We start from the raw sequence: 142,740 nt of genomic DNA on the forward strand, positions 1-142,740 counted from the left end.
TTTGAGGCCTGGCAATGAGACTTGTGGGTGCCGCCTCCACGTACTCAGGGTCCGGGATCAAGGCTGAGGTGGGGCGACTCCGTGGGTCCTCATCTGGGAGTGGATGGAGGCATGCACCAGTTTGTCCACTAGGGGGCACTAGAGAGTCCAGCTAGGAGAGCGGTCAGCTCACTGAGCCTCCAGCCTTGGTTCATGTGTACTTGGGCCAGATGGGAAAACCGAGACCCTGGGAGGAGAGGGACTTGCAGAGTCACCCTGAGAGCCAGAGGGAGAGCTGGCACTTGACCCGGGCTTCTTGAGACCAGTCAGGTGCATTCCCTGGGTGGCTGACCCTGGCCTGGGGGCGGGGCTTCTCTGCCCTTTTGCTGTCCACTCAGGCCAGGCTGCAGAGCCACACCCCGCATGCATGACGTTGCACCTCTCCCTGGTACACACTAGCCAGTGCTGAGTCACACCTTGCTTCATCCCTGCTCTGTCTGAGGTCCCCCACCCCACTGCTGCCTCCTGGCATCAGCACAGGTCTTTGTGGTTTAGGAAACATTGTCACTCTCTGCTTACCTGCTTTGTCTGCGTGGAGAAGAGGGTGGGCCTCGGGTTAGGCTAGGGAGGTGGATTCCAGTCAGACCAGCCCCTCAACCTCAGACCAGGTTGGTTTCACATCTCTTTGGGCCTCAGTTTCCTTATCTGTAAAGCAGAGATGATAGTAGCTCTTATCTCTCAGGGGTTTAGAGAGGGTTAAATGAGATAGCACATCAAGTCCTTGGGAGCTTTTTATCAAGACTGAAACCTGCATAGCATCTGGGAGAGATGTGAAACTGCCTTCACCTTACAGATGACAGACTGAGGCTCAGAGAGGTCAGTGAGCAATAATGCAACTTCCTAGTCGAGGGCCAGGTATGATTGCCAGGCCATGACTCAAGGGTGTGAGAAGTAGCACTTTCTTTTCTTTAGCCCAGGGTTGTGTCTCAGTTGGGGTGGGAGAGGAATGTACGTAAAGCTAAGGCTTGGGTAGGCCCATGTGTTTCCCAGCCATGTATCTGCATGGGTCGCCTTGGTGACACCATTGCCCTTTTTGCTTTTTTTTTTTTTAATGTTGATTCATTCATTTATTCATTTCTCTTCTGTGCCAGGTGAGCAAAATGGGCATCCTCCCTGTCTCATTAGGAGCGTCTTGTCTCGTGAGGTTCCATCAAGAAAACATTTCTTTTTTGGTCTTAAGACTCATGCAAGATTCCGTCTATGCCCTGGTTCTGGGTCAGTGATTAGAATTGCACCTTCCCTCCATCAGCTCTGCCAACTGGTCAACTATGTTAATCCTTCAGATCTCAGGGTTTGGTTTTTTTTTTGGTCCTTTTTGCTTTAAATGGCCCTTCCGGGGCCAACATCTCTCTCCACTTCTTCTGGGTCATACTGGAGGGCATAAGACTAGTTCTGCTGAGCTGGGGGGTCACACTGTGGTTTGGGGGGGTCATTCTGGTAGGTCTCCCTTTGGGGTCTGGCTGCAACGTGCAGGGCCCTCTCAGGGCCCGTGATGTCTCTGCTCTCACCACTGTCTCCATCCTTCCTCCTGTTCCAGCCTGGGGAGGCCTTTAGTCTGCTTAACAGTTTCTCTTGCATGGGAAGCGGGAGAGTAGGAAAAGGGCAAAATATTAGGAGAAAAACAAACAGATCAATTATATCAATACATATTTCTGGAGTGGCTTTTATGTACCAAGCACTGTTCTAGGCCCTGGGGTTGCAGCTATGAGCAAGCAGACAGTTTCTTCTCTCAAGGGGAGCTGGGGCGGGCAGACAGTGATGGTCACAATGGCTACCCTTTATGGAGCCTTACTATGTGCCTGTGTCATCTCATTTACTCCTTCCAACAACATAATGACATGTGTTACTATTATCCCCATTTTATAGGTGAGGAAATAGAGGCACAGAGAGGTTCAGTAACTTGCACCAGCTAGTAGATAATAGAGGTAGGATTCTGAGCCAGGCAGTCTGAAAATTAAAGAAGGTCATGGGGTAGAGAAGGGCTGGCCGTGCATCCAGCTGGGGAGGACACTTCTAGCTTCCTGAGTGAGGAGGAGGGGTTTGAGCTGAGGGCCGCCTGATGGTAAGAGGCAGACATGCCTGGATCTGGGGAATGAACATTCCAGGCAGAGAGAAGAGCAAGTGCAAAGGCTCTGAGGTGAGAATGAACTTGACTTATCAAGGTCTGGAAGGAAAGCCACTGTGGCTGGGAGGTCAGGAGTAAAGGAGAGAAAGTAGCAGGAGGTGAGGGGCGGAGTAGACGGACCCAGGTTGGCAACATTGAACTCCGTGGGGCAGGGAGGTTGCAGACATCTGGGCTGCTTCCCTTGTGCGGGGCAGGGCCAAACCCTATGCCCATAAACCCCAAGAGGTCATTATCTCCTGCCCCTGGAGGCAGCTGGGGCACCCATGGCTGGGGCCTATTCTAACCTCTCATTGGTCCTGGGACCCTGAGGACTATCCAGGTGCCAAGGGGAAGGGGGCCAAGGGTGGGCTAGGGTGGAGGGCCTGGGCCCCAGAGAAGCCTTATTTCTGATGCGGCACCAGGCAGGAGGTGCTGACCCCTGGGTCAGAGACCTGAGGTCTGTCCCAGTGGTGGCAAAGGCATTTTGATTGGAGTCATTAAGATCACTCAGCCTTGATGGCCTGGACTTGAGCCAAGCTGTCCTCATTGGCTCCCCTTGACTTCCTGGCCTGACCTCTCCCACCACCCAATGACAGGAGAGGCCCCTCTGGAGGCACTAATTAGCACTCCCTCTTCTGGATTCCAGGGCTTTCTCCCTGCCCCCAGTCAGGGAAAGAGCTCCTTTTGGAGACCAGCCATTGCCTCTGCCCCCCACACGCACCTTCTCCCGCATCCTGGGGGTTCAGCTGAGGCCAGTGCAACCACATTTCCCAGGGCCTCCTGGTCCTTCCTGCCCACGGGGAATTTTCACCCATGTCCCCTCTACTGGGAATGTTCTTTCAACTTTTGTTTACACTGAAAATTCCTCCTATCTTATTCCTCAAGATAGAACAGGTGAATTTCTTCCTTCCTTCCTTCCTTCCTTCCTTCCTTCCTTCCTGTGTTCCTTTCCTCCCTCCCTCCTTCTTTCCTTCCTTCCTTCCTTTCTTTCTTTTCCTCCCTCCCTCCCTCCCTTCCTTACCATCATTCATTCATTTTATTTTTTATTTTTTTAATAAATTTATTTTACTTTATTTATTTATTTTTGGCTGCATTGGGTCTTTGTTGCTGCCCACGGGCTTTCTCTAGTTGCGGCGAGCAGGGGCTACTCTTCATTGTGGTGCACAGGCTTCTCACTGCGGTGGTTTCCCTTGTTGTGGAGCATGGGCTCTAGGCGCACGGGTTTCAGTAGTTGCAGCATGCAGGCTCAGTAGTTGTGGCTTGTGGGCTTAGTTGCTCTGCGGCATGTGGGATCTTCCCGGACCAGGGATCTGAACCCGTGTCCCCTGCATTAGCAGGCAGATTCTCAAACACTGCACCACCAGGGAAGCCCTCATTCATTCATTTTAGTCATACATTTTGGGCATTCATTTATTCAGCTTCCACCAGGCACTGGGGGCACAGAGGGCGTAGGACAGATTCTGAGGTCAAGGAGTGTATTAACCTGTGTGAGAGGCAGACGGTAAAGAAGCAGGACAGGCTACATACGTAATGGACGGGTCCCAGTGCAGAATAAAAATGTGAGACCCCTTGTTAAAAAATCATTAAGAATTTCAAAACGGTGACAGCAGAGCATTAAACCAATCGAAGGGTGCTTCCTAACTAGGGAGCCCTTCTGCAGAGTTCGTGTCCCCAGAAAGCTGGTCCCGTGAACGAACGATTCCATCAGACATGTGGTGGCGAGCCTGGGAGTCATCCAGGGGGAGGGGATGTCCACAAATGGCCAAAAGCAGAAGGAGAGAGATGGAAGGACTCATTTTGGAAACTGCACGTTGTCCGGACGTGAAAAGGGGCCAGAGGAGCAGGCAGGGTCCAATGTAAGGGAGCGGGTCTTTACTCCATGGGCAGTGCAGAGCCACCTAAAGTTCTAAACAAGGGTGTGATCAGATTCTTCTTCTGAAAAGATTATTCTGGGACCAAATAAGAAATACAAATAAAAATATATGAAAAATATAAATAATAATACATATAAATGTGAAAAAATTTCCACTTCACTAGTAATCAAACAAATCAAAAGTAATGTTTTTAACTTTTTTTTTTTTTTTATTGCCACGCTGTGTAGCATGCGGGATCTTAGCTCCCTGACCAGGGATCAAACCCGTGCCCCCTGCAGTGGGAGTGCAGAGTCTTAACCACTGGACCACCAGGGAAGTCCCAAAAGTAAATTTTTTTTATTATCAAAAAGTGTTGTTTACAATATCAAAACTTTGGAAATGACTTTAACCCACACAGATCAGGCTGGTGTCCTTGTCCTCACAGCTCCTGAGAGGTCTGTTGGGGTTCTCCGGGGCACATGGTTGACATGGGAGACATTCCAAGGAGGTTGACTTTATTTGATGATAAGTAATTTCAAACCTAATTTTTGTGTTCAAACAAACATGACAATCACACCACATGGCCACAATAAAAAATATAGACAATGACAAGTGTTGACAAGGATGTGAAGCAATTGGAACCCTCACCCATTGCTGATAGGAATGTAAAAGGGTGCAGCAACTTTGGAAGACAGTTTGGCAGTTTTCAAAATGCTAAACAGAGTTACCATATGACCCAGCAATTCAACTCCTAGGTATGTACTCAAGAGAAATAAAAACATACGTCCACACAAAAACTTGTTTATCAATGTTCATAGCAGCATTATTCGTAATAGCCCCAAAGTGGAAGCAATATAAATGTCTGTCAGCTGATGAACAAATAGAATTTTTTAAAATGCTTTATTCGTATAATGTAATGTTATTTGGCGATAAAAAAGAATGAAGTGCTGATACATGTTATGATATGGATGAACCTTAAAAACATTATGTTAAGTGAAAGAAGACTTACAAAAGGCCACATAATTACATTATTTGAAATGTCCAGAACAGATAAATTTATAGAGACAGAAAGTAGATTAGTAGTTGTCACGGGCTGTGGGGAGAGGGGAATGGGGAGTGACTGCTTAACGGGTACAATATTTCTTTTTGGGGTGCTGAAAATGTTCTGGAATTAGATAGTGGTGGTGATCACACAACCTTGTGATTGCTCTAAAACCCACTGAAATGTACACTTTAAAACAAGTGGATTTTATGGTATGTAGAATATATTTCAATAAAGCAGTTTTTTTTTTTTTGAAAAGAAATCATGAATACAGTAGAGCAAAGAATTAGGGTGACAAGCTGTCCCAGTTTGCCCAAGACTGAAGGTTTTCCGGGGACATGAGACTTTCAGTGTTAAAATCAGAAAAGTCCCAGGCAAAACAGGACAAGTTGGTCACTCTGCATAGAATGCAAACTTTACATTTATTTGAATGATCAAATGTGAGAATTTAAAGAAATTTCCTGGTTATATGAGAGGTAAAGCAGGGGGAAAGCTTAAGGAGCACTGACCTAAATGTCCAACAACAGGAGGTAGTTAAATTCATTCATTCATTCATTCCCCACTAGAATGTAAGCTCCACAGGGCCAAGGGTTTTTGTCTGTTTTATTCACTGCTGTACTCTGAGGGCCTAGGACTCTGCCTGGCACACAGTCCATGAATGTTTGGTGAGGAGAGCTGTATGCTAGGTGCCAGTGGTGCATTAGTTCCTCCTGTCCTAGGGCTTAAACTGCCTCGTGGCTAGTTTAATAAGCAGACAAACAAGACACTAGTGGACAGATGAGGGAATAATATAATTTCAGATAGTGATATATGTCATGAAGAAAATAAAGTGATCGAGTGGATCCCTTTAGGCTGAGTGGTCCCAGGAGCCTTGCTAAGAAGGTGACTTCTGAGGGGGGGGACACCCACTGACAGAGCCATTCTCAATGGTGTTAAGAAAACATCTTTTTTTCCTTATTTTAAAACAATGAATCAACTTCTTATTTCACTGACCGGTACTTCTGATTCTCTATCTGATGCTGCATTTAAAATCTTCAGAGTCCCCCAAAACAGCATTCAGTCTTCTTATATCCAGAGACAGGGGCCCAGAGGCAAAAAAGCTCAGGCCCCAGGCTGTTTTCAGGTGGGACAATGGCAGACATTCCTATGCAAGCCTGTGTCAGTTTTTAACTGAAATGCCATTAAGCTCTCCATCCTGAAACTTTTTTCTATGGCATCTGTGGCAGAAATACACTCATCTCTCATACACATAACTCCATGGGGGTGTGGGGTGGGCATTACACAGGTGCCAGCCAAACTTCTTATTCAGCCAGAAACTGGACTTCTGGCTCAGTTTAATAGCAAGGAGATGAGCAAAACTGTGGTGAGTGTGCTGGCTCTTCCTCAAGGTGAACTGGGCTGGATGTGAATGGAAGCACATGATAAAGGTGAATTAAGCTCTATAAAAAAATTAAGTTGCTCCTATCTCTATGAGCGGTCTATGACCTGCTTCCAAGAATCCAGGGATGCCCACATCCCATACCTCATCCAGACAAGGCCAATTCCTCACGCACAGCTACATGGGAAGCATAAAAACCTTTTGTTGGGACTTCCCTGGTGGCCCAGTGGTTGAGACTCCTCGCTTCCAATGCAGGGGTCGTGGGTTTGATCCCTGGACGGGGAACTAAGATCTCACATGCTGCAGGGCGTGGCCAAAAAACCCCAAAAAACAAAACAAAACAAAACAAAGTCTCTCAAATAACGTCTTGCTTTAAAAAAAGTCTTCCGTGCAGATGAACCAGTTTGCAAGGCAGAAATAGAGACACAGATGTAGAGAACAAATGTATGGACACCAAGGGGGGAAACCGGGGTGGTGGGGTGGAGTGGTGGTGGTAGTGGTGGTGGTGGGATGAACTGGGAGATTGGGATTGACGTATATACACTAATATGCATAAAATAGAGAACTAATAAGAACCTGCTGTATTAAAAAAAAAATAAATTTCGAAAAAAAAAGGAAAAAACCTTTCTCTTTAAAAAAAAAATCTTTTATTAACTTTAGGGGGTGGGGATTGGGTCTTGGGAAAGATGTGGGATGGCTTTTTTATTCCCCTTGCCAGCAACAGCTATGTATCTATACACACACTCAGACACACATACATATCCATGTTCAAGGAAGTTTTTCTTCCTTGACTACAGGACCCCAGAATCCAGCCTGCCCCAGGCTGAGAGACAGTGCCTATTAACTGCACAGATCTGACGTATCAACATACTGTATAAGGCTCCTGTGTTGTCTCACAAACTGAGACGGCAGGGGCAAAGGGAGTGGATACTCACGGGGGATTTGCTTTTTGTCTGAAATCCAGCCTACTCGGCAACACTCTTAGGTCCAGGCTCTGGGAGAGGTTCTGTGGGCACGATATGGTGGGTGACCTGACGGTCCCAGCCCACTGGGGTAAGAAGGGAGTGATTTAGCAGGGACAGAGTAGTATCTCTCACAGTCTCTGTGGGCTCGGCTTCTACACCCCTCGGCAATGCCTGAGTCCAGCACAGAAAGTGAGCCGTCTTCACTGACAGAGGCCAGGAAGGGAGCACTGTGTGGGGAGAACACCAGCCCAGTGACACACTGGGAGTGCACAGCTGAGCTGAGGGCACAGCTTGCACTCTTTGTGCCCACAAGGGAGACAGTCCATTCTCATCACCAAAGACAAAGACTTTACTCCGCTGAGGATGCCAAGGCTGGGAGGTAAGAAGGTAGCCAGAGGCACTGCAGCCCATCTGTGATGCTGGCTTGGGGCAGTGGATATCCCACGGTGAAATTCTACTGTCCTCACTGCATGAAAGAAACACGGAGTCTTTGTGCAGAGAGGCAGCAACACAGGTGACCTGCCCAGAGTGAGCTCGGTATGAATTCAGAATCATCTACTGAGCAAGGTCCCAAACCTTGATGCAGAAGTCTTTGCTACCACCAACCGCTTGTGTGCTAGAGCTTGGGACACTGCAGACACGATGTCATCGTGCTCATACTCGCAGAACTTGCTGTCAATGAGTGTCTCATTCTCATCCACCTCCCACAATTCAACAGCACCTGAACTGGAAGCCATTAGGATACCTCTGTCCCCTACCCAAGTGAGGTCAGCCACTCCAGCCTCCGTCTGGACTCCAGCAGAGCAGAAATCTTCCTTGTGGACAGCACAATGGTCCCTAAAAAGCTAGAGGGAGCCAGCCCAGCAGAGGCCACTCAAGCTGGAAACCGTTAGCAGGAATGCCCCGATAGCACACCGCCTCCAACTGATGCTCCATATAGGCAGGTGCATTAGGGGGATGGTTCCACTCCCTGCTGCCAGGGGCACAAGTTGGGGGCTGGGTTTCCTTCCAAATCTCCATGGTTCCAACTCCAACCTGGCCCCAAACTGGACGTCCGCCAGAGATTCAGCTCCGCCAGCCCCCACGTGGTCCCTCCTCAGGAAAACATCTTAATGGCCAGGAAAATGTTCATGGTGAAATGGTACCCTTATGTTCATAGCAGCACTATTCACAGTAGCCAAGACATGGAAACAACCTAAATGTCCATCAACAGATGAATGAATAAAGAAGATGTGGTACATCTATACAATGGAATACTACTCAGCCATAAAAAGTATGAAATAATGCCATTTGCAGCAACATGGATTCAACTAGAGATTATCATACCAAACAAAGGAGGTCAGAAAGAGAAAGACAAATACCATATGTTATCACTTATATGTGGAATCTAAAATATGACGCAAATGAACATATCTATGAAACAGAAACAGACTCACAGACATAGAGAACAGACTTGTGGTTGCCAAGGGGGAGGAGGGTGGGGGCGGGATGGATTGGGAGTTTGGGATTAGCAGATGCAAACTATTATATATAGAATAGATACACAACAAGGTTCTACTGTATAGCACAGGGAACTATATTCAATATCCTTTGATAAACTATAATGGAAAAGAATATGAAAAAGAATGTATACATATGTATGACTGAATCACTGCTGTATAGCAGAAATTAACACAACATTGTAAATCAACTATAATTCAATAAAATAAATTAAAAAAAAATAGGATATATTAAAGTGGGGCTTCCCTGGTGGCGCAGTGGTTAAGAATCCACCTGCCAATACAGGGGACACGGGTTGGATCCCTGGTCCGGGAAGATCCCACGTGCCGCGGAGCAACTAAGCCCGTGCGCCACAACTACTGAGCCCGTGTGCCACAACTACTGAAGCCCGCGCACCTAGAGCCTGCGCTCCACAATAAGAGAAGCCACCGCAATGAGAAGCCCGCGCATCGCAACAAAGAGTAGCCCCCACTCGCCGCAACTAGAGAAAGCCTGCGCTCAGCAACGAAGACCCAATGCAGCCAAAAATAAATAAATAAATAAATTTATATTAAAAAAAGAAAAAATATATATATATTAAAGCATGTTGAGGGTGGGAAGTCACGGGTGATTTCTTTTTACTTTTTTAAAGCATTCTTGTATTTCCCCAATGCCCTGCCTGATGCAAAAATCTGGGGGATTGGATCCTGGGGTGAACCAGACAAATGAGGTCCCTGCTCTCATGGAACAGGTATATTTTATAACTGGGAGAAACGAAATCCAGAGTAAAGGAGTAACGTTATTTTTTTAAAAGATTGAAGAAATTGCACTGGTAGGTGTGCCAAAGAGCCAGCTGGAAGCTGGAGCCTGGGTTAGGAGTTGGACGCAGCAGCTGTGCAGCCCAGGGTGAGAGCGGGGCTTGCTGGGGAAGGAACAGAAAGTCAGGGAGCACCTCTCAACACTCACCCATTGTGTGCATGGGTGTAAGTCCTTTCCCCTGTCTCAGCCTCAGATTCCCCATCTGTTAAATAAGAGGAGACACTAGATGTGTTTCTTGTTTTTAAAAAATTTAATTAATTAATTAATTAATTTATTTATTTATTTATTTATTTTTGGCCGCGTTGGGTCTTTGTTGCTGCACGCGGGCTTTCTTTTTAGTTGTGGCGAGCAGGGGCTACACTTCGTTGGGGTGCACAGGCTTCTCATTGCTGTGGCTTCTCTTGTTGCGGAGCTCTAGGGCGCGCGGGCTTCTGTAGTTGTGGCACACGGGCTCAGTAGTTGTGGCTCGTGGGCTCTAGAGTACGGGCTCAGTAGTTGTGGCGCACGGGCTTAGTTGCTCTGCGGCATGTGGGATCTTCCTGGATCAGGGCTCAAACCCCTGTCCCCTGCATTGAAAGGCAGACTCTTAACCACTGCACCACCAGGGAAGTCCCTCCTTCCCTTTTAAGACTGAATAATATTCCACTGTATGTATATACGTTAGGTAGTTTTGAGTTTCCTTCAGCTCCAACATTGCAGGATTCTCAGTTCCAAGTGGCTGTCCACCCTGGGGCTGATTGCTGCCTGGTGGGTTGGGGACCCTGGCTTCAAGCTGACTTTCCCTCCTGCTTGTGTCACCAGGCAGCCAGGGGAGGACCCCGGGGAATGAAAGGCTTTGGCTAAATACCTGCCGCCTTCTCTCTGGAGCTTCAGGAGCCAGGTCAGGGCCTGGCGCAGGGCAGGGGACGGGAGCTAATGATGGCCTGCCAGAGGCTTTGTCATCCAGATGAAGCTGACCCTGCTCCCGGGCCCCTGCTCCCCGGCCGGCCTGATTACAGAGAGCCCTATTCTTCCCCTCCCCGGGGCCAGGCCTGTCCTCGAAGCAGCCTCTTCATGCCCAGCTGCTCGGGAGCAGCTGCAGAGGTAGGCCAGCTGAGGAATCTGGGGTAGCAGCTGCCAAAATGCACTGGCTTTGGGGCCAGAACAACAGATACCACGCACGGTGAAGCCAGCAGGCTTATGCAGTGGTTCTCATCTGGGGGTGACTAGTAATAACAGCCACTGTTGCCTGAAGTTTTAATATGTTCATCATGTTCCAAGCACTGGACATGAATTATTTCATTTAATCTCACACAGCCCTAGGAGGTTGGTACTGTTAACCCCATTTTACAGAGGAGCAAGCTGAGGCTTGGGGAGCGTAACACAGCTGGTAAGCAGCCCAGCCTTGTTCTGTGATGAAGCCTGATCTCTTACCCCCTGGTTCTGCGACTGGGTGGAAATTTCTTTGGCGAGTTCCTTGGTGGAGGGCAGATGAGGGGGCTGAGTGGATGGAGATCTATTTGCCTTCCCTGCACCGACAAGGGCAGCAACTCTTATAGTTGCTCGGGTTTCTGCTTCCAAACATGTGAAAGCCACTGCTGTAGTTCACCTCATTTATTTTACAGGTGGAGAAACTGAGGCCCTGGGAGGGACAGGGAACTGTCTAGGTTCACTTCAACAGGGTCTATGGCAGAGCTGGGATTAGAACCCGAGTCCAGCCTCCCAGCCATGCTCTGTTTTTGGTGCCCACATGGCCTGCTGGATCTTGTATGTGACCCACACAGGCAGGAGGGCACTCTGGGGCCTCACCTGTTGGGTCTGCTGGGTCTGGACCCCCACCCTTCCTTACAGAAGGAGGGAGATGCAGAGGTGGCCGGCAGTGGTTCAGAGAATAGCAGGCAGGCTGGAGTTCAGTTCTGACCCTGCTGCTACCTTGCTGTGTGGCCTGGGTAGCTCTGCTCTCTGCAGGCCTCAGTTTCCCCTTCTGTACAATGGGGGTTGCTGATAGTTTGAACCAACAGGCACTGGGCAGGGGAGGAAGAGTGGTTAGACAGGAGGAGAGGAAGGGAGTGTATGGAGAGGAAGGGAGGGGCCACGGGGCCGCAGGACACCCTGCCTTGCCCCGCTGTCCTGGGGAAACACCCCAGGTTCCGCCGCCCACACTCCACTGCTGGCCAGGGGACGCCGCTTGGCATGAGAGTGTCCAAGCCTTGGATGAGACAGCTCTTGGTCCCCAAGACTGCCATCGGGCTGGTGGCTTCCCTTCCTCAGCCCCAAGACATTCCCTCGCCCTGAGAACGGTGCTGGCCTCATGGGGACCTAGAGGAGGCTGAGCTCCTGGGTGGGCACTCCCATGGGCGTCAGCCTCACCCAGCCACGTGTGCTTGCATCCCTACAGTGTGTGTATGTGCAAACCCACACGCACGCCTTACACAGCAGGGACTCTCACAGGCCACGAGAGCCCCAAACCAGTTCGTATTTTTGAGGTTCCCAGTAAGTTAAAAATGAAGACATGCCGAAACAGTCTGGCCACAACTGTGGTGTGTTTTACATACTTTTATTTAATAAATTAACATCTTTAACATGCACACACACAAACTCACAAATCCAATGCAATTGAGAGATTCATAAGATCATTGCAGGAATTATAAATGATATGAGTTCACAGTGCTGTGTGGGCCGGTGATGGGATATAGTTTAAAATTGTATGATGAGCATCCTGTTTTTCCATCTTGCGCGTGGTTCCCTGGGACTAGACATCCAGCCTCCTTCGAGTGTACATTGTGTTCTAACATTTTATTATGAAAAATGTCAAGCATCCAGAAAGGTTGAAACAATTGTACACTGAACACCCATATCCTTATCATCTGGAATCTACAAGGAACATCTTGCGATATTTGCTTTATCTCATATCCATCCCTTTTTCCATTCATCCATCCAAATCCATCCTTTCATCTCTCTATCCCTCCACCCGTCCATCTGTTTTCTGATGCATTTTTGAGGCTCATGAATGTGAGGACTCGGTCAAATGACATTCTTTTCCCTCCTCCTTCTCCCTGACAGTAACAGGCCTTGCTGCACTCAAACTCACACTCACACACACACCCCTACATGTAAAACCCTCATAGGCACACACCTCACATGATTCACCCATGTTCTCCAATTCATGCATGTCCTCTCCTTACACATATTGACATGAATTCACATATGCAAACATCACACATAATCATCTGTGCACACACACACATAAAGACACACACACATGCACACACAGTGCCCACATGTGCATTTGTGGCAGACTTTTTTTTTTTTAAATATATGTCCCCTGGGTGCCAAACACTATTTTTTTTTTAAACGCTTCTTTTTTTTTTTTAATTAATTAATTAATTAATTAATTAATTAATTTTTGGCTGCATTGGGTCTTCGTTTCTGTGCAAGGGCTTTCTCTAGTTGCGGCAAGCGGGGGCCACTCTCCATCGCGGTGCGCGGGCCTCTCACCATCGCTTCCTCTCTTGTTGCGGAGCACAGGCTCCAGACGCGCAGGCTCAGTAGTTATGGCTCACGGGCCTAGTTGCTCCGCGGCATGTGGGATCTTCCCAGACCAGGGCTCGAACCCGTGTCCCCTGCATTGGCAGGCAGATTCTCAACCACTGAGCCACCAGGGAAGCCCTGTGGCAGACTTTTGATATCTGTAAAGGGAGCATCCAGAGACCTAGAATCCTCAGGCCTGTGACCCTCGGGTAGTCCATGCCAGGCCCTGGTTTACTCCTCCAGCCCTCGCTTCTGGCAAGTGTCAGGGGCTCCCCTGCAGCTCCCCGCCCCACATGTCTCACCTTTTCCACTTTTCCCACAGTCTTCTCCCTCACCTCCCAGCCACATCCCACAGAGAAAACCTCCCACAAAAGTTCCTTCTGGAGTGTTACCACATCTGGGTACAGAGCCCACCAGACTGCCGCTCCGGGAGGGCAGGGACAGTGTTGGCCTGTTCACACCACATCCCCGGCACATGGCACCCAGCAGGCCCTGTGGCTGGTTGAAAAAGGAACAAAAGCGGCACAGCATTGCATCCCCTGGGCAGCCTCAGGGGCATACACGTCACACATGCTCACCGCCATGCACACACAACACATTCTGCATTCAACCGTGCTCACATGTACATCGTGTGTGTGTCTGCGCTCATGCACACACCTGTCTGCCTGTCTCCATATTCTCCAGATGGAGTCAATTCCAGGATCTGAGTCCTTTCCTAAAGCCTTGGTCGCCTAAGACCACTGTGAGCACATCTGCTGGAGTGTGAGGTCCAGATGTGGCCCCCTGACCATGTGCTCCTGAGCTTGGCCCTGTGCATCTGCATGGCAGAGGTTAAGAGTACCAGCTCTGGGCTTCCCCGGTGGCGCAGTGGTTGAGAATCCACCTGCCAATGCAGGGGACACGGGTTCGATCCCTGGTCCAGGAGGGTCCCACATGCCGCGGAGCAACTGAGTCCGTGCGCCACAATTACTGAGCCTGTGCTCTAGAGCCAGCGAGCCACAACTACTGAGCCTGCGAGCCACAACTACTGAGCCCGCATGACACAACTGCTTAAGCCCACATGCCTAGAGCCCATGCTCTGCAACAGGAGAAGCCACCGCAATGAGAAGCCCACTTACCGCAACAAAGACCCAACGCAACCAAAAATAAATAAATAAAATAAATTTTAAAAAAATAAAAAATAATTTAAAAAAAAAAGAAAGAGCACCAGCTCTGAGAATTCCCTGGTGGTCCAGTGGTTGGGACTCCACACTTCTACTGCTGGGGCCCTGGTTCAATCCCTGGTCGGGAAACTAAGATCCTGCAAGCCGCATGGCGCGGCCAGAAACAAAAAAAAGAGTACCAGCCCTGGAGTCCGACAAAACCTGGGTTCCACCCTTGCTCTACTTGTAATCACTTTACATGTTTCACGTATGACTTACGTGAGTGCTACTTCTTGGAGCATGGATTTCCTTATCTGTTAAATGGGAAAATAGTTCCCATCTTAAAAGCATCTTACAGGAGGTGTTCTTAGCAGGGTGCCTGGTGTGTTGTAAGCACTTAAAATTGGTTGCTGTGGATATTATTATTGTTGTTACTTCAGGCCTTTGCCTCAAACTCCCATGCACGCTTTGGGAGGGAGGGCAGCCTTGGTGGGGGGCTGTGTATGGGAAGAGTGGGTGGATGGTGTCTCGTGAATGCCTCTCCCCGGAAGCTCCCCCAATCCCAAGCCCTTATTATCCCACATGAATATTCATAAGGGATAGCTTCAGCCCTGCTTTGTAAATGGGTCAGAAGCAGGAAGTGGAGGCCAGGGCAGAGAGCTAGGCCCAGGGGACAGGAGGCTCAAAGCCAGAGTGCATCTGAGTCCTCACAGACGGGAGGATGGTAAGAGAGATGGGCAAGGATGAGTGGGGGATACTGGGGGCCATGGGGGAGTTTGAGCAGGGGATTGTCACCATATTGCAGATTCGAAAACTGAGGCCCAATGAGATCAGATTAGAGAACCCTTGGGCTGAGTGGCCCAAGAAGCCAGGTCCTGCTTCCTTTGGGATCTGGAGAGTTGAGCATCTGTCTGGGCTGGGTGATGGGCACAGGGGGATGGACCAATTGACCCCTGCAGGTTTCTCTCAATGGGTGTAGTTTACATGGCATTACATGGTTGGAAGAGCTGTGGTGATCATGAATCCCAACCCTCCACTGAGGCTCCAAGAGGCTGGGTGACTTGCTAGGATCACACAGCTGCTGACAGTAATCTTGCCTTTGGAGGTGTGAGAGATAGAATGATTCTGGTCCCTTGCAAGAGATTCAAGACTGGGAGAAAAGTGGGTGGGCTTGTCAGGATACCAAGGAATGAAGCTTCTTTATCCATCTCCTCATTTCATCTCCTCACTAGTCCCGTGAGACAGCTGGAGCAAAAACGATTATCTCCATTTTACAGATGAGAAGCATGAGGCTGAAAGAGGAGGAAGCACCAGGAGAAGGCTACAGAGTGAATTGTCTGTAGGGTGGGTCTGCCCCTCTGTGCAGGGCGATGTGGGGATGTGAGAGTCCAGCTCGCCTCCATCTTGGGCGGGGTGAGGCCAGGACAAGGCAGCACATCACCCTGCTCTGGAAAACTTCAATCTGAAAAATCAGAGGGGGGGGGGGGGCGGCGCTTCCTTGGTGGCGCAGTGATTAAGAATCCGCCTGCCAAGGCAGGGCACACGGGTTCGAGCCCTGATCTGGGAAGATCCCACATGCTGCGGAGCAACTAAGCCCGTGTGCCAAAACTACTGAGCCCACGTGCCGCAACTATTGAAGCCTGTGCACCTAGAGTCCATGCTCTGCAACAAGAGAAGCCGCCGTGGTGAGAAGCCCACGCACCGCAACAAAGAGTAGCCCCCGCTCTCTGCAACTAGAGAAAAGCCCACGCGCAGCAGGAAGAACCAACACAGCCAATAAATAAATAAATACATTAAAAATAAAAATCAGAGGGGGCTGTTTCTCTACACTTGCAGGTATGTTAATCCCTCCCTCCTTTCAGATAATTGCCTGTTTCTTAGAATGCTTTCTGGATGCCTGTAACTGCTCTGTGAGGTTAAGTAAGATAACCACTCCCATTTCAGGGTAAGGGGTGGAAGCAAGAGAGGAGAAGTGATCTCCAGGGTGGCAGAGGGTGTGAGAGGCAGTGAGAGAACAAGAGTCTCAGCGAAGTCGTGGGTGTTTTCTACTGGACCAGTTCATGGAAAGGGACGGGTTGAGGGATGGAAAATTCGGCTCTTGGGGCAGCAGTGTCAAGAGGAGCTGACCCTGGGGTGGGTGGCCGTGAGAAAGGCTCACTTCAGACTGCTGGGTGGCAGAATGAGGACACTGGCCTTGTGGTACATGTTCAGGCATTCATTCATTCAGGAAGCATTCACTGCCTTAGTGTGCCAGGCCCTGTGCTGTGCCCAGGGCAGGGGAGGGACCGGCCAGAGATGAATCAGACAGTCCTTGGGGGGCTCAAAGTCTCCTGAGGGTCTCTGACTAGGACTGAAGACATTATTGGACAGAAAAAGAGGCTGACTGGGTATTGTCACCTCTGCTTTCAAATAGAGGCAGTGGGATGTCGGGGACAGGCCTTGGGTTCTGAGATCAGGGCCAGATTGGGTGGTCTTCTAGCTCTGCCCTTCTGAGCTGTGTGGCTTTGAGCAGCAATAATAACTAACCACAATAGTCATAGCTGATGTTTATTCAGTGCTCAGTTTACATCTAGCACGTTACTTTACTTCTTTGAACCTGTTTCCTCATCTGTAAAATGGAATGGAGTAGGAGTTAATCTACTTCTCAGGGTTACTATAGGGCTTGAATGGGACCATGTAGGTGAAAGAGTTTGGTATAAGCTTGAGATGTGTGGTAACTTTAGTTATTTGTGGGGCTGTAAAGGGGTCCCGTGTTGTAGAAACACAGGGAAGCAGGAGGATATTTATTTCTAATGGGGCCAGGTAGTGGTTTTGGGGGAAGGGTGGTTCTCTTCACCAAAAAGATATGAGATTGTGAGCAAGGCTTTGAAGGGTAGAGAGGGGGATAAAGAGAAGGACTTTCCAGGGGGAGGGTATCCTGTGTGCAAAAGTGTGGAGGAGGGAAAGTGTAGGGTATGTTTGTGGAACAGTCCTGGCACAATGAATGGCTAAGCCTGGCGCCCCATGAATCACCAAGGATGCAGTCAGGTAGGATCTTTGGCTGCGGGGTCAGCTTTTTTTTTTTTTTAAAACATCTTTATTGCAGTATAATTGCTTTACAATGGCGTGTTAGTTTCTGCTTTATAACAAAGTGAATCAGCTGTATATATCCATATATCCCCATATCTCTTCCCTCTTTCATCTCCCTCCCTCCCACCCTCCCTATCCCACCCCTCTAGGTGGTCACAAAGCACTGAGCTGATCTCCCTGTGCTATGCGGCTGCTTCCCACTAGCTATCTATTTTACATTTGGTAGTGTATATATGTCCATACATGCAGATTTCCTTCCCTAACATTATCCCATCTACGGCTGAGTGAGGAGTGGGCTGGAGGGTGAACCGAGAGTGATTACAGAGCCCTACTTCTGGGTCTCTCCCACCTACCTCTGGGGGACGGTCTGGCAGGAATGTGACCCACCCACCCCTTCTGACCTCCTTAGCTGGGGGCCAGGTTCGGGCATCCCTGGGGAGCGATGAGCCGGGTGGCTCTAGGGAGCATGTGGCCCAAGACAGGAGTCAGTAGAGCTTAAAGAACAGGTGGATGGAGGAGAGGACAGATGAAAGAGTGCGAGGCGGGGTCTTAGAAGTAACAGGCACAGGGAGCTCACACTTGGCAAGCATCTCCTATGTGTTGTAACAGCCCTTTGAGGTAGGTATCCTCACTTTACAGATGGGAAAACTGAGGCTCAGAGAGGTGAAGTGACTTGCCCATTCCTTTGTCCAGTCATTCATCATTCAAGGCTTACGTATTGGGCAGAGGCTCCGTGCCAAGCGCCGAGGAGTCAGGGGTGACCATCTCTTGGCTTCTGTCCCCTGCGGTGGGGGTCCGGGGGAAGTGCTGTGAGGTCGCATCGCGGCCTCGTCGGCACTCGAACCCAGGTCTCACTATTTCCAAACCATCACTTTGGACCCGGACACCAGCCCAGTTGCGCGGCTCGCGCGGCCGCTGGAATCCCCAGTACCTCCACTTTCCCTAAGGTCCCACCTGCCGCACCTGGCCCAGGTGAGTCCCGGGAGGCCCCGAGCGCCGCCGGAAGGCGGCGAGCGGTTCCGGCAGGTAGGGCGGGGCGGGGCCGGGCCGGGGCGGGGCTGAGGGCGGGGCCAGCCCGCGGCGCCAGGAGCCCGACAGGATCCAGCGCCCCTCTGCCCGCGCCCTGCGCCCCGCGCCGCCGCCGCCATGGGGGCCTGTCTGGGCGCCTGCTCCCTGCTCAGCTGCGTGAGTCCCGCCCCCGGCGCCCGCCCCCGCCGTCTGCCCCTTCTTCGGCCTCGCACTTTTGTCCTTTCTTCCTCCAAATAGTTTCTTCTTTTTCCTTCCTCCAAACTTGTCTTTCTGGGCCCGCACCCCGCCTCCTCGCCCCTCGGGTCCCCCCTCTCACCGACTTCCCCCGCCCCCATCCCGGGCCCGCGGGCGCCGGGGACAGCTGGTGTCCGGGGATCGGGTTACCGCGGGGGAGGGGGTGGGGCGCGCTCGGGCGGGGGAGGGGGTGTCCTGGGCGGGCGCCCCTCCAGGGAACTGGGGCGACTGAGGCCCAGAGCCCGGGGCGGGGGTGGGCGCTGCGGCCCCAGCTGGCTCAGCTTGGAGTCGTCCTGGCAGTGCTCCTCTGGTTTCCCTCCCGGACGCTCTCTTTGTGTGGCCTGCCGGTCCCTGTCCCTCTCTGCCGTGTGTCCTTCTCTGTTTCTCTGGCAATCTGTCAGTTGGTCTTTCTGTCCCTACCCGTCTGCCTCAGTTTGTCCATTTGTGTGTGCCTGATATCTGTCCGTTCGTTTGTCCGACTGTCTTTGTCTGTCCGAAGCCTCTCCATCTGTCATTGTCTGTCTAGACGGTTCCCTGTCTGTCCGCCGGGGTCTGTCTGCCCGTCCGGTCTATCAGTCTCTCTGTGTCTTGTCTCTGCTTCGTTCAGTCTGGCTCAGGCTAATTCCTGGGCACTTCCCCAATGAACCCCAGACCCTTGCCCTCTGGGCCCCAGAGCCGAAGTTGGGGGTGGGGAGGAGGCCTCCTTTGCCTTTCTAAGCCGGTCTTGAGTGAGGGGTGCGGGTTACCACCGCCATCGGCCCAACTCTGGGTGGGAAAACCCAGGAACTGAGGGAGGTTGGGGTGTGTGTGTGGGAGGGATTACCTGGTCGTCTGCTCGGGGACCTGGGGAGCAGCCAGCAGAGGGGAGGAGCGTCCGCCAGACCCCGGCTGGGAGGCCCCTTCTCTTTTCTCCTTTCCCAGCCCCCTCTCCCTTCCCTCTTTCCTTCACTAAATCTGAGGTTCATTCAGGCAGCCCCCTCCCCCTCTGCCCCACACAAAGATGAGCGGAGAGGAAGGAGGGGGAGTCTGGTGGCCGCTGAATCCCAGACTTAGTTTCCTTTGTCCCTGATTTGTGTGAGTGTGTTAGGATGGGGGTGTAGGGGCGGACAGCTGGGGGATCTAGAGATTTACTTTACAGCCATTTTTGGAGAATGATATCTGCACAGAGAGGCTACATAGTGGGTTCCTGGACTCTTGTCCTCCCTGGGCCTCTATTTCCCCATCTGTGAAGGGTGTGTGTGTGTGTGTTTGTGTGTGTGTGTGTGTGTGTGTGTGTGCATACCCGCTGGAGGGGGAATCAAGAGCTGGTCCCTGAGATCCCTCCCTGCCCAGTGAAACCAAGGTTTGGGCTGGGGCTCTGGCCAGAAAGGGTTTGCTTCCTGATGGGGGAGGGAGAGTTTCCTTGGAGTTGACCAGAATTTCATCAGGCTGGGCTATCCTGGGGGTGGGGGGAGTGTTGAAGGGAGACCTGCCATTTCTCTGTGTCTCTGTCTCCCTGTCTACCTCCCTCATAATGATACTGGGAAGATTTAAAAGTGCCCCGCCCTGTTCCTGGCATAGAGTAAGTGCTCCAAATAGGAGCTATTGTTATTATCATCTTAAAAAGGTGGGTGGAGAATTCCCTCTGGAGCCAGTTGCTGGTCTCTGAGTCAGACTCCTACAGTGCTGAGTCAGAAGGCACCTGACAGGCCTGCTCCAACCCCCAGTTTACAGATGAGGAAGCTGCAGCCCAGAGAGGTTAGCCGACTTGCCTAAGGTTGCACAGTGAAAGGAGGAGGAACTGCACAGTCAGGGTTAAAATCTGATTCCTGGTCTAGGCTTCTGCCCACACCTTCCCTCCCTTCACATCCTGGATGCTGAGGGATAGGGTTGGCACAGAGTGGAATCAGGAGGTTCGCTTAGGGAGTATCTGCAAGGGACCTGCCCCTCGGGTCAGCGGCCTCCCCTTGGCGTTCTGACCTCTGACATTTACTGAGTACTTACTGCATGCCAGGTGCTGTGCTGAGCCCTTCACCCCTGCCATCTCATTACCCACCCCACCCGCCAACCCCATGACATAGTTATCCTATTTTACAGGTCATGATACTGACAATAGCTGCCGTTTACTGAGTGCTTACTGTAGGCCCAGAGCTCACAGCCCAGAGCTGTCCAGTGGTAGCCCAGGCCCAGCAGTGTAGTGAGTGCTTCGTATATACCCTTTCATTTAATCTTCACAACGACCCCAATGAAGCAGTGAATATTATCCCCATTTCACAGCTGAGGAAGCTGGATCAGAGAGGGAAGATGATTTCCCCACAGCCACACAGTATTAAGTGGTACAGTTGGGCACTACTGGATACCAATAACAACCTGTTTCAATGGACATTGCCCCACAGGAGTGAAGTTCTAATGGGGGGTTGCCAGGCATCTTTAGAGGGAACATTTTGGCATACATGGGTCGGTGGGGAAGACTTTTGTTCCTCCTGCTGTGACGCATTTGCATCTGCCTCTTGGTCAGGGCAGGAAGGGGACAAAAGTCGCTCTCTTGGTCAGCATTTGGACTGGGCTGAAGGTGAGTCCTGGCCAGGAGGAGATAAGATGGGCCCACTAGGGATGGGAGTCACCAGCCAAGCCAGCACATGGTGAGTTGGACGGTCAGCAGATATTTAAGGAGGACCTTCTACAGTCGAGGGAGTGTGAAAGGCCTTTGGCTCAGACCGATTGGTCTTGGTCCTGGCTTGGCCTCTTCTCAGCAGCATGACTGAGGACCTCTCTCCTTGTCTGTAAAGTGGAGAGAACAACAGCACCTGCCTCTCAGCATGTCAGGAGGGATCAGTGGGACTTAGATAGCATGAAGCTGGCGTGCAGCGGCTGCTCTGTAAGCTCCCGCCGGTGGTAAAGTGCTGGAGACCACATTCGAGGAATGGGGAAGCTGGTGAAACCCAGGGCTGTCTGATGGGCTCCAAGCCACCTCACTGCCCTGCCCAGAGGCCCATTTTATGGCTGAGGAAACTGAGTCCCACTTGTCTAAGGTCATACTGCCAGCTGGTGGCAGAGTCAAGACAGGGCCCTCTCCTCTTCACACTGCATGGGGGAAGGAAGTATGCTTTGAGTAGTCGTGGGCTGACCTCTTCTCTCCTGTGTTTGGTCTAGTGCTAGGGTGGCTCAGCCAGTTATGGGGTGCCACGGAAACTTGCAGCTTAAAGACTCTCAGACCCAGGGCTCCTGAGTTCTGAGTTCTCCATTCTGAGAACATGGCTGGTGCTAAGATTCCACCGCTCTTATTTCTGGCGCTTTTCCATTGCTGCCTTTCCCCTGAGTGCATTTGTGGAGGGGGTGTTGTAATCTGAGTGCGGGAACTTTGTTTGTAGCTTGCCTTGGCCCTTCACATTGCATCACAAGCATAGCCTGTGCTGCTGTCAGTCTAGTGGCTTTCATCTTTCCTGCCTCTGTAACATTCCATGGAGTCAGTGGGCCACCACTGTCCCCTGGTGTTGGGCAATGGGGTCATTTGCAGTTTCCTGATAGTCTAATAAGCTCATACAACCTAAAGCTTCGTGCCTGTTTTAGTTTTTTTCTTAATTAAAAATTTTTTTTTTTGATAATGAAAATCAACTTTACTGGGGTATAATTTATATTTAACTATATTTAGTTGTATATACCCATTTAAGTGTTACCAACACATCTGCTCCATTCAGCAGAGAGATCTCTCTTAGGGATCACGATGTGCCATGATGTACCACGATGTAATGATGGATATTTAGTTATTTTCAGCTTTCCCCTATTATTTTCCTCGTGTGAACAGTGTCACAATGGACTTCCCTGTGTACGTGTGTGCGCACGTGTCTGCCTTTACTCCCGTGGGCTGGTATTTCTATAGGAAGAGGTTGTGGTAGGAGTGATCCCCAAAGGTGGAGTGGGGATCGGAATGTATGAACAACTCCAAGGAAGCTCCAGAAGCAGCGGGGGGATCCAGGATGGCAGAGCCTGTGTCTTTCTTGCCCTCCAGACTCTTAAATACCTGAATGAGGAGTCAGGGCTGTTTGGGGGAAGAGAAACAGTGAACCAGATGTATCTGGATGTGGGCCCACTTCCTCCAAGTCTGGGCTGTAGAACTGGCTCCCAAGGGATGAGTCTACAGCTACGAAAGGTGTGGCATCACCAGCCCCTAAGTGATTTCAGCCAGCCCTAGGGAGGGAGGGTCTGACAGAGGGCAGAGGAGCTGGAGACAGAAAGGGTTGGACGCCTCTGCTGTCCCAAACTGGTGCAGCCCCAGAGCGGGAAGTCACAGCCACTCATATTCTTCATTCCATTCATTCAACAGATGTTGATTTATCAGCACTTGCTGTTTTTTGAGGTCTTAACATACGTCTGGTACGATGCCAGACACTTTACATTTGTTCGGCAGATAGTCACTGAGCTCCCGATGATGTGCCAGGCACAGTTCCCACCTCTGGGAATACCATGGTGAACAAAACAGACAAAACCCCTTGCCCTGGTGGAGCTTGCATGCTAGCAATGAGAGGCAGGCAACACGAGTAAACTATGAAGCCAATCAGGTGGTAGTAAGTCCTACAGAGAAAAATAAAGCAGGGAAGGGAGAAAGGGAGCCTGAGTGAGTTACAATTTTTTTTGGTCGTGCTGCGAGGCTTGCGGGATCTTAGTTCCCCGACCAGGGATTGAACCTGGGCCCTCGGCAGTGAAAGCACGGAGTCCTAACCACTGGACTGCCAGGGAATTACCAGGGAGTTACAATTTAAAATCCCTACTGGACTTCCCTGGCGGTCCAGTGGTTAAGACTCTGCACTTCCACTGCAGGGGGTGAGGGTTAGATCCCTGGTCGGAAACTAAGATCCTGCGTGCTGCGCAGCGCAGCCAAAAAATTAAAAATTAAAAAATAAAATAAAATCCCTACAGTATTTCATTCTTAGAACTGCTATGTGAGAAGCAGGTACTGTTACGATTCCCATTTTATGGAAGAGGAGACTGAGGTCCAGAGAGCTTGAGTGAGCTGTATAAGGTCACATAGCTAATCAGTGAAAGAGCTGGCCTTCTGGATTTTTTTTTTCCACTCTGCCTCCTCCTAAGTAAGAAGCACTGTGACCCCAGCTCTCTCTCCGAAGCCACAGTAACATCTGAGATAGATCCAGGTTTGAATCTGGGTTCTGTTGCTTACTGGCTGTGTGTCCTTGTGGGACCCAGCCTCTCCCAGCCTTGGTTTCCTTGGCCTCTCCCTTGGGCTTGAAAGTTAGATGGGGTGACATCGGGGGAAGAGGCGTCCCTTCGTGGTGTGGCACAGGCAGTCTCTGCGTAGGTTTGGAGATACTGAACAGGCAGCGGGCAGTGGGTGGATGCTGCGTGCTTGGGCGGGGAAGGGGAGAGGAGACCAGAGAGTAAGGCGCCATCCTGGCCTCCCCGCAGGCGTCCTGCCTCTGCGGCTCTGCCCCCTGCATCCTGTGCAGCTGCTGCCCCTGCAGCCACAGCTCCACACTGAGCCGCCTCATCTTCACGGCCTTCCTCTTCCTGGGGGTGCTGGTGTCCGTCATCATGCAGAGTCCCGGTGTGGAGGGCCAGCTCTACAAGGTGAGCCACCTGCGGGACCTGGCCTCTGGCAAAGGCTCAGCTACCAGGGGGCCCAGGCTTGGGGGCCCAGCTGATCAAGAGGTGGGCAGGAGTGCCAGCGCACCGATGATCCAAGCTTGAGGATGGAGGGTCGTTTCTTCATGTTGGGAGGAGGGTTTGAGCCTTATTGTTTCTCATAAGCCTTGGTCCCCTCGGGAAGTCTCATGAATCATTATCGCCATCCCCGCCAGACACTGGCCCAGGGTAAGCTCTCCCCGCTTTAATGCATAAGCCCAGTTTGAGGGTCCTAAGTCTTCCCTTCCTCTCAGTGTTTCATAGCCAGTGGGATAGTTAGGCCAGAGGTTCTGACATACTAGTGTATACAGAGCATGAATTCCCTGGGAAGTGTGCTCGTCATGCAGAATCTCAGACCCTGCCTTAGAGACTCTAGTTCTGTAGGAGAGGGGAACCTCCGGGGATTCTGATGTAGCTGGTGGGTGGAGAGCACTTTGGGAAATCCTGCCCTGGACCGTGCCATGCCTTCCGTTTGTCCCTGGGGGGCTCACTCATAGGGCTTCAGCCGCAGAGGTGGGTGGGAATGGAGATGGGCCATGGGTGGAGGTGGGAGGCTCGGGTGGCCCTGCTGGGAGAGCCTCCTGCCTGGCGGCCTGGGCAGAGTCAGCCCGGGTTCTGGGTGGGGTGGGGTCTTCCAGCTGTTCCGTCTGTCTCCACAGCTGCCCTGGGTGTGTGAGGAGGCGGCCAGGTCCCCCGTCGTCCTGCAGGGCCACATCGACTGTGGCTCCCTGCTCGGCCACCGTGCCGTCTACCGTATGTGCTTTGCTATGGCGGCCTTCTTCTTCCTTTTCACCCTGCTCATGACCTGTGTGCGCAGCAGCCGGGACCCCAGGGCTGCCATCCAGAACGGGTGAGGAGGGGTCCCACCTGCACCCTGGGCCCCTCCCGCTGTGGTTTTCCCCATCCTCTGCCTGTCTCCAGCAATCTCCAGACCCTAATCCTCAGACTCAGGAGCCGCTGAAGCCAGGAGGGCACGGCACAGCCCTCAGAGGTCAGCTCATTTAGTAGTTCCCGTTTCTCAGATGAGGAAATAAAGCTCAGAAAAGGCAACAGCATCCCTCAGGCCACGCACCAATTTAGTGACACAGTTGGGGTTAGAACCCGGGTGACCATCCTCACCCATCACTGGTCCTTCCCTCTGCCCCTCGGGGCTTTTTCTAGGGCCAGGACAGACTTTCTGTGCCTGTCAGACCATCAGGAAATCTCTCTCACCTCTCCCAGTACCTGCTCTTCAGGGGTGGGGTTCTGGGGGTCCAGGCTTTTTCTCTCCCCCTACTCAGCTTTCTTGTCTGTCCTACCCCTTTCCCCACCATAGGTTTTGGTTCTTTAAATTCCTGGTTTTCGTGGGCATCACCGTGGGCGCCTTCTACATCCCTGACGGCTCCTTCTCCGACAGTAGGTGGCCCTGGCGGGGAGGGACGGGGGCTACCAAGAAGGATGAGCGTGCTGGGGGCTCCTTTGCACACAGACCCCAGACTGCTGGCTGGGTCATTGCCTCCCACCCAGGAGACAGGACTCTGGTGCTTGGCCACATGGCCTTTGGGCAACTCGGGGTTGGAGGGAACCCCCCTTGACCCCGACCTACACCCTGACACAAGGCATCTCTGTGCGTGGCCAGGGGCTCCTGAGGGCGGGGACTTTGCTGCTTCTCAGTGTCCCCAGTGCAGGGTGTGGCACAAATGACTGTCGAATGTATAAAAGTGAGCGTGAGAAGAGACCCAGACCCAGGGGCTGCTGCGCCACGGCTGGACCCCCTTGCCTCCCTCCCCTCTGCCTGCCTAGTCTGGTTCTACTTTGGTGTCGCGGGCTCCTTCGTCTTCCTCCTCGTCCAGCTGTTGCTGCTTATCGACTTTGCGCACTCCTGGAACCAGCGGTGGCTGAACAAGGCTGAGAAGAGCGACTGCCGCGCCTGGTATGCAGGTCAGTGCCACCCAACGGCCTCACGAGGGGGCTGGGCTACCTGAGGAGTCGGGGGAGGGGGTGGTGGTGTTCCCTGAAGCTGGACGACGGCCTGGAGGGCATCTCGAGCTGCCTCCTAAGGCAGGAGGCAGCCTTAGGGCAGGAACTGAGCTTCCGTGTCACGTGGAGGGAAGGGTGTGTGGCAGGGGCCGCCAACCCGGGGTGGCTGAGGGCTGAGGTGGGGTCAGATGAGAGCTGCACTGGGGAGTTCACAGGGATCTGGTTGAGCGACCCCTGCAGGGCGAGCCACGAATGACACCTGGTCATTGAAACCCCAGTGGCAGAACGGGTCCCTTTTCAGCTCTTCTGAATTGATCAAGAAGAAAGGCGCTCTTCAAGGTTGATTTGATTTTCACACCTCCCTGATCACCAGGCGTCTAGTTCACTTTTTGAAAGACTGTTCTCTATTCACTGTCTTTTTTTTTGGCTGCATTGGGTCTTTGTTGCTGTGCGCGGGCTTTCTCTAGTTGCGGCGAGGGGGGGCTACTCTTCTTCGTTGCCGCGTGCAGGCTTCTCATTGCGGTGGCTTCTCTTGTTGCGGAGCACAGGCTCTAGGCACGCGGGCTTCAGTAGTTGTGGCGCACGGACTTAGTTGCTCCACAGCATGTGGGATCTTCCCGGACTAGGGCTCGAACCCGTGTCCCCTGCATTGGCAGGCGGATTCTTAACCACTGCACCACCAGGGAAGTCCCCTCTATTCATTGTCTTTATTTTTATGGTGACCTTTTTTGCGGCAAGTGAATCATTTTAGTTCAGGGTGGGGCAGGAGCTCACAAACCCTGGGCGAGGGATGGAAGTTTTTTTGTTTTTAATAAATTTATTTATTTTAATTCTTTTTGGCTGCGTTGGGTCTTCGTTGCTGTGCGCGGGCTTTGTCTTCATTGCGGTGTGCGGGCTTCTCATTGCGGTGACTTCTCTTGTTGCAGAGCACGGGCTCTAGGCACATGGGCTTCAGTAGTTGTGGTGCACGGGCTCAGTAGTTGTGGCTCACGGACTCTAGAGCGCAGGCTCGTAGTTGTGGCGCACAGGCTTAGTTGCATGTGGGATCTTCCCAGACCAGGGCTCGGACCGTGTCCCCTGCATTAGCAGGCGGATTCTTAACCACTGCGCCACCAGGGAAGCCCCCAGGGACCGAAGTTTAGTAGACACTCCTTGGAGGAGGAAGTTGGGGCCTGAGACCCAGTGCACTGCTCGACAAGGGATGGGGGTCCTTGCACCTCCTGACCCACCTGCCGCTGCCCCTCCCTCCCAGGCCTCTTCTTCTTCACCCTCCTCTTCTACGCACTGTCAATCGTGGCCGTGGCACTGCTGTTCATCTACTACACCCAGCCCGGCGCCTGCTACGAGGGCAAGGTCTTCATCAGCCTCAACCTCATTTTCTGTTTCTGCGTATCCATAGTCGCTGTCCTGCCCAAGGTCCAGGTGAGCCTACCTGTCTCTGCCCAGCCTGAAACCAGGCTCCTCGGTGTGTGGGACCTTGGGGAACCTTGGAGTCCTAGGGCCAGGGCTGTCAGTCACAGAGGCTTGGGCCAAGAGTGTGGGCTCCCAAGTCAGCCTCCCTGGGTTAGAGTCTTGACTCTCGCGTTTATATGCTGGCTGTCTTTGGGAAAGTGCCTTAACCGCTCTGTGCCTCTTTCGTCTCAAATGTAAAATGGGAATAATAACACTGTTTGGAGTTATTCTCAAGATTGAGACCATGTTTATGAACACTTAGAACAGTGCCTGGCATACAGATATTAGAACAATGAACACTTAGAACAGTGCCTGGCATATCCATCAGACATTGGCTATTGTTATCATTATTTTGATTTCATCATTGTTTTCATGCAAATCAGGAGAACATTAGGAAGGGTCACCGAGTGATGATTCCTAGACACCTCAAGAAGTGGTGTTAGAAGGTGCAATTTCACAGTTTCCAGCCCCAGACTATCTGGGATGATGGGTGGGAGCTCCTAAGGTAATCACTTGTTCTTCAGAAGGGAAGCCTTCTGAGTCCAGTGGTATTTCACAGTTTGGGATATCAGCCCACCAGGTGTTTCAAAGGTAGCTTAGATAGCCTTTGGGGGTCCTTAGCAGAAAGGTTGGGAATCTCCCTTCTGGCCAGAGCTTCCATTTCCCAGTAAGAAAACGGAAGCCCAGAGAGGGTGATGCCTCTGTTCCAGGTCACACAGCAATCAGTATTCATTCAGCAAATACCTCTTGAGCATCCACTGTGTACCAGGCACTCTTCTAGATGTTGGGGATACAGCTGTGAGGAAGAGGAGGAATAATAATAGCTAACAGTTAATGACATCTGTCATGTTATTTAGTCCTTGCACCATCATCATCCCCGCTTTCCAGATGAGGAAACAGAGGCTTAAAGGAGTAAAGAGACTTGCCTAAGGTCACACGGCTAGTAAGGGGTGGAGCTGGGATTTGAACCCAGGCAGACTGGCTCCAGAGACTGTGCTCCTAATCATAGAGTTCAGATTCATATTTTCAAGTGTGTCTGTGTGGTGAGGAGTGGGAAAGAACAACCGATAGGAGACGAGGCCAGGTGAAGTAATTTTGGAGAATAAGTGCTATGTGGAAAATAAAAGAGGGTATGGGCTAAAAGGGAGGTGGGCAGGCAGGGCCGGGGTCTGCTGCAGTCAGGGTTTTCAGAGCCTTTTGAGGGGTCCTGTTTGAGCTGAAGCCTGAATATAAAGACACTGCTGGTGCAGAGATATGGGGGAGGAAGATGTCAGGGAGAGGGCAGGGCGAGTGCAAAGACCCTGAGGTTGGAGAGGATTTGGCAGGTTCCAGAGAGGTGGCCACCACGTTTGGGGAGTAGTCAGCAGGGAGGGCTGTCGGATGAAGATGCAGATGGGGTAAACGAAGGAGGGCTTTAATTCAGAGTGTGAAGAAGTGCTGCCTTTGAAGGATTCTCAGCTGGGGAACAAGTCGGGTTAATCTGTTAAGAGAAAAAATTAGGACTCTACCTTTGGGTGGGCGAGGTGGCAGTGGGTGGCCCGGGTGGTATATTTTCCCGAAGGGTGTGGGGTGGGATGGCCCTAGGGTGGTGGGGGTTTCTGAGGTCCCCCGGTTGGGCGTGGCTGGGCTGGGTGGGGGTGGGGTGTACCCAGGTTGGGCAGGAGTCACACTGTGGACTGCTCTTGCCAGGATGCCCAGCCCAGCTCGGGTCTGCTGCAGGCCTCGGTCATCACGCTCTACACCATGTTTGTCACCTGGTTGGCCTTATCCAATGTCCCCGGTGAGTAGAGGCCTGGGTTCCAGGTGGCCTGGTCTTCCTCCTGGGCTGGGGACCCTCAAAGATGACGGGGACATTCCCAGCCCATTCCAAGAGTTAGTCCTTCAGGGAGGTGGGAGGACCCCATCTGTTCCTGGAGCTGTCACTGTTGTTTTGTCTGCTGAGTGCTGTCGCTGGGACTTGAGTGGTTGGTTGTGTGTCTGTCTGTCCCTTGGCTGTCCATCTGAGCCCATCCTCTGGGCTCCCTGGCTACAGACCTGGCCTGCGTGGGCTGAGGGTGACCATGCTCCCATCCCCAGACCGGAAATGCAACCCCAACCTGCTGACCCACTTTGGCAATGGGACGGTCCTGGCAGGCCCCGAGGGCTACGAGACCCAGTGGTGGGATGCACCGAGCATCGTGGGCCTCATCGTCTTCATCCTGTGCACCCTCTTCATCAGGTAGGGTGGGGGGCTGGTTTCTGGGAAGGAATCATGATTGGGAGCCCTGAGGCACAAGTGACGGGGGGATGTGGGAGCCGGGACACCAAGCTGGAAGGCGCGCTCAGCAGGTAGCACATCCAGCCCCTGCACTGTGCTGGTGGGGAAACTGAGCCCCTCAGAGGGCACAGAGTGACTGGGCAGCGGAGGCGGGGCTGAACCCTGCCTCCTGGCCCAAGGCCTTTCCTGACCCCGGGCTGCCATGCGCCCAGCTCAGCCGGGTGCAGGCAGCTGTGGTGCCAGGGCAGGAGCCTGGACTGGGGCCAGCGGATCCAGGCTCTATCACTCACACCTGTGTGTGGCCGCTTCACCTTTCCAAGCTTCAGCTTCCTTTTCAGTTAAAGGATGATAACCTCTAATGCCCAGGGTGGCTTGTGACCCCACAGTGTCCCTTGAGAAAGAGCAGCTCATTCTTAAGATCACATGTGCTCTTAAGAGCACATTCTTTAAGGGGGTGTCTTAGCAAGTGCTTATCAGTGTGGACTTGAGCCAGATTGCCTGCAGTTGAGCCTGGCACCTTGGGCAAGTCTCTCAACCTTTCTGTGCTTCAGTTTCCTTATCTGTAAAATAGGAATAAAAATACTACTTACTTCATTGGATTGTTGAAGAGTTATGATGAGTTAATATGTACAAGGCACTTAGAAAAGAACTTGGCAAGTAGTAGGTGCCAAATAAGTGTTTGCTATTATTGCAAAGAACTATTAATATTTGCACAGCTGGTTGGCTGTGAGTGGCTGTTTTGTGTCACCAGATGGTGATATCAAGTATACTTATTGTTGACACTGGCAGACTCAGGTATTGCCTCCCTGCGGCCCGGCATCTCTCCAGGTGCCACTTTGTGTGTCTGCACCTCTGCCCTGATCTCCTTTTCTCGCCCAGTCACCCTTCCTGGGCAGTGCCCGTTTGCCTGTAAGCAGCACACCTGCTTCTAGGCTCCTGGGCTAGAACATTTTGAGGCTGTTTCACATTTTGTTTTGTTTTCACCTTTTTCAAAACATTTTCTCCCAGTTGAGTTGGAGCAGTTCACAAACATCTCTCTTCTTTTTCCTCTCCTTTGATTTCTTTTCCAATCTGGAAGGGCCCATGTCACCTCCATCTTACAGATGAGGAGACTGAGACTTGGTGAGGAGCAGCCACTTGTCCGAGGCCATGAGTGCACAGTGGCCATGGTGCTTGAGCTCACTTCCCTTCCCCCGAGCTCTGTCCCTCCTCATCTGCAACGTGGGCACAGAGCTGTGCTTCCTGATGCTTCTCATACTCACACCTCCCTGACCTTCAGTCACTGGGCTGCACCTCGGAGAGCCCACAGATCCCATCTGTTCTTAGCACAGTTCTTAAAACCCAGGAAGCAACGAAGCATAAACAGCCACGAGAGCAGGGACCACTGATGATGGCTCTTGCCCCCAGCTAGATGGCCCAGATCTAGGCTCATGTGCACTAGATATCAGCACAGTATTTGGTGATTGGGGTCAACTGAAGCTCAGCAAGGGGTGATTTTTCAGTTTGACGGAATGGGCTGGAATCCAGGCCTTTGTTCACTTTTTTCAGGATACAAGTTGGATCTTCAAAATTGTATATGTGTCTCAAACTATTAAATGTAGTCAAAAACATCAAGACCTCATTGTAGAAAAGCAAGGACAAAAATCATTACTATTATTCTCTCTTTATTATAAACATAGAGAAAGGGGAGGCAGTGGTAATACTACTTAGGTAAAATGAATAAAAGGTAAACAAATGTACCAGCAAATGAGCATTATTATGAACATTTTTAATGAATGTAGTAACTGGTATGATCCTTTGCAGTACTAAGTTCTCAACACGTGTTTGTGGAAATGGCAAATAAACAACCAGAATAACAGGGGCCGTTTATTTGGTTTCTACTCTGTGCCAGGCACAGTGCTAGGGGCTTCAAACACCATTACTCCATTTAATCCTCCCAGCAACCCTGTAAGGGAGGTACTATTATCTCTGAATTTACAGACAAGGAATCAGAGGCTCAGAGAGGTTAAGCGTCTTGCCCCAGGTCACACAGGGAGCAGGGGTAGAGTTGAGAGTCAAGGCAGTTTGTTAACTCCAGGGCCCAGGGCCTAACCTCCAGGGCACCGGCTCCCGAGGCTCTGGGACCCTGGTGCCCATGGTCATCACGGCCAATGCCGTGGTGTGTGAGGCCCCTGGCACTGCCCACCCACCCATCTCATTGGTGACGGCCTGACAGCCACACGCACATCCTGCCCCCGCCTCCCCCAGTCTGCGCTCCTCGGACCACCGGCAGGTAAACAGCCTGATGCAGACGGAGGGGTGCCCGCCTGTGCTGGAAGCCACGCAGCAGCAGCCGGTGGCGGTCTGCGAGGGCCGGGCCTTCGACAACGAGCAGGACAGCGTCACCTACAGCTACTCCTTCTTCCACTTCTGCCTGGTGCTCGCCTCTCTGCATGTCATGATGACGCTCACCAACTGGTACAGGTGCGTGGACGGAGCCGCAGTGTCCGCAGTGCGTGTGCCACTTCCCTTCCCCTCCAGCCCTGCGCTGGGGTTTAAGACTTGGGCATGGAGGTGTCTCTCTAGGACCCTCCAGGGAGCCTGCCTCATCTGTGCCCCAGTTTCCCTGCCAGTGCCTGGTCCACTCAGTAGCTGGTACCTTCGCTAAGTGCTGAGAAGTGGGGATCACGGGAGGTGAGGCTGGACCTGTGCAGGGCAGACCGGGTTTACAGATCAGGGGTGGTGATTTGGGTTATGGGGTTGGATTTGGGATTCATGGTTTGAGGGTTAAGAGTAGGGTATGGGGTCAGAATCAAAGTCACAGGGTCAAGAACAGGAGTCATGAAGTCGAGAGTTGGGATTGGGGCCATATAAAGTAACAAATTTGGCCATTTGGTTAAAATTGGGGTTACAAGTCCAGAAAGCCAGGATTGAAGTGACCAGGTCAAGGAGCTAAGATCAGAGTAACTAGGTTAGCGGCCAGAACTGGGGTCACAGGGCCAAGGGTCAAAATTGAGGTCAGAAATATCAGAACTGTGGTCATAAGATCAGGGATGGGGTTATGGGATTGAAGGTCAGAGTCAACATTAGAGGTCAGGACTAAAGTCAGGAGCTTCCGGGTCCCAAAGTCAGGGACCAGGAGTGCAGCCACAGAATTAGGATCATAAGGTTAGCAACCAGAATCAGGTCACAATATTATGCCTAGGACTGGGGTCAAGGTTAGAACTGAGGTCAGGGTCAGGTGTATGGTACAAGGCCATGAGCTCTATGTAGGGTCTTAAGGCCAAGTGTCAAAAATATCAGAGACGGGGCTAGAGTTTACAGGATAAGAGCCAGGGGTGAAGTCAGGGGTTGCAACTGGATCCTAAGGTCGGGGCCAGGACTGAGGTCACAGCATCAGGGGCCAGGCTCACTGGGATGATGGTGTGTTCCAGACCCAGTGAGACCCGGAAGATGATCAGCACGTGGACCGCCGTGTGGGTGAAGATCTGTGCCAGCTGGGCAGGGCTGCTTCTCTACCTGTGGACCCTGGTAGCCCCCCTCCTCCTGCCCAACCGTGATTTCAGCTGAGGCAGCCCCCTGCAGCCAGCCCACCTGGTGCTTCGGGGCTCAGTGACCGCAGGCTGAGCGCCCGCCCCACCTCCGGGACTTGCCCCTGAGCTGGGCCCCTCTGTTCTTAGTGCCTTCAGGGAGGAGGAGCGTCAGGCCCCTCCCTCCCACTGCCCCCCCACCCCGACCATGGAGCTGCCTCCTCCTTCCCCTCACCCCCATTCGCCCACACTTGCCCTCTTGGGAAAAAAGGGCCCGTTGTTCTAAGGCTCCCCAGGAGAGGGTCCTGAAGGAGAGGAACACTGAGAGCTGCTCAGAGAGCAGGAGTGCTCGCCGCGGTGGGGTGCCCAGCACTGGGGCCCGGGTATTCCTGACCATGTACTCCAGGACACCCCGTCCCCTTCCTGGGCTCCGTGCCTTACTGAGTCTCTAAGACTCTGCCAATAAAGAAGCCGGTGTGTGTGCCTCCCGTGTCTGTGCCCCTCCCCCTCGGCACGGGCCCCATCCCATCTGGGCCCAGTGCAGGGGCTGGGAACAGAATGTCAGGGCAGAGGGGGCTGAAGGGCCAGACCATGAGGGGCCTTGAAGGTCAGACAGAGTGGTCCTGGCTCTGTCCTCTGGGTCGTGGAAAGCCTGCAGGCTGGGGCTATAGAGGAAGGAGGGGCTTTGGAAAAAGGGAGCCTGGGGGTCAGAAAAGGGGGCCCTGGAGCAGTGTCCATATGAGGGGTGATGAGGCCAGAGTCAGGGTGGAGAAGGGGCTCACGTGGGAGGCTGGTCTTTGGGCCATCTTACCAGTGCCCATCCTGAGGTCCTGCCCACCTCTGACCTGCCTCTAGGGTCCTCCTGAAGAACTTGTCACCACCTTCCACTTCTTCCTGCTGTAGACATTGGCCGCTGCTCTGGGGCCCAGGCTGTGGTGGGGAAGAGCGTGTGCTCTAAAGTCGGCCAAGCTGCCTGGATCCGCTGAACTGCAAGAGCCGTGGGGCTCCGGGCAAGGCCTCCCCTCTGGGCCCTGGCTCCTCATTCAGCAGATGGAAAAACGCCACCTGTACCCAGGCTGCTGTGGGGCTCAGATGAAACAGGTTACCCACTTCTGAAGGCGCACAGCGATGTGCGGGGGATGGACAGGCTCCTGGCTGGGGCCTCCTGAGCCTGGTCTTGACGTTGTGATGTCCATCCCCAGGTCATAACAGAAATTGAGGTGACCGGGGTTTGTTGGGGGCCGGGATGCAGTGGCCAGGGACGCAGCCCACTTCTAAGGAGCTTTAGGGTCATGGGGGCAGCACAGGTGCACGGGTGCGCCAAGGAGGTGCCTGCCGCAGCCCCTGTCAGGACAGTGGGAGTTGGCCAGATCAGGGGGAGCGAAAACGCCCAAGGGACAGGACGCGGCATGTGAGCAAGAGAAGGAGAGCAGGGTGTTTGAGGACCAATGAGAAACGTAGGGTGGTTGCAGGGCAGAGAGCATGTGGGGGTCGGAGGTGGTGAGCTTGGGAGAGATGGGCTGGGCCTGAGTCACACAGGCCCTTGAGGGCCATGGTGAGGAGACCAGATACTATCCTCAGGGTAGACGGGAGCCATGGGGGGTTTCTGAGCAGGGGAGAGGCCGTGAAGTTGTGAGCTGACCATGGGGTGGTCCTGGAGGGTTTAGAGCAGAGTAGTGACGTGGTCAGATGGTTATTTTGGAAAAATCTTCCTGGATGAAGTGGAGGGTGCAGCAGCTAGAGGCAGGTACCAGGGCCCAGGGCGGAGTGGGTGGGGGCCTGGAGTCGGGCAGGGGCCGAGGAAGCCTTCTCTCACCCTGAGACAGATCCTGTGGATGCTTTGGTCCCCTGGTAGCTTTCAGCTGAAGGAGACCTCTCCACGGAGCAGCCTGGGCTTCCTCCCCGCAACACATGAGATTTCATTTCTTTCCTTATTTCACTTTAGGGAGAAAAAGCCCACTTTGTGCTCCCGATAACCTTTTTCAAAGGTTTGTAGAAGTGGGCACTTTTATCCTGCTTTTGTATCCTTGTTGCTCTGCAGTTTTTCAATTATTCATTCAACAAACATGTACCGAGCATGATTTGTGCCAGGGTCTGGGCTGGGGCAGGCCTGGCAGGGAAGGAGGCTGGAACCAGACTGAAGAGCCTGAATGCTGGCTAAGGAGTTTCAGGTCCCAGTTTGGCTCTGAGAAGCCACCTCTTATCCCCCAGGCAGGGAGCTCTCCCTCCGTGTTTCCTCAGCCCCTGTTCTCTCTGGCGAGACAGTGGTCACGCTCCTGTACCTGGTGGTCGATGGGGGTGTCAGGTGTGAGGCCTGACCCACTGCCCACTCAGGGGCTAGGAAGCCCACTCGGCCTGTTTGCTGTAACCCCCTCATCCCCTGCTGCCCAGCGTCATGGCTTCCACGCATCCTCCCTCCCCCATCTTTCCTCCATCACCTCCTTTCTCATTTCCTTCCTCTTTTCCTTCATATCCTCTTCTCTATCCCCTCTCTTCTCTCTCTCTCTCCTTTGTCACCTCCCTTCCTTTGCCAGTCTGTGGGACAGGCTGTAGGACCCCAGCTTTTTTTGTCTGCCAGCGCTGACAGGCTGGGCTTCCCTGCTGGACTGCTAATGGGGAAGCGGCTGCCCTCATCCCCGAAGACCTGTGCTCTGTCCCTGGACACCTGTTGCCCGACACCTGCTTCCCAGCACCTGGGCTGTGGTCCCTGCATAGATACCACCAGCAGCCTCAGCCCAGCCTGCTCTGGAGCAACTTTGGACAAAGTTGTAGAACAAATATCTGGGCAGAGTGGGTGCAAGACCTGCAGATCATGTGGGGAAACAGGCAGTGTGGTGCGCTGGAAAGGGCTCTGGGCTCAGCTCCAGTTCTGTTTCCATGGCTATCTCACCACTATCTCGTCACCTGAAGTTAAGCAACTCAGTTGCTCTCTCTGGGCCTCAATTGCAGCTTCCGTAAAATGGCAATAGTAGCTGTTTTGTAAACCATAAAACATGGTGCTTTCATGAGACAAACACTGTGGTTAACCAGCAGACATTCCCAAGCCCCTTCTCCCTTTCCTGCCTCTGTCACAAAGGCGGGAAAAATCAACTGTCACTTTGCAGCTTCCCTGAGAGTTAGAAGTGGGTACCTGAAAACATTCTAGCTAAGTAGACCCAAGTGGGGATGCTACGGAGCAATTCTAGAAAAGTTTCTGATTTTCTTTTACAAGGCACTACTCATTCCCCCTTTTCCTATTTTAACACAAATACGATGCCTGGAGCCACAGCAGCTATCTTGGGACAATGAGGCATGAGCCTGAGGATGAGAAACCAACATGATGAGGATTGTGGTACAGAAAAATGGAAGGAGTCTAAGTCCTTGATGCACTTTTGAGCTGCTGCATCAACCCTACTGTACCTGACTCCAGACTTCTGTTATGTGAGGAAAACAAACACCAATAAATTTAAGCCCCTATTAGTTGGGCATTAAGTTCCTTGCAGCTGAATGCATTTCTAAATGATATAACATGTGAGATGTTTAGTGAAAATAAAAATAATAAACAGGAGAAACTTACCTCCATTCCTCAGGACTATGGGCTAGCAATAGTATAGCACTCCCCATATATATGTGTATATTTATAAATAACTGTATATTGTATATGTTTATACATACATATATATTTAGTAGCAGGAGAAATTGTGACAAGACAGTTTTGTGTTTTTTTTCCTGCCCCTGCCCTGGACTTCAGCCCTGCTCCCATGATCTGACTAACTTGGCACCTCTGCTTTACTCTCCCTCTTTCCCATGGACACTATTATACTTTGTGATATTGTGATCAAATATATATCTGGTCTTTGCCCGTTTCTGGCACAGAGCTCCTAAAACCCTTGGAATTTCCTTAGTGATAAGAGTGAAAAAGTGGACAAGACAGTTTTTTGAGATATTAAATTTTCTCTCCTCTGCCAAACACATGGGAGAAGAAGGTTCTGGACCTCCTTGTCTTGGGGGAGGTCTGAAGAAGAGTGGGAAGCAGGACAGAGAGGTTACCTGCAAAATATACTTCCCCTCCTGCCTTTGGTATCCAAAAGTCCAAGTTTGTTGAGCAGCTTCTGGGCAGTGGGGGAGTGGGTGGTGATGGGGGCAGCAGAGGCGCCTCCTGGACGGAGAGGAGAGAGCCCCAAAGGAACTTGATTAGGGATGGGGGTGGTTCTTCCCAGACCCCAAAGAAGTTCTCCATGACTGGAAGAGGAAGCTGAGGGCTGTGAGTTCTATGAGCAAAGATGGGGGCACCAGTTCCTGCTGAGCTGGGGGAGCCAGGCAGAGCCCGGGGAGCAGGTGAGACCTCAAAGGGTGGAAGCACAGTTCCCTGCCCTGCCCGAGCTGCCCACCACCTCCCCCCCCATACCAGATCTTTCTTGCTCTGCCCACTGCCTTGCTGCTACATGCAACCCCAGGACTTTTGCACTATCCAGGAGGGGTCGTGTGTGTTGGGGAGGAAAATGAAAAATGGCTGAGGTTGAATTTCCCACCAGCCTGGCTGGATGGGGCTTTGCACAGAAAGAAAGTTGATACAGGGGGCTTCCCTGGTGGCGCAGTGGTTGAGAGTCTGCCTGCCAATGCAGGGGACACGGGTTCGAGCCCTGGTCTGGGAAGATCCCACATGCCGCGGAGCAACTGGGCCCATGAGCCACAACTACTGAGCCTGCGCGTCTGGAGGCTGTGCTCCGCAACAAGAGAGGCCGCGATAGTGAGACACCTGCGCACCACGGTGAAGAGTGGCCCCTGCTCGCCGCAACTAGAGAAAGCCCTTGCACAGAAACGAAGATGCAACACAGCCAAACATAAAGAAAAAAAAAAAGTTGATATAAAACAAATGAACAGGGCTTCCCTGGTGGTGCGGTGGTTAAGAATCCGCCTGCCAGTGCAGGGGACCTGGGTTTGATCCCTGGTCCGGGAGGATCCCACATGCCACGGAGCAACTCAGCCCGTGCGCCCCAACGATTGAGCCTACGCTCTAGAGCCCGTGAGCCACAACTACTGAGCCTGCGAGCCACAACTACTGAGCCTGTGTGCCACAACTACTGAAGCCCACGCACCTAGAGCCTGTGCTCCGTAACAAGAGAAGCCACCGCAATGAGAAGCCTGTGCACCGCAACGAAGAGTAGCTCCCGCTCACTGCAACTAGAGAAAGCCCACGTGCAGCAAAGAAGACCCAACGCAGCCAAAAAATAAAAAATATAAAAATAAAAATAAAAATAAAACAGATATTCTGTTTCTTGCACACCTGTGAATTGAGCTTGATACCCCCTTTAAAATAACTGTAGATATAGGCTGATTTATGACAACCCCCTCCCCCCAAAAAACAGTACAGGAGTGTGAAAAGCACTCATCTTTTTCATTTTTTCAAGCAGCAGCACAGGATTCTATTGAGTGAATATTCTATCATTAATTTAACTAATCCTCAGTTAACGGGCATCCACATTGTTTTTAGTGGTTTTTTGTTTGTTTGCTTTTGTCCTTCCTACTACCAGCCGCTGTGTTTATTCTGGCAGCTTGCTGAGCTGCAGGAAGAACGTGGACTCCAGAGCCAAGATCCTCTAGGTTCTTATCTCAGCTTTGCCCATGAGCTGCCCTCGCCTCTCTGGGTCTCAGTTTCCCCATCTGCAGAATGGGGATTGTACTAGCACCCACCCCATGGGATGTTGCCATGGTCAGTGAAAGCACATCTGTAAAGGGCCTGGCACCATGCTCGGCTCACCGTAGGAGACAAAGAAAGGTTGCCTCCTTCCTTTTTCTGGCTATCAGTCCTCGGGGACTGAGACAAAAGTCTAGGCCATTGAAAGAAATTAAAGATGATACCAACAGATGGAGAGATATACCATGTTCTTGGATTGGAAGAATTAATATTGTGAAAATGACTATACTACCCAAAGCAATCTACAGATTCAATGCAATCCCTATCAAATTACCAATGGCATTTTTTACGGAACTAGAACAAATCATCTTAAAATTTGTATGGAGACACAAAAGACCCCAAATAGCCAAAGCAGTCTTGAGGGAAAAAAACGGAGCTGGAGGAATCAGACTCCCTGACTTCAGACTATACTACAAAGCTACAATAATCAAGACAATATGGTACTGGCACAAAAACAGAAACATAGATCAATGGAACAGGGTAGAAAGCCCAGAGATAAACCCACGCACCTATGGTCAACTAATCTATGACAAAGGAGGCAAAGATATACAATGGAGAAAAGACAGCCTCTTCAATAAGTGGTGCTGGGAAAACTGGACAGCTACATGTAAAAGAATGAAATTAGAACACTCCCTAACACCATACACAAAAATAAACTCAAAATGGATTCGAGACCTAAATGTAAGACCAGACACTATAAAACTCTTAGAGGAAAACATAGGAAGAACACTGACATAAATCACAGCAAGATCTTTTTTGATCCACCTCCTAGAGTAATGGAAATAAAAACAAAAATAAACAAATGGGAGCTAATGAAACTTAAAAGCTTTTGCACAGCAAAGGAAACCATAAACAAGATGAAAAGACAACTCTCAGAATGGGAGAAAATATTTGCAAATGAATCAACGGACAAAGGATTAATCTCCAAAATATATAAACAGCTCATTCAGCTCAATATTAAAGAAACAAACAACCCAATCCAAAAATGGGCGGAAGACCTAAATAGACATTTCTCCAAAGAAGACATACAAATGGCCAAGAAGCACATGAAAAGATGCTCAACATCACTAATTATTAGAGAAATGCAAATCAAAACTACAATGAGGTATCACCTCACACCAGTTAGAATGGGCATCATCAGAAAATCTACAAACAACAAATGCTGGAGAGGGTGTGGAGAAAAGGGAACCCTCTAGGGCTTCCCTGGTGGCGCAGTGGTTGAGAATCTGCCTGCCAATGCAGGGGACATGGGTTCGAGCCCTGGTCTGGGAAGATCCCACATGCCGCGGAGCGACTAGGCCTGTGAGCCACAATTGCTGAGCCTGCGTGTCTGGAGCCTGTGCTCCGCAACAAGAGAGGCCGCGATAGTGAGAGGCCCGCGCACCGCGATGAAGAGTGGCCCCCGCTCACTGCAACTAGGGAAAGCCCTCGCACAGAAACGAAGACCCAACACAGCCATAAATAAATAAATAAATAAAATTAAAAAAAAAAAGGGAACCCTCTTGCACTGTTGGTGGGAATGTAAATTGATACAGCCACTATGGAGAACAGTATGGAGGTTGCTTTAAAAACTAAAAATAGATTTACCATATGATCCAGCAATCCCACTACTGGGCGTATACCCAGAGAAAACCATAATTCAAAAAGACACATGCACCCCAATGTTCATTGCAGCACTATTTATAATAGCCAGGTCATGGAAGCAACCTAAATGCCCATCGACAGAGGAATGGATAAAGAAGTTGTGGTACATATATACAATGGACTATTACTCAGCCATAAAAAGGAACGAAACTGAATCATTTGTTGAGACGTGGATGGATCTAGAGACTGTCATATAGAGTGAAGTAAGTCAGAAAGAGAAAAACAAATATCATGAACCTAGAAAAATGGTACAGATGAGCCGGTTTGCAGGGCAAAAGTTGAGACACAGATGTAGAGAACAGACATATGGACACCAGGGGTGGAAACTGCGGTGGGGTGGGGATGGTGGTGTGCTGAATTGGGCGATTGGGATTGATATGTATACACTGATGTGTATAAAATTGATGACTAATAAGAATCTGCAGTATAAACAAACAAACAAACAAAACAACTAATACTAAACTTTCATTGGGTTATTTGTATGGAAATATGTTAATATAAATGTTTCAGACATTACATGAAATTTCTAAAGATCTTATATGTTCTGGTATAATGTTATAAGTCATAATTCTAGTTATTACTTTAAAATGTATATCTCAGAAATAACTAAATTTCCTTGTCAATTGCATTATTATGAACTTTCATCAAATCTTTAACCATGGTCATTTTTAAGTCTTCTGTCATTTACAGACAGTTCTGGGTGTACTCTGATGCTTTTGCAAATATGTTCCTATAAAAGGGTTTCATCTTCAAGGAATTCATGGAAAAGACTCTGACAAGTACAGGTTTCTGGTAACTGATTGTACTGCTGAACTGAATGAATAAGCATTTTCAGAACTCTAATGAAAAACTGATGAACTCATAAAAGTGCTAACAAAAGATCAAGATGAAAAACAAAATTAATTACATGGGACTAAGTGAACTGATGAGGATGATTATAATTTTTGTGACTTTCTGTTTGAATTAAAAAAAAAATCCCACAAGGACTCAGAGGCAAAGAATATACAAATCAATTTTCACTGCAAAGTAAAGGAGCTGTTACAGTGGAGGATTACTGGACTGAATGTCAATATTATGACATAGTATGAGTGTGTTTCGTGTTTGGTAATTGCAATCATTGTTGCTTTTGTTGTGGTCATCCATTTACAATGCTTGGTGTCAGTCTATTTATCTCTTGTAAAAATAAAATACAGTGTGTGTGTGTGAAAAAAAAAGAAAAAAGTCTAGGCCAAAAGATGCGGTCACCTTAGCCTTCCCTCTACCTCCAGGGACACCTGTCCTTTGCCTCTCTGGAGGAGGATGTGAGTGACAGGTGGCAGGAGGTAGGGAGAAAAATTATAACAGGAGCCAACATTTATTGGACAGTTCCTGTGTACCGAGCCTGGAGCAAGGAACTTCAACGCCAATAGCAAGTCTATTAGTGTACAGAGAAAGAAATTCATAAGAGAAAAAGAAGATGGAGACCTTGACTCCCCAATCTGCCGTGATCCCCAGTCTAAATTAGCCTTCCCATTTCTCTTAGTTTTCTTAAAAACTCTACACTTCTCTGCATACATAGCCTTTATTACGGTGTGTGATTATGTATCTATTTGTGTGATGATCACTGTACTGTCTGACTTCCCCTAAGGTCAATGAGGGTGAGAACCTACTCTCGTTGTTTATCATTTCCCTGGTGCCTAGAACAGAGCCTGATAAACAGAAAGTGCTCAATAAGAGAAAGGTTAGTTGATTGACTGATCATCTGAATGAGTATTAGTTGATTCTGGAGTAGCCATGAGAAAGCCTAGGGGACAGAGAGTTTATAGCAGAGTAGGAAGGGCCAGAGCCCTGGGCTGGGGTCAAGAGGCCTGGGTTCTGGCACTGAATGTGCAGGGTCAGAGGAAAATTCCGAGGAATGGCTTTGAAGCTGAGACCAGCAAAATAGGTGGGAATTGGGTGGTTCAAAGAGCATAGGAAGACGGACCAGGGCAGAGGACTGCATGGCAGTGGCTCTGCAGTAAGAGGACAGGACCATCCAGGAGATGAGGAGCTCGAGCATCACGGTGAGGGGTCAAGTGGCGGAGGTGGGGAGGTTCAGGCTATGGAGTTCAGAGGTCGCAGACTGCTGACCGGAATGCATGTCTGGTTTGGCCCTTGTTATATGTTTAAAACAACAAGAACCTCAACGAAGATTATGGTGCCTCGCTCTGGAGCACACCTTCCGTCTACCTCAGCTTCCCCTGCTCCTGCTCAGCATCCCCCTGCTGCTTCATCTTTTAAGTGACCTGCCTGACCATGAAGACATCTGAGTTGCAGCTTGATGCAGGGCCACGTAGGCTGTGGACAGGGCACTGGGAAGGCCTGAGACCTGCCCACCCTCTTCTGAAATGCCTCTGGGGCTGCAGGCTTGGTCTATCTTAGCCCTTCTCTGTTCTGTTTCCCAAAGGGTCCTTTGCTGGTGAGGTCCTGGCTTGTGAGGGTGGAAGGGCCCTTGTGGGGGGGTGGGTACCACCCTATGGTGGTCAGATCCTGAGCTGGAGTCCAGAAGGTTTGGTTCCCATCCTGACCCCTCCACTTGCTTCACCTCTCTGAGCCTCAGCTTCCTTGCCTGTGACAGTGGTGATAAGAGTCCCTACCCCAGAGGCTTAGGGTAGTTGTTTGACTTTGACTATGAGCAATTCAGGACAACCCACTCGCTTATTCATTTGTTCAACACGCCAGGGTGTGAGAGTTTAGTCAACCGTACAGTTTAAAGACAACACAGGCCACAAGACCACCGTCACTTCTGACACCAATTGCAGGTTCAGGGGTTTCCAAAACTGCCCTTAAGTTTGATCGTTCACTAGAAGAACTCACAGAACTCAGTGAAAGCTATTCTACTCACAGTTACAGTTTATTACAGGGAAATGACAGAGTAAAACCAGCCAAGAGAAGACAGGAATAGAGTGGAGTCCGGGGACACGTCAGCTGCTGAGCTTCCACTGTCCTGTCCACGTGAAGTCAGGGTGTGTTCATTTCCCTGCATCCATGAGCGACAATATGCACAGAGCACTGCCAACCAGGGCAGCTCACCTGAGCCTCTGGCATTCAGAGTTTTGATTGGGCCTCCACTGGGTAGGCATGATTGATTGATTTATTGATTGATGACTGATTGGTCAATGGATACTGTGTGACCCAAAACCCGCATCCTAAGTCATGCGGTTGGTCTTTCTGGTATGGCCAGCCCCCATCCTAAATCACATTGTTACTGAGCAGAGTGGTGTGAAGGAGCCGGGCAGGAGCACACGGCCAAGCCCCCGCACAGGATGACAGCCCTCGGTAGCGTGCAGAGTGATGCAAAGTGTTTGTTTGAAGAGCTGACCCCGGGACTTCCCTGGTGGCGCAGTGGTTAAGAGTCCGCCTGCCAATGCAGGGGACACGGGTTCGAGCCCTGATCTGGGAAGATCCCACATGCCATGGAGCAACTAAGCCCGTGTGCCACTACTGAGCCTGCACTCTAGAGCCCACGAGCCACAACTACTGAGCCCACGTGCCACAACTACTGAAGCCCGTGCACCTGGAGCCTGTGCTCCGCAACAAGAGAAGCCACCGCAATGAGAATTCCGCACACCACCACGAAGAATAGCCCCGGCTCACAGCAACTGGAGAAAGCCCGCATGCAGCAATGAAGACCCAACACAGCCAAAAATAAATAAACAAATAAAAATTAAAAAAAAAAAAAAAAAAAGAGCTTACCCCTTCCCACCCCTCTCCTCAGGCATGAGGCTCTGCAAAGGGAAGTCAGCAACCTGGCAGGACCACTGCCCTGTGGGTGAGCTTCCTTTAGTGGACGTATCCCACCAGCTCACCTCATCTCCCGACTGGACGGTCCTCGCAGGCTTTGCCTGCAAGCCCAGAGGCTGCTGGCCCAAAGGAGGCCCCACCGGTCCTTCTCTGAATCCTTCATCCGGGCCCTCATCATCTTGTGTGCCCCTCTGTCTGTGGTCCTCTCCTCCATCTCCATCTGGGATGACCACTGGCTCCTGGCCGACAACTGCCTCTTCCGGCTGTGGCGCTTCTGCACCACCTCCAACCAGACTGGGCTGCACTGTCTCCAAGACCTGAGTCAGGCCCACGTGCCCAGGCTGGCCTCAGGCATGGCCGTGGCCCACAGCGTGGCCACCTTGGCCGTGGGGGTTGCCATCTTGGTCCTGGAGCTCCTCATGGTGTCCCAGGTGTGAGGACCCCCATTCATGGTGCGAGTGGGCCATGGGCTCCGCCCTCTTCCTTGTCTCGTTCATCCTCTCCTTCGGGGGCCTCCTGAGCTTCCTGATCCTTCTCAGGAACCAGGTCACGCTCATCGGCCTCACCCTGATGTTCTGGGGCAAGTTCAAGGCCTCCTTCCTCTTTTTCCTGAACGCCATCAACCGCATCACCCACTTCAACAGCATCACCCATCTGTGGGGCTTGTCTACAGAATTTTAGGCCCCCCTCTGAGAATATCGAATGCTGCCAGAAAGTGTGGCCAAGATGGCACTTTTCCAACGTGTGACATTAAAACTGCCACCTCTTAGCCTTTGGCTGGTTGGGCCAGTGGCCCTGGGGCCTTTGCAGCTGGTCCCACAACCCTGGGGTGCAGCTGGCTCCGTGCCACCAGCTGCACCGGCTTAGCCAAGTTATTAGGATGTAGATTTTACAAGAAGAAACATATTTTTAAGAAAAATCACATTGTTGCTATCTGGCTAGTCCCAGACCCCCCCAGGCAAACAAAGATTACCATCCAGAAGGTGAGAGCAAAGCTCAGACCTCTTTTTGGCAAGGTTAAGTTTTATTTTATTTTTCCAGCCTCACTGAGATATAATTGACACATACCATTGTGTCGGTTCAAGGTGTATGTGTCAATTTGATACATTTATAAATTGTAAAATGATTACCACCATAGTATTAGCTACCACCTGCATCCCATCACATAGTTACCATTTCTTTTTTATGGGGAGAACACTTAAGATCTACTCCCTTAGTAACATTCAAGGATATGATACAGTATTATTAGCTACAATTACCAAGCTGTGTATTAGATCCCCAAACTTGTTAATCTTATAACTGGGAGTTTGTACCCTTTGACCAATACCTCCCCACCCCCAGCCCCTGGTAACCATTAAATTCTTTATTACATACAAGGTCAGCCTGGAAAAGAGACGTGACTTCTGCATCTTAGAAGATTCAAGAAGAGCCACCTTGCCTCTACGCACACTTATAGTCTGAGCAGCCTGGAGCCGGTAGGTTGACTTAGAATAAACAGAGCTACCACTTATTGAAGATTTCCTATGTGCACGGGCTCAACCGTTTCCGTGCATTATCTCACCTAACCTTCCCACCTTTTCCACAAGGAAGAAATATGCATGGCCTCATTTTATCTATGAGAAAACCAAGGCAAGGAGAGGTTTATCACTCACCCACCACACACAGCTGGTAAGGGGCTGAGTCTAGGATTTGGACACAGGTCTAGGTGACATCTAAGTCCACACTCTCTGCTACCTGCCTCTTATATTCTAAAATCACGGGGTTCGATTCAATTGTGAAAATTAATGAAAGAAGGGAAACCTCACTAAAATGGAGTTGGAAGCCAAAACGGGGAGCTCTCATAAGGGTACCTCTCCATCAATACCGATTCCCAATGGGAAGAGACATACCTTGCATCTCCAGCAGGAAATGAACTACTTTACTACCTGCAGCAGGAGGAAGAAAGATTTTCTCCTCCACTGAAAACAGCTGGGCCAATGAGAGACTGACACAACTCAGCCAATGAAAAGCCACTATTCTTTGAACTCCCAGTTTCCTCCAATGGACTTTTTGTTTATAACAGCCCCTCCCAACTTCCCCTTCTCTATAAAAGTTTCCTCTCCTTCCCTTTACCTGACTTGCCCATGGTTTACCATAGTTGCAATTCTTTGCTGCTTCCCAATAAACCCATTTTGCTGGTAAAGTAACTGACTGTTTTGTTGTTTCAGATTAACCAAATATATTGAGTTCAAATTCTGGGCTCAGCCACTTACGGGCTGTGTGACCTTGGTCAGGTCAGGGATCCTCTCTGAGTCTCAGTTTCCTTATTGACAGCAGTTAGGATGCCCCCTCAGTGCCCCCTCCCTCCCTTTGGCCTCCTGACTCTGTCGAGATTATTCACCTGACTCGCCCACAAGGCTAGGGACTGCTGGAGGGAAGAATCGCGACCTATGTGTTCATCCAGCTCCCACCGCCACCTGCCACGCTGCCTGGCTCAGAGGAGGCGTCTGTAAATGCTTGCTGTTATTGAAGTACACTGGCGCGTGCCCCGGAAAGACCAGGCACGAATCCTGCTGAGCAGGGGGAGGGCTGTGCAGCCAGGCATCCTCGTGGCTGGGTGCCCAGGGCTGGAGGGTCCCTCAGGTGACCCTCCCTGGGGACCTGGTCGCACCTCAAGTGGAAAACACAGACCGTAACCCCCAGGGACCTGGCTGGGTTTAGGCCAATGTCTCGACTTGCAGTGTGGCCTTAGGCAAGGACATAACTCCTTTGGCTTTGCTTTTCCCATTAGTAAAATAAGGAAGTAGGACTAAACCATTGGACAGTTAAAGCCTGTTCTCCTATCTCGGCTGAAAGGCCCTCAGGACCTGTGGTCCGGGTCCTCACAGAGGAAATGTCTGTGATGGTCTTTTTGAGAATGCCTCCTTCTCTCTGGTCTTGATGGCCTGTTCCTCCTCCTACTGTGCCCCGTCACACACATGCACGCATGCATGCATGCATACGAGGCACACACATGCATACACACGGTGATGCATACAATGGACTGTCACTCAATATCCAGCCACCCCTCCTCTCTGGACCTGCCTTAGTGCAGGAACTAGAAAGCTGAAAACACCTCTCAGACGCCCTTTCACTTAGAGCTAGAGTTCTGCATGTGACTTAGCTTCAGACAATTGGAGACACTTACATGACCTTTGGAAGGTGGAAGTGAGTTTCCGCAGACAAGCATTGTCTGCAGATGTTTGTTTTTTTTCCTGTGGCCATTTCCAGCGTGTGGGCACCAGGTTCAGGTGGGGTGAGAGGTGGGGCTGAGCTGTGCAGATGCTGGTGGTGAGTCTGCTGGGAGTACCCATCCACTGTGACAGGCAGTGGTGGCAGCTCGGGCTCCCTGATCCTGGTGGCTTCAGCACGGGTGGTGAGGGTCTGGAGCCAGGGGCAGCTCTCTTGAAATACTCAGGTCTCCTGATTGTTTATAATACATAACACTCTGTAATGGATTCCTTTCTGTTTAGCTAGAATACTTACTTTCTGTTCTCTGCACCTAAATCCTTCAAGTCTTAGCTCAGCTGTCCTGACCCCCAAGCTAGACCGAGTCCTCTGTTAGGTGCTTCCCATTCTCCAGTTACACCTGATATTCGACCAATGTCTATTCTCTCAGAGCCTGGAAGAATTCACATCCTCTCATCAGATATTTAATGGGCATGTGTAGGCTCTGTTCTTGGTGCTGGAGATAACAGCCCTTCATAGTGTGAAAATTAATAAAGGAAATCTCACTGCAATGAAGTCCGGAGGCCAGAAGAGGAAGCTCTCAAAGTACCACTCCAGGTCAATTACAGACCCCAACAGAATGATATTCAACAGGGAAGAATCATCAATTACAAGCCCCAACAGGAAAAGATGTACCTTGCATCTCCTACAAGAAATCAACTACCCTAGCAACTCAGTCAATGAGAAACCATCATCACCCTGAACTCTCACTTTTATCCAATGGACTTTGGTTCAAAACAACCCCTTCCAACTTCCTCCTTTATCTCTATAAGATAAAGTTCCTTTCCTTTGTTTGTTGGACTTGCCTGTGGTTTTTGCTGTGGCTTGCTTGTCTGGACTTGCAATGCTCTGCTCTTCCCAAATAAACCCACTTTTGCTGGTAAAATAGCTGACTGTTTTATTTTTAAAGTCAACAATGTGACAGCACAAAGTAGGGACTCAGTAAATATTAAGGAAACACACAAACAGATCAGCTAGTTAATAAATCAGGTAATTTCAGATAATGAAAAGCATTATGAAAATAGAACAGAGTAAAGGAATGGATGGATAGTTGGAAAGTTATCTTTCCAACTGTCTATACATTTCCTGAGCCAGGGTTAGGAAGGAGCTAGGGGAAGCCTCTTTGAGGGGGTGACATTTGAGCTGAGAACTGAAGGAGAAGAAGCCAGGCGTAGGAGGGTCTAGGGAAGAGAATTCCAAGCAAGTGTAGAGGTCCTGAGGTTAGAAGGAGCTTGGAGTGTTTGAGGAACAGCCGTCAGGACAGTGTGGCTGGAGCAGAGTGATTTGGGGCGGTGGTGGGGCGGGGAGGGAAAACATAGGCTGAGTCACATCAGTTAGGGCCTTGGAGGCCATGCTAAGGAGTCGAATTTTATTCTTAGTACAATGAGAGGCTGTCAGAGGCCCTGAAGCAGGGACATGATGTGACTGGTTTATGTTTTATTATTTTTTTTAGATTTTGGTTTTCTTAAAGGAACTAATTTTTTTAATTTTAAATTTATTTATTTTTGGCTGTGTTGGGTCTCCGTTGCTGTGCATGGGCTTTCTCTCTAGTTGCAGTGAGCGGGGGCTACTCTTCGTTGTGGTGTGTGGGCTTCTCATTGCGGTGGCTTCTCTTGTTGCAGAGCACGGGCTCTAAGAGGCGCGTGGGCTTCAGTAGTTGTGGCATGCGGGCTCAGTAGTTGTGGCTCGCGTGCTCTAGAGCACAGGCTCAGTAGTTGTGGCGCACGGGCTCAGTTGCTCCGTGGCATGTGGGATCTTCCGGACCAGGGCTCAAACCCATGTCTCCTGCATTGGCAGGTGAATTCTTATTTATTTATTTATTTGTTTGTCTGTTTGTTTGTTTCTACCTCTTAATTTTACACTTTATTTATTTATTTATTTATTTTTGGCTGTGTCGGGTCTTCGTTTCTGTGCGTGGGCTTTCTCTAGTTGCGGCGAGTGGGGGCCACTCATCATCGCGGTACGCGGGCCTCTCACCGTCGCGGCCTCTTGTTGTGGAGCACAGGCTCCAGACACACAGGCTCAGTACTTGTGGCTCACGGGCCTAGTTGCTCCGCGGCATGTGGGATCTTCCCAGACCAGGGCTCGAACCCGTGTCCCCTGCATTGGCCGGCAGATTCTCAACCACTGCGCCACCAGGGAAGCCCTGGCAGGTGGATTCTTAACCACTGTGCCACCAGGGAAGTCCCTGGTTTATGTTTTAAAAGACAGTATGATGTCAGGGGGTAGGAGAAGGTCAGAGTGGGATCAGGGTGACCATTTGGGAGGTGACCATAGTAGACAGGGAAGGAGGTGACTGACTAGTGTGACAGCCCAGGAGATGGTGCAATGTGAGCTGAGCTGGGAAATTTTTTGGAGGTAAAACCAGTAAAATTTGCTGATGGGTTAGACATGGGGGTGTGAATAAAAGAGAAGAATCAAGGATGAGCCCTGGCTTTTGGCCTGAGCAACTGGGTGAATGTTATCTATCGCAATGCGGACAACTGGAGTTGGATTCGGAGAGGAGAGGTCATCAGATTTCTGTTTGGGATGTTAGAACATCCAAGGGGAGCTACTGAGAGGCTGCATAGTTCAGGGGTTGAGAGCAAGGGCTCTGGAGCCAGACTGGCTGGGCTGGCTTTCTGGCCTTTTAGTAACCGTATGGCCAAGTTACTTTAATCTACTTTAAACCAATGCCTTAATTTTATCGTCTGTAAAATGAGAATAATTATGGTACTCATTTCATAGGATTAATGAGGACGAAACGAGTGAATTTATGTACAGTGCTTGGGACAAGTATGTATTATATGTGCTGTTGTTATGATTATGATGAGGCCAAGCCAGCAGTTACATATAAGAGTCTCGAGCTTAGGAGAGACGCCAGGGCTGAAGCCATTGACTTATAAAAGATACATGTACAATTACTAGACTGGATGATTCTTCCTGGGGGAGAATACAGAAAACTACATGGACATGCATGTTGTTGTATTCACCACTGTATCCCCAGTACCTCACACAGTCTGCATATAATAGGTGCTCAATGAACGTGTGTTGAGTGGGTACGTTTCCCTTGGCAGAAGGGTCCTCTAATGGCCAGACTGACCATGTCTGGCCATGTCTGTCTCCCAGATGGAGTCCCCACCACCCTTGGGCCCTTTCACTGCTATATTCCCAGGGCTCAGCACGGGGCCTGGCACAATAAGCCCTCAATAAGTACTAGTAGTAGTTGGAAGAATAAAAGGATACCTACAGGTGTGCCTAGCTCAGGGGTGAACACAGAGTAGGCCTGACCTTGGAACCTGTGCATGAACGTGACTGTTGGCACTTGGCAGCCATGCCGGCCCATTCTGTGTTCTCACTGGGTTCCTGGGCTCTGAGCTCAGGAAGTAGATGTTCCAGACTCTTTTACGGGCAAGATTATGGGTACAGTTCAGAGTGTCCTGAAGAAACGTGCTCACATGACATTTAGAAGGTGGAAGAGGGTAGAATCCATCTTTCCTTCTTTGGCAGCCATGATAGATGTGTGGGCTTCTGCAGATGTAAGTTTTTACGGCACCTGGATGATTCCATCCCCCATCCCCCATCCCCCTGCCCGTCTCCGGCCTCAGGACTGCACGACAGCACTGACTGCAGTGTGGGCCAGGATTTCCTATAGTTTCTCGACTCCAGGTGGCAGCAACAGCATTCTAACTCTTCATATCTAGCTACACTGTGACTCTTGACCCTAGAAGCTGGTGGCATCTCCTGACTTTACTCCTGATACCTTCTTTGCAAACACCTAATTCCCTGTGTTAAATTCCTTCCTGCTTGAAATTCCTAGAGTGGCTTTTGTTTTCTTGATGGAACTCTGGTTGATACAGCAACCTTCAGGGAGGGACAGGCTTGTGTTGCAGAAAGAGCTGGGACTCTGGAGCCAGGCAAGACTGGATTTTCATCCAGCCTTGTCCACTTTTTTAGCTGTGTAAGCTTGGGCAAGTCACTTTGTCATCCTTTGCCTCAGTTTCTCCTTCTCTAAAATGGATATAAAATTAAGTGGTTAATAATCATCATTTATTAAGTATATAACATGAAATAAGCACTTTTCTAAAGGCTTTGAATATATTAACTCATTGCATGTTCCTTAATAATCCCATGGTCAGATTTTAGATATTTAAGACAAAATTTTAAAATTGAGGTAAATTAACAGGAAATTAACAATTTTAAGGTGTACCCTCCAGTGTCATTTCATACATTCACAACGTTGTTCAAGCATCACCTTTACCTAGTTCCAGAATACTTTCATTTCCCCAAAAGGAAACCCCGTACCCACTAAGCAGTCACTCCTCATTCCCTCCTCCCCTCAGCCCTTGGCCACCACTAATCTGCTCTTTGTCTCTATGAATTTACCTATTCTGGACATTGCGTATAAATGGAATATGCGACCTTTTGTGTCTGGCTTCTTTCACTTAGCATAATGTTGTTGAAGTTCATCCATGTTGTAGCAGGTGTCAGTACTTCATTCCTTTTTACAGCTGAATGACATTCCAGGGTATGGATACACCACATTTTGTTTACGAATATTTGGGTCGTTTCCACTTTTTAACTATTATGAGTAATATTGCTATGAGCATTCACGTACAAGTGTTTGTTTGAATACCTGTTTTCATATCTCTTGGGTATATACACACATAGAAGCAGGTGCTAAAATTATGTGTTTGTGAATGTGTGGATGTCCCACCCTGATATGAGGCTACACCATGCCACTGGCTGCTCAGAGAGAGAGGGCAGAACACCATGGCCTCCTGTACCAACTCTCCTCTGGGCAGTAAGCCAGAATGTGCACTGGGTAAGTCTCTTCTCTGAGTTGAATCCCAAGATCTTAACTAGTGCCTGGAGACAGGCCAGCCTGAGCCATGACCTCATCTGATTGTACTGTTTATGCTTTTCTCAGAACTCTTAAGATCACTCACCACAGTCTGAGTAAGATGCCTCCACCCAGCTAAGAGTCTTTAGAACATTCAGTAACCAAGGCAGGACAACTGATCCACTCCCTAGTCGGTGCATAATGACTACAGGTGAATAAGGTGACTTTGGACACATTTCTTGAAGAAATGGAGACTCAGTTTCCTCTCCTGTAAAATGGCAATAATAATGCCTTCTACCTTCATTCACTCACTCACTCTGTTCATTCATTCATTCACCAACTATGTATTGTGCACCTATCCTGTGCCTGGCCTTGTTCCAGGCACTGAGGACACAATGGTCAGCAGCAGACATCGTGCCTACCATCCCGGGGCTGATAGTCCAGTGGAGGAGATGGACATAAACCCAATAGCCACACAAACACATGTGAAGTTGTAAATGTGTCAAGAGCTATGATGGAAAGGTAGCCAGAGCTATGAGCTTCCATAGCAAGAAGATTCAACCTGCCTGGAAAGGGATGGATGGCTTTACTGAGGAAGTGCTACTTGAGCTGATGTCTGAAGCAGGAGTGTAGTGGTATCACGCGATCTTTTTTTTTTTGGCCGCACCACGCGGCATGCGGGATCTTAGTTCCTCGACCAGGGATCGAACCTGGGCCCCCTGCAGTGGAAGCTCAGAGTCCTAACCACTGGACCGCCAGGGAAGTCCCAGTATCACATGTTCTTAATTTACATTTCCCTGATGACCAGTGATGTTGGGCACTGTTTTATATGCTTACTGGACAGTTGAATACCCTTTTGTGTGTGTGCGTGTGCGTGTGTGTGTGAAGTGCTTATTTAACTTATTTCCCCCAGCTTTATTGAGGTATGATTGGCAAATGAAATTGTAATGTATTTAAAGTATACATCTGATAAAGTGATGGTTGATGTACATATGGTACATTTGGTAATATATATCAGTACATTTGGTGAAGTGGTGATCTGATATACCTATACACTGTAAAACTATTCCCTCAATTAAGTTTTTGAACCCATTCATCACCTCATAGAGTTCCTTTTGGCGGGGGAGGGGGGGATGAGAATGCTTAAGAGCTGCTCTCTTAGCAAATTTCAAGTATATAAGACAGTATTATTAACCATAGTCACCATGCCATACATGCCATACATTAGTGTACATTAGAGCCTCAGAACTTATTCATCTTATAACTGAAAGTTTGTTCTTTTTGACCAGTCATTCCTGATTTCTCCTATCCCCCAAGCCCTAACAATCACCACTGTACTCTGTTTTTATGAGTTTGACTTTTTTTTTTTTAGATGTTATAGGTCAGTAATACCGTACCACACAATATTTGTCTTTTTCTGTCTGGCTTATTATACTTAACACAGTGACATCCAATTTTATTCATGTTGTTACAGATGGCAAGATTTCCTTCTTTTTAAAGGCTGAATAATATTCCACTGTATATCTGTTGAACTCTATTGCCCATTTTTCAATTGGGTCATCTTGTAGACGCTTCTTGAGAAGTGCGTCCTTTTATTGACATACGTTTTGCAAATATATTTTGCAAATATCTTCACCAATCTCTGTCTTATCTTTTCACTCCCTTACTGTTGTCTTCTGATGAACAGTAGTTCTTAATTTTAATAGAATCTGATTTATTATTTTTTTCTTTTACGATGCTTATTTTGCCCTGCTTATGAAACTTTTGCCTCCCCCAAGGTCAGAAATATATTCTTTAATTTTTTCTTCTGGAAACTTTGTTGTGCTACTTTTCATAGTTAGGTCTATCCTCAAACTCATATGACCACTGCTATTATTTGTCTTATCAACCCTTACTCTTCCTTCAGAATCTAGTTCCATCACTGGCTTTTCTTTGGAACACTGTGACCGCTCTAGACTTATTTAAAATGCAGTTATATCACTGAACACATTGTGTTTCAATCAGGATTCAGTTGCATGCTGGCTAGTCTAAGCAGGAAGGAATTTTTCAAGGTGTTAAGTGGCTCACAGAATGATTGGGTGAGCTGAAGAAACAGGCTCCAGTTCGAATTTTCAAGAACAACTCCCAGAACTCGACAATCAAGAGCACGGCTCTAACTAGAAAGACTAGGCTCCAGAATCACATCACTGCCACAGCTAAGAAGCTACTACTAATGTACCAAGCCATGCCTGCCACAATCCTTGGTAGCAGAATGAATGAGTGTCCAGTCTTATTCTTAATGTCTACTAAGCAAGGGAAACCACATCGTTACTAACTGTGCTTCAGAAAAACCAAATGTCTCCACAATTGTGTTGCTAGCAGAACTGGCAAAAGCAACGGGAAGATGGCCTCCATCTGGCTTCCATTTTCCTAAATCTGGTGTGAGTGAATCTGATTGCCCTTTACATAAATTCCCTGAGTCCTGGCTGCCAGGGGCCCTGGGAGAGCACACTGGAAAGAGGGTGCTGACCCAGTGTATCCGTCACACACAGTATTGTGGTATGTGTGCTCTTTTCTGTCTTTCTTACTGGAAGGAATGTGTTCTAGGAGGGCAGGGTTCTATTAACCTTTGTGTATGTCCAGTGACTAGGTATAGTGTAGGGGCTGGTTAAATGTTTGTTGTATGAATTAATTAAATGTGTTTCTGCTTATTGCCTGTATGTCATTTAGGATACTTTTAGTTATAGCCAACTGAACAGCCAATTCAAATTTGTTTAAAAAAAATAAAGAGAGTCTATTTGTTCATGTAACTAAGAAAGTCAGAAGTAGAGCTGGCAGCAGGTGAGGCTTGATCAAGCTGCCCAACAATGTCACCAAAGGCCTAATTTCTTGTCATCTCACTGATCTGATTTCTTTCTCCAATGTTGGTTTCATTTTTTTCTGTCCTCGTGGGTTTTATTTTCTAGTGAAGATGAACAGATGATTTTATTTTATTTTTATTTTTTAAAAGATGTATTTATTTATTTTTGGCAGCATCAGGTCTTAGTTGCGGTGCACGGACTTCTCTCTAGTTGTGGCGTGTGGGTTTTTTCTCTCTAGTTGTGGAGTGCAGGCTCCAGGGCACGTGGGCTCTGTAGTTTGCAGCATGCGGGCTCTCTAGTTGAGGAGCTCGAGCTCAGTAGTTGTGGCGCGCAGGCTTAGTTGCCCCACAGCATGTGGAATCTTAGTTCCCTGACCAGGGATTGAGCCGGCACCCCCTGCATTGCAAGGTGGATTCTTTACCGCTGGACCACCAGGGAAGTCCCAGATGATTTTAAAATATGGACTATATAGTGTATTAAAAGCTGAGACATGCTCTGAATAATAAATAAAAGAGGAATAAAATAATAAATAATGAATTAAACTTAAAAAAAACAGGATTGGAGGGTGGGCCAGCCAGTGGTTCTTAACCTCTTCTGTGCCATGGGCCTCTGACAGTCTGGTGAAGCTTAAGGACTCCTTCTCAGAATGTTTTAAATGCACAAAATAAAATATATAAGACTACAAAGGTAACCAATTATATTAAAATAATGAACAAGCAAACTTATGACGGGGTAATATATGTATTTTTATAGATACTTAATATAATAAGATATTTTAAATACCAACAAGTCAAAGCTTTAATTTTATTTTAAAATGACACATCAACATGTGACAGTTGTTACCCAGTTTTAATAAGAACATTAAACAGTGAGGTGAACTTTGACTTACCTCCTTCCACTTGTTGATCAACAAACTATGTAGGGAAAGGAGCTTGGAAAGCAATTAACATACCTGGGTCACTGGTATGAGACCATGAGACATAACTGTTTGGTGACTGAGCATCTACTAGGCACAGAGTTGCCTGATATTGGCTGGCAATGTTGCAGAAGCATCGGATGAGAACATTTTGATCACATGTATTCAGCAGCAAATTTAATAATTACTCTAATTTAGAAGTAATAATGAACATAAATGATATTTTGAGAGGCTTGCAACACTGCAATGTGATATGAATATCTGTGATTTCCACTGGTGACAAAGACACAGGTACTGATCATGTGACTGTGGTTTGCTACCTATATTTATAATGAAAGAAAATGGTAAATTTCAGTGGGAGGCTGGTGAAAATAAAGATATAAGTACTTTCCTATATGGGTTCACGGACCTCCTGAGTTCTATCTGTGGCCCCCAGGTCAAGCAGGTAAGTCATTCATTGCCACCCCACCCAGAGGTGAGATTAGTATTACCCAACTTCTAATGGTTGGAAAATTCTGATATGATAAGGAAGGTGGGGAATGGGTGCTGGGGAGGTCACAAAAGAGTGTCCACTGCATCTCTGTGGATCTTTCATGAATGTGTTATATTCAGTCCTGGTTTCCACATCCTGGGAATCCCTCCTCAGTCTTAGACAAACCAGTAAGGCTAATTTCTCTACTCATCCAGCTTTCTCTGTAATCTCTGTGCTTCCATGAGTTCATGAATTTGGCTTCATTTACCTGAACTTCGACTTAACCCAGGAGCCGTTTTGCATGGGAGAGTGGGTTAGTATCCAGAAAACTGTCTTCACGCTCTGTTTCAGTCCATCTGGGTTTTATTCTCTGGGTTTTATTCTCAGGGACTTGTAAGATCATTTCATCTGACCACACGCAACTCTCAGGTGGGTCATGAAGGAGTGAGAAGGTCCTCTCTTCCTTATAGAATATAAAACCAGGACAGCCCTGAGCTGTCAGAGAGCAGATGCAGACGCTTCCTTGCACACTTCAACGTTAGCAGAGGACCTGTCCATGCTGGGACCAAATCTCTGAGGCAAAGACCTCAGTTTCCTGATCTGAGAAATGGAATGATTGGGGGAGATCAGATATTCTTAGCCTGCAAAAGATCTTGATAAGAGAAGAAAGGAATAATAACTTTCACTTGATTCTCAAAATGGTCTATGATCAAGAAAAGTTTAGATCCCTTGGATTAGATGGTTTCTAAAAGGCCTCCTGGACATTCCATCATCACTATTGCCATCACTAAGGTGACCAGCTGTCCTGATTTGCCTGGGTCTGAGAGATTTCCTGGGATTCAGGACTTTTGGTGCTGAAACCAGAACAGTCCTGGGCAAACTAGGGGATGGTTGGTTAACCTAAGCATCATCTCCGTCACCGCCACCATCATCAATAGCATCCCCATTAGTACCCCACCGCCACCGTCATCATTACCATCCTTATCACAATCACCCCCACTGTTACCATCTCCACCATTACCACCACCATCATCCCCATCACCACCGTCACTATCATCACCATCACAGTCATTCTCATCTGTAATTTACTGGACTCTTACTGTGTGTGCGAAATGCTTTACATGCATGGTCTCATAAGTTCATTACAAAGCAGTAAGGTAAGGACTAAGTCTTAAGAATTCAGGCTTAGGAATGTGATAGTAATGAGCTCAAATCCCAGTTCTGTCACTTACCAGCTGCAAAACTTTGCAAGTCATTTACCCTCTTTGAGCATCATTTCTTTTTCCATTCCTATTACTTTTCCCTCTCTCCTTGTTGTATATCTCTGTCTCTAGCACTGGATTTCAGGATGCTTGAGGGAAAGCAGTTTGTTTTATTCATTTTCTCTGTCATTCCACCTCACCCAAGAGACTGATATAGAATAAACATCTGTAAATAACAATAATTGTTATAATGGTAGCAATACATATATTTTTTTGAGCACTTACTTCGTGCTGGGCTCTTTTCTAAGCACTTTACATGTATTAACTCATTTCCAATTTGGTTTATTACATTATATATAAACAAAAAAATCAAAGAAAAATGGTGGGAAATGGAAATGCAAAATAATATGGTATGTTTTATTGTATAGAAATTAGATCTCCATAAAGCCAAATGAGAAACAAAAATATAAGATAGTAGAAATAAATACATGTTTGTCATTAATCACAATAAATGCAAATGAATTTAATTAACCAGAGTTCTCTGATAAGATTTTTTTATAAAGATACATCTATATACTATTTGCAAGGGTCACACCTAAAACACAGTGACACAAAAGAAGAAAGTACAGGCATATCTCAGAGATATTGCAGGTTTGGTTCCAACTACTGCAATAAAGTGAATATGCAGTAAAAAAGAGTTACACGAATTTTTGGTTTCCCAATGCATTTGAAAGTTATGTTTATATTATACTGTAGTCTACTGTGTGCAATAGCATTATGTCTAAAAAACAGTGTTCATACCTTAATTTAAAATACTTTATTGCTAAAAAGTGCTAACCATCAGTGACCAAATGCTGTTGGAAAATGGTGCCAATAGACTTGCTTGACTCGGGGTTGCCACAGGCCTTCAATTTGTAAAAAAAAATGCAATATCTGTGAAGCACAATAAAGCAAAGCAAAATAAAATGAGGTATGCCTGTAAATTGGTGGAAAAGACATAATAGGCAGACACTAACCTAAAGAAAGCTGGTGTGTCAATATCGATATAAACAAGATAGATTTTAAGGCAAAAGTCTTTGTTAGGTATATAAGAGAATCATTATTTAATGATAAACAACTCACCAGGAAGTTATAATGAACCTAAAGCTCTATGGACCCAATAATGTAGCCTCAAATTATACTAAAGCAAAAATTAACAGACTAGGAGAAATCTACAAATCTACAATTAAAATGGGATTTTTAGACATGCTTTTCCAATAAATGATGTATGAGACAGTAAAAAAGTAAAAATAGAGAAATTGGAATAATAAATTCAACAACTAGTGGGGATAGAGGTTGGGAAATAGATTCCTTAAAAATTAGTCTTTAAGGCTAATGACATTTGTGTTGGTAAGATGTGGAGAAACAGGAACTCACATACTTCCAGCAAGAGTGTATATTGGAGCCATTATTTTGGAGGGAAATGTGGCAATATTGGGCAAGCTTGAAGATGAGAACAATGATTGAGCAATTCCATCAATAGATGTTTGCCCTAGAGAAACCTCACCCACATGCACAGGGAGACATGTACAAGGATGTCCATTGCAGCTCTGTCCATAATAGTAAAAAGTGCAAAAAATCTAATCAGCACTCTGTTAAGGATGGGTAAATAACCTGAGGTTTGTTCAGATAGTGGACTACCCTATAGTATTTGAAATAACTTAAGTAGAGCTACATAAACCATTAAGGATAACATAAAAACACACTGAAGGGGCTTCCCTGGTGGCGCAGTGGTTGAGAATCTGCCTGCTAATGCAGGGGACACGGGTTCGAGCCCTGGTCTGGGAAGATCCCACATGCCACGGAGCAACTAGGCCCGTGAGCCACAGCTACTGAGCCTGCGCTCCGCAACAAGAGAGGCCACGATAGTGAGAGGCCCGCGCACCATGATGAAGAGTGGCCCCCGCTTGCCGCAACTAGAGAAAGCCCTAGCACAGAAACGAAGACCCAACATAGCAATCAATCAATTAAAAAATCTTTAAAAAAAAAAAAAAAAAAACACACTGAAGACTGAAAAAAATCAATTTGCAAAATGATATGGTATGACACGATTTATGTTAAGTTTTTTGAAATGCACAAAATAATACCCTATATTGTTTGTGGATATATGCATATGCAGTAGAAGTACAAAAACATGCATGGTATTTTTTTAAAAAACTTATTACTTATTTATTTATTTTTGGCTGCGTTGGGTCTTCGTTGCTGTGTGTGGGATTTCTCTAGTTGTGGCGAGCAGGGGCTAACTCTTCATTGTGGTGCATGGGCTTCTCATTGCAGTGGCTTCTCGTTGCAGAGCACGGGCTCTAGGCGTGTGGGCTTCAGTAGTTGTGGCACGCAGGCTCAGTAGTTGTGGCACGCAGGCTCAGTAGTTGTGGTGCAGCGGCTTAGTTGCTCTGAGGCATGTGGGATCTTCCCGGACTAGGGATCGAACCCGTGTCCCCTGCATTGGCAGGCAGATTCTTAACCACTGCGTCATCAATTTGAAGATTTCTCTGAGAGGAATAAGGAAGAGGAATGGGGTTCTGGCCACGAGACCACTAACCTTAGCTCTAACTCTAACCAGGACTGGGTCTCGAGCCTGGTGGGGGTCGGGGGAATCCCTCCTCATCCTTGTTGTGTATTAGTTAGACTCCAAGATGACCCTTGCTCTGCTGTCCGTCACGTGGGAATTTGGGCTTGTGATCTTGAGCAATTCCCAGGATCTCTCTGGACCTTGATTTTCTCATCTGTGAAATGAGCTAAAGGTATTTTCCCTAGAGGTGGACTCAATCTTGACCTTCACATTGTCAGAGGCTTGTCATGGGGAAGAGAATTTAGACTGATTTGTACTGTGTGGTTTCAAAGAGCAGAGATAAAGCAAGAAGTGGGAGGTCGAAATAAACTGCTATCAGTCAGAGTTGCTGTTCAAGAACTGAAAGGGAGTGAGCTCTATGTCTTCAGGAGTGTGCAAATAAAGCCAGCTAGATGAACATGTCGAAAGGAAGTTGGAGAGGGAATTCCTGGTCTGGGAGGAGAGGCTGATGTCCCAGGGACTGCCCCCGCCCCTCCAAGGTCCTTGCTGGCTGAAAGCTTCTGTGATTCTAAGTTTCTATGATTATAAGCACCTGCCTACCTGACAGGTAACTTTTATTTACCCCTCTTTTGCAGATGGGGAAACTGAAGCTGAGAGAACACAAGTAACTGTTATAGTAAAGCCCCTACATGTGGCTTAAGATCCCCTGTCACTGTCACTGTCAAGTGACAATTTTCCCTCTGCAGGGGAAGCACATGGAATTAAAAGATTGTGAGTGGCTATTGCTGTTATGCATCTTTTGAAAGGGTTGCTGCACCTCTTCTGTGAAGTCAGTTGAAGATCTATGATGGGGAGAATTATGTGGTCTCAAGGCCCTTTATTGGAGATATCTTTCTGCTGGATAAGTATGTGGTGGTGAAACATTCACCCTCAACTCCCTCTGGTTTAGTCATCATGCTGGCTAAGTGCTCTGTTAGTGTCCACACTGCCTTCCAAGAGCTTGCACATCAGTGTCCCAGTTCAGGGACACAGGAGATCTGCGATGTCACCACAGGCCTGAATCTACTCTGAGTGAAACTCTGAGTGAAAGGGAGGTGGCCCTGCTCCCCCTCCCCCACCCAGTCACCTGGTTGCTGCAGCAGAGGTTTGGCTGTGGGTGGTGGGTAAGAACCTTTGTTGGCTTCTATGGCCACGTGGACTACACCACCTCTGGGGGTTGGATGCTATCAGGTGACTGAAGACCCCCACCTTCAGACAAGAATAAGAAAATGTGGGTAGCAGTTTGCGTTGTAATTAACTGGGACTAAAGTGTTCCTTGTAGCTCATGATTTTTGGTTCACTGGAACCAAAAACAAAGTATAGTCCGCTACCGAGGGGGAGTTAGTCCTTATTTGGCTGACCCTAAAACATTTGGAATTGCATTTGCTGAATCTGGGATCCCAAAAGATCTTGAACCATTGGGTGGGAAATCACCAAGCTCAGATTCTTGTTGGACGGACTTGATCAGTGGGGAATGGGGCTCCCCTGCCCCTTCCTGCTGCCACCAATAGCTGAAGCTGGTGGTGGGGAGTAAGAGCCCAGGAGTCAGTCTGAGGCAGGAGGATAGAGGTAGCATGCGAAGCTGCCCTCAGTAAGATCTTCTCTCTGCCCAGTGGCCCCAAATGGACCAGAGTTCTAGGTTTTTTTTTAATTGTGGTAAAATATGTATAACATAAAATTTACCACTTTAACCCTTGAGTGTACAATTCAATGTTATTAAGTACACTCACATTGTTGTGCAACCATCAACCCATCCACCTCCAGAACTTTTCTGTCATCCCAAACTGAAACTCTGTGCTGGTTAAACCATCACTCCCCATTCTCCAGTCCCTTCCATGCTGTCCCTGTCTAGCCCTTGGTAACCACTATTTTACTTGCTGTCTCTATGAACTTGACTAATCTAGGTACTTCCTATAAATTAAATTGTACAATATTTGTCCTTTTGTGTCTGGCTTATTTCACTGAGCAGAATGTCTTCAAGGTTCATCCATGTGTCAGTGCTTTATTCCTTTTTACAGGTGAGTAATATTCCACTGCACGGATTATACCAAATTTTGTTTATCCATTCATTTGTTGAGGGACATATGCATTGATGGACTTTTGGCTATTGTGAATAATGCTGCTATGAGCATAGGCATACAAATGTCTGTTTGAGTCCTGCTTTCAATTTTTTTTTGGATATATACTTAGGAAATGCCAAATCATATGGTAATTCTGTGTTTAATTTTTTTTAGGAACTGCCATAATTTTTTTACACAGTGGCTGCCCCATTTTACATCCCTGCCAGCAGTTGACAAGGGTTTCAGTTTCTCCACATCCTCACCAACACTTGCTATTTTTAATTTTTTTGGTAATAGCCATCCTAATGCGTGTGAAGTGGTATCTCTTTGAATGGACAGGGTATTTAAACTGTGAACAGGTACTTACCTTCCGTGAAAGTGCAGTAAACTTGGCTGCGGCTAGAGAACAATTGCCATGGGCACCTGGATGGGGAGTAAGGAGACTGGCGTAGTGAAACCCCTATCCTGGTTTTGGCCACCTGTCCAGTGGGTGGTTGATCATGGAGGGATGGAAAACCAACTCTGCACCTTGAAATCCCCTGATTGGTCAAACTATTTGTTATTGAACACAAGTTCATGTGCCTGATGCACAGCAAGGCCAAACAATACGGAAACAATGAAGTTTGGAGCAGAGAAATGTTTATTGCAGGGCCATGCAGAGAGAACGGGTGGCTCTTGCCCCCCAAAAACCCAAACTCCTTAAAGGGTTTCAGCAAAGCATTTTTAAAGGCCAGGTGAGGGAGGGGCATCCCAGGGTATGTGATCAGCTCATGCTCTGATTGGTTGATGGTGACCAATCCTTAGGTGCCAGAAGGTCTGGGAACTATGTGCTCATGATCATCAAGTAGTTAATTTCTTCCATTTGGTGGTGGTTTTAGCATCTGAAAAACTCAGGAAATATGCATGAAATACTCTCTGGGTACTTCAGAGAGGAGCTACAGCAGAGGATATGGGGGAGGGGTCCATCCCAGAAAGGCCCCATAAGGTCCTGCTCAGTTACGTATTTACAGAGAGTCCTCCACAAGCCAGTGCAAAAAGATGTTGGGTCTAAAATGAAGTGGGGTTTTTTTGTTTGTTTTTGTTTATTTGTTTTTTAGGTCTTGATTTGTCAAGAGAATTTTGAAAAATGCTGAAGATCTGGTCCATATTGTCCCTCATGTTACTATTCCCTATATATCTAGTGCATGGAGACTATTTGTGACACTAGGTGCCCTTGTCCTCCACCTTCTCTGGGGTTCCCCATAGCTCTCCCTCTCCTGTTCTGAACAGTTCAGCTCCCCCCCACACTTGCATCTACAGAGCAAAAGCCCTGTTCAAGCATGCTTACCACTCCCATAAGTGACTTATCAATGCATCTTTTCCAACTACTCCAATGTGAGTTCCATGAAGGAGGAGACGTTGGTTTGTTCACTGCTGTATCCTCAGTGCCTACACTGTCCCAGGCCCATAGTAAGTGCTTGATAAATATTTATTGAATGAATTGATTAATATATGAATGAATGAACAACGCATTGTACGTTCCTGAATAGTAATTCTGTAAATACCATGTTTTTAACCTTGTCACATTTCCGGTGGTATTTTAGTCCCCCTTAAAAATCAGCAGCTTCCTGACTGGTCAATCCCTGTGCAGTTCTGAGCACCTCCCACTGTCCTCTGTCAGCAAAGTGAAGTCTTCCAAAAGAGGTGTGTATTGAGCTGGACAGTCTAGCTTAGGCTGCAGTAACAAACAACCTTCAAACCTCAGTACTTAAACAATAAGGTTGTTATTTCCTCAAACTATATATCCAGGAAGGGTTGGCTGGGGGCTCTGCTCTACACTGTCCTCACTCTGGGACCCAGGCTGGTGGAGTAGCCACCATCTACTGATTGCTCATATGGAAGAAAAGACGGCGATTCACGCTGGCTCTTAAAGCTCCCTACTGGAAGTAAGGTATTGCTTTAGCTCACACTTCATTAGCTGAAGCAAGTCACATGGCCATACCTAACTTCAAGGGATGGGAGGCTGTGATAGACTGTATTATTGCCAAAATGTTTGCTGTCTCTCCCTGTAATCCTCTCCCCGCTGACATCAGGCTTAGCCATGAGACTTGTTTTAGCTACTGATTTTTAGTAGAAATGTGCCATGAGGGTCTGCTCCTTCAGCCTGAATCCTGGAATGATGGAACAGAGCCAGAGCTGACCCACAATGGGAGCATAAGTTGAGTGAGAAACAAATCTTTATAGTTATGAACTTGTATGATTTGGGCATGCTTTGTTATTGTGGCATAACTTAGCTTAAATGGATTGATTCAGTGGGGAAGTGTAATTTTACCAATTACAAGAGAATTGCGAATAGCCGATGGACAGCTCTAATGACTACCACCCAGAGCCATTTGAGTTGGACATTGGAGATGAACAGTAGCTTAGCAGGCTGGAGGGAAAGGGTTTCAGGCAGAAGGAAACTTCTGCAAAGATTTGGAACAGAGAGGGATGTGATAAATGGGCTGGGTGGGACTGGGGAGTCTTCTGAGGTTGGTTGTGTGGTGGGAAGGGGGAGACTGGCAAGGACAGAAGGCCATTTTATTCCCCCAAGACTGGCTGTTTGCCCTGGTCTCCATCAGACCCAGATGTGAGGTCATCCTTCGAGATGACTTCTGTGAGTTCTGGAAGCTGTTTTGTTGGATGAGGTCCTGCTTCTCTCTGACCTTCAGGTTTCCATCTGTAAAACCAACATAATAATATTCACTTTGCAATGTTGTTGTGACTATTCAGTGACTATTTTAACTAGTAGTGGAAAAAGCGTGGGATCTGGAATCATACAAGACCCATGTTTGAATCCAGCTCTGCCACTTACTGAGAACCTCAGGAATTTTTTGTTGTTGTTTTTTAAAAAAATTTTTAGGAATTTTTTTTAAACATCTGTGAGCCTCTGATTTCTCATCTGTAAAACAGAGATACACAACAGTGTAAATCAACTATACTCCAATAAAAATTAACTTTAAAAAATAGAGATGGTAATTAGTGCTTCATGGGGCTGTCATGAGGACTATAAGAAATAGTGAAACTATGCAATGCATAGTAGGAGTTCCATAAATATTCATTAACCCAACTGCAGGGCTCATAGAAATGTTGGGTCTCACTTACCTTTCTTTGAGTCTAGACTTGCTACAAACCAGATGGTTTTTGATGTATTTAAGGCAAGAGAATGTGGGCTTCATGAAGCTTCATGACCTATAACAGCACAGTTAAAGAAAATCTGAGGTATCTTGGCATTTAACCACATGGCCATCCCAGGGTCTAACAGGACCTAACCCCAGTTATTCACCAAGGTCACACCCTGCATTTCAATCCCATTCCGAGTCCATAGGATCAAACTGTGAATGTTCCAGAAGAAATGTGCATATGATCAGGCAGGCTGTGCTGAGAGTCATGTACTCACCTGACCTCTGCACGAGCAAGTCCCAGCTCTCAGAGAAAAGTAGGGCTGTAAGAGCCATCTGTGGAGCACCTGCTTATACTAAACTGTGTACCAGCCTTTAGAGGCCAGGTTATGGCACAGAAACAGTCCTCAAATCCCAGTAACTTAAACCAACAGGGTTTAAGCTAAGATCTTGATTTGGTTGTCCCATACAATCCTCAAAATAGCCCTAGTGTCCTATCCTAATACTGTTTCCATTTTTTAGATGAGGACATAAAGGATCAAAAAGGTAAAATAATTTGACCAGAGATGGAATTCAGATGAAGACCTTAAATTGTCTCATTATACTGCTTCTTGGGTTTTACGGTTGAGAGACTCAAGACCTGAGAGGGCAGACTTACTCAAGTCACACAGCCCTGTTAGCTGATCTCCATGTCAGCACCACGTCACATGTCTCCTGATTCCTAGAAAGAATGAGTTCTGAGTTTATGAATGTACATAATTTATAAATCAGGTGCCATCAAATCTGAATGTTTACACTATGATCTCTTTGGTCACATCCAAGCTTAAAACATCATCCCCCCTCCCAAAGATATGATACATAATTGACTATATTTTAATGTATTTTATGGATTGTTTAAAAGCATATATTTGATGCTTTAAATCATTTCATGTTTATATCAGTTAGAAGTGAGATTCTAAATACATTTTATTTTCCAAATTGCTCACCTACTGTCCGAACACCATTTGTTGTATACAATTTTTTTTTTGTTTTTTTCGATGATTGGTGATTTTTTTTTTAAGAATTTAAAAAAAAATTTTATTTATTTTTGGCTGCTTTGGGTCTTCGTTGCTGCACATGGGCTTTCTCTAGTTGCAGTGAGTGGGTGCTACTCTTCGTTGCAGTGCGTGGGCTTCTCATTGCGGTGGCTCCTCTTGTTGTGGAGCATGGGCTCCAGTAGTTGCAGCACACGGGCTCAGTAGTTTTGGCACGAGGGCCCTAGAGCGGGCAGGCTTCAGTAGTTGTGGCACGCGGGCTCTGTAGTTGTGGTGCACAGGCTTAGTGGCTCTGTGGCATGTGGGACCTTCCTGGACCAGGGCTCAAACCCATGTCCCCTGCATTGGCAGGCGGATTCTTAACCACTGCACCACCAGGGAAGTCCCTGGTGATGTGTTAAATTCTTTTGTTCTGAGCTTTGTTTCTGGCCTGTCAGTTCTGTCCCATTGATTTTTATCTTCTTGATCCTGAACAGGTTGTAGAAGCAGACAGACTTTGATCTATATCCTAGATCTTAAGTGTCTTAGCTGTGACATCCTATATTTACTTATTCTACAAATATTCACTGAAGCAAATTCTGTGCCAAATCTTATACTAGGGTGCCTCACTGGAGACCCAGAAATGCAGAAGATGTGGTCCCTGTCTTCAAGCCATCATAATCTGGTGGGGGCAATTCATAGGGACAGAAACGCAAGCACAAATACCAACAGTAATAGTGAAGCACTTCATGTACATTATCTCACTTAATCCTCATCACTGCCACTTGAGGTCACTGCCCCTCATTTTTCAGAGGAGGGAACTGAGGCTCAGAGCTGTCAGGTAATTTGCCCACAACCCCACAGTTAGTGAGTAGTAAACCAGGGTGATTTCAAGTCCAGGAGATTAACACCTCTGCTATACCAGGTCACTTGGCAAACAGGAGGAAAGGAAGAATACTGTCCAAGTCACACAGCAGGTTATTTTCTGGGTGGAGACCCACTTCTTTGCCACCCAGACATAAGAGACTTGCCATCTCTGCCCTCCTTGGGTCCTCCCCACCCTCCTGTCCAGGCAGGGCTGGCAGAAGAGAAGAGTCAGGGCAGGAGCCGGCTCCTTGATGAACTGCCTTCCTGGAACAGCAAGGAGGCTCTAGTCACAGCACAGAGGTGGGGAGTAAGCCTGCAGGAAGTGTCAGCTGACAGTCCAGGGGCAAGGCAGCCCCAAAGTGGTGGCTTCATCCTGAAAGGGCCAGCAGGTCACAGAGATCTCAGCAGCTCACATGGAGAGGGAGGGTGCGGCCAGGGAGGAGGGACGTGACTGGACACTGAGTGACACAGATAGGCTCATTTTTCCATCTATCAGGGTGACTAAGACACTCTTTTTGCAACTCAACAACCTCTTCCATCAAGGGCTAAGCTCCCCCAAGAAAGTCAGAAGGAGTTGCAGCCTCTTTCTGCCTTGGCCACATACCTCCCCCGAGGGCATAAATTACAGAAATAGCCACTGGCATCAATGAGTAGGAGAGAAGAAGGGAAAAAAAATAGATCATATCTCAAAACAGACTGATGTACAGGTCTCAGCTGAAGCCATTCATTCTTGGAATTGAGTCTCAACTGTGCTGCTTCCCAACGGTGAGAACTTGGGTGAGGTACACCTGCCCTCGGAGCCTCAGTGGCCACATCTGCGAAATGGGAATAATTTATACAGTACTTCTGCCCACACTACCCCCCGCCCCCGGCACAGTGCCTGGCACATGGTAGTTGCTTAACGAGCACATGTTGCATGAGTTCATACTTGTCTCCCTCTGGTTCAGTTGAGTAGGAGCTTCACAGGGTAGGGATTTTGGTTTGGAATGTTCACTGCTGTTTCCCCAGCACCCAAGCTAGAGCCTGGCACAGAGTAGGTGCTGGAGAAATCTTTGTTGAATGATTATAGAATAAGTAACCTAGAGCCTTCCCTGGCCCAACAGACTTCTCCTTCCTACTGAGAAGAGGGGCGTAAGTCGAAGGGAGTAGCGATAAGTGGTTAAAAGCAAAGCTTCCTGGACTTGGGAGACCTGGGCTCAGATTCTGTCTTTGTCATGTACTTGCTGTGTGACCTTGAGCCAGTGACTTCCTCTTTCTTATTTTTATTTTTATTTTTAAAATTTTATTTATTTTTAGCTGCGGTGGGTCTTCGTTGCTGCGCGCGGGCTTTCTCTAGTTGCGGCGAGTGGGGGGGCTACTCTTTGTTGGGGTGCGCGGGCTTCTCATTGCTGTGGCTTCTCTTGTTGCAGAGCACAGGCTCTAGGCACACGGGCTCGGTAGTTGTGGCGCACGGGCTTAGTCGCTCCGCGGCATGTGGGATCTTCCTGGACCAGAGATGGAACCTGTGTCCCCTGCACTGGTAGGCGGATTCTTAACCACTGCGCCACCAGGGAAGTCCCTGACTTCCTCTTTCTGAGCCTTCATTTCTCTATCTTTAAGATGGGACTTAAGAGTTATCGTGAGGATTAGCTGAGATAACCCACTTTCCAGGCTTCCCTCCCTCTTTCCCTGTCCTGGCAGGACTGCCGAGACCCCTTCACGGTGGCCGACCTGGGCGTAATGGCCAGCTGCCAGGCCCTGCCGCGGGTCTCACCCTTCTTTGAGGTGAAGTGCAACAGTAGCCCCTGGGTGCTGCGTGTCCCGGCCACCCTGGGCACCAGCTTTGACTGTGCCAGCCAGGTGGGTCTGGGCCTGCTAAGGGTCAGACTGGATCAGCCAGGTAGGGGTTGAATCCCACTGAGCTGCGCATCATACATAAGCTTCCCCTTGTCCTGTTGAGCACTTTATGTGCCAAGCGCTGTGTGAAGGGCCTCACACGGATTTCTGTCCTTGATCCTCCCAACAGCTCTACAAGGTGGCCAGGGGTATCCCCCTTCATTTAAGGAGGAAACGGACTTAGGTGGATGACTGAGGCTCATCCAAAGGCCGTGCTCTTTCCTTACACTGGGGAGTAGAACATTCTGGAGATTTCTTAGCAGAAGGGGATTCACGGTGTTGAGGCAGGTTGGAGCAGGAGCTCAACTGGTGGGAATGATATCCCTGGAGATGGGGATATTTTACTAAGCCTCCCTCCTTCCCTTTCTGAGGATCCCTCAGCTAAGCAGGATTAAATGCACCAGCTGCCTACAGGCAGCCCCCCTGATTTCTTCTCCCATGGGACCAGAGTTTACTGGAAAGGGGTTGGTTCTGAGCTAAAATTATCAACATCTGGAACAGTGCCTGGCACATTGCAGGGACTCAGTCACGGGCACCTCATGGTCCCATCCAGGGCTCTTGCCTGAAAGTGGGAGCAAAGGAGTGGGTCACCAGTTGGGCTCTTGGCCATGCCAGGTGGAGCTGGAGCAGGTGCTGGGCCTGGGCATGGCCCCCTCGTGCATCATCTACGCCTACCCCTGCAAGGCTGTCCCCCACATCGAGTGGCTGCTTGCCATGGGGTGAAGCTCCTGGTCTCTGACATTGAGAAGAAACTACCTGAGGTGGCCCAGGACCACCCAGGGCCAGGTGTGACTGGCAGGGGTGTGCAGGCAGCTGGGGTGAGGGTCAGGGGGCTGGGGACAAAGGCAATGTGTAATGAGTAAATTACCCAACACAGTACTTACCCAACAAACATTGGTCTAAGACAAATGAAGAGGAGGACCTGCAAGTCCCAGCTTGGTTTAAGGGGGTCTGGCAGCTGGTGGTATCTGGGAGCTCTATTGCATTTGGACTGAGACAGCCCGGGTTCAAATCCCAGCTCGGGCACTTACCTGATATATGTACTGGGCAAGTCTCTGAACATTTCTAACACTTGGCTCCTTCATTTTCAAAATGGAGGCGTGTTTCCTGGCACACAGTAGGTGTACTGTATCAACGTTGTATCTGTTTTCTACACTCCCTTCCCTGGGTGTAACTGAGGAAGAGGTAAATGTATACACATGTGTGCTCTTGGGCTGGTGATGGATGTGGTGACTCGGTGGTATTGGACACCCTACCAGATCTGGGGGTCTGCTGGGCCTGGAAAGAGGGTGGGAAGCAGTGGTCTAGCCCCCCTGGCATCTCGGCTGAGTGCTCTTTCCTTGCCTTCCCCATTCACTGTGTCCCTTGCCCAGGCTGGTCCTCCAGCTGCAGACCAAAGACAACCAGACCACCACCCCCCGAGCGCCAAGACTGGGGCCAGCCTGGAGGTGTGTGGGCACCTGCCCATGTCTGCCAGAGACCTGGGGTTGGCGGTGGCGGGAGTTGGGTGAGGGAGGCTGAAGACTCCAGAGCTGGGGGCGGGAGCCCTGGGGTCTAGTCCTTCCCTTGGCAAGCTGCAGCCTCTCTCTGGGCTTGTGGGACCCCATCTGTCAAAAGAGGAAGGATGGGATATGAAGGTTACTTAGGCCCTCCTGCTCCAAGGCCCTGGTGTTTGGGGTCTGGTCATGAAATGTCCCTGAGGGGAAGAGGAAACCAGCTGGCTGTGCCGCCGCTGGGGTGTGTGTGCGGGTGTGTGTCATGTGGACCCCCGGGTCTGGAGGTGAGTGTCCCCCATGGTGCCTTCATCCGTAGGTCAGCCCGAGTGTGCAGGTGTCTGTGAGCTCACAGCTGGGCCGGCACAGTCAGGTGTGTTTCCAGGTGTTGGCTTCTGCATTTGGTCCCGGTGGCTCTGTGTCTTATACATGCCAGTGCATCTCTCTCTGTGATTATCCACGGTCTTTGTGGCTTTAGGGTTCAGAATGTATGAGGCCATAGGTTTCTGCACACATTTCTCCCGAGTCACATGCACAGACCGTGCTCAGCTTCCACGTGGGATCCGACTGCCAGACACCCCAGAGCTACATGCAGGCCGACGCTGACTGCCGGCACATGTTCAGGATGGGCTGCAGGGCTGGGCAAGACATGAGCCCCCTGGCTATCAAAGGGAGCTTCCCAGAGTGAAGGGTTTGGGGCCCAAGTTTGAGGAGGTGAGCTGGCGAGGGCCCTGGGGCTGGTACCTGTGCTCAGGGAGATCACAGGGTGTGCCCGGGCACGTGCATGAGTATGGGTGTCTGTGTACACGTACATGTGTTTGTGTGTCCACCTCTCTTTGTGCCTCTGCGTGTACCAGGTGTGCATGTGTGCACATGCATGTCTTGGTTTGGTTCCGCCCAAAAGCAGACCCTGAGACAAAAACTTGGGTGCTGGTAGTTTCTTTGGGAGGCACCAATGAGGAAATCAGGAGAGTGAGATGGAAGGGAGGAAAGTCAAAAAAAGAAATGGTCAAGCTGGTTACTACTGTGGGCATCTGGACCAGCCCCGCTGGGGATCATCTGTGGAACCAGAATCATCCACCAGAGGATGGGGAGCTGGAGCCTTTGTCCGTCAACTCCCGTCCCTCTTTGGTTGAAGTTGTGGGCAAGGGATGGTAATTCCCCCACACCCAAGCTGGTTTCTGGTGATGCTGGAGAAAATCTTTGGGGAGAGAAGAAGGTGTAGGTATGTGTATATGTCTGTTTGTGTGTGTACATGTTTCCCTGTGTCCGTGTGTAGAAATGTGTATGTCTATTAAATAACTATTCTCAGTCTGTCCCATGATCCAGCAACCAGAACCATAATACCTGACCCAGTGGGGCCTCCGGGACCCTCCTGCAGGTGAAGGTAGTTGTCCCTCCAAATAGGTTGATGCTCAGGCCATATTGTTTGTAAATATGTTGACTTACACTCCCAGCCCATGAACGTCTTAGTGTGTGCACCAATTTGCTTGTGTATATATGTGTGTCTGCATGGGTGTGTATGTAAGTGTTTCTGGGTGTCTCTGGACATGTGTCTTCGTGTGTGTATTTGCCCCTCCTCCCATCAAGCTCGCATGCTGGAAACAGAGGTGCTCTAAGAGCAGAGGTTACAAACAAGAGACCCCTGGGCTTGTAATAGTTACAAATTTTAGTTGCCAATATATTTTTTAAAAAATAGACGCATTTCACAAATGCCTGAATTCCTCCGGCCCTCTCAAAAATTTGAGAGAGCTGATGATATAGAAGTACAGTCCATCTTGGCAACAAATAAATCAAATTTATAGCGCATGGCCAGTATCTGACGGATCTGTGGGACTGGGAGAGTAGCTGCCCTCTTTGCAGAGGCATTGACTCTCCAGTTTGCTATAAGACTTAACTGGCCCATTTTCTCATTTATGTTACCTGCTCGGCCCCTTAGGTAACTGAGTTTTCAACCTCTGCTTTATAGCAATAATTGGAGCCAACAGCCTCATACTTTACTGATGAGGAACTGAGGTCTCAGGTGTGGGCAGGTCTGACTCTGTCAGGCTGGGCAGTGGAGGGATAAGTCCCAGCCAGTGCACACACCCGTGCCCCTCCGAGTGCTCCGATGGCTTCTGGGTGAGCCAATGAAGGGGAACAGGCCAGACCTCGGTCTTTTCTGTCTTCCATCCCTTTTTTCCCTTCCCCTGTGTCCCTGCAGGAGCTCTGCCCCGAGCTGCCCCTCTTCCCCTGCACCCTCTACAGAAATCTCCCCTAGACATATGGGGAGCAAAGGGTGGATTGGGGTAACGGGTGCCACCCAGAGAAGCTAGACCCCACTCAAACAAGGTTATCTCACGGACGCATCGCAGAACATCAAATTCCCCATCTGCAAAGTATCTTGGTTCTGCCCAGTCAGACACTCAGGGGTATAAGTAGGCTCTGGGAAAATGTAAGTTAGATCAAGATGGAAGACATTTCCATGAGTTTTCTTTGCTTGGGGAGGATGGGCAGGTCTGAGTATATGACTCATGGGTCTCCAGGCCTAATCAGCCTGTAACAGACCCTAAACAAGAAAACCTTTGCTTTTTATTCCATAGTAAGAAGTCTCCATCACTTGAATCATGGGAAATTCTTTAAAAACAAAAAACACTAGGTTTTCATCCTCAAGAAAATACTGAAAATCCAGGAGAAGTGCTCATATGTCCCACAAAGCCATCCCGTGCTCCCTCTCCTGTGACATAATAAGAAATAGATATTTGGTCTCTCTCCCTAGTTTTCTAGCACAGCTCCTAAAACCCCTGGAATCTCTGAAGAGATGTGTCTTTTTGTATGCTAACGCAGTGGCCTCAGGATTTAATCAATCATGCCTACATAACGAAGCCTCCAAAATCCCCTAACTGAAGGGGTTCAGAGAGCTTCCATAGGTGAACATGTGGAGGTGCTGGGAGGGTGGTGCGCCTGGACGGGGCATAGGAGCTCTGTGCCCCTTTCCGCATACCTTGCCCTATGCACCTCTTCCTTCTGGCTGTTCCTGAGTTATACTCTTGTATAACAAACTGGTAATCTAGTAAATAAACTGTTTTCTTGAGTTCTGTGTGTTGTTAGCAAAATATCAAACCCAAGGAGGGAGTTGTGGGAACCTCTGATTTGTGGCCAGTGCGTCAGAAGCACAGGTGACAACCTGGATTTTTTTTTTTTTAAATAAATTTATTTATTTTATTTATTTATTTTTGACTGTGTTGGGTCTTCATTGCTGCTCACGGGCTTTCTCTAGTTGCGGTGAACGGGGGCTACTCTTCGTTGCGGCAGGCAGGTTTCTCATTGCAGTGGCTTCTCTTGTTGCGGAGCACGGGCTCTAGGCGCGTGGTCTTCAGTAGTTGTGGCACGTGGGCTCAGTAGTTGTGGCTCGCAGGCTCTAGAGCGTGGGCTCAGTAGTTGTGGTGCACGGGCTTAGTTGCTCCGTGGCATGTGGGATCTTCCCAGACCAGGGCTTGAACCTGTGTCCCCTGCATTGGCAGGCAGATTCTTAGCCACTGCGCCACCAGGGAAGTCCCACAACCTGGACTTTTGATTGGCATCTGCAGTGGAGAGGACAGTCTTGTGGGACTGAGCCCTTAACCTGTGGGATCTGACGCTTTCTCCAGGTAGATCGTGTCAGAATTGAGTTAGATTGTAGGACAGCCAGTTGGTGTCTGCAGAGAATTAGAAAATTGCTTGGTGTTGATGCTGAAAGCTCAGCCTCTGTGCACCAAATTGAATCTTGGAGACAGAGTTTTGGGTGAAGTAGAAAAGAACAGCTTTATTGCTTTGCCAGGCAAAGAGGGACACAGTGGACTTGTGCCTCTTAAAATTGTGTGTCCCAACCTGGGAGGATATGGAGTTTTATAGCAGTAGTTCAAGGGTGGGGTTGCTGACAAGATTAGGGTGTGTGCAGGGCCTGCACTCCTTTATTTATTTATTTTTACTTAATTTTAATTGGAGTATAGTTGCTTTACAATGTTGTGTTGTTTCTACCGTACAGCAAAATGAATCACTTATACATATACACATATCCCCTATTTTGGGATTTCCTTCCCATTTATGTCACCATAGTGCGTTAAGTAGAGTTCCCTGTACTATACAGTATGCTCTCATTAGTTACCTATTTTATACATAGTATCAATAGTGTATATATGTAAATCCCAATCTCCCAATTCCTCCCACCTTTCCCCCTTGCCCCCTTGGTATCCATACATTTGTTCTCTACATCTGTGTCTCTATTGCTGTTTTGCAAAATAAGATCAATTAATCTCATCTCAGGTGGTGGGTCTCCTAATCGTGATGGGCTTCTCTGGTCCCTTTAATCTGGCCTCAGGTGGTTTCTTGGCTGCGCCTCCTTTTATTAGCAACTGTTCAGAATCTGCCCTTTGGAACTCAGGGAAGGTCATGGAGGCTGGAGTCTTGCCTTCATATAAGAAATGGGGGACAAAAAGGCTTCCGTGCCCAGGAGCCCCACGGGGTCCTGCTCGGTTTCAGTGCGGAACACCCCCCATATATCTGGTTACGGAAGTGTTCTGTGAGTGTAGAGAGAAAAAGAGCGTGGCTTTGCGTGGCTTTCTTTCATCACCCCTCTTCAACTGGACCCCTGCAGCTCTGGGCTCAACAGGAGCACCCCTGAACCCACTTCTCTAACTGCCTCTTCCAGGCTGCTCCAGGCTGTTCTGGTTTCCTGCCTTCAGTCACTCTGAGCCTCCCCCCGCACCATCCCAGAGTGCAGCTCAGATCACAGCATGGTGCTTTACAGACCTTTTCTGAAAGTTTGATGATGAATGGAATTACTGTGTGGAGAAGAAAACTTATATTAGGTTTCTAGGCAAGGGGCTTGGTTTTTCTGGGCCTTAGTTTCCTCATCTATGAAATGAAGATAATGACAGTGCTTTCCTTATCAGATGGACATGAGGAATGAATGAAAACATGCACATAAAGCATGGTGAGCTGGGACTTCCCTTGGTGGTGCAGTGGTTAAGAATCTGCCTGCCAGTGCAGGCGACATGGGTTCGAGCCCTGGTCCGGGAAGATCCCACAGGCTGCGGAGCAACTAAGCCTGTGTGCCACAATTACTGAGTCCGTGTGCCACAACTACTGAGCCCACATGCCGCAACTACTGAAGCCCATGTGCCTAGAGCCCGTGTTCCGCAACAAGAGAAGCCACCGCAATGAGAAGCCCCCACACCGCAACAGAGTAGTCCCCGCTCACTGCAACTAGAGAAAGCCCTCACGCAGCAATGAAGACCCAACACAACCATAAATAAATAAATAAATGAATTTATTGTTAAAAAAAGCATGGTGAGCAGTCAATAAAATCACCTCATTACACGTGTATGTCATTGACAAGTACTTATTAAGCATCTATTGTGTGCTGGGTCTTGCTGAGTGATAAGACAGAGCAGTGACTAAGGCTCCCCTTTTCAAATTTATAGTCCATTTGAGAAGTGCATCAGTTGGGATCTTACAGGAAAACAGAAAGGACCCCAGGTATTTCAAACAGAGAGGGATTTAATTGAGGAAATTAGCTGAGAGAAGGTTGGAAGTGCAAAAAAAGGAAGATGTGTTACCCAGTGTCTTAATTCCCCCAGGAGCTGACCCAGGGACAAGGATTTGAGTGCATACAGTTAATTTGGGAGCTGCGGGGGACACTAGCAGTGGGGTGGGGAAGTGAGATAGGGAAAGGAAGGCAGCCAATAGGGGGCAAAACACATGGCTATCACAATGGGTGACTAGTGTTCAATTCCACAGGCAACTCTGGGGTATAAAATACATGCCTCAGAGCCATCCCACGTGAGGAGCGAGGGAGCTGGACTATTTAACCCCAATCCCCAAGAATCATTGTTTGAGGGCTCCTGGGAGAAGAGGTTAATTCTCCTGTCATTTCTGGCCTGCCTTGAGTGCAGGTCATGTATCTGCCCCCAGGAACAGGGATGGCAGACACTGGCTGTTGAAGTGGGCAGGTACACTCTGAAATAGTAGTGACATGGAGCAGGACCCTGTGGGCCCCACCCAGGTAAAATCCTTTTCGTGTCCCCCCCCCACCCCCGTTTCTATTTGCAGGAAATAGGCTTCATTCAACTTCCTTGACCTTCCCTGAGTTCCAAAGGCCAGATTCAAACAGTTTTTTATCATGGAAGGGAGGGAATTCAGAAACAAAAGAGGAAGGTCAAGAAACAATAGTGCAGCCAAGAGGCAGGGTCCTAGTTACTCCTCAAGGAATATACATAAACAATACCTTTGAGTTCTCCTGCAGGAACTAAGGCGCCCACCCAGGTGGAGGATGGTAACTTCAGGCTGATCCCAAGATTCCTGGAACACCCCCCTGTTACCTTACCATCAGCCAATCAGAAGAAAGTGGAAGACTCTGACCCCCTCCCCAAATGATTCTCCCTTGAAAAACTTTCATGACGGAGCAGAGTCTTTGGAGTTGGTTTTTGGACACGGGTCCACCTTCTCCCCAGGTTGCTGGCCTCCTGAATAAAGCAACTTTTCTTTTTCCAACCAATATTTGTCTCTCAAGTATTGGCTTTTGAGTGGTGAGCAGCCGAACCTGGGTTTGATAACAGTAGAGTCTCAGGGCAATGGGTAAAACCCTGCAAGCTCTGAAGAGATGAGGAACCACAGAAAGCCCCTACTGTCTGTGTAGGAGTCAGTGCTCATCTGAGCCCACAGTCCGATATTCTGCACTATTATGCGGCTGTTCCTAAGGCCACCACCCAGTAGAAAGCTGCACTTTCCTACCACTGCCACTTCCTGTCACTACAGGAAGTACTGCCAAGAACAAAATGGCTTCTACCTTCTTCCGGCTTTCTTCTCTGGCAGGAGTGCCTCCCATTGGCAGAATGCAGCTGAAACCCTGCTGGCAAGGGAATCTAGGAAATGCAGTCTGCAGGCTTCCAGGTGGCACAGAGAATACCAAAAGGCCCAGAAGGGCAAGTGTGGGGCTGAGTGTCAATGGACAGTGTGTGGTTTCTGTACAACGACAGAGAAGATCACCTGAAAACTCTTTCACACAAAACACCTGGATTTGCTGGACAATATGCAATCAACTTCCTTTTAGATGCATAGCTAAGCTCATGAGAAAGAGAAATCCTCAGGGGCCAAAAAGAAGGAGGAAACTAGACTCAGATCAGTAAGTGTGGAGCTGGTCTAAGGGCTGTCCTGGTGGTGACCGAGTGCCTTGGCTTTTAAAAGCCATCTGGGGATAAAATAGGAGAGGCCTGGGAAGAAGGAGATAGGTATTTGGATCTGAGACTTCCCACAGGAATCAAAAACCCTTGTAAAGCCACACTGTCAGTAAGAGGGTGGGCAAGACAAAAACCCAGCCTCAGCCCCTCACTGGCTTAGAAAGCTAACTTTGTTCACCTTGACTTTTGCTCTGAATTGGAAAAGAAAATAATTCTCCCTTGAGAATTCCCAACCACAGGCCAGACATCCCAGGGTTTAGGATTTGAACTCACGTTTTCTTTGTGGTCTCAGAAACCCCAAAGCTGAGAAATTAATCTCCAAAGTGATCTGTGGCTGGTAATATCCCGGGGATGCCTGGTAGAAGCAAGTAAAAGCTTCTCTGGACAGTCACACCCTCAACCCACAGAGAGAGATGAGCTCACAATCCCCGATTACAAAATGCACCACAAACGATACCAAAACAGAAGGATCAACCCCACATAAATCATTAGAAAATAAAATTGGTAGAAATAAATCATTACATTTGAGCTGAAGGAGAAGCATGAAAAGTACAGGGTGTGATGGGAATAGACAAAAGTCTAGGGGCAGATGGCTTCACAGGTGAATTCTTTCAAACATTTAGAGAAGAGTTAACACCTCTCCTTCTGAAACTATTCCAAAAAATTGCAGAGGAAGGAATACTGCCAAACTCATTCTATGAGGCCATCAACACCCTGATACCAAAATCAGACAAAGATACCACAAAAAAAGAAAATTACAGGCCAATATCACTGATGAACATAGATCCAAAAATTCTCAACAAAATACTAGCAATTCGAATTCAACAATACATTAAAAGTATCATACACCATGATCAAGTGGGATTTATTCCAGGGATGAAATTTCAATGTCTGCAGATCAATCAGTGTGATACACCACATCAACAAATTGAAGAATAAAAACCATACGATAATCACAATAGTTGCAGAAAAAGCTTTTGACAAGTTCAACATCCATTTATAATAAAAACTCTTCGGAAAGTGGCCACAGAGGGAACATACCTCAATATAATAAAGGCCATATATGACAAACCTACAGCTAACATCATACTCAATGGTGAAAAGCTGAAGGCATTTCCTCTGAGATCAGGAACAAGACAAGGATGTCCACTCTTGCCACTTTTATTCAACATAGTTTTGGAAGTCCTAGCCACGGCAATCAGAGAAGAAAAAGAAATAAAAGGAATCCAAATTGGAAAAGAAGAAGTAAAACTGTCACTGTTTGCAGATGACATGGTACTATACATAGAAAATTCCAAAGATACTACCAGAAAACTACTAGAGCTCACCAATGAATTTGGGAAAGTTGCAGGGTACAAAATTAATACACAGAAATCTGTTGCATTTCTATACACTAACAATGAAAGATCAGAAAGAGAAATTAAAGAAACAATCCCATTTACTGCCACATGAAAAAGAATAAAATACCTAGGAATACACCTAAGGAGACAAAAGACTTGCGCTCCGAAAACTATAAGATGCTGATGAAAGAAATCCAAGACGACACAAACAGATGGAAAGATATACTATGTTCTTGGACTGGAAGAATAAATATTGTTAAAATGACTATACTACCCAAGGCAATCTACAGTTTCAATGTAATCCCTATCAAATTACCAATGGCATTTTTCACAGAACTAGATCAAAAAAGTCTTAAAATTTGTATGGAGACACAAAAGATCCCAAATAGCCAAAGCAATCTTGAGAAAGAAAAACGGAGCTGGAGGAATCATGCTCCCTGACCATGCTACAGTCATCAAAACAGTATGATACTGGCACAATAACAGAAATATAGATCAATGGAACAGGATAGAAAGCCCAGAAATAAACCCACGCACCTATGGTCAATTAATCTACCACAAAGGAGGCAAGACTATAAAATGGAGAAAAGACAGTCTCTTCAATAAATGGTGCTGGAAAAACTAACAGCTACATGTAAAAAAATGAAACTAGAACATTCTTTAACACAATACACAAAAATAAACTCAAAATGGATTAAAGACTTAAACGTAAGACTGGATACTATAAAACTCTTAGAGGAAAACATAGGCAGAACACTCTTCGACATAAATCGCAGCAATATTCTTTTCTATCCATCTCCCAGAGTAATGGAAATAAAAACAAAAATAAACAAATGAGACCTAAGTAAACTCAAAACTTTTGCACAGCCAAGGAAATCACAAACAAAACAAAAAGACAACCCACAGAATGGGAGAAAATACTCACAAACGATATGACCAACAAGGTCTCCAAAATTTACAAACAGCTCATGCGGCTCAATATCCAAAAAACAAACCACCCAATAGAAAAAAATGGGCAAAATAAACATTTATCCAAAGAAGACATACAGATGGTCAAGAGGCACATGAAAAGATACTCAACATCACTAATTATTAGAGAAATGTAAATCAAAACTACAATGAGATATCACCTCACACCAGTCAGAATGGCCATCATCAAAAAATCTACAAACGGTAAATGCTGGAGAGGGTGTGGAGAAAAGGGAACCTTCCTACACTGTTGGTGGGAATGTAAATTGGTACAGCCACTGTGGAGAACAGTATGGAGGTTCCTTAAGAAACTAAAAATACAGCTACCATATGATCCAGCAATCCCACTCCTGGGCATATATCCACAGAAAAACATGGTTCAAAAGGATACATGCACCCCAATGTTCATCGCAGCACTGTTTACAATAGCCAAGACACGGAAGCAACCTAAATGTCCAGCAACAGATGAATGGATAAAGAAGATGTGGTACATATATTCAGTGGAATATTACTCAGCCATAAAAAAGAATGAAATAATGCCATTTACAGCAACATGGATGGACCTGGAAAATATCGTATTCAATACTAAGTGAAGTAAGCCAGACAGAGAAAGACAAATATCGTATGATATCCCTTATATGCGAAATCTAAAAAAAAATGATACAAATGAACTCATTTACAAAACAGAAACAGACTCACAGACTTTGAGAATGAACTTATGGTTACCAGGGGGGAAGGGTCGGAGGAGGGATAGATGCGGAGGTTGGGATTGACATGTATACACTGCTATATTTAAAACAGATAACCAACAAGGACCTACTGTAAAAAAGTAAATAAATAAAATAAATTAATTTTAAAAAACCCAAATGATACAAAAACAGAAGTATCAACCCCACATAAATCATTAGAAAATAAAATTGGTAGAAATAAATCATTACATTTGAGCTGAAGGAGAAGTGTGAGAAGTACAGGGTGTGATGGGAGGTATAGGTAAAAACCAGGCTTAGTCAGCATGCTGAGAGAAGGCGTTGCTCGGATGCTGGTGAGAGATGAGGGTCACCTGGGTCAGGGTGGTGGCGAGGGATGGGATGTGTGACAGAATAGCATGGTGAGCAGAGTGGAAGAAGAACGTCTGGTACGCCCTGTGGGGAGAGTCCTGTAGATTCAAGTTCTCACCACCCTCCTTCCCCACCCCAGGTTGTCCTTCGGCCTTTGCAGCCTCCAAGCCCTCCTTCCATGCCCCTCCCCATTCAGTTATCTGAACAGTATCAGTTCAGTTATCATATGTTTACAATCATCATCTCCCTGGTACATCACAACGATCCTATAAATATTATTATATTTTAAATAAATTAATTAATTTATTTATTTATTTTGGCTACGTTGGGTCCTCGTTGCTGCGTGCAGGCTTTCTCTAGTTGCGGAGAGCAGGGGCTACTCTTGGTTGTGGTGCGCGGGCTTCTCATTGCGGTGGCTTCTCTTGCTGTGGCACAGGGGCTCTAGGCTCACAGGCTTCAGTAGTTGTGGCACGTGAGCTCAGTAGTTGTGGCGCATGGGCTTAGTTGCTCCGCGGCATGTGGGATCTTCCCAGAGCAGGGCTCGAACCCGTGTCCCCTGCATTGGCAGGCGGATTCTCAACCACTGTGCCACCAGGGAAGTCCCCTATAAATATTATTAATCTCCATGTATTAGAAGAGGAAACTGAGGCTCAAGAAGTTGGTGTCACTGCCCAAGATTTTTTTGAGAAGATGATATTTGAGCTGAGACCTGAAAGATGAGAAGCTACTCATGGGAAGGGCTGGAAAAAACACTCAAGACAGAGGAGAGCCACTGCAAAGGCCCTGAGGTGTGGAGCAGTTTAGAATATTCTAGAAATAGGAAGGAAGTCTGTGAGGCTGGAGCTCACTACTCAGACCAGGGCTACCTGGCGTCTGACTCCCTCTTCAGGAATCGCCTCTCTGCTGGTGACTCTGACTTCTCTCTCCAGCTCTGGCCACACACTTGGTGACAGTCTGCACTCAGTCTCTCTGCAAGGGCCATCTCACATTTCCCTGGCCTCCCTCAGACCTGGGGACCAGCGCTCTCACTGTGGAGCTTGAGGCTCCCGCCCCAATCCCTGGACTGGCCTCAAGGGGGCAGCGGTGTACAGAGAATGCCCAGGGTGAGGCTGCCAGCCCAGCCAAGGCCTTCTTCCTCAAGGGCTCTGCTTCCCGCTGCTTCCAGACCAGAAGCAGATTTATCACAAAGTAAATGAAACTTAAATCTCAAAGTCCTTCACTCTGTTAAGCCACTTTCAAGGCCCAGGAATGGGCTCACAGCAATTTTGTACTAATAATTTTGCTTTTTTCCCCTTAAATCTTACAGAGGATCCCAATCTGTATAGCTTCAGATCCCACCAAACCTCTCAGGGCTCCAGGGGATTCAGGAGGAAAGTAAGGTCACTGGTCAACTGCAGTTGAGCCAGTGAGGGCCTGAGGGCTTCCTGGTGGGTTAGGACACTGGTCACAGCCAGTGCCTATCAGCCTTCGACCTCTAGGCCCCCACCCTGAGGGTCCCTCACAACCCTGATGTGGCTCTGCTCCCAGGGGGCTCTTGGTTCTTAGCAAGCCACTTTCCTGCCTGGGCCTTGGTTTCCACTTCAAAGTACAGCCAGAATGAAGACATGAATGAGAGAGGTGGCCACCTCAGCTCCTGACGGCTTCTCAGTTCCTGGTTCTGCCTTTCCTGGGGTCTCTGAGATGCCTCAATTTCCTGCTAAGAAATCCCCTTTGAGTGACTGAGTGTGAAGGTGGTTTTCTTGTAACCCAAAGAACTAAGAAGGAGCAAAAGGTCTGCTGTATCTTTTAGCAGATTTTTGCTGCTGCAGAATGCACTGAACAGAGCCGAAGTGGGTTAGGCTGACCAGCACGCAGACGCTGGGAACATGCTGATTGCTCAGTGGGTGGCTCCTCTGAAACCAAGAGGAGGTTTGTCGACTGAAAAAAAAAAAGGCCCAACCTAAAAGTTGAGGGTTAGGTTTTATTTGGTGGACATTCCGAGGACTTCAGGTCCCAGACACAGCATCTCAGATAGCTCTGAGAAACTGTTCCGAAGAGGCAAGGCAGGGAGCCAGGATATATAGGAGTTTTTGCTACAAAGACCAGGTAGTCGGAACATCAAAATATTACTGTTTTTTTCTTTTTTTATAAATTTATTTATTTATTTATTTTTATTTTTGGCTGTGTTGGGTCTTTGTTTCTGTGCGAGGGCTTTCTCTAGTTGCGGTGAGCGGGGGCCACTCTTCATCGCGGTGCGTGGGCCTCTCACTATCGTGGCCTCTCTTGTTGCGGAGCGCAGGCTCAGTAGTTGTGGCTCACGGGCTTAGGTGCTCCGCGGCATGTGGGATCTTCCTAGACCAGGGCTCGAACCCGTGTGCCCTGCATTGGCAGGCGGATTCTCAACCACTGCACCACCAGGGAAGCCCAAAATATTACTGTTAATAAAAGAAAACCAGACATCTCAGGTTAAGAAATTTAGAGCTTGTCTACATATGGGAAGAGACAAGAGTCTGGGCTCACTGAAGTCATTTGATATGCACCTCAGGTATCTGGGGCCAGCATCCTGTGCTTTCTCATCCCAAGTCTCCTCTGGGTACACTGTTGGGGGTGGCTGCAGTAGTTGACTACTAGATGGCGGGCATTCTTTGTTTCCATCCTGAGTTCCCTCAGGGCTCACCATCGGGGCAGGTGTAATGTGATGGCTGGGTGGCTGCAACATCCTTTGTTTACTGATATGGCAGGCAATATTTTAGTTCACAGGCTGAAGAAAGTTGGAATGGTTGAAAGGATTTGCAAGCTTGGACTAATTTATTCCATTTTGATTTGGTTTGGGCCAGTCTGAGCTGGTTTTATCTGGTTAGACCCCAATTATTACAGGTTCATCCGGCAGAGGTGAGTCTTGGCTGGTTTGGACTAATTTTCGCCATTTGAGCCGACTTAGGCTGGTTTGATCCAGCTGCTCATCCATCACATTGGCAAAAAATGTTCAAACTAAGAACCCTTGGGGAAGGATACAGTTTGGCAACATCTATTTGCCAAAGCAATTTGGTAATAGTTATTAAAATTAAAACCACAGACATTTTTTGGTCTAGCAATACCACTCCTAGCATCTGTATCACAGAAATGAGAATGCAAGCATGGAAGGGTTTATGTACAAAACATTTTTGTTGGCAACATTGTTCATGATAACAAAACTGGAAACAAAATGTTCATCTAGGGAGGAAGAGTTAATAGCTAAATAAATTGTAGTACCTCCTTACCATGGAATAGAATGCAGCCATTAAAAACAATGAGTTAGAGCTAGAGCTATTGATTTGGAAGGATTTTCATGCTGTTTTGTGAGAATAGTAAGACACAGATAAATGTATATTTTTAATATAATTTTTATTTTTATTAGACAAAAGGCCAAAACTGTGTATATATGATTATATGAACCTAAAAATACTGTGGAAGGATACATACCACTTGGTTAAAGTAAATTACCTGGGGGGGTGGGAGAGGAAGGAAGGAATGAGAAGAGGAGAGAGGGAGGTGGGAGGGGAACAAAAAGGCTGATTTTAAAAAGATGTTCATGATACAGAGTACACGCTGTTACTGTCCCAGCGATGGGATATTAAGTATACGGGTTTGTTAGGCTCATAAACAGATGCATGTAAGGCTGGTCTGAAAACATTAAGGGTTTTCATTGGGGAAATGGACTTTCAAGTGGTTTTTACTTGCTTTCCTTTAACTTTCTGTATTATTTAAGTTGATCACCATAAGCAGGTACTATTTACATAAGCCAAAAAATAAAGAGCTATTTTTATTGTGGAAGAAAAAGGAAAAGAGATACCATAGTCTTCAAAGACTCTCTGCAAGGCTTTTTTAATCTCTGTTCCACAGCTGGGTGAGCAAGAGTTTGGAGGTCCAAGATCACACAACTGAAAGAGGTGGGGGGAAACTCAGGCCCAGGGTCCAACACTGAAGTCCAGACCACACCCACTCTCTGCCTTCTGCCTCCCAGCAATGTAAGTTTTGGAATCACACAAACCAGTGCCATTCGCAGCTGTCACAGCAGGCCAGCCATCGCTGTCTCTGAGCGAGGACCTGCCTCACATAATTTTTCCCAGTGAATTAATAGAACCACTGTGTCTCTCCATGGTCTGGATTCATGGCTGTGTCATTAAAATGTTCCTCCTTCCTGACCCTGGGCCCCGCCTGTCTGTGACCTGAGCCCTGTCGAGCTAAGTGGCCCTCGTGTGGAAGGTGTCTCCACAAACTGTTTCAGCCGGTTTCAGTCCAAACTGTTTCAAGACAGAGTGGTCTGGGGTTTATATCCTGTCTCCTCTGTGCTCACAGAGCTGATTTCATCTTGCTGTGTACAGGCAGATCGTGCAGGGGTCAGGCATCTGCTCTGTTCTTTCCAGAGTGTAAGCCAGGGATCCCTCCTGCTTCCTGATTTCTGAGGCAGCTCACGCTGTCTCTGAACACTCATTTCAGAGGCATCCGTTGACCTTCCAAACAGGGAGTGAGTGACAGGGAGAAGGCAGCACAGCCAGGCCCGGCCCTTGGTCCTCTATGTGCGTTGGCTCAACAGCCCTGAGAAGTGACATCTGTTAGTATCCACATTTGACAGAGAAGGAACAGAGGCACAGGAAGGTCAAGTACTTACCCAGAGCAGCCCCAGAGCCGGCTCAAACCTTGGGGGTCTGGCTGTAGGGTCCATGACCTTCACTACTACCGCTCTCCATAGTAGCTATGGGACCATGGACAACTCATCTGAATTGTTGACCTTCAGTTTCCTCATCTATAAAGTAGAGATGAATACCCTGCCCTCCGCTGCCCAGTGAGTGTGCACATCCTTGACTCAGCACATAAACTTGGGTCTCCTTGACCCAGTCCTCTTCGTTCCTCTCCACCTGAATCTGCACCCCAGGGCCTGGCTCAGAGTTGGAATATCTCGTGTTTGCTGATATTGCAGTATGCAGGAACACACCCCAGAAAGGCAAGGGCACAGAGGCACTAGCAACGGGCCTGGCTCCAAATGTGCATTGTATCCCCGGTGTGTCTTGAGTAAGTCATTTATTCACTTAACCTCAATTTCTTCATCTATGAAATGGGGCATTAACCTCCCCTCTGCCACACTGGCTGTGTTCATGAAAGTACAGTAAGTCCCCTACATATGAACGAGTTACGTTCCGAGAGCACATTTGTAAGCCCAATTTGTTTGTAAGTCAAACAAAGTTAGTCTAACTACCCAACTAACACACTTGACTATATAGTACTGTATTGTAATAGGTTTATAATACTTCTCACACAAATAATACATAAAAAACAAACACAAAAAATAAACATTTTGGGACTTCCCTGGTGGCGCAGTTGTTAAGAATCTGCCTGCCAATGTAGGGGACACAGGTTCAATCCCTGGTCCAGGAAGATCCCACATGCCACAGAGCAACTAAGCCCACGTGCCACAACTACTGAGCCCGTGCACCACAACTACTGATGCCCGCGCACCTAGAGCCCATGCTCCACAACAAGAGAAGCCACCGCAATGAGAAGTCCGAGCACCGCAACAAAGAGTAGCCCCCTCTCGCCGCAACTAGAGAAAGCCCGCGCACAGCAACGAAGACCCAACACAGCCAAAAATAAGTAAGTAAATTAATTAATTAAAAAAAATAAGCATTTTTAATCTTACAGTACAGTACCTTGAAAAGTACAGTGGCACAGTACAACAGCTGGCATACAGAGGCTGGCATTGAGTGAACAGGCAAGAAGAGTTACTGACGGGAGGAGGGAGAGGAGGGGGAGATGGTAGAGCTGAAGGATCGTCAGCAATAGGAGATGAAGGGCAAGCTGCAATTTCACTCGTGCCTGACGTCGATGGCACAGGTTCTGGTTCCTAGCTGGATTCAATTCTATTTACCCTCTTGAAAAACGATCCAGTGATGTCTGGGTAGTAGCTTTTTTTTTCTCGTCATAGATGACACGGTAGCACTGGATTGCATTCTGAACGGCTGCTGCAACCTTTGTGTACCATTCTACTTTCAGGTCCTGTGCCTCAAAAACTAACAGTGCCTCCTCAAATAAAGAAAATCCCCTTGCCATTTCCTGCATGGTGAATCTCTTTGGTTCTTCAGTTACATCTTCTTCCTCTTGTTTTTCTTCATCCTTTCTCTGGGCCTCCAATTCCATCAGGTCTTCATTAGTAAGCTCCTTGAGTTGCACAGCAACAGTACTGTACAGTAAAGTATACAAAAGCACAACCACTTGTAGAGGATGCACGCACGTGACAATGTACACGAGACACATGAACTAACTTACGTGATTGGACATGTGAATGCATGTCCGAATCTTTGAAAGTTCGAAACTTGAAGGTTCGTATGCAGGAGATTTATTGTACCTATTTGCTGCTTATTGACATATGTAGGAACATGCCCCAGAAAAGCCAGATCAGAAGTCCTGCTTCAGGTGGGGCTGGGCGGGCAGTCTCTGCTCCCATGGGGCATCCTCAGGCAGGAGTCAGTGTGGGATGATTCCTCAGGGATGACTCCCCGTCCAGCCTACCTGCAGAATCACCCGGGGAACTGAGTCATGGCACCAGGGAACTCAAGGGTCCTGCCCTGAGAGGTTCCTATTCTGCTGTCTGTCAAAGGAGCCCCAAATGTCACTCTGGACTGTGACACCTACTCTCTTTGTGACCTTGAGCAGGTTACATAACCTCCCAGGGAGGAAGGAAGAGGCCAGACCAATGGGAACTGGGGGCGTTTGGCCTAGGGAAGAGCTACCCTGGGTGACATGAGCCCTGTCTGCCGATGGCTGAAGGGCTGAGAGGGGGAAGGGGTTTGTGAGGAGAATGTAGCTCTTCAGGACATTTATTTTTTTTCAAAACTTTAACTTTTCAAAAATTTCAAGTCTAAATGATGCCTGGCACAAACTCCCGAGCACACCTCCCCTCTCTCTGGTTTTGCCCCCAGAGGCCATCACTTTGAACACTGTCAGGCATTTCTTCTGCTATTGACCTCAGTATTTCCAGATAACAAGCTTATGATGCTATTTCATGATTTAATGCGTTAAATATCATATACTTATTTTTTCATGAGGTTCTTCTACATCTCCTCACTTCTCTTCAGTCTTCCCAATATATTTTATCACAATTTTATTTAAATCAGTTACCAACACTTACTTTATTCTGGCTATACAAAATATTGTTTATCATTTTATTGACTATTATTTTTAAAACTATTGGGTAGGGCTTCCCTGGTGGCGCAGTGGTTGAGAATCTGCCTGCTGGTGCAGGGGACGCGGGTTCGAGCCCTGGTCTGGGAAGATCCCACATGCCGCGGAGCAGCTGGGCCCGTGAGCCGCAATTGCTGAGCCTGCGCGTCTGAAGCTTGTGCTCTGCAACAAGAGAGGCCGCGATAGTGAGAGGCCCGCGCACCACGATGAAGAGTGGCCCCCGCTTGCCACAACTGGAGAAAGCCCTCGCACAGAAACGAAGACCCAACACAGCCAAAAAAATATAAATAAATAAATAAATAAATAAGACCGGGCACAACAAAATAAATAAATAAATAATTAAAAAGTAGAGGTGGAATTAGGTAAATTTAAAAAAAACAAAAAACAAAAAACTATTGGGTATACCTAGAGTTTCTTTTTGGGTTAAACAGATCAAATGGGATTTGCTCAGGGTCATACAGTAGTCTGAACTGAAATCTCAGTAGTCTGAACACCTACTTTTGTCCTGCAGAGCCCACGGTCAACTGACCACACCAAAGACCCCGGCAGACCTAACCATTCTGATCCCACTGGGGCCCTGCTGTCCACGATGGTAACCATGTTGCCTCTGCGGCCAAGTGCTGTTACTTGACCTGTACTATCCTCCAGGACCTCATCTCATCTTTCCCTTTGAAATAAGAAAGTCCATTTCAATGGCAGAATTTCCATCCTTTATCTCTGGCTTAGAGAGTGATTTTCAAAGAAACTACTACTCCTTTTGCTGATGTGATTCTCAATGCATTTCTCAGTCCTTGGAGAAGGCATGTTCTCCTGAACCTCTACAGGAAACGTAGTTAAGTCGTGGATGAGCTGCTTGGATGCTCTCCTTAAATCTCTGGATTCCTTCCTCTGTATGAAACCAGGGAATTTATGGCACTGAACCTCACTTACCCCGGGCCACCATGGAGCTCAGGTTTAGCTAATCAACCAAGCAGACCACTCCCGGAGGTTTGAGCGAGCATCTAGATGGTGACTGCAGGTAAGTGAACCGTATGGATAAATTGGCCTGATCTAAAATTATGTTCCTCCCTTCTGGGTCTAACACCCTCAGCGTCCATTCCCACACAGATTCTACATGTTTTTTTTGTTAATGTAAATTGATTAAACCTTTAGATTATTTTGGTATGGCAGTGTTCCCCTCCAGGGTTTGACATTACTGGGGTGCCCTTGGGGTGTGCTGTTAAAGAATTTGAAGCAATGAGGGGTGGGGGGTGCATGAAGAGATTACGGTCACTTACAACCCTCCCGCAAGGTCATAACAGGGACCTTTAGAGAGTCAGAAACAGCTTCATCAGTGCCAGGAAAAGGGTTAACTGTGCTGACGAGGGAGGCTTGGCGTATTCTGTGGGTTTGAAGCACTTTGAGACATCGAAAGCTCCACGTACGTCTTTACTACAATTCTTAGGATGCATGCTTTCTAAGTCAATCCTTCAACTTTCATATGTCACCAGAGGCCTGATATAGCTATGAAAATTTGAATCTTAAGTGTACAGCTGAATGAATGTATATACACACTATATACATGAATATATATGTATGTGTATATGCATCTATAAAAAGGTGAATATATATGCCGATGATCCCCAGCTTGTGAGGGTTCGACTTACAATTTTTTGACTTTATGGTGGTGTGAAAGTGGTACACATTCAGTAGAAACCATATTTCGGATTTTGAATTTTGATCTTTTCCTGGACCAGCATATTTGGTTCCATACTCTCTTGTGATGCTGAGCGTGGCAGCAACTGCAGCGACCGCAGCTGCCTCCCACGAGGTCACCAGGATAAACAGCTGATACATTTACAACCATTCTGTACCCACACAACTATTCTGTTTTTCACTTTCAGTGCAGTTTTCAATACATTACATGAGGTATTCAACACTTTATTATAAAATAGGCTTTGTGCTAGATGATTTTGCCCAACTGAAGGTTAATGTCAGTGTTCTGAGCATGTTTAAAGTAGGCTGGGCTAAGCTATAATGTTCAGTAGGTGAGTGTATTAGATGCATTTTCAACTTAAGATATTTTCAACTTGTAATGGGTTTATTGGGACATAACCCCTTGTTAGTAGGGGAGGATCTGTAAGTATATTCTGTATTACCACTGGTAGAACAAGATATAAGATATAGGACATTTCCAGGAATCCAGAAGGCTCTCTCACACTCCCTCCCTGCCAGTAGCGTCCTACCCAGAGGTAATGACTCTTCTGACTACTGTCAGAGTAGATTAATTTTACTTGTTTTTGAACTTCATATAAATAAAACCATGAAGTATGTATGTGTTGTTATTTTGGGTCTGCCTTTTTTTTTTGCTCTACATATGTCTGTGAGATTCACTCATGGTTTTACAATTAGCATTAGTTTGTTCTTTTTCATTGCTGTGTGGTATTCCATGAGATATATATGAATTTATTTGTCAGTTCTATGATTGATTGACTTTTAGATTGCCAGTTTGGCGATATTATAAACTTGCTATGATTTTGTACATGTCTTTTGGTGGACATATTTCTGTTGAGTATTACTTATTTCTTTTGAGTGTATACTCAGAAATGGAATTGCTGAGTCACAGGATGGGTGTATGTTTAACTTTAGTAGATGTGTGTGTGTGTGCGTGCATGCGCCCACGTGAGGTAAGGCTATAAATTTAACTGATGTTGTGATATGGCAACTTGCATTCTCAAACTTTTATTTCCGTTATTGGCTCATTCATCTCTTCAGCAGCAAGAGATGAGAGATTCTTTACAGTTTAGTCATAGAAAGTTCCTGATTCTCTGGCCATGTCTTGTGCCAATAAATTATGCCTCTGAGCTTGCCATATTATTTCCCTAAATTCCCTAGGACAGGCAGAAGTTACTCCACCCCCAATACTGGTATTCCTTCGGCCTTTTGTGCCATTTTATGGCACTAGACATGTGGTCCCTAAAGCCTTACTTTCAACGGGAACTTCATTCCAATTGACAACAGGCAACAATTTAATTAACCACTGCTTCACCACCACACACCATGGCGGTGGCTAGAGTCACTTTTGTAATACTAGCCAGTCCTCATTGCCTTCAGATCAACCTGATAGAGCCCAGGTCATGTTTTCACACATCCTGGCAAAGTTGGCTTCTTGCTTCCACATAGGAGAGACGGGACGTCCAGGAAGGGTGTTCAGAGATGCCGGGCATCCACAAGACATGACAAATATCCACTGTAGGGTCCATATTTAATTTTTAAGACAAAAGGTTTAAGGTCTCTGGTTTAGATGATCTCTAAGGCCCTTATCTTGCCAACATTTTTATCATTATCGTTAACTACAGTTTAAGCACTTAACCAGTGTCATGAAGGCACTAAACTATGGGCTTTCCATGCATTACCTCATTTATTCTCCATGGTCCTATTAGGTAGATTTTATTATTATCCTGCCTCTCCCTGCCTTGGTTTCATCACCTATAAAATGCGGATAATAACTGTAACTACATCCGTAAGATTTTGTGAGTATTGAATGAGTTGATACCTGGCAGGGCGTGTTGTAGTAAGCACTCGATAAATAATTATACTATCTTCACCTCCCCCATCATCATCATCTCCATTGGGCACATTAAATTCTATGTGTTTAATCACTGAGTTATGCTGCCTTTTCATTCCTGGGAACAGAGGCTCTGAGGTCAACAGAACTGGGTTCAAATACCTGCTCTGTCTTACCAGCTGTATGACCCTGGGCAAATCTCTTCATCTTTCAGTCTAAATACAATGGGAATACGAAGTCCTCCTCTCTGGTCTCTGGTTGTCTACATATCTATCGTTCCCACAAAACTGGGGATAACTTGTGAAAAGAGAGCCTGTTTCCCCATCTTTCTGCTCTTCCCGAGACTGGCGTAATTGTTGGATGTTGGTGAGTCATTCCAGCCATGCTTCAAAGAGACTCAGGACACAAGCCCGACCAGGCAGGCTGAGTGAGGTGGAGGCTCAGCTTGGAGAGGGGTCCTTGGTGCTGGGTGCCGTGTTAGTCATGATGTCTCTCTGATCAATCCTGCACTCATCCCCAAGCTAGGAGCCAACATATGGAACTTAGTCAAAGCCCCAGGGAAGACCTAGTGCTGACACATTCTGCTGTCTGTCATAGGAGCTCTGGGTAGACGGGCTGGTCCCCCAACTCACCATGTGATCTCTCAGCCTCTGTTACCTGTGGTGAATCTCTCTGGAACTTTGCTTCTGCACTGGGAAAACCACGAAGTTATACTAGATGGAAATCAGAGAAGGAGTTTTTGACCCAGAAAAGGACAGACTCAGTGACATATTGATACAAATTTCAGGTCACTGAAGGGGTTCTGTGGGGGCCTGAAAGGGAGGAGGCAGGACCTATAAGAGTCAACCAGGGGCTTCCCTGCGCCAGCAGTGGTTAAGAATCCGCCTGCCAATGCAGGGGACACGGGTTCGAGCCCTGGTCCGGGAAGATCCCACATGCCGCGGAGCAACTAAGCCTGTGCGCCACAGCTACTGAGCCTGTGCTCTAGAGCCTGCGAGCCACAATTACTGAGCCTCTGTGCTGCAACTACTGAAGCCCACACGCCTAGAGCCCGTGATCCACAACAAGAGAAGCCACCGCAATGAGAAGCCCATGCACCACAACGAAGAGCAGCCCCCACTCGCTGCAACTAGAGAAAGCCTGCACACAGCAACGAAGACCCAACACTGCCAAAAATAAAAAATAAAATAAAATAAAATAAAAAAGAGTCAACGAGGAAGAGACAGAGTTTAAGGAAAGACCTCGTCATCAATCAGAGCTGTTCAAGAATAGGGCTGGCTGCCTCAGGAAGTGGGGTGAGCTCCCTGTCCTGGGGGGTATGCAAGCAAACTAGTGGGATGATGACCTATTTAGGAAGTTGAAAAGAGGATTTATATACCGAGAGACAGGGAGGTTCGACCACATATCTTTTCAGGTCTAAGATGTTTGCTTCAGAGATTCTGACAATCTAAGAGTGTGTGCATTTAAGAATCTAACTTGTAGGTGCTTCTTATCATACCCTTTCCATGGGTGAGAATCCTGACACTTAGAGTAGATAAATCGCTTTCTAGGTTTCTGGATTTGATTCAAACTCAGACTGGCAGGTTTGCAAGATCTATGTTCTGTCTGTTTCACCCAGGGCTGGACTGAGAGCCACTTTGTAGGTTAGTAATATTGTGGTGTCTCTTTAAGTGAATATTCTTTTTTTTTTTTTTTAATGGTGTTACTATCTGATTTTTCTTACTTTTTTTTAAAATAGATCTTTATTGGAGTATAATTGCTTCACAATACTGTATTAGTTTCTGTTGTACAACAAAGTGAATCAGCCATATGCATACATATATCCCCATATCCCCTCCCTCTTGATCCTCCGTCCCACCCTCCCTATTCCACCCTTCTAGGTCATCGCAAAGCTCTGAACTGATACCCCTGTGTTATGCTGCTGCTTCCCACTAGCTAACAATTCTACATTCAGTAGTGTATATATGTCAATGTTACTCTCACTTCGCCCCAGCTTCTCCCTCCCCACCCCGTGTCCTCAAGTCCATTCTCTATGTCTACGTCTTTATTCCTGCCCTGCCACTAGGTTCATCAGTACCATTTTTTTAAGATTCCATATATGTGTGTTAGCATACAGTATTTGTTTTTCTCTTTCTGACTTACTTCACTCTGTATGACAGACTCTAGGTCCATCCACCTCATTACAAATAACTCAATTTCGTTTCTTTTTATGGCTGAGTAATATTCCATTGTATATATGTGCCACATCTTTTTTATCCATTCATCTGTCGATGGACATTTAGGTTGGTTCCATGTCCTGGCTATTGTAAATAGTGCTGCAATGAACATTGTGGTACATGTCTCTTTTTGAATTATGGTTTTCTCAGGGTATATGCCCAGTAGTGGGATTGCTGGGTCATATGGTAGTTCTATTTTTAGTTTTTTAAGGAGCCTCCATACTGTTCTCCATAGTGGTTGTATCAATTTACATTCCCACCAACAGTGCAGGAGGGTTCCTTTTTCACCACACCCTTTCCAGCATTTATTGTTTCTAGATTTTTTAATAATGGCCATTCTGACCAGTGTGAGGTGATACCTCATTGTAGTTTTGATTTGCATTTCTCTAATAATTAGTGATGTTGAGCATCTTTTCATGTGCCTCTTGGCCATCTGTATATCTTCTTTGGTGAAATGTCTATTTAGGTCTTCTGCCGATTTTTTAATTGAATTGTTTGTTTTTTTGATATTGAGCTACATGAGCTGTTTATATATTTTGGAGATTAATCTTTAGTCTGTTGTTTCATTTGCAAATATTTTCTCCCATTCTGAGGGTTGTCTTTTTGTCTTGTTTATGGTTTCCTTTGCTGTGCAAAAGCTTTGAAGTTTCATTAGGTTCCATTTGTTTATTTTTGTTTTTGTTTCCATTACTCTAGGAGGTGGGTCAAAAAAGATCTTGCTGTGGTTTATGTCAAAGAGTGTTTTTCCTGTGTTTTCCTCTAAAAGTTTTATAGTGTCTGGTCTTACATTTAGGTCTTTAATCCATTTGGAGTTTATCTTTGTGTATGGTGTTAGGGAGTGTTCTAATTTCATTCTTTTACATGCAGCTGTCCAGTTTTCCCAGCACCACTTATTGAAGAGGCTATCTTTTCTCCATTGTATGTTCTTGCCTCCTTTGTCAAAGATAAGGTGACCATATGTGCATGGGTTTATCTCTGGGCTTTCTATCCTGTACCATTGATCTATATTTCTGTTTTTGTGCCGGTACCATACTGTCTTGATTACTGTGGCTTTGTAGTATAGTTTGAAGTCGGGGAGCCTGATTCCTCCAGCTCCGTTTTTCTTTCTCAAGATTGTTTTGGCTCTTCAGGGTGTTTTGTGTTTCCATACAAATTGTAAAATTTTTTGTTCTAATTCTGTGAAGAATGCCATTGGTAGTTTGATAGGGATTACATTGAATCTGTAGATTGCTTTGGGTAGTATAGTCATTTTCACAATATTGATTCTTCCAATCCAAGAACATGGTATGAATATTCTTTTTTAAAATATATTTTGAGATATCCACATACCACACATTTCACCCATTTAAAGTGTTCAATTCTCTGTTTTGTTTTTTTTTGTGTATCTTCATGGTGTTGTGCAACCATTGCCACAGTCTAATGTTTAAATGTTTTTGTCACCCCAGAAAGAAATCCTGTATACATTAACAGTCTCTCCCCATATCTAAGAAACCATTGCCTAATCCAAGGTCATGAATATACTCCTATCTTGTCTTCTAAGAGTTTTATAGTTTTAGCTCTTATATTTGGGTCTTTCATCCATTTTGAGTTAACATTTATGTACGGTATGAAGTAGCAGTCCACTTCATTCTTTTACATGTGGATACCCTGTGGTTCCAGCATTAAATAAATGTTCCTTAAATATCTGTTTAGCATTCATTCAGAGGAAGTTGTACGGAGAGAGGGTAGAAGTATGGGCCTGCTGGTAACAGCAGGCCCTGCTGGTGACCCCACCTCTCCCTTCTGTCTTAAGCAATTCAGCTCTGCCCAAACTTGCAGCCTTTCTTGCAAAGCAAAAACCCTGCAGTTTACCACACCCACCCACTCCTGAAGCCAGGGTCATTATGAGAAATGGTTACATGAGTGTCACCTCACCCTGTGTGACCTACCAAAGTTTGACTTCCAATCTCTTACTGAGTTTTGTGACACTCACTTTTCTTCTCTGGCTCTTCTTCTCTCACTTCATTTCCTGGGTGTTTTGGTGCCTCAGAAACTGAGCTGACCCACTCTTGAATTTAACCCTGAACAAATGATTCCTGTAAGCAAAAGAAAGCATGATTTGAACATGTGATGGAAGAGTGTTCCCAGCAAAGGGAACACACAAGCCAAGAAAGCAAGCACTGCAGCTCTGGAGAGAGAGCGCAGACATCACCAGGGTGGTGTATATAGCTGGCGAGGCTGGGAAATGGACAAGGAGCATCCCTCAGGGTTGTACATTTAGGAGGAAAGGGGAAGCTGGTACAGAACTGAAAGCCTCTCCATCTGCAAGTGTCTAGCTCGCCCGAGATCAGGTCTGGATTTGAGATCATCTTATTAGAAGGGTTCTTTGTATGCTGGATGCCACATTTTGCCCCCCTCCCTCCCCATTTTCACATCTGTAATATCAGGCTAATACTTGACTTGTATTACACATCGACTTTGAAGCCCAGCAAATTCCCACCTCCTTTCTTGCACCACTACATTCCTTTCTACTTCTGGGGCCCAAGCTTGTTCCCACCTCTGAGCCTTTGCACCAGCAGTTACCTGGAATGCTCTGCCCAGTATTGGCCTGGCTGGCACCTTCTCACCCTCGAGGGCTCAGGTAAATGTCTCTACCTCTAGGAAGCCCCCAACCACCTGTGATCATCCTGGGTCTGCTTGCCCCCTCCCCATCCATTCTCTGTCCCTCCCTGACTCTGTCCCATCTTCCAGGAGGGCTGGCTTCCGGCAGGGCTCAGCCACTGGGGGGCACTGGCATGAGGCTGGGAGGCCACAGGAGAAACCAGGCTGTGTCTCCTCCACCTCTCTGTCCCAGGTAGATTCCTAGGCAGTGGCTGTGTCTCCGTGGTTCCAACTTCCACGAAGTGACCTCCGACTCCGGTTTGGGGAACCTCACTTTTCCCTTTGCCCCTCCAGTCCAGGCACGGGAGTAACTTCCTGCCAGGATCCAGGTTGCTTCACTGTTCCGTTTGGCCCTCAGCTGCTCCGTCACCTGTGGAAACAATCCTCTGCATTAAATTGTCTCTGTTGTGAATAGCTGAAGTGGCTTTATTTTCCTGCTTAGACACTAACTGATCTCCCTCCAAGCTAAATTGTGTCCCCAACTGTCTTCTTGAATTCAAGGGACACAGGGCCTTCCTCCTCAAGCTGCTCCAGGGGTAGGACTGAGGGCCCAGGTTCTGTATCCCTGAGATCCTCAGTACCTCCGCCACCCAGGTCTGGGCTGAGCAGCAGTCAAGAGAGGCCCAGGGACCACACAGGTGGGTCCAGCCTGAAGGAGGAGGGGCTGCCTGGGTTGGCGGAGGCAGCTGGGAGAGACAAGCAGGTGACAGAGTGAGCCCTGGCAGCCTGCATGGGAAGGTAGAGAGACAAGGAGACGAGGGGCCCAGGTCAGGGGTGGGAAGGGCGTGGGAGGAGGGGCATGTGGCCCAGCCCCATGGCCTGATGGGGTGCGACTGACTTTCCCATTTAGAGAGATTTTCAAAGAAATATTTAAACCCACAGAGAAAGGCAAGAATCTGCACATAAGGAGAGGCCAATATATCCTCCAGGGCAGTGGACCCGGAATCAGAACCCACCCAGGATCTGCAGTGTGCGGAGATGGACTGAAGACCAAGTCCACCACCAACTCGCCAGGGGAGTTCTGTCCCTTTTCTCCTTCTGGCCTCTAAGCTTTCCCATGTATAGGATGGGAGAAGAGGTTGAGAAGGAGCCTAGGTCCCTTCTGGTTCTGACGGGGCTCTGATGGTCACACATTAGCAGGAGTCTGAGCTTCACCCATGTACCTGTCACTGTGGGCAGACCAGGGGTAGGAGAGCTACCATGGCTTGGGGGGGAACAGTTTCCGGTTGGCCTCCTCTGCTTCGCGGGGATCTGGTCGGGGCCAGCTCTATCCATATGGATTTGCCTAGAGCCAAGAAGTTGGGGTCAGGCACATGGCCTCACAGGTCTCAGTGCAGGGCAAGGTGGCAGCTGTCCTCACCCCAGGCTGGCGACACCCCGCACGTTGGGTAGGCAACTCACCAGGAGCGTCTTGTCCACATTAATCCAGGTACTGAGCTCGTCCTGGTGCTGAGGTTGCAATCCCATGGGGGTCACCCATCCGACACAGATTCGCTTTGTCCAGGGTCCCACAAACGTGTAGCTGGCTCTGGGTGGAATTTGCCTCATAAGCTGCTATGAAGACTCCATGACTGACCCACATAAAGTACTCAGCGTAATGTCTGACACTTATTTAGGGCTTAGTAATATTGGCCATTCTTGTTGCTATTATCATGATTACTGGTATATGCTGGCACTTGGCTAAACTCTTTTCATCTCATTTAATCCTCACGACCACCTGCTGGTTTATCCCCATCTTGAGGCCCCCAGAGGTGAGGTCATCTGCCTAAGAACTTACAGCATCTAAGAAGCAGAGCTAGAAGTCAGTTCCAGCTGAAGCAGTCTGGGGTGAGAGTAGGTGGGGGTCTCTGTAAAAGCCTGGACTTTACTATCTTGTTTGGAATCACAGATGGGATTAATGAGGCTCTAGAAGTTAAGGGATTTGTCCTGGTCCTGCAGCAAGTTCCTCCCTCCAATCCAGGCTCTACCTGTTGCCCCTTCCTAGATGTTTAAGCTCCCAGAGCCTAAGGGGGATGGGAGGCAGGGGGCATTGACCCCTGGTGGGAGGGAAAAGGGTTGGAGGCCGCAAGAGAGCAGAAGACCAGGCAGGGCTGGCAGAAAAGAAGAGTCAGGGCAGGAGCTGGCTCCTTGCTGAACTGCCTTCCTGGAACAGCAAGGAGGCTCTGGTCACAGCACAGAGGCGGGGTGTGAGCCTGCAGGAAGTGACGGCTGACATCCTAGAGGGTGGGCGGCCCCAAGGTGATGGCTTCAGCCTGGGAGGGACAAGAGGTCACAGAGACCTCAGCAGCCCACATGGAGAGGGAGGGTGGGACCAGGGAGGAGGGACGTGACTGGACACTGAGTGATGCAGATAGGCTCACTTTTCCGTTTGGAAATACTTCCAGTGAGGTATTTAAATCTGCCGTGGAGGGCAGAGACGCAGCACCAGGAGAGCCCAGCTCTTGCTCTGAGGCAGTGGAACCGGCCCGTGATTAGAGTCTGAGGTCCTGATTCTACCCCCTCCAGGTCTGCTGAGTCTTCCGGAGACCTCTGGGCCCCTCGGTGTTTCCATCTGTGAAGTGGTAAGGGTGGACGCCGGTTCCCAAGGTCCCTCTACTCTGATTGTCTCGGATGTTCACTTATAATTGGAGTCTGACTTCACCTGTGATCCTATCGTGTGGGTGACAAAGTAGGGTTAGTTCTTGGGGCCTGGGAGGTCTGGGCTGAGCAGGCAGGGCTGGCCGAGGTTTGGAGGGACAGCCTGGGGTGGTATTTGCCCTGGCCCCTGAGATCTGGGCTGAGTTCTGCTCTTCCCGTGGGATTTACCCGAAGCCCAGTTGCCACAGATCCTGGCCCCCTGGGTTGTGGCTGGGGAAGCAGGTCACAATAGGCACCAGGTGAGTCTGCGTGTGGCATGGGGGGCATGCGTGCAGTCCCAGCTGTGGAAGCAGAAGGCCTCTGGCTGCCCGCCACCCTCACTTCGGTCTCAGGGAAGTGTGGCCAGCAGCAGGTCCAGTGGCTGCTCTACGGAGCGCAGGTGCCAGGCCCAGCTCTGCCACTGACCATTTGGTGACCTCGATCAAGTCCCTTCGTCTCTCTGGGCCTCTCATCCCTGTGCGTAGAATGGGGAACTTGGACCTAGATCATCTCCTGGGCCCTGGCTCTGAGCCCTACAATCTGAAGATCCTGGATTCTGCACTTATCTTTTCTGGCCTCAGTTTTCTCATCTGTGAATGGGAACGCGTGTGTGGAGGAGCCCGGAAGAGGATGCCAACCCTCTATTCTGTGTGCACAACCTGTGTATCTGGCTTGGTCCCCCACCAGTTCTCTGAAGCAGGCTGGGCCGGGCCAGTGGCCCATTTTACAGATGGGAAAATTCATGAGGGCTCTGTGGAGCTCTTGTGGCTGAAGGGGAGGGCTGAGAAATAATGGCCTAGGAACTCTGGCTCCGGGGCCCTCAGGGAGCTGGGAGGAGGGAAGAGGCCCCATCCTCAGTGCAAGCCCTTTCCAGGATGTCGGAACTGTGCCTGGCTGAGGGCTTGGTTGGAGTGTCGGGGATGAGCACCCCCGTCGGGAACTCAAAGGAGAGTGAAGAAAGCCCTGGAAGCATGTGGCCAAAGGATCTCATCAATCTGGAGGCTGGGGAACTGCCTGGCAGGTGGTGCTGAAGAAGATCAGGGAGCTCTCCGATTTGGTAGGGAGGGAGGGGTAAGGGAGGAAAGAGGAGGGAAGGGAAGGGGGTGAGTAGGGAGGGAAGAGGGTGTCTCAGTCTCTACTTGGTGGGCAAGAAATAAGACTTTCCGTTTTACAGTCTTCTTATGTCAGTCTCCTAGGTTTTATTCCAAGGCTCTGTTCTGCTGGGGGTGATGGAATATTTCTGTCCACTTCTAGCTCCCTCCCCACCCCACCACTTGGAGTTTTACCCAGTGCCAAGCTGTCTGGTTGAGGGTTGGAGCTGTCTTTCCCCTCCTTTGATCTACAAAGATTGTTGCCCTCTTGTCCCCCTATTTTAAGAGTTAGAAGGCCCGGCGTCAAGTCCTATCTTTGCCATGTATTTGCTCTGTGACCTTGAGCCAGTGACTTCCTCTTTCTGAGCCTTTGTTTCCCCATCTCTGAAATGGCAACAGCAATAGTATGTACTGCATAGAGTTGTTTTGAGGATTAGATGAGATAACCCACTACCCAGCCTTCTCTTCCTCTTTCCCTGTGCTGGCAGGACCGCCGAGACCCCTTCACGGTGGCTGACCTGGGCGTGCTGGCCAGCGCCATCAGGTCTTCCGCCAGGCCCTGCCTCGGGTCTTACCCTTCTATGTGGTGAAGTGCAACAGCAGCCCCTGGGTGCTGCATGTCCTGGCCACCCTGGGCACCGGCTTCGACTGTGCCAGCCAGGTGAGCCTGGGCCCAAGGCCAATTGTCTCATTCACGGGCCTGACACTTCCTGGGAAAAAAAGGCCAGTTGCCAGGGGTCCTGGAGTGGGGACTGCAGCACCTTGAACAGGGGATGACACTCACAATCCTCAATTGTTTGGGAAGGAATAAATGAATGAACTATGGGTGTGGTCAACCTCCCACTGGTCCACGTGACTAAGGCAGACAGCCTGAGCAAGTTGAGTGGAAGCACCGGCTTGAAGCCACAGACCCTGCTCCTGTCCTGGCACAGCCATTTCACCTGAGCCTCAGTTCCTTCCTCTTGAAAATGGGGCCAACTATACTTTCCTTAGAAGAGTCTAGAAGCTTAAAGAGCACAATTTGTGCTCAGCGCACTGCATAGTATGGGTTCAGTCAAGGGCAGCCCCTTTTACTCATGCCCAGGTTTCCTGTCCCCAAAGAGTAAAGGGCAGTGAGGCAGCCCCCTACTCTGGCTGTTACCCATGCCAGGTGGAGCTGGAAGAGGTGCTGGGCTGGGGCGTGGCCCCCTCTCGTATCATCTATGCCAACACCTGCAAGCCTGTCTCGCACATTTAGTATGCTGCCCACCATGGGGTGCGGTTCCTGACCTTCAACAGTTAGGAGGAGCTAATCAAGGTGGCCCAGCACCACCCCGGGGCCAGGTGAGACCAGTGGAGGAGGGGTGGTGCAAACAGGTAGAGACAGGTGGAGCAAGGGACCTCAAGCCTGGGACCCCAGCAGATGGAGTTGGGCTGCAGGAACCAGATGAAGGTGGTCCCATACGGTGACCGGCACAGGCCCAAGCAGCAAAGTACAAGAATTTGGGTCAGTGGCCCGATGCCTTCCCTGGTGCACATTGGTGCTAAATAAACATTGCCTGTGTCTGCATAGATACTAGGCAGAGCCTAGCATTAGGCGGTCTGGCGTTAGGCAACATCATGGAAAAGGCACTTGTATTGGAGTCGGGGAGACCAGGGCTCACATTTCAGTTTCATTTGTCACATGCTGTGTGATCTTGGGAAAGTTTTTAACATCTCTGATCCTGTAACGTGGAGACCTATGGAAGGTGTATTTATAATTTTATCCTTTTCCTGCTTTTTCTTGCCTGGGCAGAAGTCTATAAGTAGTGAGTGTGTTCACTCCTTGGGACTCCATGGCTGGACAGTCCAGAGGAACTAGGCAGGGGTGGGTGGGAAGCTGGAGGGAGGTTGGGTCGGGGGCTTCGGGGCTCACGTGCCTAAGAACCCCTGGCATCCTTTGCACCCCTCTCCCAGGCTGGTCCTCCGGCTGTGGACCCAGGACAGCGAGAGCATCTTGCCCCTGAGCGCCAAGTTTGGGGCCAGCCTGGAGGTGTGTGAACATATGCTGAAGTCTGCCAGAGACCTGGCGTTGGCGGTGGTTGGAACCAGGTGAGCGCACTGGCTTTCCCTGCCTGGGAGGCAGGAGTCTGGGTTTCCACTGTTGATCTCCAGCCTTTGGTTTATTGGACACCCTCCGGTCAGCTGAGGCCCCTCTGGACCTCGTGATGCTCCATCTGTCCTCAGCAAAGAACCTGGATCTTATCTGGGATTAGGGTGGGGCAAAGGAGGCACAGGCCCTGGGTGCAAAATTTAAGGGGATGTTAAAACAGTACTCTAGATAAATAACATTTTAATACAATATTTGAAAAAATTTAAAAAATGCAAAAAAGATTCATAGTGAGGAAAATATCAAAATTTTAACTAAAGACAGGATTGACATTTCTGATTTTTCCTTTTGCTTCAGCGTTCAATTACTATTACCAATCTTGTCTTTATTTACATTATTTATTTATTTAATATTTATTTATTCATTTAATATTTATGTATGTATGTACGTATGTATTTATTTTGGCTGCACCGGGTCTTTGTTGTGTCATGTGGGATCTTCGTTGCAGCATGCAGATCTTTAGCTGCAGCATGTGGGTTTCTTAGTTGCAGCATGCATGCAGGATCTAGTTCCCTGACCAGGCATCAAACCCAGGCCCCCTGCTTTGGGAGCACCAAGTCTTACCCACTGGACCACCAGGGAAGTCCCTATTTACATTTTTAATGTTTTATTCATTAGCGATGTTTCTGAATCAATGTTGCTCTTTACAACGATCGCATTAAATGTTCTTTATCTTGATTCCTTAGTGTTGTGGCACCCCCTGGACTTTTGCACTGGCCTCACCCGGCCCTGCCCTGATTGGTTCCTCAGCCCGCCCTGCCCTCTGGCATGGGGATTCGGGGTTCTGAGCACACTCCTTCCAAGGTGGAAGAGAAAGGGAGCCCCTGCAATGAGGCACTGGGAGGGGCCTGCTAAGAGAGGTGACCACCACCCAGCCGTGAGTGCCCCAACTCAAGGATGACCATGTGTCGGTGTTTCTGACCCTGTCTCTCTTCCTACTGACCCTTGCTTTTTCACATGTGTTTCTCTACATGTCACTCGACATGTGTTCAGCTTCCACGTGGGCTCAAGATGCCAGGCACCCCATAGCTTCACGCAGGCCATCACCAACTGCCTGCGCGTGTTCGAGATGGGCTGCGGGGTCAGGCGTGACATGAGTCTCCTGGACATCGGAGGGGGCTTCCCTGGAGAGGAGGGCTCTGACTCCAAGTTTGAGGAGGTGAGAGGGGAGGATGAGAGGGAGCCAGGTGTCCCAGCCTGGGTTTAGGGGACAGAGTGTGTGTGTTTGTGTATGGGGAGCTCGTGGAACTGTGAGTCGTAGGCGCGTATGTAGCTGGGATTTGTCTGACTATACTTAGCCTGTGTGCATATATGAGCACGTGCATATCTGGCTCCGTGTCTTTCTTTAGACATGTTAGTTGCTATTCCCGGTTAAGCTACAGTCGGGTAGAAGTTTGCTATCCCTGAGACCCAGGGAACATTTCATCTTCACTGACTGTGTATTAATTTAAATGATTCCAAATTCAGACATCTCAGGGTGCTATGTGCTATGTGCCCTTGGACAAGTTACATCCCCACTCTGGGCCACAGTTTCTACCTGTTTCCTCCCTAGTAAAATGGCGCACAGCTCCCACACAGCTGTCATGGGAATGAAGGGAGACGATGCAGGTAAAGCTCCCACAGAGGGACTGGCCACATTAGGCTCTGGGTCTACCCCTGCAGACGGTGGGAGTGATCAACACCGCCCTGGCCCAGGACTTTCCCTAGGGGAGAGGCGTCGAGGTCATCGCAGAATCTGGCCTCTTCTACGCAGCATCTGTCTGCCTGACCGCTGTCAACATCATTGCCAGGAAGGCTGTGCTGGAGCCTGGTGGGTGGGCAGGGCACTATGCAGGTGTTCCCCGGCCCTCAGGGGAGAGGATGGGCAGGGAGTCTGGGCTCCGACCCTGGGCGGCTAATTAGCAGGAAACAAGCTTCAAATTGGGTCTAGGAATGAACCTGTTAGTATCACTGTTTTGTTGTTCTGAAATAGACTGGGAGGTGAGAACAAAGACAAAGGGTCTTCGCTATTCCTAAGTAGCCAATGGATTTATATTGTGTTTATGGGGGTAAAGTTACAAAATACAGCCCATGAGGTTCACAGACACCATCGTGCTGGTGTGCACCTTAAATTCATCCAGCAGGCATTTTCTAACATGTGCAAATTCTTATACCAAAAATATAGTGAGTAAATACAAATTCTTACAACAAATATAAGAAGGCACTCTCAGTTGTTGTCATGGCCTGAAGGTTAAGGGTGACATCTATAGGGTAATGGTAAACCTTTGGCAGTTGAGGTCAACCACCACAGGAGAGTTTTTTGATTGTTATTTTTGCAGCAGGAGTGGGGTGGGTTTGCTTTTCTCACAGTGAGCTAACCAGAAACTCCATTTCATGATGAGATGGAGAATATGAATAGATGTCTCCCGCTGGCTTAGTGCTTTTATTCTCTGTGGCTTTATGATAACTGACATGTAAATATTTATAACCTGCTTTAATCTCCTCCCTTATCCTTTTTGACAAATGATTGGCCCACAGCTTTGTAATCCCAAAGGCACTTGTGTCAGCTGATTGCCATTTCTTCACAAAATGTCTCATTAAAGATTATTGTGGGGGCTTCCCTGGTGGCACGGTGGTTAAGAATCCGCCTGCCAATGCAGGAGACATGGGTTCGAGCCCTGGTCCAGGAAGATCCCACATGCCGTGGAGCAACTAAGCCCATGTGCCACAACTACTGAAGCCTGCGCGCCTAGAGCCCGTGCTCCCAACAAGAGAAGCCACCACGATGAGAAGCCTGCACACCACAACCAAGAGCAGCCCCCGCTCACCGCAACTAGAGAAAAGCCCACGCGCATCAACGAAGACCCAACGCAGCCAAATATAAAATAAAAATAAAATAATTTAAAAAAAAAAAAAAAAAAAAAAAAGATTATTGTGATAGGAAGCATGATTTCAAGCCATCATTTAACAAAAGTCTAAGTATTAGGGGCTTATTATTATTATTTTTAAAATTTATATCTTTATTATGGTAAGGGGTAATGTGTGTGTGTGTGTGTGTGTGTGTGTGTGTGTGTTTTGGCCCACCCACGCGGCATGCGGGATCTTAGTTACCGGATCAGGGATTGAACCCATGCCCCCTGCAGTGGAAGCGGGAGTCTTAACCGCTGATCCGCCAGGGAAGTCCCTAGGGGCCTGTTATTTTTATTTCCACAATAACAAGAGATGCCAATTATTAAGTATCTATTATGTGTGAAATACATATTTTCTCTCATTTCTGCTCCACAACCCTGTGAAGTAATTTGGGGGCATTCCCATTTTACAGGTAGAGATAGTGAGGCTCAGAGAGAGGAAGAAACTTGTCTGAGGCAGCACAGCTAGCTAGTGGTGCAGCTGGACCTGGGTCTGTCTGATTCAAATACTGGTGCACTTGGATTTGTACTACATGCCAAGCGGAGTTGGGCTCTTGACCTTAGGGATGTCTTGACTACTTCTCGTGACCAACTAGTTTAGGGACAATTGGGGCTGTGGCTACAGGAGATGGGATGAGTGACAGCAGCTAAGAAAGCAGGGAGGGGATGGTGGGAAGTACATGGGGGAGGGGGCAGAAAAACCAATATTCAGAAGATCTGGGCGTATAAATGCCCAAATGTTATGAAATGCTCCAAATGTTAAAAGAAATCAGTGCAAAATCCTGAGTTTAGATTCAAGAAAGCAATGTCCTAAGAACAGATGAAGAGTGGTTGTGAAGAAACCGGCTTGGTAGTAGGTCCTGTCCAAAGGATCTGGGGGTCATAGGTGACCACCAGCTAAATATGCATCAGGAGTATGATGGAGCTGGAAAGAAAGCTGCCACACGCTTACTTCGGTAACATCAATAGAGGCAGAATGTTTAGATGGAGGGAGGTGACAATTGTGCTGTACCCTGTGCTTGTCAGAGTTGGGCACTGTTTTTGTTCTAATCAGGTTATGTAAGACATGGAAATAACTGTCATGAAGGAGAAGTTATTACTCACAAGTTTCCTCTGGAGAAACCAGAGGCATGGCAGGCCACACAGGGCCACAAGGGGAAGGACCGGAGTGGTTCAGCAGGCAGAAGGACAAAGGGGAGAGCCAGGCCAGAGCCTCTACCGTGGTTTTCAAGGATAGGAGTGGGTGAGGCAGGGTGAGCTGGATCGGCAGGTGTGGGACTGGCTAGTTTGAGCAATTTCAGTGGGTGGTGGGGGTAAGGACTGCCCTGGGGCCACTAGGCCAGAGGTAGCGTCTCAAGTTCAGGGAGCTCCGTCTAGGAGGCGGTTTGCGGTATGGACGCTGGATTGGTTGGCTTGCACAGGAGAGGCGCTCTTGTAAGGCAGTCGTTTGCTATCTCTAGTAATTAACCAGCCCGGGGAGGAGCAGTCTCTCCATGGTCAGCAAGGCCCCAGATGCCAGAGCACCAAGAAAATGGGGGGCTTCCCTGGAGGCGCAGTGGTTGAGAATCTGCCTGCCAATGCAAGGGACACGGGTTCGAGCCCTGGTCTGGGAGGATCCCACATGCCGCGGAGCAACCGGGCCCGTGAGCCACAATTACTAAGCCTGCGTGTCTGGAGCCTGTGCTCTGCAACGAGAGAGGCTGCGATAATGAGAGGCCCGCGCACCGCGATGAAGAGTGGCCCCCGCTTGCCACAACTAGAGAAAGCCCTCGCACAGAAACGAAGACCCAACACAGCCAAAAATAAATAAATAAATAAATAAGTAAGTAAATAAATAAATAAATAAAAAGAAAATGTGGTTTCTACAGGCACCCCTTTGAGGAAGGAAACTGACAAATTAGCACATCACTGCGGAGCAACCATGATGGAATTATGTCAGGAAGAGGCCGTTTGCCCCCAGTTTTGACTCATGCAGCAGGGGCTCAGGGAACCTGGTCTAAGGTGAGGGCAGAGTACCTGAGACCTGCGACCTGGGGACAAATCCCAGACCTGCCACAATCTCCTGTGTGGCTTCTGACGAGACTCAGTTTTCTCAACTGTAAACCAGGGCTCATTGTACCTACTTCAGAGTGTAGTTACAAGTTAAATAACTTAATACATGTAGAGAGCTTAGAACAATGCCTGGGCTATACATCATGGTATGTTAGTTAGATTATTCTTATGAGGAGAGGAGGAGGAGGGGCAGCACTCTGATGCGGGGAGCAGAGGGGCAGTGGGACAGCAGAGGACAGGCCCCAACCATGCATGGGTTCAGAGAAGACTCCTGGAGCAGGGAACAGGGGTTATCCAGCACCGGTCAGAGGGTCAGGCCCCCCCCGAGGGTGCTGGGCTCGGGTGTTGAGGGTCAGCGGTGAGACCTGGCTGAGCACAGCTCGGTCCTGCCATCTGCCCACTCTCAGGAGGCTACTGGAAGCTGCTGTTCTATCTCAGCAACGGCCACTACGGCACATCTGCATTTTCCCAGGGAGCCTGAACCCAGGATGCCCATTGTGGTGAAGGTAAGGAGAACTTTCTGTCGCTCTGGCACCTCCCAGACCCTGAGACCCCCTAGTCCAGCCCTCTTTGGGCAGGGCTCCCTGCTGCCAGGGGGAAAGGCGAAAGATCTCAGGTTATCGGTGGCTTGACAGATTGTCACACCTCGTGCATGTACCAGGATGTGTACGTGTGTCTATGTGTATTGGCAGGTGCACTTCTGTGTGTGTGCCTTTCTCTGTGTGGGCCTGTCGATTTACACCTGCGCAGGAAGGTGGGTGTCCAGGTCCATGGGTCTGTGGAGGGGTGTGTGTGCAGCTGTTTGGCTGTTTGTGTTTCCCTGTGCATTTCTCTGTGTCGCTATGTTTGTGGTTCCAGAGTCCTTGAATCTTGGAGATGCAGGAGACTTAGGAAGTAGAGATTCTCAAACTTTGCTTCACGTTAGAGTCATCTGGGAAACTTTAAAACGCCCCTATGCCCAGACCATGCCACAGACCACTGATATCGGAACTTCTCATTGGTTGGGACCCTGACACGATCCTTTGTTAAAACTCCTCAGGCGTTTGCAGTGCAGCCAGGTTTGAGGCCCGGTATTTTGAGTGATTATTAAATAAAATCTCCCCACTTTATAAATGGGAATACTGAGGTCCCATCTGTGTCTGCACTTGTGAATTGGCAGGGCAGGAGTATGTCTCTAGAGCATAAGCTCCATGAAGGCAGGGTCAAGAACAGTGCCTGGCACATAGGGACCACTCAGGAATTGGTCAGAGTGGGTGAATGACAGAGTCCTTGCTGATATCTTCCCTCTGGTGCCCTGGGGGCATGCCCTGCAGCTGGGGAGCGAAGGGGGGTGCCTCTTCCTTCTCTGATTCCACCCCCCCCACCATGTCCCTGCAGGACCTCCGCCCCAAGCTGCCCCTCTTCTCTTGCACCCTCTACAGCCCCATGTGCAATGCCTTTGACAAGCTCTTCTTGAAGGAGGTGTAGCTGCCCGAGCTGGACGTGGGCGACCGGCTGGTCTTCCCCTCCATGGGCGCCTACACGTCCGCCATGAGCTCCACCTTCAATGTCTTCCCTCTCCCCTCCATCTGCTGCGCTGTGGGACCCGAGCTCAGGTGTCTGGGGGAGGTGGAAAGGGGCTGGGCAGTGAGGGGCTCTCACCAGGATCTGAATTTGGCAAGGGGAGCTGGTGGCTGAGCTCTGGGGTCCCAGGCCCTGGAAATACCCTACTCCCCCAACTGGCCCCAGCAAAGCCCAAGATGTCTGGCTGACCTTTGACACTGGCCTCTGCCTGTGGGGTTGACCCTGTTACAGCCTCTCCACAGGTAAGTCCAAGGTAGACCACCTGGGCAGTTCTGACAGCCCTGATGCATAGATGCCTTTGTGGGCAGAATCAGGCAGCCCTGTGTCCCCAGATGACCCTCAGCCCCATGGCTGAGGTCCCCCCACCCCGCTCGGCTCTGACCGTCTGCAGCTGCCCCCTGGGTTCCCTCCTCAGGTGTCCCTTCCCCACCAGCTCCAGGCTCCCTCACAGCCCCACCCAAGGATCCCCTCTGGGCCCAACCTAGGGTTTGCCTCCTTAGGTAGTAGAGGGGGCCCTAGAACACCCCTTTACTGGCACATTCCTTCCACAGGAGCCTGCAGGAGACCGCACTGTAGGCTGAGACAAGGCCAGAATGGAGGGGCTTCAGACACCTCGGTGCGCCCACGTGGGGATGCTTGGGGGCAGGGATCTGGGGGGAGGAGTAGCGTGGAGGAAACAGAGGTTTGGGTGCCTCTGAAATGATGCGGCAACCTAAGGTTCAAAACTGTCTTCTCCCTAAGTGGGCCTGAAGCCTAGGTTAGCTCTTCCGGGAGGCTGATCCTGCCCTCCTTGCTCCTAAGCCCCTAGACCCTGGGGTGGGGCAGGGAGAGGAACCTGCGCTATTACAGGAGTGCCCCCTGGAGGCCATGCCCTGGAATGTGAGGCAACCTGCATTGACCAGCACCTTGCGACGCTTTGGTCCTTCCTCTCCTCCAGTTAGTGACCCCTGCGTTGTTCCAGAAAGGTTTACATGAACCATAGGCACCCACCCTAGTGGAGAGAGCAGGGGCATTGGAGTCAGACAGGTCTGGAGGGAATCCAGGCTCCACCACATCCTGGCAGTGTGGTCAGAGCCTCAGTTTCCCCATCTGTGAAGTGAAGGTGAGATTAGCATTCCCCTTGCAGGGCTGTTGAGAGGATTAAGCCAGATAATGCAAATCCTCATTCAAGGTCAGTTCATGTTCACCTGCCTCTGGCTGCCCTGATCCTGGCCCTGGCCTGCTCAGAGACCACCCCTGCCCCCACGGTCTGGCCACCCTCAGGGAGCATGCACACAGCATCTGGCCACGCAGCTAATGGGCCATGTGGGTGCCTCAGACCTGACCTTGGCCTGAAGAAACGCCCAGGTTGGGAGGTTGGATGGACAAGGTGTGGATACAGCCAACTCCGAAACAGGGCAGATGCTACTACACGTCCCCTGGGCACACTAAAACTTTAAAAACAACAACATTTGGGGAGTTGTGAGCTCAAAAAGACAATGTATCCTACAGGGAAGGATGATGACAGAGGTAGGGGTCGGGACACATCGGGATGACCAGTCACCTCGCTGCAGCGAGGGAAGGGGAGAGAGGGCCCCAGAGGCCAAAGTCACCCACCTCCTGTGTCCTGTGTCCTTTTTTAAGCTTCGCCTGATAAGACAAGACATTCTCTGATCTCCAGCTTCTGCAAAGGATCCTCCGCATCCACCAGAATCAGCCTTACCAACCTTGCTGCTGCCTCCCCAGCCCAGCCAAGACCAGAGGAATCTTCCGGTATCCTTGGGCTACAGAGATTTCTCCTCCAGACATCTGAGGAGAAGGGAAGGGTATCTGCACATGCCACCCAAGGAAGCCGGAGGGTTCAGACAGCCTTTGGATTATGTGTTATCCATTTGTCTCCTCCAAGAGCCTGAAAATTGGGAGTGGAAACGTCTACCCTTACCTCCCCAGAGATGTCTGGAAGTACAAATATGAGTGCGCTTTAGGGAAAAAATAAAGTTGTATTCAGATGCAAGAGATGTTGGTGTGTTTTGTGTTTTGCCCTCTGGGTGCTGTACTGTGTCATTGTGGATATTCATCCATCCATCCACCCATCTGTCCATCAATCCACCCATCTATCCAGCCATCCATCTATCCGTCCACCCATCCATTCACCACTGATCCATCAATTGATGCATCCATCCATCCGTCCATCCATAAAATAAAATGCGAGGGCCTAGACTGTGTCTGGCACAGGTGACACATGATGAACAAGATGGACAAAAATCCAAGCTCATGGAGCTAAACTTCCAGCTGGAAAAAGAGCATAAGCAAACACATAAATCAATGATAAAATGAAGTGGAAGCAATAGGTGCTGTGAAGAAAAATAAAACAAGCAAGGGGCCAGTGAGTGATAGAAGACAGTGCTATTTTAGGTAGAGGGGGGCCTGGGAGGCCTCTCTGAGGATGTAGCAAGCAGGTGAGCAGAGACCTGAAGGGACCGTGTGGTTAGCTGAGTCAGAGAGTTCCAGGCACTGGAAGCAGCAAGTCCAAAGCCAGGGATGGAGAGTGTTTCCCCAAAGGCAAGAAGCCCTGTGTGGGTGAGCAGAGTGAGTGAGGGGAGGTGTTGGGAAAAGAGGCAGGAGGAGGGTCAGGGGCTGATCTTGTCAAGCCTCAGATAAGTCAGGGATTTGACTTTGTTCTGAGGCAGGGGAAGGCGGGGAAGGGGGAGGGGAGGCCCTGGCTGGTTTGAGCAGGTAAATGCGGTAAGAGGATGCAGAGAGAACTTGAGGGGCTCCTGCTGGTCCTGGGAAATGATGGTGGTCACAGTACGGGTGGTGAGAGGCGCCAGGTTCAGCACAGGCTGCAAAGGTCAAGTCGAGAGAATTTTCTGAGGGGTCAGATGTGGGGTAAGAGGCAAAGAAAAGAGTCAAGGACAACTCCAGGGCTTTGGGCTGGAGCTGCCCGTACACAAAGGGAGATGCAGGGGAGGAGAAACAGGTTAGGAGGGGTTAAAATGGAGAGTTCAGTTTTGGAAAGGTCAGGTTTGAGAAGCCTATTCAACCTCCAAATGGAGTCAGGTACAAGCATTGGATTTCAGGGCAGAGGTCAGGATGGCAGATATGAACGTGGATGGGGCATGGTCCACACTGGATGGACTTTGCATTCCTGGGGCCGCCCAGCCCAGCCAGGAAGTGAGCATAGAGAGAGGACACAAGGCACGGGAACTGAGAGGAGAAACATTCCAAGAAGGTGGGAGCCCTCAGCTGTGTCAAATACTGCCCAGAGGTGGGTGAGGTGAGGGCTGAGAACGGCATTGGGAAAACGGAGGTCATTGGTGATTTTAACCAGCGGGTTTCAAAGCCAAGGAAGGTTGGTGGGAGTGGAGTCCAGAGAGGACGGTGGAGAGGGTGGGGCGTGGTCACCTCTTCCGGGGACTTAGTTGTGCTGTAAGGGGAACAGGAAATGGGAGGGTAGCTGGAAGAGGCGCCCCATAGAGTCAAGGAGGGTTTGTTTTAAGATGAGAGGTATTATGGCTTGTTTGTAGGCTCACAGGGATGACCGACAGAGGGGAAGATAAGATGCAGAAGAGAGAAGCGACAGCGGCAGAGCAAAATCCTTGGGTGGGTGGAAGGGGCTGGCGTCCTGGGGGCGGGGCTGGGGGAAGGTGCGCCCAGATGGGAGCTGGTGCCGCACCTCCGCGGGGACAGGCAGGTCGCTGGGAGAACGCAGAGCTCTCTACTGATTGTTTCTTTCTTAGCGGAGTAAGAAGCAAAATCACGGTGGAGAGCAAGGAGGCAGGAGAGGGTCCTGGTGTTTTTAGGAGAGGGCCGAGTGGAAACGTCACAACACGCGTGGAAGGGTGAATGGACCAATGAAATGGGTGGGATTGCCAGCACAGGTGCCCACTCGAGGTTTGTGGGGATCCATTTAGAATGAAGCCTGTCATCCGGTGTGTTTTGTCTTCAACCACGTGGGCACCTGTGCTACCGGTGCGGGTGCAGAATGGGGGGTGGGGTGGGGAAGGGGAGGGGGAGACAGCTTGGAGAATGAGGTGCTCCTGGGGGTCTCTGCAGGTCCAGGCTCCACACGCAGTCCTCAGAGCCTTTTCCTGAGCGCACATGCTGTCCTTCCACAGCCTTTACCTGCTGGAGACTCATAATGACCCAGTGAGCTTATAATGCCCCCACGTTAGAGAAGCAAACCCTGCGGTCGCCTCGCCAGTAAGTGGCAGAGCTGGGATTTGACTTCAAACGTAGTTCAGTCTTCTCCCTTTAGGGCAGCAGGGGTATGCACACTGTGTTTAAGAAAGTCTTGCTTTCAGAGGCACATGAAAAGCTGCTCAACATCACTGTTAGAGAAATGCAAATCAAAACTACAATGAGGTATCACCTCACACCGGTTAGAATGGGCATCATCAGAAAATCTACAAACAATAAGTGCTGGAGAGGGTGTGGAGAAAAGGGAACCCTCTTGCCCTGTTGGTGGGAATGTAAATTGATACAGCCACTATGGAGAACAGTATGGAGGTTCCTTAAATCTAAAAATAGTGTTACCATATGATCCAGCAATCCCACTACTGGGCATACACCCAGAGAAAACCATAATTCAAAAAGATACATGCACCCCAATGTTCATTGCAGCACTATTTACAATAGCCAGGTTATGGAAGCAACCTAAATGTCCACTGACAGACGAGTGGATAAAGAAGATGTGGTACATATATACAATGGAGTATTACTCAGCCTTAAAAAGGAACGAAATTGGGTCATTAGTAGAGACATGGATGGACCTAGAGACTGTCATACAGAGTGAAGTAAGTCAGAAAGAGAAAAACAAATATCGTATATTAACACATATATGTGGAGTCTAGAAAAAGGGTACAGAAATAAAGACCCAGATGTAGAGAACAAACGTATGGACACCAAGGGGGGAAAGTGGTGGTGGGGGAATGAATTGGGAGTTTGGGATTGACATGTATACACTAATATGTATAAAATGGATGACTAATAAGAGCCTGCTGTATAAAAAAAAAAAGAGAGAGAGAGAAGGAAAGTCTTGCTTTCACCCAGATGGTGAAAAAAACCAAGCTTGGCTGTTGGGAGGTTGAACTTCAGGTGTTCCGTGCAGTGGCCCAGGCTTTGTCATGGTTCAACCATAGTGACTTGCTGCCACCCATTGGCCACTATCAGTATTGCATCCAAGCAGAACCTGCGTCGCATTTGCTCAGCTAAGGATTGATTCAGTGTCTGGGTCCAAAAATGCCTTGTTGAAAAGGGCTGCAGAGGAGTTCTCTTCCCCCTTTGACAAATGAGGAGAGAGAAGTCCAGAGAGATGACTTTAAAAAGCCATCTGCACCCGCCTACTCCATCCACTCAGTTGCTCATTCATTCAATAAATATTCATTGAACACCTCTGTGCCAGACACTGTTCTAGGCACTGGGATTCGGCAGAGATCATTGCTGTTGTAGAGCTGACATTCCATGGGGGTGGGGGGGGGGGCGGGGAGGACAGGTACCAATCAGGTAAATAAACCAGATAATGCTAGATTGTGATGGGTGATGTGAAGGAATTAGAGTGACTGGAATTAGAGAGGGTGGTGGGAGGTGACATTTAGAGGAGAGACCAGATGACTGGGAGGGTTCGGGAAAGATGCTCCAGGAAGAGGGAACAGCACTGCAAAGGTTCTGAGGCTGTGAAAGGTGTGAACGGGTGGAGCCCACCAACACCCCAGCCCACAGCTGTCTCTGTAGAACGAGTAGAAGTGGGAGCAGAACTTTCTAGAAGGAGGGTCATGCCATTGACCTTCACTCAATCAGTCCACAGCCTTGATCAGCACCCATCTCACTCACACAGCTGACCACTGTCTCCTGGAAACTCTCTCTTCTCTTGGTTTGTATACCAACCTCTGGTGGTAGGAAAAGCTATGATTATTCTCCTGTGAAAATTAAAGCTTAACAATCAACATAGAGAAGTTTGCGGTTTGAAGGAAGCCACTGACATGACAAAAGCTAGAGCAGGAAATACTGGCATGTGGAGTCAAAGGTCAAGGTTGACATTTCTGGGCTCTGGGACAGGAGCATGTAGAGGAGAATTGGTGGAGATGTAATCAGTCTTGCTCGTAGCTGTTGCCGTGTTATAAGTGTGTGTTTGTGGACCTGTTTGCTGCTAATTTGTGAGCCATTCTTGCAAAGAAAATGAATATTTATAAGTTTATATATGTAATATGAGTAAGCTTTATTCAAATCCTATGAGTGGTGTTCCAAGAAATAATAAGTTTTGGAAGCAAAACAAGTCCCTAATTTGGTAATTTCACCATGTTACTCGAATACTACCCAATTATGTTAGCTGGTATTTTCCAGTGTTTGAATGTTTGCTCTAGGCTATAGTTCTCTGTAAAGCAAAATTGTTCATTACTAAAAAGAGGAAAGTTGTATGAAGTAACATGTACCTAATACCCAACTTGAAGATGTTTGAACACACTCAATTCCACCAGCATCAGTGCAAAATGAAATCAGTTCCTCCACACCAGAAATATTTATCATAAAAACAGAAGATCAAGGGCAATTAATACTTTGTGTTTTAAATTTTCATTTTAAGACTCTTTTAAGTAGTAAACATTTATGATATCACTCAATTTTTAAAATGAGTTTTATTTGGCATTTACGTTAAGTTAATGTTCCCCCTTTTTAATTTTTAAAAATATTTTATTTATTTTTGGCTGCATTGGGTCTTCGTTGCCGTGCGTGGGCTTTCTCTAGTTGCAGTGAGCAGGGGCTACTCTTCGTTGTGGTGCGCGGGCTTCTCATTGCGGTGGCTTCTCTTGTTGAGGAGCACGGGCTCTAGGCATGCGAGATCAGTAGTTGCAGCATGCAGGCCCTAAAGTGCGCAGGCTTCAGTAGTTGTGGTACGCAGACTCAGTAGTTGTAGCGCAGGGGCTTAGTTGCTCCGCGGCATGTGGGATCTTCCTGGACCAGGGATCGAACCCGTGCTCCCTGCACTGGCAGGCGGATTCTTAACCACTGCGCCACCATGGAAGTCCCTAATTTTTTTTAATGATCAAATGTCTATACGAGGTAGAGGTCATTGTTACATGTTACTGAAATACAGTAGTCCCCCCTTATCCAAGGGCGATATGTTCCTAGACCCCCAGTGGATGCCTGAAATTGCGGAGAGTACTGAGCCCTGTATGTACTATGTTTTTCCCTATCCATACATACCTATGATAAAGTTTAATTTATAAAGTAGGCACAGTAGATTAACACCAACTAAATAGAACAATTATAATAACATACTGTAATGAAAGTTATGTGAATGTGGTCTCTCTCTTTCTCAAAATATCTTATTGCTCAAATTTCATACCTTTTCCATCTTAACTAAGCACTTATCTTGCACTGTGGCCATAACTTTGGCACTTTGAGGTGTGACATCCAAACTAGCATGAATTTCTTTTTTCTTCTTCACAATTTCAGGGATAGAAAATTTATTCTTACCATAGATCTTAGCAACCTCAGCATTTTTTCGTTCCCTATAAGTTTAGGACTTCACTTAAAGGAAGGACTTTACGGCTTCTGTTTGGCATATCTGAATTGCCAGCATCTGTACTCTTGGGCTTTGTGGCCCTTATTAAGTAAAAATAAGGGTTATTTGAACACAAGCACCAAGATACCACTATAGTCAATCTGATAACTGATGGATACTGAATGACTCATGGGCAGGATTAGACTGACAAAGGGATGATTCACGTTTCCTGTGGGATGGAGTGGGACAGCTAGAGATTTCATCATGCTACTCAGAATGGCGCTCAATTTAAAACTTATGAATTATTTCTGGAATTTTCCATTTAATATTTTTGGACCATGGTTGACTGTGGGTAACTGAAACTGTGGAAAGCAAAACCATGGATATGTGGGGGGGGGGGGATTACTATATACCATCCTGTCATATAATGGCTCATAATAATAATAAACCATGCATCTATAATCCTGATTTTTTAAACAGAAAAACTCTGAAATGTTTAGTATAACCCTCTTACAGAAAAATTTTCACTGGTTTATTATTATGGTCAATTATTATTTTTCCAAAACCCATAAAGTGTTGGGGAAAATACAGAATAATGTATGATTTCAGGAATTCCTGAGAATTTCCTGGGATTCTGACATACCAAAATCCCAAAGAATATCTGTTGGGAATTTGGAAATGCTCTTTGAAATTTTACCTCTGTAACATCTCTCGACTCTGCATCCCATCCCATCCCCAAGGCCACTGTTCTGATCGCCAGACCTTTGTCATCTCTTCCGACCTTGTGAGTCGGACTCCAGACTCCTCCAGCCCATCCTCCACGCTGCACAGGGATCTTTCTAAGGCAAAAACTCAGCCTGTCATTTGGCTGCGAAATCCATCCCTGGCCCCCCAATTCCTTCACCAATGTTTTTCAAAATGCATCTTGGGACAGTGGTTACATAAAAACATCTGGCAGTTTCTAATAAGTGGTGGTTTAGGTAGCTTCATTCAGAGATTTAGAATCTCTGGGAGTTGAAGCCTAAAAATCTGCATCCACATCTTCTGAATGATTTCTTTAAATCCTTTTTATGGTGAAATACAACATGAATACAGAAGCCACATAAAACAAAGGTACAGATTAGTGAACCATAATTAGGCAAACTCCCCTATAACCACCACCCCTGTCTGAAGGCAAATCCTTGCCCCCCACCCCAGAAACTCTCTGGATGCCCCCCTCCCTAATAACCATTTCCCACCTCCACCCCCAAGAGCAACCAGCAGCCTGACTTTCACTTTGCCTGTTTTTTGCTTATTTTTATGTCATTAAATTTTGTTTAATCCTTGGTTCTCTTTCCATCTTTTTTTTTTTCCTTCTTGTGATTCATTTGCTAATGAAACCAGATCATTTGTCTTACAGAGTTTCCCACAGTCATTGCTAATTGCATCCCCATGGTGAAGGTAGCATATTCCTCTCTTCTCTGAATTTCCTGTTAATTGGTAATTGGATCCAGAGACTTAATCAGATTCATATTTCTTTTTCTTTTTCTGACAAGCCTACTTTTATAGGTGATGTGTTCATCATCAGGGGCTCATGACTATGTTTTCACTTTCTCATCTTGTACATTTCCCACCCCAGATCTGAAATCAGCCCCGATATCTGGGGTAAATACCTAGGAGTAGAATTGCTAGTTTGTAAGGCAGAAAAATGTTTAACTTTCTAAGAAGCTGTTAGTCTTCTCAGATGGTGTACTTATTTACACTCATATCAGCAATGTATGAAAGCTCTAGTTGCTCTAAATCCTCACCAGGATTTAGTATGTGAATCTTATTTTAGCCATTCTAGTGGTATGAAGTGTTATTTCACTGTGGATTCAGTGTGGAGTTTCCTAACAACCAATGCTGTCGAGCACCTTTTCATGTGCTTATTGGCCATTTGTAGATCTTCTTTTGTGAAACGTGTTCTGCGTATATATTCTATATGTGTCAATTGAGTCAAACTGGTTAACTACTTTGTCTGAATCATCTATATACCTTTACTGATTTTTTTTGTTTGAGTTTCTGAAAAAAGTGTGTTAAAATCTCCAGCTGTGGTGGTATGTTTGTCTATTTCTCTTTTAGTCTCAACAACTTTTGCTTTATGTATTTTTAAGCTGTGCTACTTGGTGCATACAAGTTTAGAATTATAACATCTTCCCATTGAATTGGACTTTTATTGTTATAAAACATCTGTCTTTATTTCTAGTAATAATTTCTGTCTTAAGCTTATTTTATCTGGTATTATTATAGTGACACTAGCTTTTTTTAAAGCAGTTTGAATGGTATACCTTTTTTCATCCTTTTGTTTCTTTTTTTTTTTTTTTTAAGATCCTTTTTTTTTTTTTTAATTTATTTATGGCTGTGTTGGGTCTTCGTTTCTGTGCGAGGGCTTTCTCTAGTTGTGGTGAGCGGGGGCCACTCCTCATCGCGGTGTTTTTATATTTTTAAAGTGTTTCTTATAAATGAATATAATTGGGCTTTAAAAAAATTCATTTTAATGATATCTGTCTTTTAGTCAGTTTGTTTAAACCACGTATATTTAATAGAATTACTGATACAGTTGGATTTAGGTCTACCATTTGCTATTTGTTTTTCTGTCTCATCTGTTCTTTGTTCATTTATTCACCCACTGTTTTCTTCTTTTGGATAATCAAGTTGTTTTTATTATTTCATTTTTTTCCTTTATTAGGTTCTAGTTATACATTTTTATAAAATTCTTTCAGTAGTTACTATAGAGATTTAAATATGCATCTTAGACCTATTACTGTATGTCTTAGTTAAGCTGCTATAACAAAATACCATAAACTGATTGGCTTAAACAACAGAAATTTATTTCTCACAGTTTGGGTGGCTGGAAAGTCCAAAATCAGGGCACCAGCATGATTGGGTTCTGGTGAGAGTCCTCTTCCTGGTTTGCAGACAGCTGTCTTCTTGCTGTGCCCTAGCATGGCAGAGAGAGGAAGCAAGCTCTCTTGCCCCTCTTTTTTTTCTTTTTTTAAATTAATTAATTAATTTTATTTATTTATTTTTGGCTGCGTTAGGTCTTTGTTGCTGCACGCAGGCTTTCTCTAGTTGCAGTGAGCAGGGGCTACTCTTCGTTGCAGTGCGCAGGCTTCTCATTGCAGTGGCTTCTCTTGTTGCGGAGCATGGGCTCTAGGCACGCAGGCTTCAGTAGTTGTGACTCGTGGGCTCTAGAGTGCAGGCTCAGTAGTTTTGGTGCACAGGCTTCATTGCTCCGTGGCATGTGGGAACTTCCCAGACCAGGGCTCGAACCCGTGTCCCCTGCATTGGCATGCGGATTCTTAACCACTGCACCACCAGGGAAGCCTGCCCCTCTTCTTATAAGGGCACTAATCCCATGAGGACTCTATCCTCATAACCTAAGTAATTCCTAAAGGTCCCATCTCCAAATACCATCACACTGGAGATTAGAGTTTCAGTGTATGAATGGGGGGGGTGGGGTGGGGAGGGAGAGACACAAACATTCAGTCCATATCACAGTATTACAGAGTCATTGTAGTATTAATATGTTTACCACTGTTTTAACAATGTAAGAACCTTACAACAGTTCAGCTCCTTTCACTCCCTTCCACCTTTTGTGCTATTATACTTTATTTCTTTATTATATTTTACTTCTATATATGTTATAAACCCTACAAGACATTTCTGTTATTGTTTTACTTGTCAATTTTTAATGTTTACCCACACATTTGTCCTTGCCAGTGCCCTGTATTACTTTCTGAAGGTCTGTGCTTTCATCTGGGATCATTTTACTTCAGCCTGAAGAATTTCCTTTAATGTTTCTTGTGGTATAGGTTGGCCAGCAATAGATTTTCTCAACTTTTCTTTGTACAAAAATGTCTTTGTTTCACCTTAATTCTTAAAAGATTGTCCCTTCTCTGTATAGAATTCTAGATTAGCAGGGTTGGGTTTTTTTGTTTTTTGTTTTTTGTTTTCATTTCTGACCTTTTAAAATGTCATTCCATTTTCTTCTGGATTTATAGTTTCTGTTGAAATGTAGGCATCAGTCTTATTACTGTTGCTTTAAAGATAATGTGTCTTCCTTTATCTAGCTGCTTTTAAGATTTTCTCTTTGTCTCAGTTTTCAGCTGTTGACAATGATATGTCTAAGTGTGGTTTTCTTTAGTGAAACCTGTTTGGGTTTTACTAAGCTTCTTGCATTTGTGGGTTGATATCTTTCAACAGTTTTGGAAAATTATAAATCATCTGAAGTAATCCTCAAATATTGCTTCTGTCCCAAATCTCTTTTTTCCCCTTCTGGGATTCTAATTACACAAATGTTAGAACTCGTTATGCTCTGTTCCTGCTATATTTTTCTCTGTTTCAGCTTGGATATTTTCTGTTGAACTGTCTTCAAGTTTGCTAATCCTGTCTTTCGTCTTTCTGCTGTACCCTTTTGTTGTTATTGTCATTGTTGTTAAATATATCCAATAAGTCCTGGGACTTCCCTGGTGGCGCAGTGGTTAAGAATCCACCTGTCAGTGCAGGAGACATGGGTTTGATCCCTGGTCCAGGAAGATCCCGCATGCCATGGAGCAACTAAGCCCTTGAGCCACAACTACTGAGCCCACTCACCACAACTACGGAAGCCCATGCACCTAGAGCCCATGCCCCGCAACAAGAGAAGCCACTGCAATGAGAAGCCCGTGCACCACAATGAAGAGCAGCCCCCGCTCACCACCACTAGAGAAAGCCCAGGCACAGCAACAAAGACCCAACACAGCCAAAAATAAATTAAAAAATAAAAATAAAGTTTCCAATCCCATAGCATTAAAAGATATATATATATATATAATATATATCTCCAATAAGTTCTTAATTTCAGGTGTTGTATTTGCCAGTTTTAGAATATTTGATTATTTTAAAAAATTTATTCCACTTCTCTTTTGACAATCTCTATTTTATATCCACTTTGTCAATCTTTTTTTCTTCTATGTTCTTTAACATATTATCAGAGTTATTTTAAAGTTCTTGTCTGCTAACTCCAGCATGTGGATCATTGTGGTTCTGACACTATCTTCTATTTTTTTCTCTTGACTACCAGTCATGATTTCCTGCCTCTTTGCATGTCTAGTAATCTCCAATACATGATATTGTTCAAATTGTAAATTATCCGAATATGATAAGTGTGTAGTAGCATCTTATTGTGGTCTTAATTTGCATTTTTCTGATTATATGTAAGGTTGAGCACTTTTTCATATGTTTATCAATCATTTGGTTTTCCTCTTTTATGGAGGGCCTGTTCAACTTATTATTTATTATTTATATAGTGGTTCCCTCTATTCCTAATAGTACTTCTTTTTTATTGAAGTATAGTTGATTTACGATGTTGTGTTAGTTTCAGGTGTACATCGCAGTGATTCAGATATATTCTTTTATATTCAGATATATTCTTTTTCAGATTCTTTCCCCTTATTTGTTATTAAAAATATTGAGTATAGTTCCCTGTGCCATACAGTAGGTCTTTGTTGATTATCTATTTTATATATAATAGTGTGTATATGTTAATCCCAACCTCCTAATTTATCCCTCCCCCACTTTCTCCTTTGGTAACCATAAGCTTGTTTTCTATGTCTGTAGGTCTATTTCTGTCTTGTAAATAAGTTCATTTGTATTTTTTTTAGATTCATATATAAGCTATATCATATGATATTTGTCTTTCTCTGTCTGGCTTACTTCACTTAGTATGATAATCTCTAGGTCCATCCATGTTGCTGTAAATGGCATTATTTCATTCTTTTTTATGGCTGAGTAATATTCCTTTGTATATATATACCACTTCTTCTTTATCCATTCATCTGTCAATGGGCATTTATGTTGCTTCCATGTCTTGGCTATTGTAAATAGTGCTGCAATGAACATTGGGATGCATGTATCTTTTCAAATTATAGTTTTCTCTGGATATATGCCCAGGGTTGGAATTGCAAGATCATACTCTATTTTTAGTTTTTTAAGGAACTTCCATAGTGTTCTCCATAGTGACTGTACCAATTTACATTCCCACCAATAGTGTAGGAGGGTTCCTTTTTCTCCACATCCTCTCCAGCATTTATTATTTGTAGACTTTTTGATGATGGCCATTCTGACTGGTATGAGGTGATACCTCATTATAGTTTTGATTTGCATTTCTCTAATAATTAGCAATGTTGAGCATCTTTTCATGTGCCTGTTGACCATCTGGATGTCTTCTTTGGAGAAATGTCTGTTTAGGTCTTCTGCCCATTTTTTGATTGGGTTTTTTGTTTTTTTCATATTGAGTTGTATCCTAATAGTATTCTTGCCTTAAAGCCCACTCTGTCTGATGTTAATATGCATAGGTATTTGTCTAGTAACCTCACCCAGAGGGGACTTCTACTTCCTTTAACTGACTTGGGAATTATACTGTTTTTATTGTGTTAATGTTTATCCTAGAGGTTATAATCTACACACTTAACTTCTTCAAATGTAGAGTTAATCAACCCTCCCTCCAAAGAAGATTTTCACTTGCTTTTTCCAGGAGGCTGGAGGCACACAGTCTGGGGGCACGTCAATCTAAGTTCAAGACTTGAGTTTACAGACCATCCAACAGATATAAGCTGGGGCTGCAAGTCCATACTAGGGCTGGCTTCCTTCTGGAAGCATGGCTTTTGGGATTCCTGGCTTATTGTGGGGAAGGTTTTCTATACGATCATTCACTATGGACTCTAACTTTATCTGTGCCCCTTGCGTAGGGGAGTCAGCAAAACAACAGTTCCAATTGGCCAGAATCAGAAAAAATGACTTTCTTGCTTGGTTTGTCTGTCAAGGTTTCTGTTTTCCTTCCATTTTGTTCTGGTAATTCTGTACCCTCTGGTTACACCAGTTTACCAGCGTTTTTAGTTTTCAATGGGAGAATTGATCTGAGTAACTTAGCCTGGCATTACCAGAAAAGAGAAGTCTACCAGACCCCAGACTCCATTTGACAGAGATGGAAACTGTGGATCAGTGGGGGGTGAGGCCACTTTCCCAGGGTCTCAGAACCAGTAAGAAGTGGCACCAGTCTGCAGACTGAGGACTGTCCTACACCAAGTCTGGTGATCTCTCCACTCATTCCCTGGCAGTACCCTCTTTGAGACTTGGTTTCTCCATATGTAATGAAGAAGTCAGACCAGACGGTCTTTGAGGGCCCACTGGACTCAGAACAGAATTTCATAGTTTTTCAATCCTCTGAGACCCACTCAGCCTCCTCCCCAACCTTCAGTTCTGGATTGGCTCTTCTTAGATCCGACCCCTGAGGTTAGTCACAGATAATTCCCAGATCAGCCACAAGGGGGCAGTGGTGTGCAGAGATCGCCCAGGTTCTGAGATGATGGCTGAGCCAAGGGCGTATTGGAGGTCTTTGCTTCTCACTGTCAGAGTAAAAGGGAAAATGATTTTACCTGGGATCCAAAGCCCCCTGTCCCTTCTGCTTCATTTCATTTGACAACCTCTGGCTGGTGCACAGAGATAATTCATCCCCTGCCTCTACCCTTGAGGACTTCATGGTCCACTAAATCCTTCTCTCCAGGCTAGATTTCAGGCTGATTTTTCCACCTCCCTGTTTTTGCTCCTGCCGTTCTCCTTCCCCCATCGCTGCCATTTCTCCTCATTCTTAATGCTCAGCTCAGATGCCAACTCCTCCCTGGAGCCTCCTAAACACTCCCATCAGAATCCCCCTCTCCCTTCCCTGTGCTCACAGCCCTGGCTCTGTATTTCGAATCCTGGTCTGGCCATGTGCTTGTCTCATTCCTCAGGCAGGGCAGTGTCCCCCTCAACTCTGGGCCCCCTGTGCCAGCCCAGGACAGCATGAGTGCTGGAGGGAAGGAGGTGGTAGGTCTGCTGGATGGGATTTCTGGCGGAGCTGCAGTGGATTGGAGCCCAGCACTGAGAGGGCTCCACCGTGGAGGCTCATTTCTCTACCCCAAACCCCAAGCCTTTTCGGGATCCAGCTTTGCACTCACTGCTGAGGAAATGACAAGAAAAGCTTCTAGTTCCAAGAACCAGTGAATACATAATGAAACCATAAAAACAGCAGAAGAAAACATAGAAGGGTTTCTGATTAACTTTGGAGTTAGAAAGACCTTTCTATGACTCAAAACCAGAAGCCATTAACAAAGAAGAAATATAAATGGCTTTTAAACTTTTGAAGAAATCCTCAGCCTTATTTGTAAGAAGATAACCACAGATTAAAAATACATTGAGGGCTTCCCTGGTGGTGCAGTGGTTAAGAATCTGCCTGCCAGGACAGGAATAAAGATGCAGACGTAGAGAATGGACTTGAGGACATGGGAAGGGGGAAGGGTAAGCTGGGACAAAGTGAGAGAGTGGCATGGACATGTATACACTACCAAATGTAAAATAGATAGCTAGTGGGAAACAGCCACATAGCACAGGGAGATCAGCTTGGTGCTTTGTGCCCACCTAGAGGGGTGGGATAGGGAGGGTGGGAGGGAGAAAAAAAAAAAAAATCTGCCTGCCAATGCAGGCGACATGGGTTCGAGCCCTGGTCCAGGAAGATCCCACATGCCGCAGAGCAACTAAGCCCGTGCACCACAACTACTAAGCCTGCGCTCTAGAGCTCACGAGCCACAACTACTGAGCCGTGTGCCACAACTACTGAAGCCCAGGCGCCTAGAGCCCATGCTCTAGAACAAGAGAAGCCACCGCAAAGAGAAGCCCACACACCGCAACGAAGAGTAGCCCCTGCTCGCCGCAACTAGAGAAAGCCCGCGCACAGCAACGAAGATACAACGCAGCCAAAATAAATAGACAAAATAAAAAAAATTTTTTTAAATTATTAAAAAAAGAGCAATGTACTAAAAAAAAATACATTGAGATTCCATTTTCACCTATCAGATTGGCAGAAATCCAGAAGTTTGATATCGTTCTTTAGGTGACACTGTGGAAAAGCAGGCATGCTCATCGTTGCTGGGGGAGGGGAGATCCCATGGGGGACCAGATGGCAATATCTATCCAATTTACAAATGCCCCTGTGTTAGACTGGATTGTAAGGTGACCCTCCTTGGCTTTCAACTTTGTGTGATCCTTTGCATGTGGGCAGAATCGGTAAATATGATGAAAATATGGACTCAATGATTATGTTCCATTATATGGCAAAAGAGATTTTGCAGATGTAAGTAAGGTCCCACCCAAATCAGTGGATTTTTTTTTTTTAATTTTTTAAATTAATTATTTATTTATTTTGGCTGTGCTGGGTCTTCGTTTCTGTGCGAGGGCTCTCTCCAGTTGCGGCGAGCGGGGGCCACTCCTCATCGCGGTGCGCGGGCCTCTCACCATCGCGGCCTCTCTTGTTGCGGAGCACAGGCTCCAGACGCGCAGGCTCAGTAATTGTGGCGCACGGGCCTAGCCGCTCTGTGGCACGTGGGATCTTCCCAGACCAGGGCTCGAACCCGTGGCCCCTGCACTGGCAGACAGATTCCCAACCACCGCACCACCAGGGAAGCCCCAAATCACTGGATTTTAAGGAAGAGAGATTACCCTGAGGGGGCTAGACCTGATCAGCTGAGCCCATTAAATGCAGAGAATTTTCTCCAGCTGGTCTCAGGAGAAGTCAGAGATTTGAAGCATGAGGAGATTTCATTGTGCCATTTGGAGGAAGCCACATGGTAGAGTATGTAGGTGTCCTCCAGAAGCTGAGGGAAGCCCTCAGCTGATCGCCAGCAAGAAACCAGAGACCACAAGGAAGCCAGCTCTACCAACGACAGGAGTGAGCTTGGAAATCGATTTTCCCCCTGAGGCTCCAGATGAGGACTAAGCCTCACCAACACCTTGATTCCATCCTGAGCAGAGAACCCAGCTACACCATGCAGGACTGACCTATAGACTCTCAGGGTGTTATTTTAAGCTGCTGAGTTTGTGATACTGTTATGCAGCCACAGAAAACAAATACAGTACCTTCAACCCAGCCATCCACTGCTGGGAATTAATTCTGCGAGTATACCTTTAACATGTATTAAACAAAGTATGTACGTGATTATTTATTGCAGCATTATCGTAATACCAAAAAGAAAAAGAAAAACTAGAAAGGACTCAAATGTCCATCAATAGGGAATTGGTTAAATGAATTATTTCAATCTACAATAGAATATTAGGCAGTGATATAAAAGAACAAGAAGCTCTATTGGCTGATTAAAATCTCTAAGACGTGTGGCTAGTGGGAAAAGGTACAGCACAGTATATATAGTTTGTTACGTTTTATGTAAAAAGGGCGTTATGAACATTTATTCATTTTTGTACGTGCATAAAGCAACTCTGCAAGAAAACCTCAGATACTAATAAAAACTGGTGACCTGTAAGGGGTGGGGACAAGGAGTCAGAATAGGGCAAATGAGGCACATGCATCCGAGTGAGACTTTCTATTGTATGCTTTTTATACATTTTTTTGGAACAATGAGAATGTATTAATTAATGAAAAATCAAATTAAACTAATTGTTTAAAAAAAAAAAAAAAAAAAAAGAGTCAATGGGGGAATTCCCTGGCTGCCCAGTGCTTAGGACTCCACACTCTCACTGCCGAGGGCCCAGGTTCAATCCCTGGTTGGGGAACTAAGATCCCACAAGCTGTGTGATGCGGCCAAAAAAAATAAAAATAAGATAAAAATAAAATGAGTCAATGGGCGCTACCCCCCTAGCTTCTTTCTGGGCCTGAGCCTGCTCCCTTGTTTTTCCACCAAAAGTTGATTCTGGGGCATGTCCTCCACGGCACCCTTGACCTCTGGCATTCCATCCTCATTCTCCCTTCTGCCCTAGGGGAACTAGAGACACGGATTCAAATAGCTGTGTCTGAGCGCGTCATGTCTCTGGAACTCAGTTTTCCCATCTGTGAAATCGGGATGATAATACCTCCGAGGATTGTTGGGGGGTTAAATGAGATAATCCATGTCAAGTGACCCACCTGTAGAAGGTGCTCCTGGCATTTGTGCTGGCTGGGATGGAGGAAAGGGCAGTCCTCGTGGAGGGAGTTTATCGAGCACATAGTAGGTGGACCACAAATGACAGTTCCCTCCATTTCCCTCTCACTCACTATGTGACCATGGCCCAACTCCTCCCTCTGTCTAGTCTCCATTCCTTCAGTTGCAAATGAGAAGTTTGGACTGAATGAGCTCTCGGTCTTGCGTATGAGTTTGGGGCCCTCGGTGACCATGGAGAGCTCTCTCTCATTTCAGATATGGGTTAGTGAGGCCCAGACGGAGCGACGACTTGTTCAATGTCACACAGCATGTCAGAGGCAGAGCCAGGACAGGGACTGAAGGGCCCTGACTCCCACCCAGGCCCTTGACCTCTCTCTGCCCAAGCTCATCTGTGCCCGAGCAGCCACGTCATCACGTAGAGACTCTCCCCTGGGCCTCTCCTTATCTCCCCAGCTTCTGCTTGTTACTACAGAAGGGCTGCTGCCCACCCAGCCTTGAGTTTAGAGGCTCCAGCTCCCCTGCAGGCCCTAAGCCCCAGCCAGGTGTCTCCCCCAGCCCCTCCCCAGCACCTGCCCCCTCCAGCAGGAGACACAGAGTGCCACGAGTGCCCTGGAGAGAGCACCCCTGGGGGGGCATGGAGCCAGTGAAGGGCCAGGGGAGCGCCTGTGACCACCGGAGTGAGCTGCCCCACAAAGGCCTCTAACTTTTGATCTCTCACCTGAGACTCCCAACCTCCCGAGGGTCTCCCTCCCCTCATCCTGCTGCTTACAGAGCTACTGGCCTCGAGGGAGCTACCTCCCCTCCCTGGGCCAAAGAGAGAGTGGCCTTGGGTTCTGACAACCTTCTAGATCTCCATGGATTCTGAGTATATTTTTTGCCCCTGAGTTTCAGGAGATTCTTAGGGATCCTGGGTCAAGATATCCCATCTTCTGTCTAATTAACGTGAGGTTGGTTCCGAACATTTGAGGCTTGACCTAGGATAAGTAATTTGAGTGTTTCTTTCAGCAGATGTTGGTTGTGCTTCCGACAGGGAAATACGTCTTGGTCTCTCTTAGATGTGGACTTACTTCCATGGCCTCTGCCTATGCATCACTCGCACCCCTGGGAGGTGTGTGGGGCTGTTTGTTACCGTCCAAACTGACACACACAGAGAACAGAGACCCTTCGCATGTGCAAACGCATGTACAGATTCCAGACCTGCTCTAATCCTATTTGACTGCTTTAATCTGGTTTTTGTACGGGTTGACCCAAGAGGTTTGAGCAGGTTTACATTAGTTTCAGCTAGTTTTAACTGGTTTGACTCACTACATGTAGGTGTAAGCACATTTGCATCTATTTGACTATTCTGAGCTCATTTGTGGCTGTTTTGATTTGGGTTATTTTAATAATAGCAGACACTCATATTGCACCTGTGATATGTCGGCACAGTCAATTCCAAGGGCTTTACGTTAAGTCCTATAATTCTTACAACTACTCTGCAGGTGGGGACGGCTATTAGTGTCTTCATTTTACATGTGGATAAACTGAGGCACAGAGAGCTTCAGAAAACTGCCCCAGGTTTCCTGGTCCCTGAGAAGTGGAGCCGGGATTTGAACCTACGCCATCTGGCTGCTAAGTCTGTGCTCTGAACCTTGATGTTAGGCTGTATCACTGCCGATGAGTCTTTGACCACTTCTTGATAAGTCAATTCTGTCTGAGCCCGTTTGTTCTGCTTTTGCCAGTACGAGCTGCTTGGTGCTGGTTCCGTCCGCAAACAGACTTGAATTTGGCCCATTCTGATTGACCCACAGATCTCAGGTCTCACAGAGCCTAGAAAGGGAAGACCACTATATTAGTTTCTTGGGGCTGCTGGAACAAACTGCCACAGATTTGACTGCTTAAAATGGAAATGTATTTTCTCATGGTCTGGAGGCCAGAAGTTCAAAATCAAGGTGTCAGCAGGGCCATTCTCTCTCTGGAGGCTCAAGGGGAGAATCTGCTTCTTGCCTCCTCCAGCTTTTGGTGGCTCCACGTGTTCCTTGGCTTGTGGCCGCATCACTCCAATCTCTGCATCCATAGTCACATGGCTTCGGCTTCCTCCTCTTCCTCTGTGTGTCTCTCATAAGGACATTTGTCAGTAGATTTAGCACACACCTCCAACTGCCCCCTCCCCAAGATATTCAGGATGATCTCATCTCAAGATCTTTATCTGCAGACTCTGTTTCCAAATAAGGTTACAGCCACAGGTTTTTTGGGGGGGCATATCTTTTGGGGGGGCTCCATTCAACCTATTACAACCACTAGGGTCACATCACAGCATTTCCCCCTGAGAACCTAGCTCTTAAAAGTGACTCTTTCTATCAGATTGGGTTTTTACCCAACCTTTAGGGCTTTATTACTTTCTGCTTAGGGATTAAAAGGCAAAAGTGTTCAATGTGCTTGCAGCCACGGAAGAGCCTCTTGTACTTTTCAAGACCCATTTATTAATATTCCTGGCCGGGAAAATCAGGAATTCCTGGAAACACCAAGCAAGGTGTGGAAATGTTTCTGTAAATAGGCACCGGAAGACAGAACCCACTTTCTAAGATGTTTGCTGATGATAACACCAAACTTACTGTTCCCTGGGGAGCTCTCTTTAGTGAAAGTAATGCTGAATTGAAGGAGGGCAGATAATTAAGAGATGAGGGGGAGCCGTTAATCCCCCCAAAAATCTCCGCACTCCTGGCCGAGGGTTGAAAGAAGCTAGTCATTTAGATAAAGATAGAGATGAAGAAATGGTGTTGTTACTCAGCAAATAGACTTTGCAAGGAAGCAGCACTCGGGGCGCTTTGTACTCAACTGGCCCCAGCACCAATATACAGAAATATAACAGAAAGAGGAAAGCTCTGTTTCTCTTTTCTGCATTTCCCCACTTGCACCCATAGCTGACGACCATGAACACTACCGGCTGTGAGAGTCAACTTAGTCCTTGGATAGTTTTAGCATCTGCAGAGGCTTCAGGGATTGGGCTCAAGGTCCTGCTCTGCCCCTATCAGCTGTGTGACCTTGGGCAAGCCAGAAAGTCTTTCTGAGTCTTGACTTTCCCATCTGCCAATTGATTTAATAGGATTACCTGGGAAAAGGCCCGCGTTTGGCACTTGCCGTGTATGGCAGAAAACACACTAGCAAACAGACTGGCCGGCCAGGGTCATTACAAATTCATGGTCAGCAACTTCGAATGGTCACTCCGTACTGCCGGAAATCCTACTCTGTTTCTTTAGTGGGCTTGATTCTGATAACTATTTCACATTTAATCCTTGATCCTCCGTCCCCTCTTCTTTTCCTGTCTCACTTTGGCTGCAACTTGCTTCCACTCCATTGGCAAAATAGAAACCATCAGAGGAGGTTCCCTCAGCTTTGCGTGGCTGATTCTACAAATCCACCTCCTCTTCTTCTGCCTCTCAGACGATTGTCCCTGCTCCTATCAAAGGCCAGCTCTCTCCTCCTGTGCTCCGGGTCCCCTCCCTCTTACTTTAGCAAGGACTTTGATCCTGAGAAATCCCCTCTCTCTGTGTCATCAGTTCCTCCCCAGCTCCTTGCCATCAGCATAGAGATACGATGTTATAGTATCCATATTTGGACAAAACTGTCCCTTCACCCTCCTTATTTCCTTCCAGCCAAAGCCCCATTTCTCAGCTTCCCTTTGCATTAAAATGTTCTAAAAAGTTGCCAGTGGTTGTTCTCTCTGGTTCATTGGCTCCTAATTGCAGTTCCACCCCTGCCAATCAGCTTCCATCCTGATTCTTCCACTGAGACTGCTCCATCAAGGTTGCCCCGAGGTCCTTGCTGCCACATCTAGTGGACACGTCTCTGTCCTCAGCTTACTCGACCTTTCAGCAGCATTCCACACGGGCAGCTCCTCCTCCTAGGTCTTGAAGCACTCTCTTCCCTTGGCTTCCTGACAGCTCTCTCACCTGGACTCCCCTTTCCTCCCTGACCGCTCCTGCTCAGCCTACTGTACCCTCTCCTCCTCTCTGCCCAGCTCCTGATATAGGAGTGTCCCCAGGCTCTGTCCTCCCGCTTTTCCAGTCTGAGCTGGAAACCAGCCTAGGTCACACAGTCTCTGTGGGTCCAAGTGGTCCCCAAGCCTCCCCAGGCTCCAGGAAGGGGAACAGCAGAGAATTTGGGACCATCCTCAACCCATCAGGTAGAAACCCGGAAGTCCTCCTCAATTCCTCCCCTCTCTCACCCATCACCTCTGACCCTCCAGCAAGTCCACAATAGGTCCCCAACAAGCCTGCTTCTCATGATCCTCACGGCCCCCAGCCTCGTTCAGGCCTCAGCATTTCTAGCCTGGGTCACATCATCGCCTCCTACCTGGGCCCCCTGATTCCACTCTTACCTTGTAGTCATCTGTTCTCTACAGAGCAGGCAGAGTGGGTTTTTGCACATGTGAATCAGATAATTTCACTGCCATGTTGAAATCTCTTTAGTGCTCAGAAGACAATTCAAGCTCCTAACTACAGCCCACGCAGCCCACCTCCCAGCCTCATGTTGCTCCTCTGCCCCCCTCGTTCACTGTAGAGTGGCCACTCTGGGCTTCCTTCTGTGTCTCAAACAGACCAACTTGTGCCCGGCCTCAGGGCTGTTGCTCATGCTGGCCCGGCTTCCTGGAACACCCTCTAGGAAGGGCTGCCTCCTTCTCATCCTTCAGCCTCAGCTCAAATGCCATCTCCTCTCTGAGACCCCCTTGACCATCACATGACTGCAGGTTCCCACGCCATGTGCACGGCTTCATAACACTCAGCATCTAGCACAGAGCCTGGCACATAGTAAATGCTCAATAAATACTTGTGGAATGAATGAGAAAAATCAAACAGGAAAGCATTCCACGGCTCAGTACAACAGACTTCCACATGGCCCCGAATCTCATCTCCCACAAGCTCCAGCATGCTACGGCAGCGCAACACTTTGCCACACAGCCCTGCGGGCAGTGCTTTGATAACACAGTCCAACAGGCCCCAGGAAGCCCGACATGTCACGACAGGGCCCAACACGGACAACATTAGGCCTGGCCTGGATCTCAGACTCAGCTCCAGGTATTACTGCTCCAAGCTCTGGATGTGTCCAGCTGACCACAGGGGCCCACAAGGGACCCCCAGCCCTAGCTGTGGTGCCATTTGGGACCCAAACATCTGAGCCCCCATGCCTCAGGTGGTGGGTAGTCGGCCGCAGACCTGGGTTGAGCAGAGTACAATGGGTCTTTGTCTTCCCAGGAGGCCCTGCTCAGCCTCCAGAGGAGAATGGCCCATTCTGAGCACCCAGAGCAGCTGGGGAAGGGGGAGGTGGAGGAGGGGTAGCATCTGAGTATAGAAGGGAAACCAAGGCCCAGAGAGAGGCAGTGTCTGCCCAGGGTCACAAGTGAGGGAGGTCAGAGTCACTGCGGAGCCCCAGGCCACCTGCCTCCCAGGAATCCAAAGGGCTCAGAGGGTAAGGCCTGCTGCTATCTCCTCACCTGTTGCTCTGCCCTAGGCCCTCGGACAAGAATAAAGACAGAGAATGAGTCACCAGGAAGGAGAGGGGCCATGGAAAAGGAAAGTGGGTTTCCAGCCCCTCCCCCAGAGCCCTGCCCTTTTCCTTTCCTCTTTGGCCAAGGAACCCAGTGAGTCACAAGATTCCACTGGGGCGGGCTCAGTGCCAAGCTCAGTAATGACGAGGGACCTTGGAGCCATGCTTTTGGCTCTGCTCTCTTTCCCTGCTCTGTGTTCCTGTCTCCTATGCATGGACAGACAGGCAGGCAAGGACAGGCAGATAACTAAAACCCGTGAACAGACACAAACAGACACCTACACAGACACACAGACTCCTAGCAAGACAGGCACCTGGTAGCTAGGCAGACACAGACAGGGACAGTCACACAGCTATACACAGCGACACACAAGCCAACAAGCACACAAATACAGGCAAACAGTACACTGATGGACAAGACAGACAAACCCATGACCACACAGAGGCAACATCCAGACAAATAGGCAGGCACATAACAGACAGGTAACAGAGAGACAAGCAGACTCACACACTCAAGCAGAAACACCTCACAGACTCAGATACACGTACAACACTGACAACATGGGTGGCCTACAGGGGGTGATTTGGCGCAAAGAACAGGCCAGACGCCCCTGGGCCAGGCCCGAGCCCCAGAACCACACTGAAACTGACTCATAAAAGTGGGTTCTCTGGGCATGAACTCTTCTGAAGGCAGCCTCCATCTCCTTCCCAATACGAGGGGCCCACCTTGCAGTAAGATGAATGGAGGTTAGACATGGAAAGGGACTTCCCGACCAGGAGGGTGTTGAGACCTGCAGTGGGTGACTAAGGGTGACGGGGGAAAGGAGTGGAGTGGTGGTAGGTAGGGAGCCTGCATTCTGGCTGTGTGCCCTTGGGCAACTCTGTCCTTCTGAGCCTCAAGTGTCTCATCTAGGTTCTGTCCTCCGGGGTCCCTGCACGGAGCAGATGGCCAGCGCCTGTGAGTGTTCCCACCAACGCTGGGGCTCCAGGACATTACTCCTCCATCCTCCGCATGCGCACCCAGGGCAGGATTCCCTCGTTGACTCCCTGCCCAGTACCCCCTGGCAGGGGGTAACCCAGTCAACCCAGTCACAGATGCCCGTTGTCCTGGTCCCTCCCCTCCCCCTGGGGCTGGCCAGCTGAGGATGCCCCAAGGCTGGGGGAGGGGTGCAGGGAGGTCAGAGAGAGGGCAAAGGGAATCCCCGATACTTGAAGCTTCCCTCATCTAGGGGCGGCTGAGAGGCTCAGGCCAGGGATGGGGGGATCTGTCCAGGTGGAGTCTCTTTCATCCTCCCGCTGTTAGAATCCTCTGGCCCGGACCCAAACTGTTGGAAGAGAGGGGATTGCGCAGTGGGGAGGTAAAAGGTGATGGGCAGGCCTGGCGGGACAGAAGCCCCATTGTTTGGGGCCCAGGCCAGCCTGGGCAAAGGCAGGCTTTATAACCAGGGCAGGAAGCGGGGGGCTCTGCAGGGGGCGCCAGCTGGCAGGGCTCATCCTTTGGACCCTGGATGGGGGACAGGTGCCGAGCAGGATGCCCCCTGGAGGGGTTGATAGAGGGAGCAGTGTTTGGCGAGGTGCCGGAACTGAGTGGGGAGGGCGGACGCAAAGAGGGGTCTCAGGGCAGGGAGGCAGCTCCCACACCACACCCACCCCACCCCCTCGGGAGGATGAGCAGCCCAAGGGTCCTAAAACCTCCTCCTCCAGATTCCAGTCATTCCTGGGAACGGAGGCGGCTTGGGGCGGCTCCAAGCCTCGGGGGGGGGGGGCACTGTGAAGAGGGGTGTGCATGGCTGTATTTATTACTGAGGGGTCACGGGGGGCTTAGAGATTTTTGCCACCCACACTCTCCCCATCATTTCCCAAACTTAGGTCCCAAACTCGGAGCTCCGCTGGCCCCTATCTTCCCTTGTCCGCGCGAGCCCCTCAGCCCCAAGGCGAAGCCCACTGGGCAGTCCTTACCAGTGTCACACCACAGTTGTTTCTGCTTCGGTTGGAGTTCCGCCCCTAAGGGAACGGCTTCCACCGGAGACCCAGCAAGGTCAGTCACGTGCTCACGGTCCCTCTCACTAGTCCCAATTTCGGAGTTACGGCGGGGCTCTTCCAGGTGCAAAAGAGCCGGGGCCCCTCCCTCCCGCCGCCGGGGCGGGGACGGCGCGCAGGGCGGGGCGGTACAAAAAGCGATCCCGCCCCGCGTTCCTCACTTGACTTTGAGTGTCCGGCGGTCGCGGGAGCGGGAAGGCGGAGGCGAGTAGGGCAGCCGGGCTCAGCCCACACACCTCACCAGGTAGGGACGCTCCCCTGCTCAGAGGGGAGACGGTGTAGACAGAAGGAACAGAGAGCATGAGGGGCCAGGTGGAGGGACGAAGACAGGTGGCAGAGAGGGAGAGTGGAGGGGGGCAGAGGGGCACAGAGAGAGGGATACATGAGGGCACAAAGCCAGGGACCCCCATCAAGGACGGAGGCTGAGGGAAGCACAGGGATCCAGAACAGGAGGGGACCCCGGGTGCGAAGCATGGGTGTTGAGTGGGGAGCACCAAGAATAACACCATCCCCACCTCCTGTCCTTGAAGGTCCCCCGGCAGGTCAGGGAGGGGCTCTATTTCTTGCCTAAGCCCCTTCCCCCTGTAAGCCAGGGCACATAAACTGTGGCTCCTCGCCCCTGTCCTGCCTGGGGACACAGGAATCAGGGTCCCTGATGGAACCCCTTGGACTCACAGCCCCAGGAAGCTGGGAGATCAGTCCCTGGGGTGCCAGGGAATCTCTGTTGCCCACCACTTCTGACCCCTGAACTCTGCCCTCCCTGGGCCCAGGAGGCATCATGTGGCGATGTCCACTGGGGCTGCTGCTGTTGCTGCTGCCGGCTGGCGAGTTGGCCCTGGGTGCCCAGCGGGGTCGTGGGCGCCGGGAGCTAGCACCGGCTCTGCACCTGCGGGGCATCCGGGATGCGGGTGGCCGGTACTGCCAGGAGCAGGACCTGTGCTGCCGCGGCCGCGCCGATGACTGCGCCCTGCCCTACCTGGGTGCTACCTGTTACTGTGATCTCTTCTGCAACCGCACCGTCTCCGACTGCTGCCCTGACTTCTGGGACTTCTGCCTCGGCGTGCCACCCCCCTTTCCCCCCATCCAAGGTGGGCACCAGACGGCCAGGGGTGGGTCGCTTTGTCAAGCCCAAACTCAGCAAGGCTCAGCAGCAAGGCTGATGCATTGACATTTCCAGGGGGAGGCTTTGTAGAATCTGGGAAAGAGACCCCGCCCCTCTCTCTGCGCTTCTGGGAAGTCCCCACTCTGGTCTAACTTGAATCTCTCCAGTAAGATGGAAAAAGAAGAGCCTCGGTCTGTGGGATTTTAAGTTGGCCCAGGAGGAGGGCAGCCTCCTGCCCTTTCTCCCAGTCCTGCCTGTCTCCATATTCTGGACTTCGAAGGTGCTGGCCCCACCTGCTGACTCACCCTCAGACTGATAAAGCACACAGGGGTTGGTCAGCATCATCTTAACAATTCCTCTGCCTTTGCTCAGGATTCTCTACCCCTGAGATGGCTGGTCACACCTGGGAGGTGGGTTAAGTCTGTTCCTGCTCTCAGCTCTCACCACCATCCACTCGCCCTTATGCAAGAGGAGAGTCACTTGAATTCTTTCCCACAATTCCATGGGGCTGCGGGTGTGAGACTGCATACCTGGGCTGTCACTCCAAAGTGCTGTGTCATCTTAGGGGTGTCACTTACCTTCTCTGGGCTTTGGCTTCCCCATACTCCTCCCACTCCCCATCTCCAAACCCCAATTCATTTAAATGGCATAGGATCTAAGGAATGTTGTGGCTGGCATCCAAGCAAAGCGAGAGGGATCCGGGCTGGAGTTGCTGAAGAACTTCCCAAGTAGCAGTTGGTGTGTGACCCTGTAGGAGATGTCTTCAGTTATAGCTTGGCTTTAGTTTCAGTGAGGGCTGGTGTGTGTGAGTGTGTGTGTTTGGGAGGATTCGGGACATCTGACCTCTGAGGACCTGGCCATCTCAACCCATCGTCTCTGGTCTTGGCTCCACTTCTCTTTCTGACTTTCCTCCCACCAGGATGTATGCACAGGGGTCGCATCTATCCAGTCTTGGGAACCTACTGGGACAACTGTAACCGTTGGTGAGTGTTGGGGGCTTGCCTTGTGGGCTTTGTGGAACAGACTTGGTTCAAATCCTATCCCTGTCACTCCCTTGCTGGGGGCAAGGCCTTTCCCTTTTCTGAGCCTCAGTTTCCTCATCTGTAACGTGGGAATTTTTACATGGACCGTGTCAACTTCTATACCAGCATTCCACCAGCAGTCCCCAGGAGCAGTCAACCATGGATGCCCAGCTCCAGGTGCAGCCCCTCCTGCCTGGGGCTAGGCTACTGCGCCTCCCAACCTCTCTCCCTGTCACGGGCGAGTCCAAGAAGGGGGCGCCAGGAAGGAAACCTCTGACTGCAGCATCCGTTGCCCTGGACCGGATGAGGGTCAGGGATGGCTGAGCTGGCAGCCAGCCAGACTGCAGCAGGGCCTTCCCTGGAATGTGGCCCCTCCTCCTCCCCCAACCCTCCCCACCATTCCCAGTAGGAGAATGAAGGGGTTGGGGTGCCCCTCTACCTTAATCTGAGGCCTGAGATGGGAGGTGCGAAGCCTTGAATGCCTTAATGGAAACAAGGGGGACCCTAAGACTTAGAGGAGGAGGCCCTGCACCCACTCCACCCCATGCCCTGGGACTGAGAGGGCCCCAGGGAGGAGGAAACTTTTTGGAATGCATTACGCATAAGCTGTTTCCATTGCCTCACTGGCGTGAGGGGTGCCTGGGTCACAGTGAGAGTGGGGACTCGTGCATTTTAGCGTGTGTCTGGGTGAGAGAGCGTGTGTGTGTGTGCACGCTTTGAGTGTGTGTGACCTGTGTGTGTGTTTCAAAAGATGGAGCGTGCTTGCATGATTCTGCTGCTACTGATAGGATGCCTCTGGACATGGAGGGGTTAACACTCTCTCTCGGTCCCTTCCCTAGGGCCTGGCCACCCAGGCCCCCTCTGGAATGCTGGGACCTCCTGCCACCAGTCCTGCCTAGACCTGCTTGGACAGCCCTGGGGGGCAAAGGGGGAGGTGGCAGGAAAGGACTGACCAAGCCACTGCCCTCCCAGGCCAGTTCTGGCTGTGTTCCCTGCACTTGACACCTGAGGGAGGGTGTGGGACAGTGTCTGTGGGCCTCCCAGGCTCTGTGAGCCCTCGAGGATGCTTTCCAGAGTCAGAGGGGGAAGGGAAGGATGAAAGCCTCCCTGAAAGTGCCCCCACAGCTCCTGGGGCTGGAGATCCCAGCCATACTGGGTCTTCGTCCCCTTGAGGCTCCTTAAAAGGCAACAAGGGAGGCGGGAGCCTTGGGCAGGCTTGAAAGGATGCAGTTTAGCATCTTGTCATAGCAGAGTTATGAGCTTGTAAAAGCACTGTAGAATTCATAGAATTCAACTTTTCAGTCGACACCTATTAGAGACCTACTATGTGCCAGGTGCTGTGCTGGGCCAAGGAGATGCAGCCAGAATGCGGCAGACAGTCCTTGTCCCTGCACTGGAGCCTCTAGTCTAATGGTGACACAAATAACAAACCTGTCATTACAACCTTACAGGTGTGATGGGGGGAAAAGAGGTTAATGGGGGACCCTAGTTTAGAGTGGGGTGGGGGCGAGGGAAGGCTACTCAGGAAGGGATATTTATGCAGATACCAGGGAGATGAGAGCATGAGTGGCCCAGGCCCAGGAGGAGGGAACATGGGGGAAAATGGCTTGTGGAACGGCCAGGAGGTGGGACCGAGCTCATTGCAGCTGGAGCTGTGAAATGGGGAGAGAGGCCCCGAGGAGGGGCAGGCCACGTCCCATGGGTCTCATAAGCTGCGCCAAGGATTTTGCATTTTGCTCAAAGTGTCGTGCGCAGCCACTTAGGGAGCACACAGTCTGATTTGTGTTGTTCAAAGATCTCTCTGGCTTTAAGAGAGGGGTGTGTGTATTGGGCGGAGGGAATCACAACGAAGCAGGGAGCCTGGTTAGGAAGCCACTGCTGGGGTCCAGGTGAGAGGGGATAAGGGGCCAGAGTAGGGTGATGGTGGTGGAGGGGTGAGAGACAGGTGGATTCGGAGTCTTTCATGACCGGCTGATAGGGCAGGCTGGTGGTAAGTGGGTATGGGTGAGGGGCAGGCGGTAGGGGAGACACCATGGACCACACGGAGTTCTGGCTTGAACAACTGGGTAGATAAGGTGCCGTTTTCTGAGTTGAGGATGTTAAGGGAGGAACAGGTTTGGGGGAAGATAGTTGGGCCATTCTGAGATGCCTTTCACACACCCAGAGGAGCTGTCAGGAGGCCAGCTGGATATGAGTCTGAAACTCAGGGGGGTGGGGAGTTGGGGTTCCTGTAATGAGAACAATAATGGAAGATAACAATTCTTGAGCACATCACATGGGCCAGGCCCTGGGCTGAGTACTTTGCAAGCTTGCCTTTTAATCCCTGGAAGGTGGTACTATTATTATCCTCATTTTACAGACAACATTGAGGGAGAGTTTAAAATAACTTACCTAAGGTCACATGACTAGTCAGCCAGACTCTGAACCCTGGATTCAATTCAGAATCCATGCTCTTAATCACTTCACTGTACTGCCCCATTCATTCATTCATTCATTCATTCCACAAATATCTATTGTGTGGCTATGATGTGCTAGGTTTTGTTTTTAGGCACTGAAGGTATCAAACAATACCTGCCCTCAAGGACCTTAGATTCTGTGAGGAAACAGGTATAGACAATATAAATAACTAAAGATATAATACGTCAGATAGTGATGACAGGCTGAGGAGAACAGAAAACAGGGAAGCAGGGTAGGAAGGGTGGAGGACGCTGAGATAAGGTGGCCAGGGCAGGCCGCCCTGAGAAGGTAACATTTGAATAAGGACTTAGAAGAAGTGAGAGGGGCCATGAGGATGTTGGAGGAAGAACAGCGCAAAGGCCCTGGGGCAGGAGCACGGCTGGTGTCAACAGTCGGGACCAGCCTGGCTGGGACCTCAGGCACCAGGACGGGGAAGAGGGGGTCAGAGAGGGGACAGGAGGACAGATCGTGCAGGGCCTTGTTGGCACTGGAAGGACTTTGGCTCTTATTCTTGATGTGAAGCCAGTGGCAGGTTTTGGGCAGGGGAATGGCATGATATGATTTGGGTTTAACAGGATCGCTCGGGCAGCTGTGTTAAAAATATACCGAAGCGGGGGAGGGGGGCACAGGGCAGAATCGGAGAGAACAGTGAGGAGGCTACAGCATAATCCAAGTGAAAGGTGATTGGACCATGGTGGCTGCAGAAAAGAATGAGACGTGGTTTGGATTCTGGATGTGTTTTTAAGGTAGAGTCAACACGATTTGCCAGTGAATCGGGTTAGCATGTGAGAGAGAGTCAAGGGTGCCTCCCAGGCTTTTGGCCTACGCTCCAGGAGAGGAATGGAGTGCCGTTTTCAAGGACTGTGGCAGGCGCAGCCCTGGGAGTAGGGGAGAAAAGGAATTTGGTTTGGGATGTGGTGAGTTAGACCTGTTAGACACCCAGGAGGTGATGTGGTGTAGCAGTAAGATCCTTGAATCTGGAGTTTAGGGAGAGATCTGAGAAGCAGATGTAAACTTGAGAATCATACATTTGAAATTGACATTTAAAGCCACCAGGCTGGATGGGATCATCTGGCGGTCCTCTCATAGGTGCTGATGCAGAATTTCAGGCCCGTGTTGACCTCTGAGGCCTCCTCCCTTCCGACGATGCCCAGCACCACCTCACCTCTTCCTTCCCTCCTGTTCTTCCAGCACCTGCCAGGAGAAAGGGCAGTGGGAGTGTGACCAGGAGCCATGCCTGGTGGACGAAAACATGATCAAGGCCATCAACCAAGGCAACTATGGGTGAGAGGCCCTAAAAATGCCCCGAGTGGGCACACATGCACGTGCACACACATATACACATATGTTCTGCCCGAGATGCATGTCCTGCCAGGTGCACCCACACTCAGATCTTATTCATGTGTACATTTAGCTGGTAGGCATTCTCTCCCACCCACATGCGCATACCTCCAGGACCCCCAGCCTTGGCCGGTCTGTGAGCTCCATCCCCTCTCTTTCAGGTGGCGGGCTGGGAACCACAGTGCCTTCTGGGGCATGACCCTGGATGAGGGCATTCGCTACCGCCTGGGCACCATCCGCCCGTCTTCCTCCGTCACCAATATGAATGAGATTCATGTAAGTCCATCCCTGCCCACAATCCTGCCATCTCCTCTTGGCCTACGACCGCAGGGACCCTGGCATCCTGTGCCCTGCTTCTCCAAGGGCCTAGGCCTGTCCCCCACCAACAGGCTGTGTATCCCTGGACAAGGGACTCCCCTTCTCTGGGCCTTAGGTTTCTGCCTATAACAAGATACGCTGCACTGCAAGAACTGATGCTCAGATTCTGAGTTTTGTGGTCCCAGCATCTGACCCTCCCTAGCTTCTCCGGCCTCTCCGGCTTGGGAAAAATGTCATTGGTCCCAGTATGGCTGGGTTAGGGCCCTAAGGGCCAGGAGGTCACCTTGGTATTTTGGGAAGGGAGGGACAGACACTCCTCCAGCTTTGGCCAGAGAGCAGCAATTCTCGGAAACAAACACCATCTCAGCAGAACCCCCAGGGAGGAGGGGGTTTCTCCCTTCCCACCAGTGGGACCCTCCAGAGGAAGAAATGAGAACCAGACCCAGAACAGTCAAAGGGTGAGGAAGGGGAGCTTCAGCGGGACAGGGCTGGGTCACATGCCAGAGGCTCCTTCCATCAGTGGCCGGCAGGGAGGAGGCGGTGACTGGCCAGAGCGGCCCTCCCTGCAGAGGGAGCTCAGCTCAAGGCTGAGGTGACCAGACCCTGCCCCTGCCCTTACTCCCCTGGGCCTCCAGCTATTTTCTGCCTCCTGCTGTTTGCCTTGGCAGCCTGCCCAGTCACGGGACCTTACTGCTTCTTCCCTCCCCTGCCCTTTGGGGCCTGAAGCCCAAGGTCCTGGTGGGAAGAAGGATGTAGCAGATCAGAAGGTGCAGAGGAGGAAAGAGGCAGGGGTTGAGGATGGAAAGTGGCCCGACCACTTCCCTATTCCTGGCTTCAATTGCCTCACCTGTAAAACAGGACTAGTCACCCCCCACCTGACACTAGAGAGGCACTAAATGGTGCCGGGG

The 142,740-nt window shown here is 48.4% G+C and overlaps 2 protein-coding genes, 1 long non-coding RNA gene and 3 pseudogenes across 5 annotated transcripts in view; 4 read left to right on the top strand and 2 right to left on the bottom strand.

Annotated features, from left to right (window-relative positions):
• Positions 1–7,358: 7,358 nt before the first annotated feature.
• LOC132371089 (methylosome protein WDR77-like) lies at positions 7,359–8,401 on the bottom strand (annotated as a pseudogene).
• Positions 8,402–18,469: 10,068 nt separating this feature from the next.
• SERINC2 (serine incorporator 2) lies at positions 18,470–33,940 on the top strand. The gene is made up of 10 exons (XM_059917713.1): positions 18,470–18,585; positions 24,064–24,225; positions 24,939–25,129; positions 25,595–25,674; positions 26,062–26,199; positions 27,491–27,660; positions 29,380–29,470; positions 29,767–29,908; positions 32,195–32,410; positions 33,361–33,940. Exons 1-10 carry the CDS (start codon positions 18,547–18,549, stop codon positions 33,494–33,496), a joined length of 1,365 nt encoding a protein of 454 aa, XP_059773696.1. The 5' UTR covers positions 18,470–18,546; the 3' UTR covers positions 33,497–33,940.
• Positions 33,941–35,145: 1,205 nt separating this feature from the next.
• On the top strand, positions 35,146–45,220 carry LOC132371809 (voltage-dependent calcium channel gamma-like subunit; annotated as a pseudogene).
• Positions 45,221–100,143: 54,923 nt separating this feature from the next.
• LOC132372450 (ornithine decarboxylase-like) lies at positions 100,144–110,155 on the top strand (annotated as a pseudogene).
• A 19,235-nt stretch (positions 110,156–129,390) lies between these two features.
• Positions 129,391–135,682, bottom strand: LOC132362753 (uncharacterized). Its single transcript, XR_009502480.1, has 2 exons — positions 135,512–135,682; positions 129,391–129,835 (listed from the first exon to the last, which is right to left on the bottom strand). It is a non-coding gene; the product is annotated as an uncharacterized LOC132362753 (long non-coding RNA).
• A 52-nt stretch (positions 135,683–135,734) lies between these two features.
• Positions 135,735–142,740, top strand: part of TINAGL1 (tubulointerstitial nephritis antigen like 1) — a 9,984-nt gene continuing 2,978 nt past the window's right edge. For 2 of the 3 annotated variants that reach the window (XM_059917727.1, XM_059917723.1), the window contains exons 1-5: positions 135,735–135,836; positions 136,363–136,680; positions 137,614–137,677; positions 141,365–141,457; positions 141,676–141,790. In XM_059917727.1, the coding sequence (XP_059773710.1) occupies positions 136,371–136,680; positions 137,614–137,677; positions 141,365–141,457; positions 141,676–141,790 (582 nt within the window). In that variant the 5' untranslated portion in view covers positions 135,735–135,836; positions 136,363–136,370. The remainder of the gene's footprint in view (positions 135,837–136,362; positions 136,681–137,613; positions 137,678–141,364; positions 141,458–141,675; positions 141,791–142,740) is intronic. The other variant, XM_059917733.1, reaches the window with a different exon arrangement.

Source organism: Balaenoptera ricei, chromosome 1 (assembly GCF_028023285.1).
Source record: "Balaenoptera ricei isolate mBalRic1 chromosome 1, mBalRic1.hap2, whole genome shotgun sequence".
In the NCBI taxonomy this organism is placed as follows: Eukaryota; Metazoa; Chordata; class Mammalia; order Artiodactyla; family Balaenopteridae; genus Balaenoptera; species Balaenoptera ricei.

Excerpts from the sequence above, each read along its gene's own strand:
- SERINC2 (XM_059917713.1), top strand. The coding sequence starts at position 18,547 with ATGGGGGCCTGTCTGGGCGCCTGCTCCCTGCTCAGCTGC. Across the intron at positions 24,226-24,938 it reads TGGAGGGCCAGCTCTACAAG|CTGCCCTGGGTGTGTGAGGA; the intron begins GTGAGCCACCTG and ends CTGTCTCCACAG. Across the intron at positions 32,411-33,360 it reads ACGCTCACCAACTGGTACAG|ACCCAGTGAGACCCGGAAGA; the intron begins GTGCGTGGACGG and ends GGTGTGTTCCAG.